The sequence below is a fragment of the Eretmochelys imbricata genome, chromosome 24 (assembly GCF_965152235.1).
Source record: "Eretmochelys imbricata isolate rEreImb1 chromosome 24, rEreImb1.hap1, whole genome shotgun sequence".
Taxonomy (NCBI): domain Eukaryota; kingdom Metazoa; phylum Chordata; order Testudines; family Cheloniidae; genus Eretmochelys; species Eretmochelys imbricata.
This window is the reverse complement of record NC_135595.1, coordinates 21,112,523-21,242,038: the sequence shown is the minus strand read 5'-3', so window position 1 is coordinate 21,242,038 and position 129,516 is coordinate 21,112,523. Positions and strand designations below refer to the sequence as shown.

Below are 129,516 nucleotides of genomic sequence, written 5' to 3'. Positions count from 1 at the left end.
AGTGCTGACCCCTCCCCCCCTTGAGCCCAAATGGGGCTATTTATGGCTCTCTCCTGCCCCCCAGCTCAGGGGCCACCACGGAGGGGCGGGGGGAGGGAGCACGGCCCCCACCCCCCACCAGAATTATCCATCCCCACCATCATTCCAGGCCTGATGAGGCCCCATCATTCCCAGCACCCTTGGCCCCCGTCTCATTGGCATCCCCCAGGTCCACCAGAAGGGGATGGGGCTAGGACCCTAGGCCCCACTTTTCCCAGTCAGCCAGCAGGGGGCAGCAACCCCCGAGCAACCCTCCCCCGGCATGGGCCACCACCCCCTTGGGAAGAGCCTTGGGGGAGGGGGCTCCAGCCAGGGTGAATTTCCCCCCCATCCCCAGTGGCTGGTCGGTCTAGTCCACAAGCCCCCCACATAGGGGAACCAGCTAGCTGTGGGAGGGGGTCATAGGTAAGACGAAGCCCTGAATATCAGGACATCTGGTCACCCCCCCTTCAGCTCCAGTGGGGGTCCCCCCCCATTATTCTGCCTGTTGCCTGCTGCCCCCCCTTCTACTTTACACTGAGGCTAAGTATTAAAGATTGTAACGTCTCCCCCACCTGGCTCCCGGTCTGTACAGCGGGTCCTCTGCTGCTCCGAGAGGCATTTCCTGCCCCCCTGGCCTGGCCCTGGGCCCCTTTGAACTCCCTGCCTGCAGGGCGGGGTGCTGGGGGGGTTGTGTAAACAGAGGATGCCTCTGCCCCCCCCCTTGGCCCAGCTCCTGCTGGGAAGCTGCTCCTGAGTGGGGCAAGTCCCTCGGGGATTTCTCAGGGAGGGCAAATGGGGTGGGGGATTTTAGGCTCTGGGCCTCATTGGCGCTGGGGGTTTGTTTGCAGTTGCAGAGATGGTGAAAAGCAAGGCCCTTAAAACCAGCGCCAGGGGAGCGGGAACAGCGCGAGGCGAGGCGGGCGCCAGGGGAGCGGGAACAGCGCGAGGCGAGGCGGGCGCCAGGGGAGCGGGAACAGGGAGAGGCGGGCGCCAGGGGAGCGGGAACAGGGAGAGGCAGGCGCCAGGGGAGCGGGAACGGCACGAGGCGAGGCAGGCGCCAGGGGAGCGGGAACAGGGAGAGGTGGGCGCCAGGGGAGCGGGAGCGGGGCAGGGCGGGCGCCAGGGGAGCGGGAACGGGGCGAGGCGAGGCGGGCGCCAGGGGAGCGGGAACAGCGCGAGGCGAGGCGGGCGCCAGGGGAGCGGGAACAGCGCGAGGCGAGGCGGGCGCCAGGGGAGCGGGAACAGGGAGAGGCGGGCGCCAGGGGAGCGGGAACAGGGAGAGGCGGGCGCCAGGGGAGCGGGAACGGCACGAGGCGGGGAGGGGGAACGGGGCGAGGCGGGCGCCAGGGGAGCGGGAACGGGAACCGGGCAAGGAGAGGCGAGGGGGGCGCCAGGGGAGCGGGAACCGGGCGAGGAGAGGCGAGGGGGGCGTCAGGGGAGCGGGAACGGGGCGAGGCGGGCGCCAGGGGAGCGGGAACGGGAACCGGGCGAGGAGAGGCGAGGGGGGCGCCAGGGGAGCGCCAGGGGAGCGGGAACGGGGCGAGGCGAGGGGGGCGCCAGGGGAGCGGGAACGAGGCGAGGGGGGCGCCAGGGGAGCGGGAACGAGGCGAGGCGAGGCGGGCGCCAGGGGAGCGGGAACGGGGCGAGGCGAGGGGGGCGCCAGGGGAGCGGGAACGGGGCGAGGCGGGGAGGGGGAGCGGGGCAGGGCGGGCGCCAGGGGAGCAGGAACGGGGCAAGGCGAGGCGGGCGCCAGGGGAGCGGGAACAGGGAGAGGTGGGCGCCAGGGGAGCGGGAACGGCACGAGGCGGGGAGGGGGAACGGGGCGAGGCGGGGCGCCAGGGGAGTGGGAACGGGAACCGGGCGAGGAGAGGCGAGGGGGGCGCCAGGGGAGCGGGAACGGGGCGAGGCGAGGGGGGCGCCAGGGGAGCGGGAACGGGGCGAGGCGAGGCGGGCACCAGGGGAGCGGGAACGGGGCGAGGCGGGCGCCAGGGGAGCGGGAACGGGGCGAGGGGGGCGCCAGGGGAGCGGGAACCGGGCAAGGAGAGGCGAGGGGGGCGCCAGGGGAGCGGGAACGGGGCGAGGCGGGCGCCAGGGGAGCGGGAACGGGAACTGGGCGAGGAGAGGCGAGGGGGGCGCCAGGGGAGCGGGAACGGGGCGAGGCGAGGGGGGCGCCAGGGGAGCGGGAACGGGGCGAGGCGAGGGGGGCGCCAGGGGAGCGGGAACGGCGCGAGGCGAGGCAGGCGCCGGGGAACAGGAACGGGAACAGGGCGAGACGGGCGTCAGGGGACCGGGAGTGGGAACAGGGAGAGGGGGGTGCCAGGGAAGTGAGAGCAGGAACGGGGCCAGGGGAGCGGGAACGGGGCGAGGGGGGTGCCACGGGAACGGGGTTAGGAGGGCGCCAGGGGAGCGGGAACGGGAACCGGGCGAGGAGAGGCGAGGGGGGCGCCAGGGGAGCGGGAACGGGGCGAGGCGAGGGGGGCGCCAGGGGAGCGGGAACGGGGCGAGGCGAGGCGGGCGCCAGGGGAGCGGGAACGGCACGAGGCGGGGAGGGGGAACGGGGCGAGGCGGGCGCCAGGGGAGCGGGAACGGGAACCGGGCGAGGAGAGGCGAGGGGGGCGCCAGGGGAGCGGGAACGGGAACCGGGCGAGGAGAGGCGAGGGGGGCGCCAGGGGAGCGGGAACAGGGCGAGGCGGGCACCAGGGGAGCGGGAACGGGAACCGGGCGAGGAGAGGCGAGGGGGGCGCCAGGGGAGCGGGAACGGGGCGAGGCGGGCGCCAGGGGAGTGGGAACGGGAACCGGGCGAGGAGAGGCGAGGGGGGCGCCAGGGGAACGGGAACCGGGCGAGGAGAGGCGAGGGGGGCGCCAGGGGAGCGGGAACGGGGCGAGGCGAGGGGGGCGCCAGGGGAGCGGGAACGGGGCGAGGCGAGGCGGGCGCCAGGGGAGCGGGAACGGGGCGAGGCAAGGCGGGCGCCAGGGGAGCGGGAACAGGGAGAGGTGGGCGCCAGGGGAGCGGGAACGGCACGAGGCGGGGAGGGGGAACGGGGCGAGGCGGGCGCCAGGGGAGCGGGAACGGGAACCGGGCGAGGAGAGGCGAGGGGGGCGCCAGGGGAGCGGGAACGGGGCGAGGAGAGGCGAGGGGGGCGCCAGGGGAGCAGGAACGGGGCGAGGCGGGCGCCAGGGGAGCGGGAACGGGAACCGGGCGAGGAGAGGCGAGGGGGGCGCCAGGGGAGCGGGAACGGGGCGAGGCGAGGGGGGCGCCAGGGGAGCGGGAACGGGGCGAGGCGGGCGCCAGGGGAGCGGGAACGGGAACTGGGCGAGGAGAGGCGAGGGGGGCGCCAGGGGAGCGGGAACCGGGCGAGGAGAGGCGAGGGGGGCGCCAGGGGAGCGGGAACGGGGCGAGGCGAGGGGGGCGCCAGGGGAGCGGGAACGGGGCGAGGCGAGGCGGGCGCCGGGGAACAGGAACGGGAACAGGGCGAGACGGGCGTCAGGGGACCGGGAGTGGGAACAGGGAGAGGGGGGTGCCAGGGAAGTGAGAGCAGGAACGGGGCCAGGGGAGCGGGAACGGGGCGAGGGGGGTGCCACGGGAACGGGGTTAGGAGGGCGCCAGGGGAGCAGGAGCGGGGCGAGGGGGGCGCAAGGAAAGGCCAATACACAGACAAGTAGGCACCTTGTGCTAACTTCTGCCCCGGTGCAGGGTGCACGTAGACTTTCTCCCATTGTTTTCACCAGCGCCAACCAGCATGAGCCTCTGAGTGGGGTGTCGATGTCTGTAGGCGGAGGGGACGTGGCCCCTTCTTGTAGCCCTGCTGGGCAGGTTTGCCGCCCCCCCACCCCACCCTGGTAATTGGGGCCCCTGAGGGCTGAGCGATGCCGATAGAGCCAGGACACAAGGCTGCAGGTTGGGCTGTGGCCAAAGCCAAGGAGACGCACGCTAATCTGGGCGAGGAGTGTGGAGTGGGCTGGAGGCTTTCCACCTCGCGGGTGGGCGCACTGGCTCCAATCTGGCTCCAGGACATCATGGAAGGAGGTTGGCTAAGAGGTGTCTCTGGGATTTTGTCCTGTACAAGTCCCTGTTTTCCTGGCAGAGGGGCTGGAAAAGGCATTTCCTCCCCCACCCCTGTCCTTGGGGAGCCCATGCTATGGAAAGCTCAGCAGCTACATGCAGGGCCCAGATCAGTTGACAGCCAGCCAGCGCCACCTGGGCTGGGCTTCCTCCCCACTCATATAGCCAGGGAGAGAACCCAGAAGTCCTGGCTCCCGACCCCCCTGCTCTAATCAACCAGACCCAGAGCCTGGATAGAACCCAGGAGTCCTGGCTCCCAACCCCCCCGCTCTAACCACTAGGCCCAGCTCCCCTTGGCATCTGTGTCTCTGAGCTGTGCGGCATCCCCTGGCCCTGTGTCCCATGCTGACCGTTCTGTGCCCAGCTCCCCCTCCCCACAGGCAGTTGTCCCCCTGCTGCGGCCAGCACAAAGCCGTCAGTGAGGCAGGGCGCACCGATGCCAGCTGCACACCCAGCTTCACCTGTCCTGGGGGGCCCAGGGAACCAGCGTGTGTCGGGGGGGGGGTTGCCAACTGCTGAGGGGGCAGCTGGGCCACTTTAGTTCGTGTCCCACACGCCTGGCCCCTCGCTCTATGCAAGGCGCTGGCCCTGACCCCAGCCCTGGGCTATGTAGCACCTGGCACCTCAAGGGCCCCGATTGCGGGCTGTGGATACAGAAGTTACTGATAATTGGCCTCCTGAGTGTGACACTGATACTGGTCCCCCCCACCCCCCGCAGCCCGACAGCCCAGGGGGCGAAGTGCATGGGGCAGGGAGCCAGGCATCCGGCTGGAGCTAGGCACCTGAGAGCCTGGGTTATTTCTGATGCAGCCCAGTTCGCCCCACTCAGCTGCTGCCCAGGCTGGGAGCCTGGGCCCCTCGGGGCACCAATTTCATGGGTTAGGTGGGGAGCCTGTGGACCTGAGGGGAGAATGCAGAGGAGGCTTCGTCCAGCCGCGTCCTCCCACGGCCGAGAAGGAAATTAAAGCGTTAGCTGCCGGTTAGCGCCGCATCGGCGCATCAGGCTCGGAGCGGTGGGCGGGCGCAGCTGGGCAGCAGCACTGGAAAAAGAGCATCAGGACTCCTGGGTTCTATTTTACCAGCCCATCTTCAAGAGGGGAGTGAGGGCTAGTGGGTTAGAGCAGGGGCCTGGGAGCCTGGACTCCTGGGTTTTAACACCCCCTCCTAGGAGGGGAGTGGGGTGAAGTAGTTTTGTGGGAGGGGCAGGTCCCCCTGTGCCCAGCTGGAGGGGCACATGGGGGTGGAAGGAGGGGGGACAGGCTGCTCGTTTCCTTGTGCTGACTCTGATTTTCCCTTTGACCCATGGATGGCTCCGGCTGCAGCTGCCGCAAATGGGCCTGGATAGTCACCTGTGCCAGCCAGTCTCCAGCAGGGGGAACGGGGGACAGGACAGCCCCTGTGCCTCAGAAGAGGGGACCCCAGAGCCCTGGGCAGGAGGCAGGAACAGCCTCCCAGGCACCCCCAAACCCACAGTGGGCGGGAATTTCCCATCAAAAATCTGTAACCTGCCTCCAGGTGGAGTTGGCAGCGACAAGTGCCGGGTCAGTAATTATGGCTCCTCTTACCCATACAGCACAGACCCGGCTCGAGCCCCCAGCCAGTAACCTGGGACACGTACGCACCCCTCTGGCGGCTCCGTGGCAGCATGACTCCTCACACGCAGAGCCAGCGCAGAACAAAGAGTGGGATCTCAGCGTTAGGGAAAACTCCCTACCCACCTTGAAAAGCAGGCACCACTACACGAACCCAGCCCCGCAGTGTGTTGGGCAGTGTGCCTCAGTTTCCCAGCTGGTGGTGGGCAAGTCCGATGAACGATTGCCCCTTTAACACATCACCCCCCCACACACACACACACACTCACCGTTGCGGTCCTTGGCTAGCAGAGAAACCCAGAGGTCGGGGGGGGTGCACAGGGGTGCACCTGTGACCCCAGAAAGCAGGGGGTATCAAGCAGTGTCTCTGGTTGCTGTGCACCTCCGCACCCATCTGTTTGCGGCTCCCTCAGCTGCTTTTCCCTGCCGCTGGGGGGTGCTCGTGGCCTCTGCAATGCCACAGTCTGAGGGTGTGCCGCTGAACCCAGGTCTGCAGGGATTGCAGCGCCCGCACCGGCCGGCAGGAACCTCACTGCCAGCCCAGCCTGGGCATCGGCCTTCCTGTCAGCGCTGGCCCCGCACCAGGGCTAAGCCCCGCCTGTCCGACCCCTAGACCGTGTCAGCCCCAGCGACTCACCTCTAGCAATCGCTGGGCAGAAACAACAGCTCTCCATGGCCTCTACCCAGCTCTGGCCTGGGGACACCAGCGAGGAGAAACTCAAACTGCATCTAGACTGCTCTGGGTAGTCCAGCATCCCCCCTTCCCCTGGTTAGCGAGTGAGGTTCAGTCCAGGGCAGTGGTCCCCAAATGTTTTACATCACACACCCCCCCACCTGTGAGGAAATCTGCCCATGCTCCCCCAGGAGTCAAGGCTGGGGGCTGAGGCCTCGGCTGGGGATGGGGCCTGAGAAGAGCTGGGTGGCTCTCCCTCCCTGCACCCCTGTGCGGGCTGGCCCGGGCCCTGCTGCGCCCCCTGAATGTTCCTCCACACCACCTAGGTGGGCGAGCCCCACAGTCTGGGGACCATTGATCTAGGGTGACACCCCCCTCCACCCCCCCGCAATCGGGCAAGCTAAGCACGGTTCTGCTGCCCTGTGCTGTACGATCAGGACAACACCACGCCGTGACCCTGCACTGCCTCCTAGCGCGACTTGTTCCCTCTGGTGATACTCACCCCTTCTTGTCAATCAGGAGAAAGATCTTGGCATCATCGTGGATAGTTCTCTGAAGACGTCCACGCAGTGTGCAGCGGCAGTCAAAAAAGCAAACGGGATGTTAGGAATCATTAAGAAAGGGGTAGAGAATAAGACGGAGAATATCTTATTGCCCTTATATAAATCCATGGTACGCCCACATCTTGAATACTGCCTACAGATGTGGTCCCCTCATCTCAAAAAAGATAGACTGGCATTAGAAAAGGTTCAGAAAAGGGCAACTAAAATGAGTAGGGGTTTGGAACAGGTCCCATATGAGGAGAGATTAGAGAGGCCAGGACTTTTCAGCTTGGAAAAGAGGAGACTAAGGGGGGATACGATAGAGGTCTATAAAATCATGAGTGGTGTGGAGAAAGGGAATAAGGAAAAGTTATGTACTTGTTCCCATAATATGAGAACTAGGGGCCACCAAATGAAACTAATGGGCAGCAGGTTTAAAACAAATAAAAGGAAGTTCTTCACTCAGCGCACAGTCAACCTGTGGAACTCCTTGCCTGAGGAGGTTGTGAAGGCTAGGACTATAACAGGGTTTAAAAGGGAACTGGATAAATTCATGGAGGTTAAGTCCATTAATGGCTATGAGCCAGGACGGGTAAGGAGTGGTGTCCCTAGCCTCTGTTTGTCAGAGGGTGGAGATGGATGGCAGGAGAGAGATCACTAGATCATTACCTGTTAGGTTCACTCCCTCTGGGGCACCTGGCATTGGCCATTGGCAGTAGACAGGATACTGGGCTGGATGGACCTTTGGTCTGACCCAGTGTGGTCATTCTTATGTTCTTAATTGTTGGGAATAGGCCACATCCACCTTGATTGAATTGGCACTGACCCCCCACTTGGTAAGGCAACTCCCATCTTTTATATTTATACCTTCCTACTGTATTTTCCACTTCATGCATCTGATGAAGTGGGTTTTAGCCCACGAAAGCTTATGCCCAAATCAACGTGTTAGTCTGTATCAGCAAAAACAACGAGGAATCCTTGTGGCACCTTAGAGACTAACACGGGTCCTCTCTGAAACCTAGCATGACTTGTAACCTGCGAGATCCTTTGGCCAACGCCTATGCTCACCAGGCAGAGCCAGCGTCAGCGCAAACACAGGTGGGTCCTGACCCTGCTCCCCCAGCAAAGGGAGAGCTCATCCAGATCCTGCTGACAAATCCATGGGACACCCAGCAATCCTCACCCCACACCCCCAGTTATGGCTCCCCGCCCCCACAGGACGCCCACCTAGTATTGCCCCCAATCCCAGCACAGGACACATGCCCCCCAGTAAAGTACACCCAGCCCCACCAGTTGGCATGGCCCCCTCACCAATGTATGGCACAGACACCCCAACGCTGCAGCCCCCTGGCCTAGAGCCAAAGCAACCCCTGGGAAGGGGGGGAGATGGGGGCGTGGGTGCAGGGCTGGCTAATGAGCCAGGCAGATTTAATGGGCTGCCAGGGAGCTGCCGTCAGCAACAAACAGAGCAAAGTCATTAACAGGCTCATAAACCCAGCCAGGCACCAGCCCCACAAACAGGAGCTGGGGCAGGGAGTGGGAGGGCTGCGGGTTGGGAGTGAGGGCCACTGGCAGAGCTGGAGGTGGGGAGCCCAGGGCTGGGCTAGGAGGGGAGCCCAGGCCATGTCTCTGTCACTCCCCATCACTTCCGCCCCCCCCCCCAGCAATGTCACCTCCCCCAGAATCAATGGGTTGGCCCAGTTGCTTCCTGCCAACCCCAGGGAAACAGACACCTGCTGCCCGGGGGACCACCCCCCCATTATAGCAATGGTGGGGGGGTCCTTGCTCTGGATGAACCATCTGGGCTCCCTGCATAAACCTCCCCCTTCCCCCTGAGGCTCCCTCACAGCCCCTAAGGGGGGCACAAGGGGGTGGGATTGCTCCCCCCATGGCTCCCAAAGTCCTACCCCCCAGTTCTGTTGGCTCTGCTCTCCCCAGCTGGGGGGGAAGGTGGGGTGGGGGAATGGAGAGCGGCTGCAGCTGTAAAGGCTGATGAAATCTGGGGCTCCCGGTGGAGGAGAGAAGGGGGGAGGGAGAGCGGAGTGGGGAGATGCTGCAGGGGAAAGAGAGGAATATACTGGGGAACAGCACGGGGGGCACAGCAGTGGCTGGGTTGTTCCTTTCAGGGCACGGCTTCCCCCCATCTGCTCTGAGGAGGATGGGGAGACCCAGTTGAGGCTGCCCTGGGGGAGCTGGGGACCGGGCTGACTGATAAATGGGGCTTGAGGGGTACCACCGGGGCTGCTGTGGGAAATGGGGGGAGGGGCAGAGCATGGACCAGTCCCCCCAAGCAAGTCAGAGGGGGGCTGAGCATCCTACAAAGACCCCCTCATGGGGGGAGGCAGGAAGAAAAGTGAGGGTCTTAGCCCCATAGCTCTGGCCCTAGGGTCCCATGCCACCACCACCCCGCACCTTGCCCTGCAGGGACCCATCCTCCAGCTCTTGGGTTCTCCCCACCTCTGCCTCCCCAAACCTCTCACCTACACCCCAGAATACTCCATCTGTGCCCCACAGGGACCCCCCCACCCTGTCCCCTCCCCCACCCCAGCCTGCAGCTCCACTGCTCATTGATTGAGCTGTTCCTGGAAGTGAGATGAGCTCACATCTGGGGGGGCGGGGGTGTGTGTGTGCAGGGAATGGATCCCTGCTGGAGGGGCAGGGCTGGGAGCTCAGGAGGGGCCAGCAGCGGCATGCTCCCCAGGGTGGGGGGAGGAGCATGGAGCTCCCCATGGGCCCAGCTGCACCCCCCTTCACCCCTCCTCAGCTGCTCAACGCCCCCCCTTGCACAGCGATACCCCTTCCCAGCTTCCCCTCCCTATCCCCAGCTGCTCTGCATAGTCCCTGCTCCCCCACAAGGAGGGGGTGTCACCTGTCTCCCCTCCCCCTGTTCTAGGGCCACCCCCAGATGTGGAGCCCCAAGGTTAGCCCCCTCTTGCAGGGGGACAGCAGGAGGAGGCCACGTGGGGAGCTGGGGGCAGAGGTTGGTGTGGGGGAGTCATGGGGAAGGAGGGGGAGGGTTGAAAGGGCAGCCCATGGAGAGCAGAGAGGGGTCGGGGTCAGAGTCCTAGAAATGCCATGATGGGGGGGGGGTATCAGCTGGAAGCCCCAAACTTGAGCCAGCCCCCTGGGGGGAGGAGGGGGGTCAGCAGGGGCTGTCTGTCTGTCCCTCATCCTGCAGCCTGCCTGCCATGGGGTGCTGGTGACACCTGGTGGCCGCAGCTGGCATCGCACCCCCGCAGACGTTTCACCCCCACACTCCTGGGGAGGGGTGTGCAGCAGACAGCGGGGGGGGGGGGGCAGACGGCAGACAGAGCCAGACCCAGAGGGGCAGACGCATGGGCCGACTGGTCCTTTCCCCTGTTTTATTGCTTCTCTTTGAGTTACAGGAGTCCAGACCCCTCAGTTAAACAACTCCCCAGCCCCGCCCCGCCCCACCCCCCAGTGCTGCTGGATCCCCCCAGCCTCTGGTCCCATAAGCGTCACGTCTTTCTGGCTGGTCTCTGGGTCATCGGCCGGGGGTCTCTGTGCGGTACTGACCGGGGGGCCTGGGACGCAGCCCTCCATAGGGGGCCATGGGTCAAGGCCCCAGGGTCAGTACAGGGTCAGCCCCCCCTCGCTGGCCGTGGGTCCTGGGGGTGTCTGCAAGGGAGTCTTGGGGCAGTGACCTAGAATAAGAGAGAGACACACATCAGGGACAGACAGAGGGACAGTGAGGGGGCTCGGTAGGGGAACCGGGGGGCTGGAGCAAGTGGGGGGGCTGCATGGCAGTAGGACAGACTCACCCTGGCTGTACTGTGGGGGGAGCTGAGCTGGAGCCACCCGGACGCCTGGGTTCTCTGGTCACCTGGGTCCGTGGGGTTGAAGGTAGAGCTGGGGTTGGAGGAAGGAGAAAGGAAGCCGTGAGCTAGTGGTCAAGGCCTGTCAGTCTGTCTGTCCCTTCGCCATCCGTCTGTCTGTCCCCCGCATCACTCACTGTGTCTCCGGCGCTGTCAACCCCCCCCCCACCTGCCCCCCGTCAGCTGGGCTCCTCAGGCCTCTGGGAGAGGGGAGGGGCAGGGGGCCGCCGAGGCCTGGGGGGCAGGGGCCGATGCCGGATCCAGTCACTGGGGTTCTGGCTGGGGTGGCCCAAGGGGGGCAGTGGGAGGTGCTGGAGAGAGAGAGAGGAGCACACGGTTACACTAGAGGGGATGCAACTTGCACACTCGCTCTCGCACACTCATACACATTCCCTTGCACACTTGCCCACTGTTGCTCTGGTTTGCCCATGCCCCTTGTGCGCTCACTCCGGTTGCCCCACAGACAGCGTCGCTCACCTGGGCCGTGGGGTCCGGGTCCCTGGGCTGAAGCAGGTCCAGCCGGGGGGGAACGGGGGGACCAGGCAGTTCAGGGTCCGGGCAGGGGGGGAACGCAGGATGCCCTGCCTGTGGGTGGGAGACAGAGGTGAGGGTCGCTCCAGCTCCTCCCCCACCCCCTATATCCCCCTTCTGTCTCCCTACCCCTGCCCCACCCCTCCTGTCTCCCTGCCCCCCATCCTCCCACCCCCCATCTCCTGCTGCCCACTGCCCTCCTCCGGCGTCCCCAGCCCCCCACCTTCCTCCTGTCTCTTCATCCCTCATCCCCTGCCCCTCACTGCCCCCTCACCCCCACAGACCCCCACCTTCCTCCTGTCTCTTCATCCCCCCATCCCCTGCCCCTCACTGCCCCCTCACCCCCACAGACCCCCACCTTCCTCCTGTCTCTTCATCCCCCATCCCCTGCCCCTCAGTGCTCCCCTCACCCCCGCAGCATCCCCAGCCCCCCACCTTCCTCCTGTCTCTTCATCCCCCCATCCCCTGCCCCTCACTGCCCCCTCACCCCCACAGACCCCCACCTTCCTCCTATCTCTTCATCCCCCATCCCTTGCCCCTCAGTGCTCCCCTCACCCCCCCAGCATCCCCAGCCCCCCACCTTCCTCCTGTCTCTTCATCCCCCCATCCCCTGCCCCTCACTGCCCCCTCACCCCCACAGACCCCCACCTTCCTCCTGTCTCTTCATCCCCCCATCCCCTGCCCCTCACTGCCCCCTCACCCCCACAGACCCCCACCTTCCTCCTGTCTCTTCATCCCCCATCCCCTGCCCCTCAGTGCTCCTCTCACTCCCCCAGCATCCCCAGCCCCCCACCTTCCTCCTGTCTCTTCATCCCCCCATCCCCTGCCCCCCCACCCCTCCAGACCCCCACCTTCCTCCTGTCTCATTCCCCCATACCCTGCCCCCACTACCCCCCCTCACCACCACCCCTTGCTCCCCCAGTCCCCCACCTTCCTCCTGTCTCTTCACCCCCCAGCCCCCCAACCTTCCTCCTGTTTCTTCATCCCGTCATCCCCTCCCCCCCTCGCCCCCCAGCCCCCACCTTCCTCAGGGCCGCCAGCTCCTGCAGCACCGACTCCACGTCCTCCAGGTCGTCCCCGTCCTCGTCCGGAGCCGCCCCCGCCCCGCGCCCGCCGACGGGGTCGATGCGAATCTTCTCGCGCCCCAGGATCTCCCGGCGGCAGAAGGGGCAGGTCGGGGCCTGGGTTTGCTGGGAGCAGACGGGGTCAGGGGCCATCAGTGGGGTCAAGGGTCAAAGAGTGGGGTCAGGGGCCAGAGGTCAGGCTGACCTTGCCAGTGCTCGTGCAATCACCACACTGCAGGGTCAGGGGTCACAACAAGGTCAGAGGCCAAGGGTCAGGCTCACCTGCCAGGGGTTCCGGCAGCCCCGCCCACCCGGGGTCAGGGGTCAGACTGACCTGCCAGGCATTCAGGCAGTCCCGCCCAGCCGGGGTCAGGGGTCAGGGGTCAGACTGACCTGCCAGGCGTTCCGGCAGCCCCCGCCCACCCGGGGTCAGGGGTCAGACTGACCTGCCAGGCATTCCGGCAGCCCCCGCCCACCCGGGGTCAGGGGTCAGGGGTCAGGCTGACCTGCCAGGCGTTCCAGCCGGGGTCAGGGGTCAGGCTGACCTGCCAGGCGTTCCAGCCGGGGTCAGGGGTCAGGGGTCAGACTGACCTGCCAGGCGTTCCAGCCGGGGTCAGGGGTCAGACTGACCTGCCAGGCGTTCCAGCCGGGGTCAGGGGTCAGACTGACCTGCCAGGCGTTCCAGCCGGGGTCAGGGGTCAGGGGTCAGACTGACCTGCCAGGCGTTCAGGCAGTCCCCGCACAACAGGTGCCCGCATGGCTGGATCCGAACGTCCTTGTCGTTCTCGGCGCAGATTTTACAGAGCTGGAAAGTGGATCCCATCTGGGAGTAGAGCTGGGCTTGGTCCTGGGGGAGACGGAGGGTGAGGCTGGGCCTGCCCGGGGGGCGGGGAGGGCGCCAGGACGGGGGCTCAGGGTGGGGGCAGGGCTGGCGTGGAGCAGCCCCGGTACCAACCGGTGAGACCTCGATCCGGTTCTGAGGCATCGGTTCTGTCAGCTCCGTCAGGTCCGGATTCATGTTCTTCCCGTCTGGATACAGGTAACTGGGGGGCGGAAACTGTCAGAACCAGCCTGGTCCGACCAGAACCCCCCACGGATCCACACCAGGACCCAGCGGGTCGGCATCAACGCTCCCCAAATTAGAGTCTCCAGGGCCGTGCGGGTTTCATTCTGGGTCGGTTCTGGCTCAGACCAGAACCAACCTTGCCCAGAGCCAACTCGAAACAACCTAACTCAGCCTGGCCAGAACTGACCCGCTGAATCCAGACCCATCCTGCCCGACGCAGAAACGACGACCCTGGCCCAAGTTCCAGATCACACCAGACTCCCGGCACGTAACAGGATTCTGCCCCCCAGGCCCCCGCCCCGATCTGCCCAGCAGGGCCCCAGCTGTGCCCCACTCCGTCACACCCTCAGCCGCCCCACTCCCTGCCAGGCCCCCCACTCACAAGCCCTCCTTGTGCCCCTCGATCAGCGCCAGGAAGAGGGGTCTGTCCTGGGGGATGGTCTGAAGGATGCTGCCGTCCCGGCTCACGTAGCCAATGGCCCACTGCCCCAGCCGCGTGCAGCTGAGCCGAAACACATAGCTGGGGGGAAAACGGGGTCAGTGGCAGGGGGTGACCCCAAAACCTGAGGGGAGCGCAAGGGGATAGAGGCTGCAGGGAGTGGGATGGGGGCTCAGCAGGAGGTGCTCCCCACTCCCCCCCACCCCCTGCCCATGGGTCCGTACCTGCCTGGCTTGTTAGAATAGGTTTGCAGCCGCGCCCTCACTTCGTCGTAGGTCAGGAAGGCCACGTAGCCCGGGTGCGTCACTGCCAGGTGCGTCCAGTTCTTCAGCAGCGTGGGCCAGGGCTGGAAGGGCACAAGGGTCGCGCTGGACACCAAGGTCTTGCAGCCCCCCCGAAGACCCGCATTGCCTTTCTGTGCCACCAGGGGCGACTCCCCCACCCCATCTGCCCTGCGTCTCTCCACCCACCGCCACCCCGCTGCAGCTCTGCAGCTGCTGAGCCGGAAACCCTCAGGCCTCCCGCCCGCCCCAGGCAGTGCTCCCCCCACACCGCCCACGGGTCAGCTCAGCTTGAGCGGGGATAGACGCACCACATCCTGCTGGGGATCAAGGCCAGGGCCTGGGCCCTGCTCGGAGGGGCGGGGGGTAAGAGACTAGAGCGAAGCCGGCTGGAGGGGCATTGTGGGGGATTGGCCACAGCAGCTGCCCACCCCCGCAATCTGGATGGGCCCATGGGGCGGATCGGGGGGATGGAGGACGGTCTGGGGAAGGGAAGGATGAAGGGAGGGGAGGATGGAGGGAGCAGGTGCGCAGCAGAGGGCTGCCCCTCCTAGCCCTCATCTCCACAGCTTGGCCCCCCATGTCCAGCCCTGCCTCCCCCCAACCGTACCTGGAAGAGGCGGGTGAAGATGTCGAACTCGAAGATGGACACGTGGTCACTGCAGGTCAGGTCCATGGTGGCTCTCAGGGCTGCGGCCATGGGGCCGGGCACCACGGGGTGAACCCGCTGCAGTCCCGCCTGGAACTCGCTCCAAGGCACCAGGCTCCTGTGGGGGCAGGGGGCAGTGAGGAGGGATGGGCCTGTGGGGCTGATGTAGGGTTGGAAGTAGCAGGTTGGGAGGCCCTGGGGAAGAAGGGGGGTATCAGGGTGGGAGAGGGAAAGGGGATATCTGGGGGGCAAGTCGGGGGGAGGAGGGTAGTGTGGGCAGGGATACCAGAGAGTCCATGTATCAGCAGGGGGCTGGGAGGGGAATAGTGGGGGATAGCTGGGGGATGGAGGTATCAGGGATCTCACTGTGCCCCCATGTCCCTCCCTGGAAGGCCTCGGTGGGGGGGCTGGGAGGGGTGGCAGGGGGGAGGTATCGGCGGTCTCACTGTGCCCCCCATGTCTCTCCCTGGAAGGCCTCAGCGGGGGACTGGGAGGGGTGGCAGGGGGTAGGCAAGGCAGAGGTATCAGGGATCTCACTGTGCCCCCCATGTCCCTCCCTGGAAGGCCTCGGTGGGGGGCTGGGAGGGGTGGCGGGGGGAGGTATCGGGGTCTCACCGTGCCCCCCATGTCCCTCTCCAGAAAGCCTCGGCGGGCAGCTGGCTGGGCCGGTACTGGTGCCCCTGGTCCTGCCCGCTGGGGATCAGGGCCCGGAGCTCCCCCAGCATGTGGCTGAAGATCAGCGACAGCTTGGTCAGCTTCCTCCTGCAGGAGAGATGAGAGCAGGGGTGAGAATGGGGTCCACTCTCCCCTCCCCCACCACAGTCAACAGCACACACTTGGTGGGGGGGCGGCCGGGAAGGGGAGAGGGGCAATTTCTCTGCAGCATCGAAGAGGCCCAGAGACGCTGCTGGAGCCAGACAACCCCAGACTGGGGGGAAAGACAGACAGACACCTGCCCCACCCCACAATCGCCGCTTCAGGCTCCCAGAAACAGACACTGGGAAGGAAAGAAGACGGTGTGTATGTGGGAAAGGGGTCGGGAGTGTGGGGCACCAGCAGAGCTGGGGTGGGGGGGAACCCAGGCTGGGGTGGGGGGGCTGCGGATCAGGAGTGAGGGGCACGAGCAGAGCTGGGGTTGGGGGGGACCCAGGCTGGGGTGGGGGGGGCTGCGGATCAGGAGTGAGGGGCACGAGCAGAGCTGGGTTTGGGGGGGAACCCAGGTTGGGGGGGGCTGCAGATCAGGAGTGAGGGGCACGAGCAGAGCTGGGGTAGGGGGGAACCCAGGTTGGGGTGGGGGGGGCTGCGGATCAGGAGTGAGGGGCACGAGCAGAGCTGGGGTTGGGGGGGAACCCAGGCTGAGGTGGGGGGGCTGCGGGTCGGGAGTGAGGGGCACGAGCAGAGCTGGGATAGGGGGGAACCCAGGTGGGGGGGGCTGCGGGTCGGGAGTGAGGGGCACGAGCACAGCTGGGGTGGGGGGGAACCCAGGTTGGGGGGGGCTGCGGGTCGGGAGTGAGGGGCACGAGCAGAGCTGGGGTGGGGGGGAACCCAGGCTGGGGTGGGGGGGGCTGCGGGTCGGGAGTGAGGGGCACGAGCAGAGCTGGGGTAGGGGGGAACCCAGGTGGGGGGGGGTTGCGGGTCGGGAGTGAGGGGCACGAGCAGAGCTGGGGTGGGGGGGAACCCAGGCTGGGGTGGGGGGGCTGCGGGTCGGGAGTGAGGGGCACCAACAGAGCTGGGATGTGGGGGAACCCAGGTGGGGGGGGGCTGCGGGTCGGGAGTGAGGGGCACGAGCAGAGCTGGGGTGGGGGGGAACCCAGGTTGGGGGGGGCTGCGGGTCGGGAGTGAGGGGCACGAGCAGAGCTGGGGTGGGGGGGAACCCAGGTTGGGGGGGGCTGCGGGTCGGGAGTGAGGGGCACGAGCAGAGCTGGGGTGGGGGGGAACCCAGGCTGGGGTGGGGGGGCTGCGGGTCGGGCGTGCGGGGAGCCAGGGTTCCTGGATCTGGGCGTTTTCTGTTGTTGGCTCTGTTTCTGCCTCCCCTGCGATAGGAACGGGTTACTCAGTAACTCGGGGCCGCGCCCTTTCACCAGAGTCCAATAGGTGCGGCCAGCCCTCCCTGTGGACAGGTACCCCTCAATTCTGACCTGGAACCCCCCGGCTATCCCAGCCCTGGGGTCCCTCCCTCAGCTCTGCCGGTGCCCCTCACTCCCGACCTGCAGACCCCTGCTAGCCCAGCCCTGGGCTTCTCCCTGCCTCCTTGCCCCACGGTGCCCCCTTGGGGCCAGTACCTGGAGGCCGACCCCTCCTGGAAAATTCCCTCCGGCTCTCCCTTGAAGAGCTTGGTGGCCTGCTTGACCTTGCGTTGCAGGTTGTTGATGTAGACGGGGAAGTAGCCGGCCTCCCAGAGGCAGCTCAGGCTGGCCCCCGGCTGGCCCCGGATCAGCAGCAGGTGCTGGCGTGTCTGGGGCAGGAGCTGGGGCAGGCAGGGGGGGCTGTTCCTCAGCCCCAGCCCCGGCTGCTCCACCAGCCGCTGGAGCTTCTCCAGCCCCTGCAGGGTCTTGTCCAGCGAGCGCCGAGCGGCTGTGCCCAGGGCGAAGGGGCTCCGACGGGCACCTGGTCCCCCTGCAGCAGCCATGACGGCTGGCGAAGGCCGGAGGGGAGAGTTTGTGCTTCCTGCACCCAGGGTTGGGCAGGGCGGGTCCGACCGTGGGGGAGGGAAGGAGGGAACGAAAAAACGAACAAGACAGAGCGAGAGAGAGAGAAAAACGTAGAGGAAGCGACACAAACAAGCAGCTTCACAAGAGGGCCACAGGCAAAGCCTTGAGCCCCCCCCTGCCCCCACATCCGGATAGGTCACTCCCCTCCCCCCCCGCTGAGGAGAGGGGAGGGAGTGTGGGGGCGTTTTTACACACTGCCCACCTGTCAGAGCAAGTGTGAACCTGAAGCTCTGGGGCCTTCGGATCCAGGAGTGAGGGGCACCGGCAGAGCTGGGGTGGGGAGGGGAGGGAACCCAGGGCTGGGCTAGCGGGGGCTGCAGGTTGGAAGCCGGGGCGGGGGAGGAGAACTGGGCGGCCAGGGGGCTGTGGGTCAGGAGTGAGGGTCACTGGCAGAGCTGAGGGGGGGAGCCCAGGACTCGGCGGCCAGGGGGCTGCAGGTCGGGAGCGAGGGGCACTGGGCGGCCAGGGGGCTGCAGGTCAGGAGCGAGGGGCACCAGCAGAGCTGAGGGGGGGAGCCCAGAGCTGGGCTAACAGGGGGCTGTGGGTCAGGAGTGAGGGGCACCAGCAGAGCTGAGGGGGGGAGCCCAGAGCTGGGCTAACAGGGGGCTGTGGGTCAGGAGTGAGGGGCACCAGCAGAGCTGAGGGGGGGAGCCCAGAGCTGGGCTAACAGGGGGCTGTGGGTCAGGAGTGAGCGGCACCGGCAGAGCTGAGGGGGGGAGCCCAGGGCTGGGCTAACAGGGGGCTGTGGGCAGGAGTGAGGGGCACCGGCAGAGCTAAGGGCGGGAGCCCAGGACTCGGCGGCCAGGGGGCTGCAGGTCGGGAGCGAGGGGCACTGGGCGGCCAGGGGGCTGTGGGTCAGGAGTGAGGGGCACCGGCAGAGCTGAGGGGGGGAGCCCAGGGCTGGGCTAACAGGGGGCTGTGGGTCAGGAGTGAGGGGCACCGGCAGAGCTAAGGGCGGGAGCCCAGGACTCGGCGGCCAGGGGGCTGCAGGTCGGGAGTGAGGGGCACTGGGCGGCCAGGGGGCTGTGGGCAGGAGTGAGGGGCACCGGCAGATCTGAGGGGGGGAGCCCAGGGCTGGGATAACAGGGGGCTATGGGTCAGGAGTGAGGGGCACCAGCAGAGCTGGGGGGGGGGAGGAGCACCGGGCGGCCAGGGGGCTGTGGGTCACGAGTGAGGGGCACCGGCAGAGCTGAGGGGGGGAGCCCAGGGCTGGGCGGCCAAGGGGCTGCAGGTCGGGAGCGAGGGGCACTGGGTGGCCAGGGGGCTGCAGGTCGGGAGCGAGGGGCACCAGCAGAGCTGGGGGGGGGGGAGGAGCACCGGGCGGCCAGGGGGCTGTGGGTCAGGAGTGAGGGGCACCAGCAGAGCTGGGGGGGGGAGGAGCACCGGGCGGCCAGGGGGCTGTGGGTCAGGAGTGAGGGGCACCGGCAGAGCTGAGGGGGGGAGCCCAGGGCTGGGCTAACAGGGGGCTGTGGGTCAGGAGTGAGGGGCACCAGCAGAGCTGAGGGGGGGAGCCCAGAGCTGGGCTAACAGGGGGCTGTGGGTCAGGAGTGAGGGGCACCGGCAGAGCTGAGGGGGGGAGCCCAGGGCTGGGCTAACAGGGGGCTGCAGGTCGGGAGCGAGGGGCACTGGGCGGCCAGGGGGCTGTGGGTCAGGAGTGAGGGGCACCGGCAGAGCTGGGGGGGGGGAGGAGCACCGGGCGGCCAGGGGGCTGTGGGTCAGGAGTGAGGGGCACCAGCAGAGCTGGGGGGGGGAGGAGCACCGGGCGGCCAGGGGGCTGTGGGTCAGGAGTGAGGGGCACCAGCAGAGCTGGGGGGGGGGGGAGGAGCACCGGGCGGCCAGGGGGCTGTGGGTCAGGAGTGAGGGGCACCAGCAGAGCTGGGGGGGGGGGAGGAGCACCGGGCGGCCAGGGGGCTGTGGGTCAGGAGTGAGGGGCACCAGCAGAGCTGAGGGGGGGAGCCCAGGGCTGGGCTAACAGGGGGCTGTGGGTCAGGAGTGAGGGGCACCAGCAGAGCTGAGGGGGGGAGCCCAGGGCTGGGCTAACAGGGGGCTGTGGGTCAGGAGTGAGGGGCACCAGCAGAGCTGAGGGGGGGGGAGGAGCACCGGGCGGCCAGGGGGCTGCAGGTCGGGAGTGAGGGGCACCGGGCGGCCAGGGGGCTGTGGGTCAGGAGTGAGGGGCACCAGCAGAGCTGGAGGGGGTGGGGGGAGCACCGGGCGGCCAGGGGGCTGTGGGTCAGGAGTGAGGGGCACCAGTAGAGCTGAGGGGGGGAGCCCAGGGCTGGGCTAACAGGGGGCTGTGGGTCAGGAGTGAGGGGCACCGGCAGAGCTGGGGGGGGGGGAGGAGCACCGGGCGGCCAGGGGGCTGTGGGTCAGGAGTGAGGGGCACCGGGCGGCCAGGGGGCTGCGGGTCAGGAGTGAGGGGCACCGGGCAGCCAGGGGGCTGCAGGTCGGGAGTGAGGGGCACCGGGCGGCCAGGGGGCTGTGGGTCAGGAGTGAGGGGCACCGGCTGTCAGTTCTGTCGCACCCTCTGCAGCTCTCTGGGTGATTTCCTGGCCGGGGAGGGGGGATCAGGAGCAGCCGGGAACCCGCCCCGGGCCTGAACCTACCTGTGAATCCAGGTGCCGCTGACTCACCTGTGGCCTCACCTGCCCCTGCCCAGGGGCGCGGCTGGAACCCGCCTGCAATTCTACCTTCGGCCACCAGGTGGCGCCGCTGCCTGGATGATCCTCCAGGGAACAATTGTAACACCCCCAGAGGCGCATCCAGCCCCATAGCGCCCCCCATCAGCCCCACAGGCCCATCCAGCCCCTTAGCGCCCCCCGTCAGCCCCACAGGCCCATCCAGCCCCTTAGCGCCCCCCATCAGCCCCACAGGCCCATCCAGCCCCTTAGCGCCCCCCATCAGCCTCACAGGCCCATAGTACCCCCCATCAGCTCCACAGGCCCATCCAGCCCCATAGCATCCCATCTTCAGCCCCACAGGCCCATAGCACCCCCCATTACCCCACAGGCCCATCCAGCCCCATAGCGTCCCCCATCAGCCCCACAGGCCCATCCAGCCCCTTAGCGCCCCCCATCAGCCTCACAGGCCCATAGTACCCCCCATCAGCTCCACAGGCCCATCCAGCCCCATAGCATCCCATCTTCAGCCCCACAGGCCCATAGCGCCCCCCATTACCCCACAGGCCCATCCAGCCCCATAGCGCCCCCCATCAGCCCCACAGGCCCATCCAGCCCCTTAGCACCCCCCATCAGCCTCACAGGCCCATAGTACCCCCCATCAGCTCCACAGGCCCAGCCAGCCCCATAGCATCCCATCATCAGCTCCACAGGCCCATCCAGCCCCATAGCGTCCCACCGTCAGCCCCACAGGCCCATCCAGCCCCATAGCACCCCCCCCATCAGTCCCACAGGCCCATAGCATCCCCCCATCAGCCCGACAGGCCCATCCAGCCCCATAGCACCCTCCCATGAACCCCACAGGCCCATAGCACCCCCTCATCAGCCCGACAGGCCCATCCAACCCTATAGCGCCCCCCCATCCCTCCCACTTGTGTCTCTCTCTCACCCCCCATCCCGTTGTCTCCCCCAGCCAGGTCAGCATGCCCCCCCAGCCCTACCCTTTGTGCCTCTCTCTCACCCCCCTCCCCCGTCCTGTTCTCTCCCCTTAGGTCTCACTCCTCTGCATGTGTCTGTGGCTATCTCCAGTCTCATACCCCCATGGGCCCCTCCAGCCCCACAGGCCCCCCCCCCCCATCAGCCTTACAGCCCACACACCCCCATCAGCCCCACGGGCCCATCGAGCCGCATAGTGCCCCCAAGTCTCTTTCAGTCTCAGCATAAAAAGTACAAAAAATATTTTATTAGCGGCTTAGAAAAGACCCCCCATAAGTTACCCCCATAACCCCCCCCAAAAGGAGATTCAAGTATCAGTGACTGGCAGCAACTCTGAGGTGGGGTGAGCAGGTTCCCACTGCCCACCTGCTTCTGCATCCAGGAGAGCACCGAGGGGGCAGCCTGGGAGCAGAAGGGTTAATGCTAGTGAATGGGGGGGGGGTGAGGGCTTGGCCTGGCTCCCAGCAGCCTTTGGGGGGGTGGGGCACAGAGGGCCCCTGCAAGTCCAGTCTCAGTGCAGCCAATTCCCGCCCCCAGTGTCCCCCCTCCCAGGCTTGTTCCGCCAACTCCACCCTGGGCTTTCGCAGCGACCTCCCCAGGGGCTGCCTGAGTTGTGGGGCAGAGGTCCTGGCAGGGCTCCCAGGGGAGGGGAAGGCAGAGAGAGGACACACTGCCCCCCCCAGCACCCCAGGCATGGGAAGGCGAATGCAAGGGGGACTGTCAGACAGCCCTCTCTTCAGGGCTTCACCCAGGCTGGGACGTGGGCCCCATAGGAGCATATGGGTTCCCCTCCATGGAGTCTCCCGGACTCCTGGGTCCTGTAGGGGAGTAGGCAGCTGTCACTGGCAGCGAGGGTCCCACTAGGAGGCCCGGATGCCTGGGTCCCTCAGGAACAGACGGGGTCTGTGCATGGAGACGCAGGGTTCTCTCGGAGATGGTGACCCCAGCGCTACATCCCCAGGGCTAGAGGCCCCTGGGGTCCCTGGGTTGGGAGGGGCAGCAGCCCCCAGGACTCCACTGTCAGCTGCCCCCGCTGTCCCTGCTGCGGGGCCACTGCCCCTCGGCCGCACCGGCGGGGGGGCTCCCTGCCCCACGCGGAGTCCGTGATTGGTCCAGCCCGGCACCTCTCGGGTGAATCCGATTGGCTGGCAGCCCCTGGGCTAGCGGGACAATGGGCGGGTGAAAGGCGCCCGGCAGCAGCGAGAGGTGATTGGTTGAGGTGTCCTGGCCGGGAGACGCAATTGGGTAGATGGCACCATGGAGGGCAGGCTCCAGCAGGCTTTCGGCCAATCGCAGAAAGGGCTGGGGGGCAGTGGCAGAGCGGGTGGGCGGGGTCATATTTCCCTCCAGCTTCACCCCATGGAGAGGGCCAGTGGTTGATGCCCCATTGGCTGGCTCAGCAGTTTCTGGTCTCTGATTGGTTGGGGCAGTTCTGCAGGCTCCTGGGGTGTGGGGAGGGCTCAGGGCAGAAGGCGGGGAGCCAGGGGAGGCGCTGGGCAGACCTGGGGGGAGAGAAAGGGGATATCAGGGATCAGCCCCAGAACCCCCCCCCAAAGGGGAACCTGGGATCTACCCCCCACCCCAGGATCCCAACCCCTCCCCCCCCCCGAACCTCTGGACCCTCCCACTGCCCCCTGGGAAACTCTCTGCCCTCCCCAAGGAGCCTGCAGTTGCAAGGGGGTTGGTGCAATTCCCCATGGGGCTGGTTCCAGGGGTCATGGGCACGTGGACCAGAGCATGAACTTCAGACAGGGCACTCCCCAGGGGGCTCCGGGAGCTCTGGGGGGTGGGCACATGGGCTAGGGGGTCCAGTGGGGTGTTACTGCTGGGAGTCAGGCGGGCGCCAGGGGCACTGGGGGGCAGCACTCACCGTTGGGGGTCAGGCGGGCGCCCGGGGAGCTGGCTGAACTGGGTGTCGGGGAGGCCCCATCCCGGGTGCCATCGGGGGCTGGGGGAGGCCGGGAGGCCTTTCCCCTCAGGATGTCAATCACCTGGGAATGAGGGATGGAGGGTGTTACACTGTCCTGCTGGGAGCCCCCCCAGACCCACCCCAGATCCCCTAACCCCCCCATCCCTACATGCCAGCAGTGGCCCCTCCCCCATCCCTGCTTCCTCATTCCCATGGTCCCCACTCTCCCTCCAAGCCTCTATACCCCCCGCCTCTCCTTCCCCATAACCCCCCAGGGGCGTTTGTGCAGCCTCCCCCACGTGTCCTCCTGCCAACCTTCCCCAGCCCCCCCCACTCACCCGCCGGTTCTTGGCCACCATGAGCGCCGTGTCGTTGTGATAGTTCTTGATCCCGCAGTCGGCCCCGTTCCGCACCAGCAGCCGCAGGGCATCCAGCAGCCCCCGCCCACTGGCCACGTGCAGCGCCGTGCACCCCGCGTACGACTGTGCGTTCACACTTGCCCCATTCTGCCAGGGCAGGGAAGAGAAGAGACGGGGGGTGAGATGGGACAGACAGCGGCCCCCTGCCCAGAGCGTCCTGTCCAGGGGAGGGCAGGGCACCAGGGGAGGAGGCTGGGAGGGAGCAGGGTTTGGGGGGGCAGTGACAGGAACCTGGCAGGGGCAAGGGGACATTTGGGGGAGCTGAAGGGAGGGAGAGGGAGCAGGTGGGGTGGGAGGGGGCCGGGCCCTCACTTGTATCAACAGCTCCACCATGTCCAGGCTGTTGTTCTCCACCGCATGGAGCAAGGGGGAGCGGCCGCTCTTGATGTCCTGTGTGGGGTGCACAGCAGGGTCAGACCCCTCAGGTACAGACAGGCCCCCCCCCGGTCACACATACACACAACCCCCTGCATCTGGAAATTCCCCCTCAGTTTGCACAGTTCTCTCCCAGCTCTGCATCCCCTTCCCCCCGCTGTACCCAGCCCCGCTTGTGTGTGTGTGGGGGGCAGTTGGAGGGGATGGGCTGCCCCATACCCAGCCCCCCATGTGTGTGGGGGGGGAGGGTTAGAGGGGATGGGCTCCCCCGTACCCAGCCCCCCATGCGCCATGTCTGTGTGGGGGTAGGCACCCCCCATACTCACCACAGCGTCGATGTCCGCCCCATGCTCCAGAAGCAGCAGAACGGTGTCCCGGTTCGAGGTGGCCACAGACACATGCAGGGGGGTGAGACCTGGGGGGAGAGAACGGGACGGGGGGGTGAGAGAGAGGCACAAGGGGGAGGGACGGGGGGCTGGCCTGGCTGGGGGAGAGAACGGGACGGGGGGGTGAGAGAGAGGCACAAGGGGGAGGTACGGGGGGCTGGCCTGGCTGGGGGAGAGAACGGGATGGGGGGGGTGAGAAAGGCACAAGGGGGAGGGACGGGGGGCTGGCCTGGTTGGGGGAGAGAACGGGACAGGGGGGGTGAGAGAGCACAAGGGGGAGGGACAGGCGGGTGCTGACCTGGCTGGGGGGGAATCTTTGGGCTTTTCCAGAGATCCTGGTTCCAGTTCTCAGCTGTTTGGAAAAATTCTCAAAGCTCCCTCGCGCACCCCCTCCCGACCCCAGTCTGTCCCCCCACCCCTCCTGCCCTGCTCACCCTCGTAGTTTCGGGCCTCCAGCTCCGGCCGGTCGTTGCCCCACTCCAGCAGCTCACGCAGGCACCGGGGGCTGCCGTGCTCGCAGGCCAGGTGCACCGACGTCTGGCCGTGCCGGTCCAGTGCCATCGGGGAAGCCCCGTGCGAGAGCAGCAGCTTCACTAGGGACGGCTGGGTGGTGATCACTGCCAGGTGCAAGGGGGTCTGAGGGGGGAGAGGCACAAGGCACTGCTGCAGGGAAGCTCGCAATGCCTGGCAGGGGGTCCCAGCTGGGGGCACACACAAGGAAGCTCGCAGCACCAGGGGTTCCCAGCTGGGGGCACAGGCAGGGCATTGCCACAGCAAAGCTCGCAGCACCGAGACACGCCAGTTGTGAGCGGCTGGTGCACACCCTGTAACCAGAGGAAGCTGCCCGGTCTCGACGGTGCTAACCGCAGCCCCCAGCACCAGCCGCGTTGACGCAGACGCTTCTGAGAAGGGGCTGGAGCTGGTTCAGGTGCTGGTTTACGGGAAATGGGGCGCACAACACGGGACTGGGGGAGGCTGCCCCCAGCTTAGAGACCCCCCCCCAGGACCCAAGCAGAGCTGGGAGGAGCCCAGGGCTGGGGGAGCTGGGGGCAGTGGGTTGGGAGTGAGGGGCACCTGTCCATAGGGTGGGGCTGGTGGCTCCTTCTGGGGAACCGGGGAAGGTGGGGGGGCTGAGTGTGTAAGAGTGTGCACAGGTGCCATGGTGCGTGAGTGAGCGAGCACGTCCCAGCAAGTCATGGCTCTCTGAGAGCAGGCATGTGCACCGCAGCGAGTGTGTGTGTGAGTGTGAGTGTGACCGGCGCATGGGGCCATCGCAGTGGGAGTGTGCAATGCCCGTGGAAGTCTGAACACGCTTGTTGTGGGGAGCGAGGGTGTCTGAGCATGGGTCACAGTATGTGTGTCCCACCAGTGCACGGTGAGTGTGGCATGCAGCGTGCCCTGGTGCATGAGTGTGCAGGGCTCTGGGAATACGGGTGCTGCAGGGAGTGAGTGTCCAAGTGTGTGTCTCAGCAGTGCACAGTGAGTGTGCAATGCAGCGTGCCCCAGGGCTCTGGGGATGCGGGTGCTGCAGGGAGCCAGAGGGAGAGGGGCGAGCCCTGCCGGGTTTGCCCGCGTCCCGCTTGGCGTCCCATCAGCGCTCCAGGTTCCAGGGGTGCATGTTTGTCCGTCCGTCTGTCTGCGTCCCCTCCCCCGTGACTCAGGCTCTGACCCTGGGGCGTCGCCCAGGCAACCGGGGAGGAAGTTGTCGGGGAAAGTCCCGTCTGGGCGGGGCTGGGCACGTGGGTTCTGGGAACGTCGTGCCCGGGTTCCCCCCCCCCGCCGCCCCCGTCAGCCTGGCGCCACCTGATAGGGGCAGGTTGGCATCGCACCCCTCCCCCGATAGCCAGCTGCCAGGGACCAGTCTGGCATCACAGCCCAGCCCCCCCATCCTGCCCTGGGACCCCCAGGCCCCCCGGACTGACCTGCCGCAGGTGGTTGTAGATGTCCAGGTCCCGCTGACCCTGTAGGAAGAGGCTGACCAGCCGCTGGGCCACGGGCAGGTTCCCCTGGGCCACAGCGATGTGCAGAGCCCTGTGGGCAGGGGGAGGAGAGACCATCACTGGGGTGGAGGTAGAACCTCTGCAGGGTCCCCCTGCTCCACAAAGTTCCTCTCCCCTCCCCCAGCCACAGAAATTCCCCAAGTAGGTTCTGGCTAGAACAGCAGTTGCAACAGTGTCACTGGAATCCCCAGCCTCATCCCAGCTCGGTGCTCACTACTGTGGGCAGGGCCCCCTTTAAACCCCAAGAGAGCTCCTCTTCACTAACAGCTCCCTAGCAACCCCTGGGCAGATGCCAGCTATAACAGTGGTGCAACAATGTCATTGGAGTCCCCAGCCCCACCCCGTGGCGCCACAACTCCCCTGCAGACAGGCTGGCCCCTTCAAATCTATTAGTGACCCTGGTGCTGCTTAGAACAAGCGTTGCAATGTTAGCGAGGTCCCCCTCCTTCCCCGCATTGTCCCCACTGGGTCTGAGGCCCCCCCATCTTCCACCCCACCCTCCCCACTGCCCCTTGGCTCCCTCAGCCCATCTCCTTGGGTACACCCCACAATGCCCAGAATTTGGCCACACCGCTCTCCCCCTTCCTCCCATGTCCTGCCCCCGAGAGCCCTGTCACCCCAGCTCACCCCTCCCTCTGCTCCCTGCTCTGGGGTCCCCACTCCCCTGCCCCCCCCCCCCCCCAAGGACACAGGTGATTTCAGAGAATCGCTCCAGCATTGAATTACGATAAAAGGAAACCTCTTATCAGCGGGACCCGAGGGGGGGGGGGGTGTCCTCGACTCCGGGCTTCCAGTAAGAGCTCCCAGCCGTCCGCTGACCTCCACTTCCTGTCTCAAACAGGCCGCTTTCGATATCCACTGGCAGCTCAGGCTTGGGAGGCTGCAGCGCTGCGAGCTTCCCCCCATGACAGTGCCCTGTCACTGCCCAACAGGGAACCCAGTGCTGCGAGCTTCCCTCCATGACAGTGCCCTGTCACAGCCCAACAGGGAACCCAGCGCTGCAAGCTTCCCCCCATGACAGTGCCCTGTCACTGCCCAGTCAGAAACCCAGTGCTGCGAGCTTCCCCCCATGACAGTGCCCTGTCACTGCCCAGCTGGGAACCCAGAGCTGCGAGCTTCCCCCCATGACAGTGCCCTGTCACTGCCCAACCGGGAACCCAGAGCTGCGAGCTTCCCTCCATGACAGTGCCCTGTCACTGCCCAACTGGGAACCCAGAGCTGCGAGCTTCCCCCCATGACAGTGCCCTGTCACTGCCCTACAGGGAACCCAGAGCTGCGAGCTTCCCCCCATGACAGTGCCCTGTCACTGACCAACAGGGAACCCAGTGCTGCGAGCTTCCCCTGCAAGAGTGCCCTGTCACTGACCAACAGGGAACCCAGTGCTGCGAGCTTCCCTCCATGACAGTGCCCTGTCACAGCCCAACAGGGAACCCAGCGCTGCGAGCTTCCCCCCATGACAGTGCCCTGTCACTGCCCAGCTGGGAACCCAGTGCTGCGAGCTTCCCCCCATGACAGTGCCCTGTCACTGCCCAGCTGGGAACCCAGAGCTGCGAGCTTCCCCCCATGACAGTGCCCTGTCACTGCCCAGTCAGAAACCCAGTGCTGCGAGCTCCCCCCCATGACAGTGCCCTGTCACTGACCAACCGGGAACCCAGAGCTGCGAGCTTCCCCCCATGACAGTGCCCTGTCACTGCCCAGTCAGAAACCCAGTGCTGCGAGCTTCCCCCCATGACAGTGCCCTGTCACTGCCCAGCTGGGAACCCAGTGCTGCGAGCTTCCCTCCATGACAGTGCCCTGTCACTGCCCAACAGGGAACCCAGTGCTGCGAGCTTCCCCTGCAAGAGTGCCCTGTCACTGCCCAACCGGGAACCCAGAGCTGCGAGCTTCCCCCCATGACAGTGCCCTGTCACTGCCCAGCCAGGCACCCAGCGCTGCAAGCTTCCCCCCATGACAGTGCCCTGTCACTGCCCAACAGGGAACCCAGCGCTGCAAGCTTCCCCCCATGACAGTGCCCTGTCACTGCCCAACAGGGAACCCAGCGCTGCAAGCTTCCCCCCATGACAGTGCCCTGTCACTGCCCAACAGGGAACCCAGCGCTGCGAGCTTCCCCCCATGACAGTGCCCTGTCACTGCCCAGCCGGGAACCCAGCACTGTGAGCTTCCCCCCATGACAGTGCCCTGTCACTGCCCAGCTGGGAACCCAGTGCTGCGAGCTTCCCCACAGCAGTGCCAGCCAGGCGCAGGGAGGGGCCGTGTAGGGTGGAGGAAGAGGAAGCCGGGGAGGAAATCTATCCCCCTCCCCTTCCAGTAAGAAGTTTGAGCCACGGGACCATTACGCAGGAAGAAAACGTAGGCAGGGGGTGGGACGGGGGGGGGGGCGCTACACAGATGGGCTGGGGATTCCCCTTCCCAGCCGGGCTGTCTTGCTCTGTCTGGGCTCGCAGATGGGCCACTTGCCGCCATGTCCGTGCTTGGGGCCCAGGGCTATTAAACGCCCCCCCCCATTTCACCCCGCCCCCCCCACTCACTTACGTGTCTCCATCCTCGTCCTGCTTGATCGCCGTGGCAATGTCAGCAGCCAGCTGGGTCTGCAGGGGGCAGAGAAGGGGGTAGGGAGTGGCGGGGCGCCCCAGCAGGGGGGCCGGCAGCAGGGGGTGGGGGGCCACGGGGTGGAAGAAGGGGGCCCGCTCCGGGACCAGGAAGGGTCCGGTCAGACCTGGTGGGGGGAGAAGAATGGGGATGCGTGAGCGAAATAAGGGATCCCCCTTATACATCGCAAGGGACGCAGAAGTCCAGGGCCAGCACTTCCTGGGGTCCCCCAATAACTCGTCCCTAGGGACCCAGGAATCCGGGCCCAGCACTTCTTGGGGTCTCCCACATAACCACTCCCGCAAGGGACCCAGGAGTCTGGGGCCAGTGCAACGTGCGAGCAACTCTTAAGCAATCGCTTTACTGAAATCCTCACCCGGCCCCTGAGGCTAAGGGCACAGACTCTCCTTCGCCGTCCCCACTCCCATTTCCCGGGACCCCGGCCGTCCGGGCGGGGGAGGATCTCCAGCCCGTGGCACCTCTCCTGGCCACCCACCAGCATCTGGGGAGGCCCTGGGTGTCTGCGGGAAAAGGAAGGAACCGGGGGTCCCCCGCGGGGGCGATGGGGAGCAGGGGGTCACCCACCTATGAGATAGGGAGCTGGCAGGCGGGTGTAGTCCACAGCCACGTAGGGGGGGCAGTAGCCGTTGCAGAAGGGGGAGCGCTGCGCCCCGGAGACGCCCTCCTGCCCCCCATCGCTCTCCGTCTTGGGCACCTTCCCGGCTGGGGGCCCCGGCCGCTCCCAGCCCGGCTCCTGCACTGCGTAGCGGCGTTTGCGTAGGGGCAGCGAGGTCTCCGCTTTCCTGCCCCCCTCGTCGGGGGGGCCCCGGGATCGGCGCCCCGGGGTGCGGGGGAGGAGTCCTTGGGCCCCCCGCCGCGCCGTGCCAGGGTGAAGGGAATGCCCCGCTGCCCTGAGGAGCCCGCTGCCCCCCGGGGTCTTTGGGACGGGGAACCCCTCTCCCTTGGCACCCGGGGGTGTCCCCCTTCCGCCACGTCCTCAGGTCCACGGGCATCTCCTCCGCCATTCCTCAGGCTCCGGGGTCCTTTGCCCCCCGAGTGGGGGAGGGGCGCTAACCAAACCCGACTCGGTCTCCTGGATTCTTTGCCCCCCCCAGGGGGAAGGGGTCACCAAACAAACCCCTCTCGGTCTCCTGGGTCCTTTGCCCCCGGGGTGGGGGTGCAGGGGGTTACCAGGCAAACCCCGCTCGGTCTCCTAGGTCCTTTGCCCCCAGGGTGGGGGAGGGGTCACCAGCCAAACCCGGCTCGGTCTCCGGGGTCCTTTGCCCCCCGAGTGGGGGAGGGGTCACCAGCCAAACCCAGCTCTGCCCTTTTGCAATCTCATTTCCTCCGCAGGTGCCCCCTGCAGCCCGGGGCACCTCCAGGGAGCGGGCGCGCAGGGAGGGGGCGGCCTGGCTGCCCCGTGGGTGCCCACAGCCCCCGACTGAAGCCAGGGCGGCTGCAGCAGGCAGCCGGGTAGAGGAAGGGCCACCGGGACTTCCCCGGCCGCTCAGCTGAACGCTAGGGACTTTCAGAGCCGCCTCTTACCCCAGGCTTGGGGTGGAGAATTATGGCCCCCGCCCCGCGCCCGCCCCCAGGAGCGGCAGCAGGGGAGCCCCGGTGCGCCCTGGGCGCACACTTGGCGCAGCGCCCTGGGCGCACCGCCCGCTTTCCCGGACTCTCCCCTCCCCACCGGAAACGCCCAGGAAAGCGGGGGGGAGCGGCAGGGAACGCCCCAGGCTCGGGGGAGGAGGGAGGGGCGGGGAGTGGGGCGGTCCCAGGGCGGGGCGACCGGTTAACCCCTTCCACCCCCACCCCTGGTACGGAGAGATGTGGGCTGTCAGTGAAGGGGCCTGCGGGGCGCACCAGGCCGCCCCATGCCCCTCCGGAGCTCTCAGTGCAGGGCTCCCTGGCACCCCTGCAGAGCGCGCCCCTCCGGCCCCGGCCCCGGCCCTGGCCCCTCCAACCCCTAGGCGCATGGGAGGGCAGGGCTCAGCGTGGTCGGGGCCGGGGGTCCGGCTTAGGGCAGCAGGGAGCGGGAGCCGGAGCCAGAGCCCGCGCCAGGCGTAAGCAGACGAAACAATGGATAAGGGCCCAGCTGCTCAAAGGGGCCCCACTGATTAGTTTGTGGGGCCCCCAATGGACCAGCCCCAGCAATGCCGGGAGCCAGGGGGTCTCACGGCTCCCTGGGAAGCTGTGGGGAGGAGTCTCCCCCTGGGGCCATGGCAAGGGGGCAGGGAGGCGGCAGGGCCGGGAACACGCGCTCCCAGGGTAGATGCCGGGGCAGGGGCAGGTCTGAGTCAGCCCCGGGTGAATCCAGAGTCACTGTGTGGACCCCCAGGGAGCTGTGGGTGGATGCGTCTCAGTCTGCTCTCCCCCCACCTTCTCCCAACACACTTCTCCTTCCATCCCTCCCTCTGTCTGTCTGTCCATCCCTCCCCCATCTCCGCTCAACCCCCTCCACCTCCCCACACACCCCTCCGTCCCTCCCTCTGTCTGTCCATCCCTCCCCCATCTCTGCTCAACCCCCTCCACCTCCCCACACACCCCTCCGTCCCTCCCTCCTTCCATCCCTCTGTCTGTCCATCCCTCCCCCATCTCCACTCAACCCCCTCCACCTCCCCACACTCTTCCAGCCCCCTCTATGTATCCATCCCTCTCTGCCCCCCCTCACCCCTCTCTCCCCCACAGCGCCTGAGAAATGTGAGGGACCGTGTCCTTGGTCCAGCCAGGCTCCCAGCACCACCCACTGTGACCCCAAATACAGCTGGGGAACCCGAGGGAGTGACTCCACTACGGGTCACAGCAAGTCACCAGCGCAGTTGAGAATGGAACCCAGGAGTCCTGGCTCCCCACCCCTCCCCCCAGGTGCTCAGTCACATCCGTGTTGCTCCTGCCCCGGTGACAGGGATGGGTCCCGAGCCCACTGCAAATGACTGAGTCGCTGAGGCCAGGGGGGAGAACAGAGACATGGGGACCCCATTGCTGGGGGGTTTGAGGGAGCAGGGGGCTCTAGGAGCAGTGGTTGGGAATGGGGTGGAGAGAGGGGAGATGGCCCGTGGGAGACTTTGCCCTGTTGATCTAGTAGGGAGTTTCCTGGGGTGGGGAGGTAGATAATTAACCTGCCCCCCAGCTCCACCGCTCCCCCCTGCAGTGACCCTTCCCTGCATCTCCACTGCTCTCCCGCAGTGCTCCCTGCCCCAGCCCCACTGCTCCCTCTGCAGTGACCCCTCCCTGCGTCCCCACTGTTCCCCCTGCAGTGACCCTTCTCTGCATCTCCACTGCTCCCTCTGCAGTGACCCCTCCCTGCGTCCCCACTGCTCCCCCTGCAGGGCTCCCTGCCCCCCAGCTCCACTGCTCCCCCTGCTGTGACCCCTCCCTGCGTCCCCACTGCTCCCCCTGCAGTGATCCCTCCCTGCATCCCCACTGCTCCCCCTGCAGTGACCCTTGTCTGCATCTCCACTGCTCCCTCTGCAGTGACCCCTCCCTGCATCCCCACTGCTCCCCCTGCAGTGACCCCTCCCTGCGTCCCCACTGCTCCCCCTGCAGTGACCCTTCCCTGCGTCCCCACTGCTCCCCCTGCAGTGACCCTTCCCTGCATCCCCACTGCTCCCCCTGCAGTGACCCTTCTCTGCATCTCCACTGCTCCCTCTGCAGTGACCCCTCCCTGCGTCCCCACTGCTCCCCCTGCAGGGCTCCCTGCCCCCCAGCTCCACTGCTCCCCCTGCTGTGACCCCTCCCTGCGTCCCCACTGCTCCCCCTGCAGTGACCCCTCCCTGCGTCCCCACTGCTCCCCCTGCAGTGACCCTTCCCTGCGTCCCCACTGCTCCCCCTGCAGTGACCCTTCCCTGCGTCCCCACTGCTCCCCCTGCAGTGACCCTTGTCTGCATCTCCACTGCTCCCTCTGCAGTGACCCCTCCCTGCATCCCCACTGCTCCCCCTGCAGTGACCCCTCCCTGCGTCCCCACTGCTCCCCCTGCAGTGACCCTTCCCTGCGTCCCCACTGCTCCCCCTGCAGTGACCCTTCCCTGCATCCCCACTGCTCCCCCTGCAGTGACCCTTCTCTGCATCTCCACTGCTCCCTCTGCAGTGACCCCTCCCTGCGTCCCCACTGCTCCCCCTGCAGGGCTCCCTGCCCCCCAGCTCCACTGCTCCCCCTGCAGTGACCCTTCCCTGCATCCCCACTGTTCCCCCTGCAGCGACCCCTCCCTGCATCCCCACTGCTCCCTCTGCAGTGTCCCTTCCCTGCGTCCCCTCTGTTCCCCCTGCAGTGACCCCTCCCTGCGTCCCCACTGCTCCCCCTGCAGTGACCCCTCCCTGCATCCCCGCTGCTCCCCCTGCAGTGACGCTGTTGTCCCCCCCACGGGTGCCTGTGAGCGAGAAGTGCCCGGCATGGGGGTGCCCGCGCTGGCTGCAGGATGGTGTCTGGAGCTGCACTGGGGTCGCAGAACACACAAAGGCCTGCGAACAGAGAGCTCAGCCAGCTGCCCTGGGCCCAGCCCAGAGGGACAGGGCCCAACCGCCAAGCTTTCAGCGCTCTGTGCACCTCTGCCCCGCTTCCCTCTGTCCATGCACCCCCCACCCTCCCCCCGCCCCCCGTAACTCCTTCCAACAGCCCCCCCTTCTCCCTGGCTCCGCCCCTGGAAGCAGGATCCGATTTACCAGAAGCGTTGGGTTTGGAAAGTCCCTGCTCCGTATCCTGCATCCCCCACTGGGCAGGGGACAGGTGGGGGGGGTGGAGGGAAGGAGCCGGGGGGGGTTCAGGTTGGGCCAGCAGCGACCCCCCCTTTCCCCTGAGAGGCTCTGTTCTGCAGGGGAGCACAAGAGTGAGCATGCACCAGTGTGAAAGGGGGGTGACAGCACACACGGCTGGGCAGGGAGTGCACCGCTGTGGGTGGGTGTGCAAGGACTGGGTGGTGGACGTGTCAGGGTATGTGAGAGTGCAAGAAGGGTCAGAGAGTGCATCCTTGCATGAGTGTAGAAAGATCAGTGCTGAGGGCAAAAGGGGGGGTGTGTGCAAGGACAGACAGCTGACAGAAATTGGTGGTGAGTGCTGGAGGGTGAGTGTGATCACAGGAGAATGGTGGTGTGTGTGCAAAAAAGCTGTGGTGTGAGAATGCAAAAGGGCAGCTGGGAGTGTCCTGATTCCCAGTCCTCCCGGAAAAATCCCTAGACCCCGACTCCCCTCCTAGAGCCAGGGAGAGAACCCAGGAGTCCTGGTTCCCAGCCCCCTGTACCGCCCACTCGCTGCCTAGAGCTGGGATAGAGCCCAGGAGTCCTGACTGCTGGGTCCTTCAGGGCCCCCTCTACTCCGGCCGGCCCCGTCCCAAGGGACCTGAAGAGCTTTTATGGGGGGGGGTCCTCCGTGGAGCGGTGAGGACCCCTGGCGGCGAAATGCGGAAATGCGCATTGGTCCGGGTCGGTCGAGGGCCCGTGTGGGAGCGGGCGGGGTGGGTGGTTGGATGGAGGCGGGACAAGGCGCAGCCTGAATCCCCCCCCCCCCGACACTGCCGGGGGGGGGCTGCCAGAGGAGGGCTCCTGCCTGCCTCTCCCACGGAGCCAGGCTGCAGTGTCCGGGGCGCTGTGCAGCTGGGAGCGGGTCCAGGGCTCGGGGGGCGCTGTGGGGAGGGGGGGGCTCGGCGGGGGGCGCTGTGCTGCGTGGAGGCGGCGCTGTGGGGAGGGGGCTGGTGGCTCGGGAGGGGGCGTTGTGGGGAGAGGGGTGGGGGCTCAGAAGGGGGTGCTGTGCTGCGTGGAGGCGGCGCTGTGGGGAGGGGGCTGGTGGCTCGGGAGGGGGCGTTGTGGGGAGAGGGGTGGGGGCTCAGAAGGGGGGCGCTGGGCTGCGTGGAGGCGGCGCTGTGGGGAGGGGGCTGGGGGCTCGGCAGGGGCGCTGCCTGTGGGGAGGGGGGTTCAGCGCTGTGGAGTGGGGAGCTCGGCAGGGGGCGCTGTCCGGAAGAGGGTTGGGGGCTCAGCGGGGGGCGCTGTGGGGACAGGGGCGCGGCAGGGGGCGCTGTGCTGCAGGGATTGGGGCTCCGCAGGGGGTGCTGTGCTGCGGAGAAGGGGGCTCGGCGGGGGGGCTGTGGGGAGGGGGCTCGGCAGGGGACGCTGTGGGCAGGGGGCTCGGCAGGGGACGCTGTGGGCAGGGGGAAGGGGGCTCAGCGAGGGGCGCTGTGGGGAGGGCTTTGGGGCTCCGCAGGGGGTGCTGTGGGGAGGGGGGGGTTAGGGCTCAGCGGGGGACGCTGTGGGCAGGGGGAAGGGGGCTCAGCGAGGGGCGCTGTGGGGAGGGCTTTGGGGCTCAGCGGGAGGTGCTGTGCTGCGGAGAAGGGGGCTCGGCGGGGGGACTCGGCAGGGGGCGCTGTGGGGAGGGGGAAGGGGGCTCAGCAGGGGGCGCTGTGCTGTGGGGAGGGACTTGACCCAGGAGGATGGAGGGGGGGAGGGCCCCCCAGTTTCTCAGGGCGGTGCCCGGAGGGGCCGGGTTGCCCCAGCTGCGGCAGCGGGGTCGGGGCCCCGGGGTGTGACTGGAGCCCGCCGCCGCCGAGATCTCCGCTCCCCGCTCCCCAGTGAGCCGCCAGAAACGGGAGCCGGGGGGGTTGGCCCGGAGTCTGGGGGCGGGGCGGGGTCCGTGTTATTCGGGGAGGGGTCTGACAGCACCGACACCCCCCCCCCCCGGAGCAGCGCAGAGGCACCGCGAACAGGCAGAGGGGGCAGGTCCCGCCCCAGCCCCGGGCCCTGCGGGGGAGGGAGTCAGAGACGGGAGGAGGCTGCCGTGAAGGAGGCAGACGGGAGACGGACCGACCGACGGACCGACCGCACCACCGGCCCCCCGAGGGGGCGGGATCAGCACTTGGTAAGACACAGACACCTACATGTGGGGACCAGGACTCCTGGGTTCTATCCCCGGCTCTGGGAAAGGGATGGGGTCCGGTGGGGGGGGGGGCCAGGACTCCTGGGTTCTATCCCCGGCTCTGGGAAAGGAGTGGGGTCTGGTGGTGGGGGCTGGGGGCCAGGACTCCTGGGTTCTATCCCCGGCTCTGGGAAAGGAATGGGGTCTGCTGGTGGGGCTGGGGGCCAGGACTCCTGGGTTCTATCCCCGGCTCTGGGAAAGGAGTGGGGTCTGCTGGTGGGGCTGGGGGCCAGGACTCCTGGGTTCTATCCCCGGCTCTGGGAAAGGAGTGGGGTCTGGTGGTGGGGGCTGGGGGCCAGGACTCCTGGGTTCTATCCCCGGCTCTGGGAAAGGGATGGGGTCTGGTGGGGGGGGCTGGGGGCCAGGACTCCTGGGTTCTATCCCCGGCTCTGGGAAAGGGATGGGGTCTGGTGGGGGGGGGGCTAGGGGCCAGGACTCCTGGGTTCTATCCCCGGCTCTGGGATGGGAGTAGAGTGGTTAGAGCCGGGGCCGAGCACTCCTGGGTTCTCTCACAGTTGTGGGCTGGGAGCCAGGACTCCTGGGTTCTCTTCCCTTATTTTTGATGCACGGGGCTCTCTCCCCACTACAGTCTGTTTCCCAGGCCGCCTCCTGGGCTCGGCACCAGGGCACCTGCCTCTCCAGCCCGTGTTCCAGCCGCTGGGTGACTCAGGGCCAGACAGGTTCAGCAGCTCTTGCGTGGTGCACCGCCCCCACAGCCCTGCAGCCCGGTGGGAGGCTGGCGGAGATCCCGCGTCCAAAGCCCATCAGAGGAGCTGAGCCTGGGACCCTTGGCAAAGGCACTCCAGCAAAGGGACCCAGGCATCCGACTGGGCTCCTCTCTCAGGTTCCTTCTCCTCTCTCCACAGACTGGGACCCTCCCCTCTGCTCCTGCCTCCAGGGAGGATGGGAGGGCCTTGTTTCTGGGACACCCCATATAAGGGGGTTCTGTTTGCAGGTGAGACAGCAGTAGGGGGAGCCCTGGGCTGAACTAGCAGGGGTCCGTGGGTCAGGAAGGAGGGGCACCAGCAGAGCTGTGGGGGGAAGCCCAGGGCTGGGTTAGCAGGGGGCTGCGCAGAGCTGGAGGTGGGGAGCCCAGGGCTGGGTTAGCAGGGGGCTGCGTGTCGGGAGTGAGGGGCACCGGCAGAGCTGTGGGGGGAAGCCCAGGGCTGGGTTAGCAGGGGTCTGTGGGTCAGGAAGGAGGGGCACCAGCAGAGCTGTGGGGGGAAGCCCAGGGCTGGGTAAGCGGGGGACTACGGGCAGGAATTGGGGGGCACCGGCAGAGCTGGAGGTGGGGAGCCCAGGGCTGGGTTAGCAGGGGGCTGCGTGTCGGGCCTGAGGGGCACTTTCACCATCTCTCTCCCTCTCCCCTGACCCGTCAGGCTGTCTCCTGTTGTGCTGGGGTCCCCACACTGTGGTTTGTACTTTTGTGGTGCACGTGATCCCGGAGGCGCCGTCCGTGGGGCAGAACGTCACTCTGTCCGTGGAAGGTGGCTTGGAGCCCCTGCGTCACTTCGACTGGTACCGGGGGCGGCTGGCTGATGGCAGCACCCGCATCTTCAGCTACTTCCCTGGGCAGGGCCGCCCCCAGCGCAATGGGGTGCAGTTCACGGGCCGCGAGGTTGGCTTTCCCAACGGGTCTCTGCTCCTCCGGGGCGCCCAGGCCAACGACAGCGGCACCTACCGGGTCGCTCTCCAGCTGGTGCCGCAGGGCAGTGAGAAGGGCACTGTGGAGCTGCGGGTGAGCGGTGAGTGGCCCCCCAAGGGCCTGCCCTTTCCCCCAGACACCCCCAATCTCCCATAGGCCCCCCCAACATGTCCATCCCTCTGGGGAGTGAGAGGAACAGTGTGGGGCTGCAGGTGAGTGGTAAATCACATCCCAGAGACACCCCACCCTCTGGGACCCTCTGCAGGGATCCACACATCCCCGAGGGACCCCAGAACCACAGCCCTCCACGAACCTGTGGGCAGGCTAGGTTATAAAACTCACATGGGCTAAATAACAGAATGAGCCGGTGACTTCAACTAGTTTTCCTGCTGTTCTTTGGCTCCGTGTCCTTTGGCCAGAAAATTACTAGAAACGGACGAGTTTAGTGGCAAAATAACATTGAAAGCAAATGAGACATGGCAGCGAGCGAAGCCTTGCTGGGTGGGCAGCCCTTGGGGCCGGCCTGAATTGGGCCCCAGCAGAGCTGCGACAGTTGTCGAGGGACAATCAATCCCTTCCCTTCATTCAAAGGCAGCTGTTCTTCTCCTACTCCACGGGTCTGGGCTGGTGACTTGGTACCGACCTAGCCCCTGAGCCAAAGCAGCTTGTCTGCCAGGGGGCTCACGGGGCTGCCTATGGGAAGTCAGCCAGCCAGTGTTCCAGGGAGATGTGGAAATGGAGCCAAGTCACTGGTGCCAGCTGTGCGTGAACAGGGCTATTGCGCATCAAACCCCATGAAACAGGCAGTGAGGGAGGCCGCAGGCCCCCAGGGCTGGGGCTCTTGTGCGCTTGGTGGTGCAATCTGCAGCTCACAAGCCGATTCGGAGCCTCTTCCCCTTTTGGTCTGGGAGCCGCAGAATCTGTGTCCGTCTGCCAGGCTCGGTTCTGTTCGATGCTGGGGTTCTTGCAGCGGCTTTGCCTGTCGGACTCGGCCTGGGCCGTGTGATGAGCTTGTCCAGCCTCAGCACTCTCGGGTACTGACTGACGCAGAGTCGCATCGACACCATGACGACTAAACTCGCCGGCGCGATGCCAGCAGGACGCGCGGAGCTCAGTCCTTCACAGGGTTTCGCTCAGGCGCACCCGGCTGGAGACGTGTAACCCAGGCAGCCCTCGCGGGAGACGGGACCAGAGTAAACCTCGTGTGATCACTGGGAGCGAGGAGCTTACACACGTTCCAGAGCTAAGCACGTGCCGTTGTGGCATGGGTGGGCTCTGCCCTCACTCCTGCAGTGACCAGAGAGAGCCGGGGCGATAGACGGGCGTTCACCGGGTGACTCGCTCAGGGCGCTGTCTGTGGAACAGCTGGATCCTTTCTAGTCTCTCTGGAGTTCGCAGCTGTCTCTAGCCAGGGCCCGGCCCGGCAGAGCTAACTGGTGCTGTCAGTGAGGAGGAGCTAGCTGTGACCCAGTGCGGGGGTGTTCTCATGGGCCAGCCTCTCCGCGAGGCGCTTTGCCGTGGGGCAGTGAGGCACAGGGTGTTTTATAAAGGCGCTGCTCCTGCTCGGCAGTCTGGCCTGCTCCCTGCCCAGCACAGTGGCTGTGGCCAGCTGGAAAGCCGGGTTTGAAGCGTCTAGCCAGGATGTGAGCTGTGCCCTCTCCTCAGCCAGACAGGAAACAAGTTGTCTCCTCTGCGGCATCTTGCGATAGTGGGAAACTCCAGAGTTTCGGTGCAAAACCTCCTGGCTGGGATGACCACGATGAGCCACCGCGTTTTGTGTGGGGCACGAGGGACCAGGCGCTGGCCGCCTGCTGGCTCCGTTCCAGGCCGCAACCAGCTTGGGCAGTGACTTCCCACGGCCCGTGCTGTGCCCGGCCCGTGCTTGCCCCGCCAGCAGGCCATGCTCTCTGCAGAGTCTCTCTGGCCCGTCCCTTCCCCGCGCGCAGGGCTCCGGCCTTGGTCCGTGGCTCGTCGCACTGCAGTGATATAAACCCGTTCGACTCGCTCGCTTGGTCTGTCGCCAGCCCGAGACGGCAATCCAGGAACTCGCGCCCGACAGCGGCCCGGGGCTCCGTTCCCAGGCTGGGTTATCCCCGCCCAGCTGCGAGGCGTCCAGGATGAACGTCGTACGTGCGGGTCTCCACGGGCAGCCGCCACTCCTGCCGCAGGGCTGGGTCACCTGCCCGGCCCCGGGCACGGCCCTGCTGCCGCACGGCCAGTGCGATGTGGCACCGTTGTGCGGACGCGTCCTGCAGCGCCAGAAGGGGCTGGTCCGTCCATGTTCACAGCCCCCCTCTCGCTGCGCCTGTACCAGGGCTGGGGTGTGGCTTCGTGGGGCTCCGGACCAGCCCGCTGGCTCGCGCTGGGTGTGACGAGCAGAGCGGAGCTACGCGCCTTGGGCACCGGCTCCTCGGCATGTCTGCGCTCCAGCTCGCAGCCAGGCCCTGCAGTGCGCAGCAGAGACGCTCCTGTCCGCCTGCTCAGTCCAGTCCCCGGAGCAGCGGCCGAGAGGTCAGGGGACAAATTCTTCCGTGGCCTTAGCTGCGTTCACACCGGGGTCCCTTGTCCTGACTCCAGGGCTCAGGGTGTGAAATTCACGGAGCTGGGGCGGGTTGGTTTGTAGGGTGTAGACCAGGTGTCGGGCTTCTCCGAGATCCTCACAGGAGCGAGCTCCTCTCTAGAGAACCCCCGGCCAGCCAAGAGCCCCATGGGCCCTGCGCCGCTCATGGCTGCAGGGAGGCGGCGCGCTCGGAGCTGTCCGCGGGCCCTTGCGGGCAGGTTCCCTGGGCGGCGACAGAGCCTCAAGCTGAGGGGGCTGTTGGCAAATGCTGGGAACAGCTCCTGGTTCCGGATCCTCAGCCCTAGCTGCACCGGCTCGAACGCCTTTACCCGGTGGCAGGGCCGGAGCACGGGGGCAGCGTCAGCCACTGGGTCTGCTCCGCGTCCAGGTCCAAAGCACAGACACTGAAGAGGAAGGTACTTGGCTGTTGGGCCGGCACGGGCGGTGGGGCCTGGCCCGGGCGCTGGTCATTCCCCAGCGTCCTGCTCCGGAGAGCGGCCGAGAGGCCTGGTCCATGGGAGGGTGTTGACTGCAGGCTGGTTAAAGACACCCCCAGGGACTGCCTCAGAGCCCCCCCCCATTGCCCCATCCCCCTCTCCATCGCCCCCCATGGCCCCATCCCTCCAGGGACTCCCCCATAGACTCCTCCCCCTCCCCAGGACAGTCTTGGAGACCCCCATCCCCCACATGGACTGCCCCGTGGACCCCCAACCCTTTAGCCCCAGGGGGAGCCAGAGGGTGATCCCTCCCAAAACCCCACTAGCTCCCCTCATTCCCCCAGCCCAGGACTCTGCTCTGTCCACAGGGACTCCCTGGGGTCCCTCCCAAGCTCCAGCCCCCCCACCCAACACTAACCTCTCCCCAACTCTCTTCCTTGCAGCCCCAGTGACCACCCTGGGCCCAAGGACGCTGCCCCCCCCGGGCTCAGACACAGAGCCACCCCCGGCCACAGCGGCCCCCAGCACCCCGCAGGTCCTGGGCTGGGTGGTGGCAGGGGTCATGGTTGGGATTTTGCTGACCGGAGCTCTGGGGGCCGTGGTCATCTACCACCTCGTCCTGCGCAGGTCGGACCTGGCCGGAGGGTAAGTGGGGTGGCAGGGGAGGATGCCTGGGTTCTCTCTTTGGCTCTGGGAGGGGAGCAGGGTCTAGTGGTTAGAGTTGGGGGGGGGGCTGAGGTGGGGCTGGGAGCCAGGATGCCTGGGTTCTCTCCCTGGCCCTGGAAGGGGAGTGGGGTGTAGTGGGTTAGAGCGGAAAGGAGATGGGGGGGCTGGGAGCCAGGACACCTGGGTTCTTTTCTCCTGGTGAGGTGGGGTGGGGATTCCTTTAAGATTATCATGTCAGCTCCCGGCTCTGTTTAGCTCCACAGGAAAACTGGATCCCAAAGGGAAAAAACCACCAAGATCTCCCAGGGGTGAGTCACAGCCCTGATGCTGGGTTTGGGGTGGGGCCAAGAGCCCGGACGCCTGGGTTCTATCTCCCGTTCTCTCTCCAGATGACACAGAGCCGATTTATGAGGTGATGGAGTCTCCATTGGAGTTGCCCCAGCCAGAGGGGAGAAACCCCGAAACTGACCCCCGAGCTCCCCCGGTGAGTGAGGTGGGGCCAGGCACTGCCCCTCTGGGGACCCCATGGGCACTGCCCCACATGAACCCTGGCATGCTGCCCCCATCACTGCCAGGTACTGCCCTCCCCATCGCCCCGCAGAGCCTGCCCCCCTTCCCCACAAGCTCCTGGGTCAGAGCCTCTCCCTGGGGTCTGTTCCCTGCCAGTGGGTTGGGGGGCAGGGGGAATCCTGGAGGGGGCTGCGGGGGGTGTCAAAGGCAGGTTATAACTAATCTCTCTCCCCTCCCCCATGTCCATCTGTCTTGCAGGCCATGCCCTTGCCTCCCCAGCCAGACCCCAACTACATGGTGAGTCCCCCCAGTTCAGCTCCCTGGCATTGGGTATGAGGTGCTGGGAGGGTCCGTGTGTCCGGGATCCTCCCCCACGTCTGTCTGTCCCTAATGGCCCCTCTCCCCTGGCAGGAGCTGCTGCAGCGAGCGGAGTCCGTGTATGCCCAGATCCAGAGGTGACGCCAGCCGCAGAGTCCACAGGGGGGAACCCCCCTAACAGGGAACCGCCCAGGGATACCCCCTGCCGTGGGGAATGCCCCAACGAGGAGCCACCCAGGGACACCCCCCTACCATGGGGAACCCCCCGAGGGTCCCCACAATAGGGAGCCCCTGCCACGGGGAACCCCCTGGAGAGCCCCCTCCACCACGGGGAACCCCCCTGCAGGGAGCCCATAATTGGGATCCCCGACCCCAAGGACCCCACCAATGGGGAACCCCCTACCATCAGAAACACCTACAGAAAAACTGGGGTACTCTCCCAGGGACCCCAATGGGCAGCTCCACCCACACAGAGCCTGAGCACCCCCCAGTGGGGTGCCCCTCAGCAAACCTGGTAACCCCCCACAGCACCCTTGACCCTCCCAAAGGGACCCCCTCCCAGCATCCATGGAAACCCCTAGAGACACCCCCACATTCTCCCTGGGGAACCCCCCCAGCAGCAATAATCCCCCGGGAGAACTCAGCCTCCACGCCAGACCTTGCACTTGGGGATCCCGCCCATCATCATCTCCAAGGAACCCCCCCACCCCCAAACCCAGCCTCCCAGGGCTTGCTCTGGGGTCCCTCCGAGGCTGGAGCCTGGATCAAACTGCAGAGGGAGAGCTGGAGGCTGGTGTTCGGAGCAGATGCGGGGGGCCACACACCCCCCACTATCCCCACTATTAAACCTTGTTCCTCTGCAAGAGTCTCCCTTCTTCTCTGCTCTGGCTTGCAGGGTGGGGCAGGGGGAGATGCGGGGGTGGGATGGAGATTTAGGGGACTGCCATTACACAGAGACACCCCCCCTCCCCCCGTGCCAGGCCGAGCTCAGCTGCTAAAGACTTTTATTGAGGTTCGGTGGGGGTGGGGGAGGGGTTGGAGTTGCTGGTGGCTGGGATGTGGGGGGGAGACTGGTCACTCCCACCCCAATTCTTGCTGGCCCAGTTGGGGGCGAATCCCCGGCCCCATCCGTTCAACCTGGAAAAGACGAGACTTCATCACGGGAAGGGTCCACAGACCCCCGCTCCCCTACTGAGCCCCCTGCCCCATGGCACCCCCTGCTCAGCCCCCTACTGAGCCCCCCTGCAGCCTGGTGCCCCCAACTGAGCCCCCCCACCCCATGGTGCCCCCCTTACTGAGCATCTTCCCCCGCTCCCTGCAGCCCAGCGCCCCCAGTTGCTCTTAACAGAGACCTGCAGATATGGATGTGACGAAGTGGGACTGTTCTTAATGTTTCCTCTGAATAGTGTGGGGGTGCCTCAGTTTCCCCTAGGCAGTTCTTAAGTATCTAGGTGGTGGGATAAGGGGGTATGGGTCGTTGCAGAGCCCTAGAGGGCAGGGGTCTGGACACAGAGAATGGCCAACATCCTGTTTCCTGGCCACCGATGGCCTGGGCCCTTCCCCCCTGCCAGGTGAGAGCTAAAGGGCTGGAGAACAAAGGAATCAGGTGACCTCCTGGCCTGGGAAAGGGACAAAGCCCAGAGGCGGAGGGGCTGGAGGGAGTTTCAGTTTGGGGCTGGCTGGGGACGTGGAGTGAAGGGCAGATGTGGTTGTCTGGCTCACTGCCCCCAAAATGGACCCAGCTGAGGGGTCCTGTTCTCTGCATCTACAAGCTCTGTGTTAGACCATGTTCCTGTCGTCTAATAAACCTCTGTTTTACTGGCTGGCTGAGAGTCCCGTCTGACTGCAAAAAGAAAAGGAGTACTTTGTGGCACCTTAGAGACTAACCCATTTATTTGAGCATGAGCTTTCGTGAGCTACAGCTCACTTCATCAGATGCATACCGTGGAAACTGCAGCAGACTTTATATATACACAGAGACCATGAAACAATACCTCCTCCCACCCCACTGTCCTGCTGGTAATAGCTTATCTAAAGTGATCATCAAGTTGGGCCATTTCCAGCACAAATCCAGGTTTTCTCACCCTCCACCCCCCTACACACAAACTCACTCTCCTGCTGGTGATAGCCCATCCAAAGTGACAACTTTCTTCACAATGTGCATGATAATGAAGTTAGGCCATTTCCTGCACAAATCCAGGTTCTCTCACCCCCTCACCCCCCTCCAAAAACCACACACACAAACTCACTGGAAATGGCCCACCTTGATTATCATGTTTCAGAGTAACAGCCGTGTTAGTCTGTATTCGCAAAAAGAAAAGGAGTACTTGTGGCACCTTAGAGACTAACCAATTTATTTGAGCATGAGCTTTCGTGAGCTACAGCTCACTTCATCAGATGCATACCGTGGAAACTGCCTTCCACGGTATGCATCTGATGAAGTGAGCTGTAGCTCACGAAAGCTCATGCTCAAATAAATTGGTTAGTCTCTAAGGTGCCACAAGTACTCCTTTTCTTCTTGATTATCATGCACATTGTAAGGAGAGTGGTCACTTTGAATAAGCTATTACCAGCAGGAGAGTGAGTTTGTGTGTGTGGTTTTTGGAGGTGGGGGGTGAGAAAACCTGGATTTGTGCAGGAAATGGCCCACCTTGTTTATCATACACATTGTGTAGAGAGTTGTCACTTTGGATGGGCTATTACCAGCAGGAGAGTGAGTTTGTGTGTGTGTGGGGGGGGGGGGGGCGGAGGGTGAGAAAACCTGGATTTGTGCTGGAAATGGCCCAACTTGATGATCACTTTAGATAAGCTATTACCAGCAGGACAGTGGGGTGGGAGGAGGTATTGTTTCATGGTCTCTGTGTGTATATAAAGTCTGCTGCAGTTTCCACGGTATGCATCTGATGAAGTGAGCTGTAGCTCACGAAAGCTCATGCTCAAATAAATTGGTTAGTCTCTAAGGTGCCACAAGTACTCCTTTTCTTTTTGCGAATACAGACTAACACGGCTGTTACTCTGAAACCCGTCTGACGGCGGAGTTGGGGGGCAGGACCCTCTGGCTTCCCCAGGACCCCGCCTGGGTGGACTCGCTGTGGGAAGCGCCTGGAGGGGCAGAGGAGGCTGGAGGCTCCAGGGTCAGACCCAGGAAGGGGGAAGCCGTGTGAGCTGTGAGTCCTGCAGACAGGCTGCTCCCTGAGAGTAGACTCCCCCAGAGTCCTGCCTGGCTTCGTGGGGAGCAGGTCCAGAGCATCGCCCGGTGAGCCTGTGACGCTAGCCCAGCCTTGCCCCCCCAGCTCTGCCGGTGTCCCTCAATCCTGACCCGCAGCCCCCTGCCAGCTCAGCTCTGCCCCTCTGCAAGTTCTGCTCGTGCCCCTCGCTCCCAACCTGCAGCCCCGTGCCGGCCAAATCCTGGGCTCCCTGCTACCCTTACTGCCAGGGTTCGGCCCATCCAGGCGGTGCCCCTGCCCTTCTGCCTCCCATCCCATAACTGCCCCTGTGCCGCCCAAACCTCCTGGCTTCTCCCCTCAGCACTGGGGGGGCAGTATTAGGTATATGAATGCACCCATCAGGGCCACACGGGGCAAGGAGCCAGGGCGGGGATACCGGCTCCCCGCTCCCCCCCAAAAAAGTAAGAATTTTCTGTACTAGTTTTATGGAGCCTGCCTGTGCCTCAGTTTTCCTCTACAGTGGCAAAGGGGCTCAGCTCCCTGCTGGAGCCGTGCAGGAGGTGGGATGTCTGTGGGGCACCAGCAGCATGGGACATGTGCTGACCCAAGGCGCCAGAGTGTCCAGGCAGAGAAAGCGCCCCCCTGAGGACTGGCCAAGCCTCCCCCTGGCCCCGGCAGCAGGACACCCCCGAAAGAAGGGCTGGTGAGTGAGCCAGCCATGGACTCAGTCACGGCCGGGCTGGGTCATCACCGCGTCGGCCAGGCTGGGCCATGGCTAACTGCCACCTCTCTGGGCTGCCCCCAGGCCCCGGGCCTGCAGCCGAGGGCTGAGTGGGGCCCCTGGCTCTGCACAGGGGCTGAGGTTGCTGTCACCACCCCGGGGGCCTCGCGCCCGCAGGGCCCAGCCCTCCCCCGCAGCAGGGTCTGGCTGGGCCGAACTCCGGCAGGGACCCTCAGGGGAAAAGGGGGGCTGTTGCCAGCAGCCCCGTCCTGGAGCCCATGGGCCTCTGCCCAACCCTGGGGCCCAGCCCGGTAAGGGGTCGCACCCAGGAGGCTGGTTGCAGGCTGGGGCATAGGCCAGACCCTATGACTTCCCCCCCCCCGCCCTTCCCCCTCTGCCCTGGGAACCCTGCCCCCCTGCCTCCCTTTTTCCCCTCCACCCCCTGCTCCCTCTTCTCTCCTCCACCCCAGAGATCCTGTCCCCTTCCCTCCTGCTGCCCCTCCCCCTGTCCCACTCTGGGCACCCTGCCCCCCACCCCTGCAGCCTAGCCTGCCCCTCCCCCCCATCCCCCCCACTCCCTCTGGGAATCCCTTGATCTGTGGGTTCCTTACTTAAACCCCTCCCCCATATGCTCCCCCAGGAAATGGGGCACAGCGGCCAGCTCGTAGAAGGGACAGGGACTGGCAGGTGAGCTGGGGGGAGGGGCAGTGGGGAGCAGAGGTGTGTGGGGCTGGGCAGAAAGCTCCCCCGCCCCCCGAATTGATTGGGGCTGGTGCCATTCCAAAGCCGGGATGCAGAATGAGCCCCCCTCCCGGGGCGGGGTCTGTGTGTAGCCAGGTGAGGGGGGCCAGACTGGTGCCTGCCGGGGGGTGGCACTTGTTCTAGGAGTTAATGCTGCTCCCCCCCCCCCCCAGAGGCTGGAGTTTGTGCAGAAGTGCGAGGCTGGGACCTGGGGCCCCCTTCTAGCCGCCCCCTTCCAACCCTGTCTGCGGGTGGGAGGTGGTGATGAGGGAGGTTCCCCTTTTGGGGGGGCTCCAGCCCCCCCCCAGCTCCATTGCTCTGGTCCCCGCGGCGCCCCTGGAGTGGGGGGGGGGTCACCTGCTCCCCGCTGGGGGCCAAGCGTGACCTGGTGACGGCAGGGGAGGGAGACCCGAGATCCCCAATCACACCAAGCCACACCCCCCCTGCCTCCCACATGCACTCGGCCCCTCTACAGGTGGGGACTGCCCCTGACCCCCCCCCCCCGTTTACCTGCCCCCCCAGGACCCAAACTCCAGGCTGTGGCTCAGTTCTCAGGCTTTTACTGAGGTTTACTGGGGGAAAGGGAGATTTGGGAGGGGTCTGGGGAAGGGGCACTGGGGGGGGGAGGGCGATTAGGGGGATGTGGGGGAGCAGTCTGGGGAAGGTGCGAGGGGCGAAAGGGGTTGGGGGGTGGGGGAAGGGTGGGGAGGGGGATTTGGGGGGAGGGAGCTGGGGGGTGGCATCGCTCGGTGGCTGGGCCAGGGATCGGGGCAGAGGCGGGCTGGGATCCGGTAACACCCCCCAGGACCCCCCGGGGGGGCAGTGAATCCGGACACCGCCCAGTCACCCTGCGAACAAAGAGAGCATAAGTGGGAGACAGCCCCCAGCCACCCCATGGAGCAACCTGCTGCCCCACCCCCTTCCCCATGGCACCCCCCTACTGAGCGCCCCCAACCACGCTCCCTGCTCCACGGCACCCCAGGCTAAGCCCCCCACGGTGGCCCCTGCTGAGCCCCCCACCCTACCCCACAGTGCCCCCTGCTGAGCCCCACCACAGTGGCCCCGTGCTGAGCCCCCACCTCGTGCCATGGCACCCCCTGCTGAGCCCCCCTGCCCTGCCCCACGGCGCCCCCTGCTGAGCCCCCCACAGTGGCCCCTGCTGAGCCCCCCACCTCATGCCATGGCACCCCCTGCTGAGCCCCCTGCCCTGCCCCACGGCTCCCCCCTGCTGAGCCGCCCACCTCGTGCCATGGCACCCCCTGCTGAGCCCCCTGCCCTGCCCCACGGCTCCCCCTGCTGAGCCCCCACCTCGTGCCATGGCACCCCCTGCTGAGCCCCCTGCCCTGCCCCACGGCGGCCTTCTTGCTCTTACGGAAGAGCCGCAGGTGCACGAAGAGGGCGTGGGACCGGCCCCTGGCGCGGACGATGAGGGTGAAGCTCCGGTGTCCCGGGGCGTTAACCCCGTGATGCGCAGGGAGCAGTCACCCCCCCAGGGTCCTCGCGGCCCGTGGACGCCGGTCCCTGGTTCCGTGTGTCCGGGGAGGTGAAGGTCAGGATCCGATCGGCTCGGCTGTGGCGGTTCTGCGGAACCAGCTGCAGCTCTGGCGACTCCCCCCCTCCCCCAGCAGGGTCACCATCTGCCCCACGTGGGGGGGGCACCACTGCCACCCCCAAAATCAATGGCGGGAGGCAGGAGGACAGGACACAGAAAGCGGGGGGAAGCAGGGGGAGGGAGGACGTCAGAAATGGGAACCACCGCCAGCTCTGCTGGTGCCCCCCACTCCCGACCTGCAGCCCCTTCCTATTCCCGTGCTGCCCACGGCCCCAAGACCTGCCAGGATTGGGCCTGTCCAGGAACTGGCCCAGGTGTGGGCGTGGGAGGTGCCTGGGAGATGCCCCATGTCCAGTCTGTGCCAGGGGTGAACAGGGCTGGGTTGGAGCGAGGGGTGCCTGGCTGGTGAATCCCAGGGCGGGGGAAGCACAGGGGTGGGTGGGGGAGGGGGATGTTGGGTAAGAAAGAAACCCACAGAGCAAGGGAGTCCTGCCCCCTCCAGTACTCTCTGTACCCCACCGCCCCCTTCCCCACAGCCCCCATGGCAATACGCCCAGACTCCTTGCTACCCCTGCCCGCAGGCCCCTGCCCCCCAGCGGGGAGGGGGGGTCAGGAATGTGATGGCAAAGGGGACAGGTTGGGGGAGGGATAGCTCAGTGGTTTGAGCATTGGCCTGTTAAACCCAGGGTGTGAGTTCAATCCTTGAGTCACCTACTACAGGGACAGGCCTAACGAAGAAAACAACAGAACGCCACTAGCCGTCACCTTCAGCCCCAACTAAAACCCCTCCAATGCATTATTAAGGATCTACAACCTATCCTGAAGGATGACCCAACACTCTCACAAATCTTGGGAGACAGGCCAGTCCTTGCCTACAGACAGCCCCGCAACCTGAAGCAAATACTCACCAACAACCACATACCACACAACAGAACCACTAAACCCAGGAACCTATCCTTGCAACAAAGCCCATTGCCAACTGTGCCCACATATCTATTCAGAGGACACCATCACTGGGCCTAATAACATCAGCCACACTATCAGAGCTCGTTCACCTGCACATCCAGCAATGTGATCTATGCCATCATGTACATGTACATGATTGCCATGTACATTGGTCAAAACTGGACAGTCGCTACGTAAAAGAATAAATGGACACAAATCAGACGTCAAGAATTATAACAATCATAAACCAGTCGGAGAACACTTCAATCTCTCTGGTCACGCGATTACAGACATGAAAGTTGCGATATTACCACAGAAAAACTTCAAAACCAGAACTCCAGTGAGAGACTGCTGAATTGGATTCATTTTGCAAATTGGATACAATTAATTTAGGCTTGATAGAGGACTGGGAGTGCCTAAGTCATTATGCAAGGTAACCTATTTCCCTTGTTTTTCCTACCCGCCCCCCCCCGCCCCAGACATTCTTGTTAAACCCTGGATTTGTGCTGGAAATGGCCCACCTTGATTATCATACACATTGTGAGGAGAGTGATCACTTTAGATAAGCTATTACCAGCAGGAGAGTGGGTGGGGGGAGAGAAAACCTTTTGTAGTGGTGAAACACCCATTTTTTCATGGTTTATGTGTATAAAAAGATCTACACTTTCCACAGTATGCATCCGATGAAGTGAGCTGTAGCTCACGAAAGCTTATGCTCAAATAAATTGGTTAGTCCTCTAAGGTGCCACAAGTCCTCCTTTTCTTTTTGCAATCCTTGAGGGGCCATTTAGGGATCTGGGTCAAAAATTGGGGATTGGTCCTGCTTTGAGCAGGGGGGTTGGACTAGATGATCTCTCTAAGGTCCCTTCCAAACCTGATATTCTATTCTATTCCCCCCAGCCGCCCCTGGATTCAGGGCTCCGCCCCCCCTCCCCTCTCCCTCCCCCAAATCTGGGGCTGTTGCTCAGTGGGTTTCTTACCCAACTTGCTGCCCCTCCCCCACTGGCTCTTGTGGAAACTTCCCCCAGTGGCCAGTGGACCCTGCCCTGGGAGCTGTGGGGTGGGGAAGGAGCTGGGGCCTTGTGACACCTCCAGGAGCCAGGGTCCCACAGACACAGTGCTGTGGGGACCCAGCCCCAAATACTGCCCCCACACCCGGGGGCCTGGGTTCCATCCCCGGCTCAGGGAGCGGGGTCATAGAATCATAGAACTGGAAGGGACCTCAGGAGGTCTCTAGTCCAGTCCCATGCACTTGTGGCAGGACTAAGTATTATCTAGACCATTCCTGACAGGTGTTTGTCTAACCTGCTCTTAAAATCCCCAACGATGGAGATCCCACAACCGCCCTGGCAATTTATTCCAGTGCTTAACCACCCTGACAGGTAGGAAGTTTTTCCTCATATCCAACCTAAATCGCCCTGGCTGCAATTTAAGCCATTGCTTCTTGTCCTGTCCTCTGAGGTTAAAAAAGAACAATTCCTCTCCCTCCTCCTTGTAACAACCTTTTATGTACTTGAAAACTGTTACGATGTCCCCTCTCGGTCTTCTCTTCTCCAGGACTAAACAAACTCAGTGTTTTCAATCTTCCCTCATAGGTCACGTTTTCTAGACCTCTAATAATTCGTGTTGCTCTTCTCTGGAATTTCTCCAATTTGTCCACATCCTTCCTGAAATGTGGTGCCCAGACCTGGGACACAATACTCCAGTTGAGGCCTAATCAGCCGTGGAGTAGAGCGGAAGAATTACTGCTCGTGTCTTGCTTACAACACTCCCTGCTAACACATCCCAGAATGATGTCCTGCTTTTTTTGCAACAGTGTTACACTGTTGACTTCATATTTAGCTTGTGATCCACTATGACCCCCAGCTCCCTTTCCGCAGTACTCCTTCCTAGGCCGTCATTTCCCATTTAGTGTGTGTGCAACTGGTTGTTCCTTCCTAAGTGGAGTACTTTGCATTTGTTCTTATTGAATTTCATCCTATTTACTTCAGACCATTTCTCTGGTTTGTCCAGATCATTTTGAATTTTAATCCTATCCTCCAAAGCACTTGCAACCCCTCCCAGCTTGGTATCGTCCGCAAACTTTATAAATGTACTCGCTATGCAATTATCTAAATAATGTATGATGACAGTGAACAGAACCAGACCCAGAACTGATCCCTGCAGGACCCCACTTGATATGCCCTTCCAGCATGACTGTGAACCACTGATAACTACTCCCTGGGAACAGTTTTCCAACCAGTTTTGCACCCACCTTATAGTAGCTCCATCTAGGTTGTATTTTCCTAGTTTCTTTATGAGAAGGTCATGCGAGACAGTATCAAAAGCCGTACTAAAGTCAAGATAGACCACGTCTCCTGCTTCCCTCCTATCCACAAGGCTTGTTACCCTGTCAAAGAAAGCTCTCGGGTTGGTTTGAAACGATTTGTTCTTGACATCTCCATGCTGACTGTTACTTATCAACTTATTATCTTCTAGATGTTTGCAAACTGATTGCTTAATTATTTGCTCCATTATCTTTTCCGGGTACAGAAGTTAAGCTGACTGGTCTGTAATTCCCCAGGTTGTCCTTATTTCCTTTTTTTAGATGGGCACTAGATTTGCCCTTTTCCAGTCGTCTGGAATGTCTCCCGTCTTCCATGACTTCTCAAAGGTAATCGCTGATGGCTCAGGTATCTCCTCAGTCAGCTCCTTGAGTATTCTAGGATGCATTTCATCAGGCCCTGGTGACTTGAAGACAACTAGTCCAGTGGGTTAGAGCTGGGGAGGGTTGGGAGCCAGGACTCCTGGGGTCTCGCTCTGCGCCCCCGTTCCTTGCAGCCCAGCGCCCCCTAGTGTCACACTGAGGCATTGGAGTCAGCACTGACCGATGTTTTTGTGGGAAGGGACCTGGCGTCCTGGATTCCCAGCCCCGTTCCCCAACACCCCTAGCTCCTCGGTGCGGGCTTGTCTCTGTCCTGTGTGAAGCACCTGGCATGGAGTATTAACCTGGGAATGTTGCATGGAAGTTTTCCTAGTTTACTGTCTGCATTGATACTAGATGGGGTGGGAAATCAGGGGGTGACTTCACTGAGGAACGATACCTGATGGCCAGCACATAACCTGAGCTAGGAGGGGGCTGGGGCCAGGTGGCACCTTCTGCCGGGGAAACTGGACAAAGGCTGGAGGAGGAGCTGGGGGCAGGCGGGGTGAGACAGCTGGAGGGAGTTTCAGTTTGGAACTGGCTGGGGAGACAGGGGGAGGCCCAGGACCTGAGTCTGGGCTCCCTGCCCCCCAAGACGGACCCGGCTGAGGGGTCCTGTTCTCTGAACCTACAAGCTCTGTTTTTGGCCGTGTTGCTGTCGTCTAATAAACCTTCTGTTTCCCCGGCTGGCTGAGAGTCCTGGTGAATCGCAGGCCGTGGGGGGTGCAGGGCCCTGACTCCCCCCCACCCTGTGACACCTGGCAGAATGGGGCCCTGGGTGAGCATGAGAACAATGAGGACAGCGGGCCCGGGGGAGGCACCCACCCTAGACGGGCCGATCTGTCCGGGGCTGGGGTCCTGGTTGGGGCGCATTAACCCTGTGATGCGCAGGGGCCGTGGGTCTGAGCCGGGTGGTGTGTGGGGGGCGTAACTGAGGCTCCTGTTTTCAGCAGCGGTCAATTCCCCCTCCAGTGTGACCCCCACACACACCTATCAGGACCAGCCCCATCTCTGGGGACATGAGCAGTTGTCCTGGAGAGCTCATATTGGGTTCGCCTCCCACTGTGGGGACTAGATTTACCACCCCCCCCATGTGAGGTGGGGGCAGGTGAGTCACATCCCCTGTCCCCCCCGGCAGTGGAGGCAGGCAGGGCTGTCAGGAAAGGTGGAACACGGTGCGAAAGGGGCTGTACCCCCTGCCCCATACCTGGGCTGGGAGGGGCAAGGGAGGTGCTTCGTGCCGGCTCCGCTCCCTCCCCCCACTTCCCCCATCTCTGCCCTTTGCCCCCAGCTGGGAACCAGGTGTCTCTGCCGTCCCGGCAGGTCCCGGCGGGTCCCGCAGCAGCGAAGGGCAATGGGGCGAATCCCCCACAGACCGGGCGGCCCTTGGACAGGGATTTTCCTGGCAGGTCAGAGGGATGGGGCGAGGCAGGAAGAGGGGAGAATGTGGGACCCAGGTGTCCGGGACACAAAGGCCTCCTATAGGCACCATTGCAAATGAAAGAAGAGGGGCTGCGGGTCAGGAGTGAGGGGCACCAGCAGAACTGGGGGGAGCTGGGCTAGCAGGGGTCTGTGGGTCAGGATTGAGGGGCACGGGCAGAGCTTGGGTGGGGGGTCCCCAGGGCTGGGCTGGTAGGAGCAGATTCCGATGCTTCCTTCCCCAGGCTGGTTCCTTCCCTGGACTCCCCCAAGGCAGTGCCCCACAGCCCTGGGGTGGGACCTGTCAGATGCCACATTGTTCCCCACAGATCCTGCTTTGCATGGTGGGATTAGCAGGGATCAGCTGTTTGTGTCTCTCTGTCCCAGAGCATTTGCGGGGGACACATCCAGCCCCCCCTCCACAAACTCCCTTCCCCCAGATCCAGCCCCATGCAGAGACTCAGGTAGGTCCCATTGCAGCAAATGGTGATGGGGCAAATCCATGACAGACCAGGCAGCTCTGGGAGGCGCGCGGGACGGGGGCGGAGACCGTGGGACCCAGGTGTTTGGGACACACATGGCGGTAACAGGGGACAGTGCAAATCAAAGCAAAGGGGCTGCAGGTCGGGAGTGAGGGGCACCAGTTGGTACCTGTCTCTCTGGTCTCCCACCCACAGCCTCCATCCTGGGCTCCTGCCTCCAGCCGGCGCCGACCCAGACCCCGACCCCAGTGACCATCGTCCTCACCCCGCCGAGCCCCGCGGTGGGAGGGGGCGTCAGCCTGGCCCCCCCGAATCCTCCACAGGACTTCACGTCCTGCAGCTGGTACCGATCACCGACCGCTGATGGAAACAGCCAGATCCTCACCTACAACCCAGGACCACCCCCCATCCAGACCAACGGCTCGGCCCACACGGGGCGGGAGACAGCGGAGCCGGGCTGCTCCCTGCACATCGCGGGGTTAACGCTCAACGACACCGGGAGCTACACGGTGCAGATTCAGAGCCAGACTAGCCCTGTCCTCACCACGGTGCATCTGCCCGTCTCTGGTAAGTGTCACCCCCGAGAGCTGCTCCTTCCCCATCCCCACCCCAGCGATGGGGCTCTGGGTGTCTCCCTTGGGAAGAACCCAGCTAGGTCACAGGGGGAACCTGCCCCCAAACTCAGACACCGTGGGGCAACCTAGGTACCCCAACACCTGAGAGATGGTGACCCCCCAAACTGTGGGGCTCTGGACCCCCAGGCCCCACCTTGCCCCTCCCTGAACTGGAAGCCAAAACCTGCCCCAACCTACATGGACCTGAACATGGACGGGGAGTGACCCTGGCCCCCCAGGCACTGTTGGGATTGATTACCTGCATAGCATGGGCCCCCAGGACCCCCCTGTGCCAGGTTCACAGACCTTCCCACGCAGAGCTCACATGCCCCACCCCCGAGAGCCTGGATCGAACTCAGGAGTCCTGGCTCAGAGCCCACACTCCTCTAACCCACCAGACCCCCCTCCCAGAGCTGAGATAGAACCCAGGAGTCCCGGCTCCCAGAATTCCACTCTTTCTCAAGTAGCCCTACGCTAAAGATGATGGCTGGATAACAGCTCACTACTGCTACCAGGCAGCTGGGTCGGAATCCCCACGGGGCTGTGGGTCAGGACTCCCACGGTGCTGTTCACCCCAGTGACGCTCTCTCTGTTCCCAGAAATGCTGCCCAGGCCCACGGTGACGCCAAACCAAGCCCAGGTGCTGGAGAGCGGGACCTTCACCCTCACGTGTAACAGCTCCCCCCACGCCGACACCCTGCTCTGGCTCCGGGACGGGGCGTCCCTTGCGCCCAGTGACCGGCTGGGGCTGTCCCCTGACAACCGGACCCTCACGGTGTCGGGTGTCACCCGGGGCGATGCCGGCGCCTACCAGTGCGAGGTCAGGAACCCCGTCAGCACCGAACGCAGCGAGCCCAGCACCGTGACGGTGGCCTGTGAGTAACTGCAGCCCCGTCCCCCGGCCACGCTGCCCCCGGCCCTGCCGGCATCACCCAGCCACGGAGATGCAGCTCCCCCAGCATGGAGCACAGGGGAAGTTTATGGAGGGCCCCTTCCGGGCCACTGAGATGCAGCTGCCTCTGGGGTGGATCACGCGGGCTGTTTCTACAGGCTTCTCTGGCCTGGTGCTGAGATGCGGCCATTTCTGGGTTGAGGCACAGCGGCTGTTTATACTGGGACCTCCGTCCATCCCCTGATCTCCTCTCTCTCTGCAGATGGGCCAGACTCCACCAGGATAGACCCGCCTGGACCCATCAACGTGACCTTCGGGTCCCCTCTGACCCTGACGTGTGTCACCGACTCCGTCCCAGCCCCGAGCTATCGCTGGGTTCTCAACGGCACAGACATGAAGGAGACCGGGACCAACTTGAGCTTTAGCCCCACGACCTGGGCTCAGCACGGCACGTACGAGTGCCGGGTCCACAACCCTGTCACCAGCCGCACTGCCTGGGCGTCTGTCGCCGTGCGGGTCATGGGTGAGTCCCCGGGATGGAACAACAAGCTGCAGACACAGGGATCCCACTGCTGGCACCAACGCCCCAGTGCGGCCCTAGGGGCCCGGGCTGCAGGGGGCGGGGTGAGGGGACTGTGGCTGAACGTCTGGTCCAACACTGCCCCCCTCACACACGTTTTTCCTCCTGATGCCCCTCCCACAGGTGCCCATTCAGGTCTCTCTGCTGGGGCCATTGCCGGGATCGTCATCGGGTCACTGATGGGGATGGTGCTGGTCGGAGTCGGGGTCTATTTCCTCTGTGAGTAACAGCCCCCACCCCTCGGGAGAGCCAGGACCCCTGGGTTCTCTCCCTGGCACCGGGAGGGGAGTGGGTGTAGTGGGTTAGAGTGGGAGTGAGGAGAGGGGCTGGGAGCCAGGACTCCTGGGTTCTCTCCCTGGCTCTGGGAGGGGAGTGGGGTCTCATGGTTAGAGCAGGGGGGCTGGGAGCCAAGGCCCCAATTCCAGCGTCTCTGATGATTCCTCCCAGACTCTCGCTGCCGGAACGAGACCCCCAGAGAGAACGAGGCACCTGTCCCAGTGTACGAGAACCCGCCCCCTACAGCCGGGGCACGGCCAGTGGTGAGTGACAAGGGCCACCCCCACCCCCCTCTATTCCAGGCCCAGCCCCTCCTCTGCGGATGCCCCTCAGTCCAGACCCACAGCCCCCAGCCAGTTTACCCTGTCCCCTTTGGGCAGGGGTGGGGGAGGGTTACACAAACCCTGGGTCCCACTGACTCTCCCGGTTTCCCCCCCTCGAGCTCAGCTGGGGGGTCTCTGGGGTCTGGTGCTAATGTCCCTCTTGCCTCTGTCTCCTCCAGGCCCAGCCCGGGAAGCCCCCTGACCCCAGCCCCATATACGAGGTGAGCGCCGGCCCCTGAGGGGGTTCGGACCCAGTGAGGGGAGGGGAGAGCTGCCCCCCAGAAGCCCTATTGCTGAGAACAGGGCTGGTTATTACATTCCCCCAGGGGGGCACAGAGTGAACCAGAGGGGGATGAGCCGGGAGCCCCAGAGCTGAGGGGAGGAGTTCTGGGGGGCCCAGCACTGCGGGGGGGAGGGATGGGCGCCCTGTAGTGGGAGGGGCTGCTGGTCTCGGTGAGGGATGGGCCCCTGGTGTGGGAGGGGCTGCTGGGGCCCCACGGGGGGGAGGGGACTGGGCGCTCCCCTGGGGCGTCTCTGGCTGAATCGTCCCCGTTTCCCCCAGACCCTGGAGCCCGGACAGCAGGACGTGTACGAGGAGCTGAAGAAGTGATGCCCCCTCCTGCCCCCTCCGGCCCCCCGGTGCATGCTGGGAGGGGCCCGGTGCATGCTGGGAAAGGCGCGTCCCTGAGCCTGGGTCCCGCCGCCCGGGGACGTCCCGCTAATGAAGCGTTAAAGGGCAGGAAAAGCCACCGCCCGGCCCGGGGGGTCCATCCATCCAGGCTGCTTCCCTGGCGCCCATCACCGCAGAGTCTGGGCCCCTCCGAGGCCTCATCCCCCCACCCCTGTGGGGGGCTGGGCCATTCTCCCCACTGCACAGAGGGGCCCGGGCAGCTCACTGACCAGCCTGGGTCCCACAGGGAGTCTGTGGGGCTGCAGGGACTCAGACCCGGGTCTCCCCAGTGCCCGACTGGTGCCGAAACCAGGGCCTGGGGTCCCCGCCCAGGGCTTCCCCCCACACCCCACACACACTTCCTGGTGTTTGTTCTAAGTCTGCCGCCCATTCCTGTCATTTCCCGACCCCTAGTTCTTGTGTTTCGAGGAGTAAATAACAGGAGCCTCCAGCGGCTCCTTCTCCAGCTCTGGGCTCCGGTCAATAAACTCAGCCTGGTCGTCTCTGTAAGGCCTGGCCGTGCTGGGGCCGAGTGGGGCGCTGGCTGCGAGGGGGTCACTGCTCAGCTGGGGGGTCCGAGTCCGTGGGGGCAGCGGAGCTGGGAACTTGGCCAGTGGGCAGCGCCAGGGGCTGGGCACCCCAGGGGGATCCTGGGCAATTGGGGGGCGCCGATCGCTGACCTGTCGAGGGCTGAGCGGGGAGGGGGGTTGTGCTGTCCATGGAGGGGGGGTCGGGGGTCTGACTCCCAGCAAGGCCAGACAAGGCTCCTCACAGCGGGGCAGGGGGTCACGGGGGGCCTCCCAGCCCGGCACCCCAGGAAGCGTCACACGGCGCAGCCCAGGGGTGCAGGGGGAGCAGAGAGAGAGCAAAGGCCCCACACGCGGTCTCCGTGGACCCTGTGATTATGGCCCCGCAGCTGGGCTGTGCCCCCTGCACCCCATTGTGTTATAACCTGGTCCCGGGCAGGGCACCCCCAGGTAGGGTTCCCAAGTGTCCGGCTTTCGACCGGACAGTAAAAGCCCGGTCAGCGGTGCTGCGGGGCTAAGGCAGGTTCCCTGCCTGCCCTGGCTCCGTGTGGCTCCTAGGTGCAGGGGCGGCCATGGGAGCTCCGCGAACTGCCCCCTCTCCGAGCGCTGGCTCCACATTCCCAGGTGGCGGGGCCTGCGGGTGGGGGCAGAGCTCGGAGCCGCCCCTGGAATTGTGCCGCCCCAAACACGTGCTTGTTTGCTGGTGCCGAGAGCCGATCCTGCCCCGGCTGTGCTGAGGCCTAGGGGGCTGCAGGAACACACTGGGCTCTTCCCAGGCGCCGGCTGAGGTCAGGGCGGCCCGAAGCCCACACCCCGAACCCCCTCCCACACCCCAAGCCCTGCCCAGCCCGGTGAGAGAGGGGCAGAGCGAACGACGGAGGGAGGGGGGATGGAGTGAGTGGGGTGGGGGCCTTGAGGAAGGAGTGGGGCCGGGGCAAGGGTGTGGTTTTGTGCAAATAAAAAGTTGGCAACCCACACCCGTCCCTGCAGGCTGGGGGCTCCGGGCAGGGCCCCCCATGACCCGGGCGCGGGCCGTCCCTGCAGGCTGGGGGCTCCGGGCAGGACTCCCCCAGGCCCCGGGCGCGGGCCGTCCCTGCAGGCTGGGGGCTCCGGGCAGGACCCCCCATGACCTGGGTGCGGGCTGTCCCTGCAGGCTGGGGGCTCCGGGCAGGACCCCCCATGACCCGGGTGCGGGCCGTCCCTGCAGGCTGGGGGCTCCGGGCAGGGCCGCCCCAGGCCCCGGGCGTGGGCTGTCCCTGCAGGCTGGGGGCTCCGGGCAGGACTCCCCCAGGCCCCGGGCGCGGGCCGTCCCTGCAGGCTGGGGGCTCCGGGCAGGACCCCCCATGACCTGGGTGCGGGCTGTCCCTGCAGGCTGGGGGCTCCGGGCAGGACTCCCCCGGGCGCGGGCTGTCCCTGCAGGCTGGGAGCTCCGGGCAGGACCCCCCATGACCCGGGTGCGGGCCGTCCCTGCAGGCTGGGGGCTCCGGGCAGGGCCGCCCCAGGCCCCGGGCGTGGGCCGTCCCTGCAGGCTGGGGGCTCCGGGCAGGACACCCCATGACCCGGGCGCGGGCCGTCCCTGCAGGCTTGGGGCTCCGGGCAGGACCCCCCATGACCCAGGCATGGGCCATCCCTGCAGGCTGGGAGCTCCGGGCAGGACACCCCATGACCCGGGCGCGGGCTGTCCCTGCAGGCTGGGGGCTCCGGGCAGGACCCCCCATGACCTGGGTGCGGGCCATCCCTCCAGGCTGGGGGCTCCGGGCAGGACCCCCCCAGGCCCCGGGCGCGGGCTGTCCCTGCAGGCTGGGGGCTCCGGGCAGGGCCCCCCATGTCCCGGGCGTGGGCTGTCCCTGCAGGCTGGGGGCTCCGGGCAGGACCCCCCATGACCCGGGTGCGGGCCGTCCCTGCAGGCTGGGGGCTCCGGGCAGGGCCGCCCCAGGCCCCGGGCGTGGGCCGTCCCTGCAGGCTGAGGGCTCCGGGCAGGACACCCCATGACCCGGGCGCGGGCCGTCCCTGCAGGCTTGGGGCTCCGGGCAGGACCCCCCATGACCCGGGCATGGGCCGTCCCTGCAGGCTGGGAGCTCCGGGCAGGACACCCCATGACCCGGGCGCGGGCCATCCCTCCAGGCTGGGGGCTCCGGGCAGGACCCCCCCAGGCCCCGGGCGCGGGCTGTCCCTGCAGGCTGGGGGCTCCGGGCAGGGCCCCCCATGTCCCGGGCGTGGGCTGTCCCTGCAGGCTGGGGGCTCCGGGCGGGGTCCAGGGGTCCCTGGCGCGATGCCGGCGCCAGCAGGGCCAAGGGGACCCGGGTGCGTCTGGCCCGTTGATGCCCCCTGCTGGCGAAGCGCAGCCCAGCCCCCTGCAGGGATCAGCTGGACAGGGGCTGCCCCAGCAGGGAGCTCTCTGCCCCGTCCTGGGGAGCCGGGGGACGGCCCCACTGGGCCAGGCCTGATTTGCGTCCCTGGGCTGGGACCCTCTGGGCTTTGCCCCTTCGTTGCAGGCGGGGCCGGGCTGGGTGGTGGGGCCCAGGGAGCTGTCAGCTTACGGTGCCCCAGGAGACGGGTTTAGTGGGTGTTTGGATCCCACGGGGAGCGCTGGTTTGGACTTTGTGACCCCAGCTTGTCCGTCAGCCTGGGGGTGTCTGTGTCCAGCTGGGGGTGTCTGTGTCACGTTGGGGGTGTCTGTGTCCGGCTGGGGGTGTCTGGGTCAGCCTGGGGGTGTCTGTGTCACTTTGGGGGTGTCTGTGTCCAGCTGGGGGTGTCTGTGTCAGCCTGGGGGGGTCTGGGTCCGGCTGGGGAGGTCTGTGTCACGTTGGGGGTGTCTGTGTCTGGCTGGGGGTGTGTCCGGCTGGGAGTGTCTGTGTCCGGCTGGGGGTGTCTGTGTCAGCCTGGGGGGGTCTGTGTCCGGCTGGGGGGGTCTGTGTCACGTTGGGGGGGTCTGTGTCTGGCTGGGGGTGTGTCCGGCTGGGGGTGTCTGGGTCCGGCTGGGGGTGTCTGTGTCAGCCTGGGGGGGTCTGGGTCCGGCTGGGGGGGTCTATGTCTGGCTGTTGCCTGTTTCTGCTGCTTCCTGCTCCCCACGGGCCCTGTCTCTCCCCTGGGCTCCTTCTCTCCTCAGTGAGTCAGACTTTCCTCCTGGCCCTGCCCTGTCTGACCGCACGGTGGGGGGAGCGGGGGGGGTGTCGTGTGACCCTTTCTGGCACAGGGAGGGTTGGGGCCCGTGTCCAGCCAACCCCTGTCCCGGACTCCCCCCCTCGACCCCCACAAGGGCGGGGGGGGTCAGCCTGGCCCTCCAGCCGCCTGGGCAGAACGTGGAACCCGACGGCGCCACCCCCCAGCCCCGCTCGGCCCAAGAGCCCCGGCCTGGGGGCAGCGACAATGGGCCGGCGGCTCCCCGACACCCCGGGGTAACGCTCCGCAACGCTGGGAACCGCAGGACGCAGCGAGTCGGACGGGCTGACACTGATGTGACCCCCCCGCCCCGTGTGTGTGTGTGTGTGTGTCCCTGCGCCCCCTGCTGGACGGGACGGGCCCTGCTGTGGGGGTGGGGTGGGGGTGTCTGTATGACTCTGTGTGGGTGTATGAGTGTGGCGGTGTGTATGGGTGGGGGGTTCGGGAGTGTTTGTGTGTGGGAGGATGGGTGGGTGGGTGTGTGGATGTGTCTATGGGTGTGTGGGGGGGTGTGTGGGCGTGTATGGTGTGTATCGTGGGGGTGTCTATGGGTTGTGTATAGTGTGTGGGGTGTATGGCTGTGTGGGTGGGTGGCGTGTGTGTGTATGGGGTGTCTGTGCGGGTGTGTATGGTGTGGGGGTTCGGGAGTGTTTGTGTGTGGGAGGATGGGTGGGTGGGTGAGTGGATGTGTCTATGGGTGTGGGGGGGTGTGTGTGTGGGTGTGTATGGTGTGTATCGTGGGGGTGTCTATGGGTGTGTGTATAGTGTGTGGGGTGTATGGGTGTGTGGGTGGGTGGCGAGTGTGTGTATGGGGTGTCTGTGCGGGTGTGTATGGGTGGGGGGTTCGGGAGTGTTTGTGTGTGGGAGGATGGGTGGGTGGGTGAGTGGATGTGTCTATGGGTGTGGGGGGAGTGTGTGTGGGTGTGTATGGTGTGTATCGTGGGGGTGTCTATGGGTGTGTGTATAGTGGGGGGGTGTATGGGTGTGTGGGTGGGTGTGTCTATCGGTGTGTGCATGGTGTGTGTGCGGGTGTGTGTGGGTGTGTAGGGTGTGTGTGGGGGTGGGTGTGTCTGTGGGGGGTGGGTGGACACACGTGGGCCCACAGGCGGGGCGGGATCAGGCTGCTCAGCCCAGCTCTGTGTCTGTCTGTGCCCAGGGGCCTCACACTCTGTCCTGTTCCCCCCCAGCCCAGGCCCATCCTGCCGGGGGGGGGGGCTTTGGCTCCCAGAAATGTCCCAGATTCCCGTCAGTCTGGGCTCTGGCCCCCCCCCAGCCCCCGCAGGGGTCTCCCTGTGGCCCCCACTCCCTAACGGGGGGTTTGTCTCCCACTTCCCACGGGTGACTTCCAGGGATGAGCCCCCCCCTCCACACAGCCTCCACTGGGGGGCAATATGTGGGCGGAACAGCGGGAGTAGGATTCCTTTCATGCACCAGCCCCCCAGGGGCCGATTTCTGCGCTTTGTGACCCCCCACACACACATCTGCCAGGGCCAGACCCCCCGCTCAAGGGAGCAGTGGGGGCCCGGATGGCTGCACCTCCCACCCCTGTGTCTGGGTGGGGTCAGGGGGAGGGGCGGGTGAGTCCCTCCCCCTGGCAGGGGAGGCAGGCAGAGCTGTCAGGAAAGGGGGGGCACGGTGCCAAAGGGGCCGCACCCCCTGCCCCATACCTGGGCTGGGAGGGGCAAGGGAGGTGCTTCGTGCCGGCTCCGCTCCCTCCCGCTTCCCCCGTCTCTGCCCTTTGCCCCCAGCTGGGAACCAGGCGTCTCTGCCGTCCCGGCGGGTCCCGGCGGGTCCCGCAGCAGCGAAGGGCGATGGGGCGAATCCCCCACAGACCGGGCGGCCCTTGGACAGGGATTTTCCTGGCAGGTCAGAGGGGGAGAATGTGGGACCCAGGTGTCCGGGGCAAAAAGGGCTGCAATAAGAGTCAGTGTGAATGAAAGCGGAGCTGTGGGTTGGGACTCAGGGGCCCCGGCAGAGCTGGGCGAGGGGCACCCCAGGGCTGGAGTAGTCAGAGGGGGCCTCTGACGCTTCCTTTCCCAGGCTGGCTCCAACCCCACCCGCCCCCGGGGCTGAGCCCCCAAGCCGCGGGGACACGCACAGAAGCCCCGTTGTGTCCCGCAGCAGGGATCAGTGTTTGCTTGTGTCTCTCTGGGCTAGAGAACTGGGGGGGACACACCCAGCCCCCCCCACTGAACTCCCTCCCCCCAGATCTAGCAGGCGGAACCAGAGCCAGGCAGAGACCCAGGGACCCGGCACCCCGTGGGGGGCGGGGGGAGAAGGGAGAAGACCCTTTCCCTTCCCTCCCCCACCCCCCGCCGCACCGGTTCCTTCCTCCAAAGCGAGGGGGAAGTGAGCGGAGGAGGCTGGGAGGGGAAGCCTGAGGCCGGAGGGGCCCCGTGGGGCTGCCCTGCCTGTGGGTCCGAACTCCAGGGTCCCGGCCCAGAAACGCCTCCCCTGGGTCGAGGCAGGTCCGGCTGCAGCAAAAGGCGGCGGGGCGGCACCTGGCGAGGGGTCCCTTGCAGCTGAGAGGGTGGAGCGGGGGCGGGGGGGGGACCCAGGTGTCCCGGACACCAAGGACTGTACCAGGGGACAGTGCAAATGCAAACGGAGGGGCTGCAGGTCGGGAGTGAGGGGCACCACTTGGTATCTGTCTCTCTGGTCTCCCCCCGCAGCCTCCGTCCTGGGCTCCTGCCTCCAGCCGGCGCCGGCCCAGACCCCGGTGACCATCGTCCTCACCCCGCCGAGCCCCGCGGTGGGAGGGGGCGTCAGCCTGGCCCCCCAGAATCCGCCACAGGACTTGCTGTCGTGCAGCTGGTACCGATCAGCGACCACGGATCCAAGCAGCCGGATCCTCACCTACTACCCAGGACCACCCCCCGTCCAGACCAACGACTCGGCCCACACGGGGCGGGAGACAGCGGGGCCGGGCTGCGCCCTGCACATCGCGGGGTTAAGGCTCAATGACACCGGGAGCTACACGGTGGATATTCAGAGCCCGACTAGCCCTGGCCTCAGCACGGTGCATCTGCCCGTCTCTGGTAAGAGCCACCCCCGGGCCCTGCCCCTTCCCCGTCCCCGCCCCAGCGATGGGCTCTGGGCCTCTCCCCTGGGGATGAGCCTGGCTGGGTCATGGGGGGGACCTGCCCCCAAACACAGACCCTGCCCTGTATGTGGCATCCCACCCCCCTGACCCCAAGAGATGATGACCCCCCAATACACAGAGATGTGGGGCTCTGGGCCCCCAGACGCCCCCTCCCTGACCTGGGAGCCAGGACTGAACATGGATGGGGAGTGACCGCCCCCAACAGCTGCTGCTGTCGCAGTTGGTATAATCTGCATTAACCCCATTCTGCCGGCTCCACAGACCTCCCCACGCAGACCCCACTCCCCTGCCCTGCCCGGATTGAACCCAGGAGTCCTGGCTCCCAGCCCCCGCTGCTCTAACCCACCAGCCCCCACTCCCCCGCCCCGCCCCATCTAACCCACCAGCCCCACTCCCCTCCCAGAGCCAGGAAGAGAACCCAGGAGTCCTGGCTCCCAGCCCCCCTGCTGTAACCCACCAGCCCTCACTCCCCTCCCAGAGCTGGGGAGAGAACCCAGGAGTCCTGGCTCCCAGAACACCACTCTTTCCCATGTAGCCGTGTAGCCCTACAATAAAGTCTGTGGCTGGATAACAGCTCACTACTGCTGCCAGGGAGCTGGGTCTGAATCCTCTACAGGGCTGTGGGGCAGGAACCCCCTAGAGCAAGGGCTCCCCTGGGGTCGGGGTGGATCCAACTGCTCCCCCAGGGACGCTCTCTCTGTTCCCAGGTGGAACAACGCGCTGCAGACACAGGGATCCCACTGCTGGCACCAACGCCCCAGTGCGGCGCTAGGGGCCCAGGCTGCAGGGAGCGGCGTGGGGGGATTGTTACTGAACATCTGATCCAACCCTCCCCACATCTCTCCTCCAGACCCAGTTGCCCCTCGTCCAGGTCTCTCTGCCGGGGCCGTCGCTGGGATCGTCATTGGGTCGCTGGCGGGGGCGGCGCTGGTCGGAGTCGGGGCCTATTTCCTCTGTGAGTAACACCCGCCCCCCCCCCCCGGGAGAGCCAGGACTCCTGGGTTCTCTCCCAGCTCTGGGAGGGGAGTGGGGTCTAGTGGTTAGAGCAGGGGGGGCTGGGAGACAGGACCCAATTCCAGCATCTCTGATGATTCCTCCCAGACTCTCGCAGCCGGAACGAGACCCCCAAGGAGACCGGGGCACCCGTCTTGGTGTATGAGAACCTGCCCCCGACAGCCGGGGCGGGGCCACTGGTGAGTGACAAGGGTCCAGTCCCGCCCCTTATTCCAGTCCCGCCCCCTCCTGAGTCCCGACCGCAGCCCCCAGCCAGTTTACCCCGTCCCCTTTGGGCGGGGGTGGGGGAGGGTTACACAAACCCTGGGTCCCACTGACTCTCCCAGGGTCCCTCCCCCCACCCCGAGCTCGGCTGGAGGGGCGGGGGGGGTCTCTGTGGTCCGGTGCTAAAGCCCCTCTTGCCTCTGTCTCCCCCAGGCCCAGCCTGGGACCCCCCCTGATCCCAGCCCCACGTACCAGGTGAGCACCGGCCCCTTGCGCTGTATCCTCCCCCTGAGGGGGGTTCGGACCCAGTGGGGGGAGGGGGAGCTGCCCCCCAGAAGCCCTATGGCTGAGAACGGGGCTGGTTAACACATCCCAGAGGGGTGGAGCAGAGTGAGCCAGAAGGGGACCAGCCGGGAGCCTCAGGGCTGAGGGGAGGCGCTATGGGGGGCCCAGCACTGGGAGGGGAAGGATGGGCCCCTGGTGTGGGAGGGGCTGTTGGGGTCCCACGGGGGGGAGGGGACTGGGCCCTCCCCTGGGGCGTCTCTGGCTGAATCGTCTCCGTTTCCCCCAGACGCTGCAGCCCCGACAGGAAGACGTGTACGAGGAGCTGAAGAAGTGACGCCCACTCCGGCTCCCCCGGTGCATGCTGGGAGGGGCCCGGTGCATGCTGGGAAAGACGCGTCCCCGAGCCTGGGTCCCGCCGCCGGGGGACGTCCCGCCGATGAAGCGTTAAAGGGCAGGAACAGCCACCGCCCGGCCCGGGGGGTCCGTCCATCCAGGCTGCTTCCCTGGTGCCCATCACCGCAGCGTCTGGGCCCCTCCAAAGAAATCAGGGGCTGTGTGTCTGGCCTGGGTCTCAGGGGCTGGTTCCAGCCGGGCAGCGGAAGGCGCCAGGCCCGTCCCTGGCAGACAGGAGGCACCGGGCCGTTCTCTCTGTGCCCGGCTCCGGGGCAGCTGGGTGGTGCCGAGCTCGCCAGGCGGCTGGTTCAGCCCCAGAGAAGCAGCTGGCAGGGCAAACGGCCCAGTGCGGGGGGCAGGCGTTTCTGAGGACAGACGCTGGCTTGGTGGGAGCTATCGCAGGGTGGGGGTGCACCCAGGGTCCTGCCCCGAGGGGAGCAGCTGCCATTGGGTTTGTCTCGTGCAAGGAGCGTCGGAGCCCGGGCGGCTGGGAGCCGGATGCTGGCGGGAGCTGAACCCCGCAGGAGCTTCCAGGGGCGGGTTTGGGATTTCGGGACGCTGGGAAACGCGTCCCCAGTTTGTTCTCCATGTTACCCATTGTCCCGTTAACTCCATGAGAATGTCAGAGTGGCCAGAGTTGGTCAGACCCAAGGTCCATCCGGCCCAGTGTCCTGTCTGCCAACAGTGGCCAGTGCCAGGTGACCCAGAGGGAATGAACAGACCTGGGAATCGCCCAGTGATCATCCCCTGTCGCCCATTCCCAGCTCCTGGCAAACAGAGGCTAGGGACACCATCCCTGCCCATCTTAGCGAATAGCTATTGATGGACCGATCCTCCAGGAACTTATTGAGTTCTTTTTTGAACGCTGTTATAGTCCTGGCCTTCTCAACATCCTCTGGCAGGGAGTTCCACAGGTTGACGGTGCGTTGCGGGAAGAAAGACTTCCTTGTGTTTGTTCTAAACCTGCTGCCCGTTCCTGTCATTTCCCGATCCCTAGTTACAAGGAGTAAATAACAGGAGCCTCCAGCAGCTCCTTCTCCAGCTCTGGGCTCCGGTCAATAAACTCAGCCTGGTTGTCTCTGTAAGGCCTGGCCATGCTGGGGCCGAGGGGGACGCTGGCTGGGGGGGTCACTGCTCAGCTGGGGGGTCTGAGTCCGTGGGGGCAGCGGAGCTGGGAATTTGGCCAGTGGGCAGCGCCAGGAGCTGGGCACCCCAGGGGGATCCTGGGCGACTGGGGGCGCCGATCGCTGACCTGTCGAGAGCTGAGCAGGGGGCTTTGGGGCTCTGACCCCCAGTAAGGCCAGACAAGGCTCGTCACAGCGGGACAAGGGGTCGCGGGGGGCCTCCCTGCCCGGCACCCCGGGAAGCGTCACACGGCACAGCCCAGGGGTGCAGGAGGAGCAGCGTGGGAACAAAGGCCCCGCACGCGAAGCTGCCAGGCCACGGGAGCCCCCGGCGTGATGCCGGCCCCAGCAGGGCCAAGGGGATCCGGGTGCGTCTGGCCTGGACCCTGGCCGTGCCGGGCACTCGCTGCTGCCCCCTGCTGGAGAAGCGAGTCCCAGCCCCCCGCAGGCTCAGCCGGACAGGGGCTGCCCCGGCAGGGAGCTCTCGGCCCCGCTCCTGGGGAGCCGCGGGACAGCCCCGCTGGGCCAGGCCTGATTTGTTTCCCTGGGCTTGGACCCTCTGGGCTTTGCCCCTTCGCGGCAGCAGGACCCAGGGGCGCTGGAGCCCTATGCCCAGTGGGGGGCTGAGAGCCACTGAACCCTGCAAACCCTGCGTGTGATGGAAACCACGTCCAGCCAAGGGGTGCGGCAGCCCCCCGAGTTCCAGCACCCACAGCAGGACCCATCTCGATCCAGTGCGGGGGGGCAGTCTGTGCTGTGAGCCTGGACCCACAGGCAGGGCAGCCCCACAGGGTCCCTCCTGGGTGAGACTGTCGCCTCCGAGCTGCACCCACCCACTTCCCCTTTGGCTGCAGGGAACGGTGCGTGTGTGCGGTCGGGGGGGGTGACTCTGCCGCTTCCTGGGGGTGTCTGTCCCCTGGGTCTCACGCTGCTTCACAGCCCCCCCACCCGCTCCCGTTCCTGCTGGTTACCCTCGGCCCCTCCCACCGGGTATTGCTCCACCAGCCGATTGCCCCATTTCCTGTGGGCTCTCCCAGAGCGATCGGCTCCGGCTCTCGGCAGACTCAGGCAGCGTCGGTCAGGCCTGGGTCACATGTTCAGGGTTTTTTGGGTGGCCTCCCAGCATGCACCAGGCTCTCCTTGGCATGACTCTGGCTCTCGATTCGTGCTCCCACAACTCCTGTCCCAGCCGGGTGGATACGCCCCAGGCTGGCGTTGGGCCCCGGGTACTGGCCGAGTGGGAGCTCCCAGGACACACGCTCCCGGCGCAGAACGGGGAAAACGGGCTCTGGCCGGTACTGAGCGGCCAGGCTGCCCCCAGCAGCGCACGGCAGAGGAATCACGGTCCTGGCGGTAACTGGGCACGGGGCCGTAACACACGTGGGCGCCCAGACTCAGCCGGGGTCCGGCTTGGGGCCAATCACCGTCTGGTCGGCAAAGAGACGCGCTGCAGGGCTCACACACCCTGGGTCCAGGAAAGCCTCTGCCATGGAGCCCGGTGGGGAATTCCCCGCTGGGTCAGGGCGCTGGGGCCCTCTCACCTGTAAAGGGTTAAGAAGCTAAAGGTAACCTCGCTGGCACCTGACCAAAATGACCAATGAGGAGACAAGATACTTTCAAAAGCTGGGAGGAGGGAGAGAAACAAAGGGTCTGGGTCAGTCTGTATGCTGCTTTTGGTGGGGACAGAACAGGAATGGAGTCTTAGAACTTTAGTAAGTAATCTAGCTAGGTATGTGTTAGATTATGATTTCTTGAAATGGCTGAGAAAAGAACTGTGCTGAATAGAATGACTACTCCTGTGTGTCTTTTTTGTAACTTAAGGTTTTGCCTAGAGGGATTCTCTATGTTTTGAATCTAATTACCCTGTAAGGTATCTACCATCCTGATTTTACAAAGGTGATTCCTTTACTTCTATTAAAAGTCTTCTTGTAAGAAAATGGAATGCTTTTTCATTGTTCTCAGATCCAAGGGTTTGGGTCTGTGGTCACCTATGCAAATTGGTGAGGATTTTTACCAAACCTTTCCCAGGAAGTGGGGTGCAAAGGTTGGGAGGATTTTGGGGGGAAAGATGTGTCCAAACTGTTTCCCAGTAAACCCAGTTAGAGTTTGGTGGTGGCAGTGGAGATCCAGGGACAAAGGATAAAATTAATTTGTACCTTGGGGAAGTTTTAACCTAAGCTGGTGAAAGTAAGCTTAGGAGGTTTTCATGCAGTGCCCACATCTGTACCCTAGAGTTCAGAGTGGGGGAGGAACCTTGACAGGCCGGATTAGTCCCACTGGCCGCGCCCTGGTGAGCCCTCGGCTGGGAGCGGGCGGCCGCTCTGTCCCCCAGGTGGAGAAAGGGGAAGGCAGCCGGGAGCCAGTGCAGAGGCGCTGCCAGGCTGGGCGGGGGCTGGAGGGTCTGTCCTAGGAGCGGGGCCTGGCAGCATGGCTGGTTAGGCGGCGGGGGCACTGGGGGGCCTCATCTCTGCAGCTGATCGTACATGTCCCGCTGTCCAGGCTGCAGCATCTGGGGAAATGGGGAGGGGTCAGAGAACTTACCTAGTTCTTTTTGAACCCGGTTATAATTTTGGCCGTCACAACATCCATGGCAAAGAGTTCCGCAGGTTGGCTGTGCGTTGTGTGAAGAAATACTTCCTTTGTTTGTTTTAAACCTGCTGCTTCTTAATTTAATTGGGTGAGCGCTGGTTCTTGGGTTAAGTGAAGGGGGGGGGGTAAAATAACATTACCTTATTCACTTTCTCCACACCGGTCAAGATTTCATAGGCCTCTATCATATCTCCCCTTAGTCGTCTCTTTTCCAAGCTGAAAAGTCCCAGTCTTGTTAATCTGTCTTCATCTGGAAGCTGTTCCATACCCCTCATCATTTTGTTGCCCTTCGCTGTACCTTTACTCATTCTAATTTATCTTTTTTGAGACGGGGCGACCAGAACTGCAGGCAGTATTCAAGATGTGGGGGTATCATGGACCTGTGCTGGGAGGGGCAAGGGAGGTGCTTCGTGCCAGCTCCCCTCCCTCCCCCCACTTCCCCCGTCTCTGCCCTTTGCCCCCAGCTGGGAACCAGGCGTCTCTGCCGTCCCGGCGGGTCCCGCAGCAGTGAAGGGCGATGGGGCGAATCCCCCACAGACCGGGCGGCCCTTGGCAGGGATTCTCCTGGCAGGTCAGAGGGGGAGAACGTGGGACCCAGGTGTCCGGGGCAGAAAGGGCTGCAATAAGAGCCAGCGTCAATGAAAGTGGAGGGGCTGTGGGTCGGGACTCAGGGGCCCCGGCAGAGCTGGAGTAGCCGGAGGGGGGCTCTGACGCTTCCTTTCCCAGGCTGGCTCCAACCCCACCCTCCCCCGAGGCTGTGCCCCCAAGCCACGGGGACACGCACAGAAGCCCCGTTGTGTCCCGCAGCAGGGATCAGTGTTTGCTTGTGTCTCTCTGGGCTAGAGAACTGGGGGGGACACACCAATCCCCCCCCACTGAACTCCCTCCCCCCAGATCTAGCAGGTGGAACCAGAGCCAGGCAGAGACCCAGGGACCCGGCACCCCGTGGGGGGCGGGGGGAGAAGGGAGAAGACCCTTTCCCTACCCACCCCGCCCCCCGCCGCACCGGTTCCTTCCTCCAAAGCGAAGAGGAAGTGAGCGGAGGAGGCTGGGAGGGGAAGCCTGAGGCCGGAGGTGCCCCGTGGGGCTGCCCTGCCTGTGGGTCCGGACTCCAGGGTCCCAGCCCAGAGACGCCTCCCCTGGGTCGAGGCAGGTCCGGCTGCAGCAAAAGGCGGCGGGGCGGCACCTGGCGAGGGGTCCCTTGCAGCTGAGAGGGTGGAGCCGGGTGGGGGACGGGACCCAGGTGTCCCGGACACCAAGGACTGTACCAGGGGACAGTGCAAATGCAAACGGAGGGGCTGCAGGTCGGGAGTGAGGGGCACCACTTGGTATCTGTCTCTCTGGTCTCCCCCCGCAGCCTCCGTCCTGGGCTCCTGCCTCCAGCCGGCGCCGGCCCAGACCCCGGTGACCATCGTCCTCACCCCGCCGAGCCCCGCGGTGGGAGGGGGCGTCAGCCTGGCCCCCCAGAATCCACCACAGGACTTGGTGGTCTGCAGCTGGTACCGATCAGCGACCACTGATGCAAGCAGCCGGATCCTCACCTACTACCCAGGACCAGCCCCCGTCCAGAACAACGACTTGGCCCACACGGGGCGGGAGACAGCGGGGCCGGACTGCGCCCTGCACATCGCGGGGTTAAGGCTCAGCGACACCGGGAAATACACGGTGGATATTCAGAGCCGGACTAGCCCTGGCCTCGGCACGGTGCATCTGCCCATCTCTGGTAAGTGCCACCCCCGGGCCCTGCCCCTTCCCCATTCCCACCCCAGCGATGGGCTCTGGGCCTCTCCCCCGGGATGAGCCTGGCTGGGTCATGGGGGGGACCCCCCCCCCCCAAACACAGACCCTGCCCTGTATGTGGCATCCCACCCCCTGCCCCCAAGAGATGATGACCCCCCAATACAAAGAGATGTGGGGCTCTGGGCCCCCAGACGACCCCTCCCTGAGCTGGGAGCCAGGACTGAACATGGATGGGGAGTAACCCCCCTCCCAACAGCTGCTGCTGTCGCAGTTGGTATAATCTGCATTAACCCCATTCTGCCGGCTCCACAGACCTCCCCATGCAGGCCCCACTCCGCTGCCCTGCCCGGATCGAACCCTGGAGTCCTGGCTCCCAGCCCCCGCTGCTCTAACCCACCAGCCCCTACTCCCCTCCCAGAGCTGGAGAGAGAACCCAGGAGTCCTGGCTCCCAGCCCCCCCTGCTCTGACCCACCAGCCCCACTCCCCTCCCAGAGCCGGAGAGAGAACCCAGGAGTCCTGGCTCCCAGCCCCCCCTGCTCTGACCCACCAGCCCCACTCCCCTCCCAGAGCTGGGGAGAGAACCCAGGAGTCCTGGCTCCCAGAACGCCACTCTTTCCCATGTAGCCGTGTAGCCCTACAATAAAGTCTGTGGCTGGATAACAGCTCACTACTGCTGCCAGGGAGCTGGGTCTGAATCCTCCACAGGGCTGCGGGGCAGGAGCCCCGTAGAGCGAGGGCTCCCCTGGGGTAGGGGTGGATCCAACTGCTCCCCCAGGGACGCTCTCTCTGTTCCCAGAAATGCTGCCCAAGCCCACAGTGACGCCAAACCAAGCCCAGGTGCTGGAGAGCGGGACCTTCACCCTCACGTGTAACAGCTCCCCCCGTGCCGACACCCTGCTCTGGCTCCGGGACGGGGCGTCCCTCACGCCCAGTGACCGGCTGGGGCTGTCCCCTGACAACCGGACCCTCACGGTGTCGGGTGTCACCCGGGGCGATGCCGGCGCCTACCAGTGCGAGGTCAGGAACCCCGTCAGCACCGAACGCAGCGAGCCCAGCACCGTGACAGTGGCCTGTGAGTAACTGCAGCCCCGTCCCCTGGCCGCGCTGCCCCCGGCCCTGCTGGCATCACCCAGCCACGGAGATGCAGCCATCTCTGGGGTGGGGCACCGGGGCCGTTAATACGGGGATCTCTCACTGGCGCTGTCCTTTCCCTTGATCCTCTCCCTCTCTGTGTAGACGGGCCAGACTCTGCCAGGATAGACCCGCCAGGACCCATCGACCTGACCCTCGGGTCCCCTCTCACCCTGTCGTGCGTCGCCGACTCCGTCCCAGCCCCGAGCTATCGCTGGGTTCTCAATGGCACCGACACTAACAAGACCGGGACCAGCTTGACCTTTAACCCCACGACCTTAGATCACCAGGGCATGTACGAGTGCCAGGCTGACAACCCAATTACCAACCGCACTGCCCGGGCGTCTGTCGCCGTGCGGGTGACAGGGACGGGTGAGTCCCCGGGATGGAGCAAGGCGCTGCAGACATAGGGATCCCACTGCTGGCACCAACGCCCCAGTGCGGCGCTAGGGGCCCAGGCTGCAGGGAGCGGCGTGGGGGGATTGTTACTGACCGTCTGATCCAACCCTCCCCACATCTCTCCTCCAGCCCCAGTCGCCCCTCGTCCAGGTCTCTCTGCCGGGGCCGTCGCTGGGATCGTCATCGGGTCGCTGGCGGGGGTAGCGCTGGTCGGAGTCGGGGCCTATTTCCTCTGTGAGTAACACCCGGCCCCCCTGGGAGAGCCAGGACTCCTGGGTTCTCTCCCAGCTCTGGGAGGGGACTTGGGTCTAGTGGTTAGAGCAGGGGGGCTGGGAGCCAGGACCCCAATTCCAGTGTCTCTGATGATTCCTCCCAGACTCTCGCCGCCAGACCGAGACCCCCAAGGAGACCGGGGCACCCGTCTTGGTGTACGAAAACCTGCCCCCGAAAGCTGGGGCGGGGCCAGTGATGAGTGACAAGGCTCCAGTCCCGCCCCTTATTCCAGTCCTGCCCCCTCCTGAGTCCCCACCCGCTGCCCCCAGCCAGTTTACCCCGTCCCCTTTGGGCGGGGGTGGGGGAGGGTTACACAAGCCCTGGGTCCCACTCACTCTCCCAGGGTCCCTCCTCCCACCACGAGCTCGGCTGGAGGGCGGGAGGGGTCTCTGTGGTCCGGTGCTAAAGCCCCTCTTGCCTCTGTCTCCCCCAGGCCCAGCCCGGGAGCCCCCCTGACCCCAGCCCCACGTACCAGGTGAGCACCGGCCCCTTGCGCTGTATCCTCCCCCTGAGGGGGGTTCGGACCCAGTGGGGGGAGGGGGAGCTGCCCCCCAGAAGCCCTGTGGCTGAGAACGGGGCTGGTTAACACATCCCAGAGCGGGGGGAGCAGAGTGAGCCAGAAGGGGACCAGCCGGGAGCCTCAGGGCTGAGGGGAGGCGCTATGGGGGGCCCAGCACTGGGAGGGGAAGGATGGGCCCCTGGTGTGGGAGGGGCTGTTGGGGTCCCACGGAGGGGAGGGGACTGGGCCCTCCCCTGGGGTGTCTCTGGCTGAATCGTCCCCGTTTCCCCCAGACGCTGCAGCCCCGACAGCAGGACGTGTACGAGGAGCTGAAGAAGTGACGCCCCCTCCGGCCCCCCCGGTGCATGCGGGGAGGGGCCCGGTGCATGCTGGGAAAGGCGCGTCCCCGAGTCTGGGTCCCGCCGCCTGGGGACGTCCCGCCGATGAAGCGTTAAAGGGCAGGAACAGCCACCGCCCGGCCCGGGGGGTCCGTCCGTCCAGGCTGCTTCCCTGGCGCCCATCACCGCGGTGTCTGGGCCCCTCCAAAGAAATCAGAAACTCGGCGCCTGTGAGTGGCTCTGGCTCCATTCTGCCCAGCACAGTATTTGGGAGCCCGCCTCTGCCACCGGCTTGGGGATGTCTCAGGACCAAACACCCCCCAGCCTGGGGCACGTGCCCTGTTTTCTGCCCGCCTGACCTCAGCCTGGCGCGCTGAGCTGTGTCCCACCCCAGGCCGCGGGAGCTCCCCACTGCACAGAGGGGCCCGGGCGGCTCAGTGACCAGCCTGGGTCCCATGGGGAGTCTGTGGGGCTGCAGGGACACAGACCTGGGTCTCCCCAGTGCCCCACTGGTGCCCAAACCACGGCCAGGGGTCCACGGCCAGGGGTCCCCGCCCAGGGCTTCCCCCCCACCCTGACTCCAGTGCCTGGTCCTGCGTCTTCCCCTCCCCAGGGCAGTTTTCCCGTGCAGAGCTGTGAACAGCGATGCCCACCCGCCCGGCTGGGACCCGGGACCCCTGGCGAAGGGCACAGGGCGCCGAGGGGCTCATGGGGCCCCCGGCTCTGATGTCTACAAACCAGCCCCCAAAGGGGCTCATGGGGTCCCTGCTCAGAGCTGGAATCGCTGGGCGCGGTGACCGTGGCGAGCCGTGTGCCCGGGGTCACGTCCGGGGCTGTGTGTCTGGCCTGGGTCTCAGGGGCTGGTTCCAGCCGGGCAGCGGGAGGCGCCAGGCCCGTCCCTGGCAGACAGGAGGCACCGGGCCGTTCTCTCTGTGCCCGGCTCAGGGCAGCTGGGTGGTGCCGAGCTCGCCAGGCAGCTGGTTCCACCCGGAGCCAGGCCCCAGCAGCGTCTGCCCCAGCCCCAGGGAAGCAGCCGGCAGGGAACAGGGCCCAGTGCAGGGGGCAGGCGTTTCTTAGGACAGACACTGGCTTGGTGGGAGCTATCGCGGGGTGCGGGGTGCACCCAGGGTCCTGCCCCGACAGGAGCAGCTGCCAGCGGGTTTGTCTCCTGCAGGGAGAGTCGGAGCCCGGGCGGCTGGGAGCCGGATACTGGCGGGAGCTGAACCCCGCAGGAGCTTCCAGGGGCAGGTTCAGGACGTCGGGATGCTGGGAAACGCGTCCCCAGTTTGTTCTCCATGTTACCCATTGTCCCGTTAACTCCATGAGAATGTCAGAGTGGCCAGAGTGGGTCAGACCCAAGGTCCATCCGGCCCAGTGTCCTGTCTGCCAACAGTGGCCAGTGCCGGGTGCCCCAGAGGGAATGAACAGACCCGGGAATCTCCCAGTGATCATCCCCTGGCGCCCATTCCCAGTTCCTGGCAAACAGAGGCTAGGGACACCATCCCTGCCCATCTTAGCGAATAGCTATTGATGGACCGATCCTCCAGGAACTTATTGAGTTCTTTTTTGAACGCTGTTATAGTCCTGGCCTTCTCAACATCCTCTGGCAGGGAGTTCCAGAGGTTGACGGTGCGTTGCGGGAAGAAAGACTTCCTTGTGTTTGTTCTAAACCTGCTGCCCGTTCCTGTCATTTCCCGATTCCTAGTTACGAGGAGTAAATAACAGGAGCCTCCAGCGGCTCCTTCTCCAGCTGTGGGCTCCTGTCAATAAACTCAGCCTGGTTTCCCTGTAAGGCCTGGCCGTGCTGGGGCCGAGGGGGACGCTGGCTGGGGGGGGGGGGGGGGGGGGTCACTGCTCAGCTGGGGGGTCCGAGTCCGTGGGGGCAGCGGAGCTGGGAACTTGGCCAGTGGGCAGCGCCAGGGGCTGGGCACCCCAGGGGGATCCTGGGCGACTGGGGGCACCGATCGCTGACCTGTCGAGGGCTAAGCGGGGGACTTCGGCGCTCTGACCCCCAGTAAGGCCAGACAAGGCTCGTCACAGCGGGACAAGGGGTCGCGGGGGGCCTCCCAGCCCGACACCCCGGGAAGCGTCACACGGCACAGCCCAGAGGTGCAGGGCGAGCAGCGTGGGAACAAAGGCCCCGCACGCGAAGCTGCCAGGCCACGGGAGCCCCCGGCGCGATGCCGGCCCCAGCAGGGCCAAGGGGACCCGGGTGCGTTTGGCCTGGACCCTGGACCGTGCCGGGCACTCGCTGCTGCCTCCTGCTGGAGAAGGGAGGCCCAGCCCCCCGCAGGCTCAGCCGGACAGGGGCTGCCCCGGCAGGGAGCTCTCGGCCCCGCTCCTGCGGAGCCGGGGGTCGGCCCCGCTGGGCCAGGCCTGATTTGTGTCCCTGGGCTTGGACCCTCTGGGCTTTGCCCCTTTGCGGCAGCAGGACCCAGGGGCGCTGGAGCCATATGCCCAGTGGGGGGCTGAGAGCCATTGAACCCTGCAAACCCTGCGTGTGATGGAAACCACGTCCAGCCGAGGGGTGCGGCAGCCCCCTGAGTTCCAGCACCCACAGCAGGACCCGTCTCGATCCAGTGCGGGGGGGTGGTCTGTGCTGTGAGCCTGGACCCACAGGCAGGGCAGCCCCACAGGGCCCCTCCTGGGTGAGACTGTCGCCTCCGAGCTGCACCCACCCACTTCCCCTTTGGCTGCTAGGGAACGGTGCGTGTGTGCGGTCGGGGGGGGGGGTGACTCTGCCGCTTCCTGGGGGTGTCTGTCCCCTGGGTCTCACGCTCCTTCACATCCTCCCCACCCGCTCCCATTCCTGCTGGTTACCCTCGGCGCCTCCCACCGGGTATTGCTCCACCAGCCGATTGCCCCATTTCCTGTGGGCTCTCCCAGAGCGATTGGCTCCGGCTCTCGGCAGACTCAGGCAGCGTCGGTCAGGCCTGGGTCACATGTTCAGGGTTTTTTGGGAGGCCTCCCAGCATGCACCAGGCCCTCCTTGGCATGACTCTGGCTCTCGATTCGCGCTCCCACAACTCCTGTCCCAGCCGGGTGGACACGCCCCAGGCTGGCGTTGGGCCCCGGGCACTGGCCGAGTGGGAGCTCCCAGGACACACGCTCCCGGCGCAGAACGGGGAAAACGGGCTCTGGCCGGTACCGAGCGGCCGGGCTGCCCCCAGCAGCGCACGGCAGAGGAATCACGGTCCTGGCGGGAACTGGGCACGGGGCCGTAACACACGCGGGCGCCCAGCCTCCCCCGGGTTCCGGCTTGGGGCCAATCACCGGCTGGTCGGCGAAGGGACGTGCCGCAGAGCTCACACGCCCGGCATCCAGGAAAGCCTCTGCCATGGAGCCCCGTGGGGACTTCCCCGCTGCGTCGGGGCGCTGGGGCCCACCCACGCTGCGTGCGGTGGGTCGGGAGCCGGCCACGGGGCGAGGGCCGCGGGTGGTGCTGAGCGGGGACTCACTGGCCTGGAGGGAGGTTGCTACAGGCGGGCGGGTGGCTCGGTCTGGGAACCAGGCTTAGCAATAGTTTATTAAGGACCGTGGCACCCGACGTGGGCGGGGGCACCCGACATTTGCTGGTGGTAGAAAGTCGGGGGCTGGGGCACTGCGGGGAGGCCGGGACCCTGACCCAGGAGGAGCTGGAGGACCCGGCAGACCGGAGCGACAGCCTCGGCCTGGACGCCGACCACGCAGGGCTCACCGGCACACGCTTCGGGGGTAAGAACAAGATTTCCTCTGCAGCTGGGGGCTCAGCGGGGCCGCGACAGAGCAGGAGAGAGCCCTGGGCGTGGGGGCAGTCGCAGGATAACGGAGAGTCCCCTGGGGATGAGGCTGTGAGTACGGCAGGCCTGGGATGGCTCAGGTCTGTCCTGCAGCGAGGCCGGATTAGTCCCACGGGCCGCGCCCTGGTGAGCCCTCGGCTGGGAGCGGGCGGCCGCTCTGTCCCCCGGGTGGAGAAAGGGGAAGGCAGCCGGGAGCCGGTGCAGAGGCGCTGTCAGGCTGGGCAGGGGCTGGAGGGTCTGTCCTAGGAGCGGGGCCTGGCAGCTGGGCTGGTTGGGTGGCGGGGGGGGGGGGGCTGAGCGCTCGCAGTAACTGCAGTGGGGGTGTAACTCCCCGGGGCGTGGCGTGGGGGGAGAGAGTTCAGCCCAAGGACCCCGGTGCCACAGACCAGGCCGGACACTGCAGCGTTTCTAGTGTTACCAGAGAGCTGGACAAACTGACGGGTGGGGCTTGTGATGGGGCTGGGCAAGGCCAAGAGCAGGGGCTGGGCTCAGCAGCTCCAGGGTCACGCCTGGTTCACGTCTCAGGTTGCTAATGCTCATGCTTCAGGGTCTCAGCCAGCTGCCGGCAGGGGTCAGGCAGGAATCTCTCCCTCTCACCCCCGTGTATTCTGGGAGGTTTTTATCTCCTTCCTGCAAAGCATGGGGGGCGGCCTGGCCTGGGGCTGGGCTCTGCGGGGCTCCGAGCGTCTCTCTCTCTCTCTGGCAGGTGCTGGGCTGGCTGGTTCTTGCTCACACACCCACTGTCCAGCTGGTCGCCACGTCTGGGCTCAGGGAGGTTTTTCCCCCCGCTCAGACTGGCAGGGCCCCTGGGGGACTCCCCTCCCTCTGCAGCGTGGGGCGGGTCACTGGCCGGGGTTCTCTGAGTCTCTCTATCTCCCGCCCTGCTGCACCTGGACCCCCGGTCCCGTGGCACAGAATGGGCTGGGCCCCCGGGGGCAGTGACACTTTGCTCTGACTTCGGGCACTGGATGCAGCAGGCGGGTGCTGGGGGGGGCTGGGGGCTGGTGGCTGGTGGGACGCAGGAGCTCAGATTGACTGACTGGTCCCATCCGGCCTGACTCACTGACAGCCGAGCCCCTGGCTCACCCCCCTGCCCTGTGGCCCCAGGCCCCATGGCTGTGATGGGCCCCTGTCACGGAGTCCCTGGGCGATGCTCGGGATCTGCTCCCCACGAAGGCCAGGCAGGACTCTGGGGGAGTCTCCTCTCTGGGAGCAGCCTGTCTTCAGGACACACAGCTCACCCGGCTCCACCTTCCTGGGTCTGACCTCGGAGCCTTCTAGCATCCTCTGCCCCTCCCTGCGCTTCCCACAGCGAGTCCGCCAGGCGGGGTTATGGGGAAGCCAGAGGGTCCTGCCCCGCAACTCCACAGTCAGACGTGACTCTCAGCCAGCCAGTAAAACAGAAGGTTTATTAGACGACAGGAACATGGTCTAACACAGAGCTTGTAGGTGCAGAGAACGGGACCCCTCAGCTGGGTCCATTTTGGGGGGCAGTGAGCCAGACAACTCCGTCTGCCCTTCACTCCATGTCCCCAGCCAGCCCCAAACTGAAACTCCCTCCAGCCCCTCCTCCTCTGGGCTTTGTCCCTTTCCCGGGCCAGGAGGGCACCGGATTCCTTTGTTCTCCAACCCTTTAGCTCTCACCTTGCAGGGGGGAAGGCCCAGGCCATCAGTGGCCAGGAAACAGGGTGTCGGCCATTCTCTGTGTCCAGACCCCTGCACACACCTGCCCTCTAGGGCTCTGCAGTGATCATACACCCTTATCCCGCCCCCTAGAGACTTAAGAACTGCCTAGGGGAAACTGAGGCACCCCCACAATATTCGGAGGAAACATTAAGAACAGTCCCATTTCGTCCCGCAGCCTGCCCCACGCCTGGCTGCCTGGGGTCTGAGCCCATGGGGAGCCCCAGAAGACAATGGCCCCTCCCATTGCCTGGGCGTTTGGCACCTAGCAACAAATGCCCAGGGATTTCCCGGCCCCTGTTAGGAGGCCGGGGGGGCAGGAGGGGCTGGGGGGATGTTCAGTGGGGGCTGCAGGAGGCGGCTGGCCTGGGACGGTGGAGGGCTCCGGGGGGCTCCAGGCTCCGGCCTGACCCAGGTGTCCTACCCCAGGGGCGGGATGTCGGGATGCCGGGGGTGCTGTAGCTCCTCCAGGTTTTGCACCCGGCGTCCCAGCCACCGGCTCCGCGCCCTGTCGCCCGGGGTCCCTGCTGCCCTGGGTCCCGGCCCCCTGCCGGCCCCTAGCTCTGGCCTGAGCCTCTGCTGCTTTACACCCGTCTGCGCCCCCCTCCCCGAGCCACGGCCCTGAGCGCCTGGCACTCACCCCTGGGCCCGCCCGGGCTGCAGGGCAGGTTCTCGTACTCCGGGGGGGTCGCTCGCTCCGCCTGCAGACAGTCAAGGTGGGGGCTGGACCTGGGGAGCCCTGGTGCAACGGGCCCCACAGTGACATCGTGAGCCCCCCCTGCCCCGTAGGCTCCAAAACGCCAGGCCGATGGGTTGGGGGGAGGGGCGGTTCGTGAATTTTGCAAAGCGGCTGTAAAAGAGCAGGTGGGTCTGACCCCCCCACAGCAAAGACACCGCCCCCCCCCCCGTGGTACAGGGGTCTTCCCAGCATGCACCGGGACACCTGGGGGGCCACATCTCTGCATCTGGTCGTACACAGCCCGCTGGGCAGCCTGCGGCGTCTGGGGAAGCAGGGAGGGGTCAGATATGCCCCAGGGATCTGGGGACACTCCCACCCTTGAGGCTCCAGACCCCCCCCTCACAGGGCCCCGACACCCCCTCATCCGCTGGGCTCATGCCCGGGGGAGACGCCCAGAGCCCATGGCTGGGGTGGGGATGGGGTAGGGGCAGGGCCTGGGGGTGGCACTTTCCAGAGAGGGGCAGATGCGCCGTGATGAGGGGGACAGGGCTAGTCAGGCTCTCTATCTTCACCGCGCTGAGCGTTAACCCCGCGACATGCAGGGCGCAGCCCGGCCCCGCTGTCTCCCGCCCCGTGTGGGCCGAGCTGTGGGTCTGAATGGGGGCTGGAGGGTCCCGCAGCAGCGAAGGGCGATGGGGTGAATCCCGCACAGACCCGGCGGCCCTTGGACAGGGATTCTCCTGGCAGGTGGGGGGGGAAGAGGGAGGAACGTGGGACCCAGGTGTCCGGGACACAAAGGCCTCCAATGGGCACCATTACAAGTGAAAGTAGAGGGGCTGTGAGTGGGGTGGGGGGATCCCAGGGCTGGGGTCGCAGACGCGAGGCTCTGACGCTTCCCTCCCCAGGCTGGGGCCCAGCCCAGGCTCCCACGGAGCCCCACAGAAGCTCCATTGTTCCCCTCAGATCCTGCTTTGCATGGGGGATTAGCAGGGATCAGCTGTTTGTTTGTGTCTCTGTCCCAGAGCATGGGGGGGGACACACCCAGCCCCCCGTCACTGAATTTCCTCTCCCGCAGATCCAGCCCCACACAGAGACTCAGGAACCAGGCACCCCAGAGGGGGAGGGGCAAACGAACCCCCCCAGCAAACTGGTTCAGTGGGGGGAAGGGTTCTGCTGTCCATGGTCAGACCCCCAGCAAGGCCAGACAAGGCTCGTCACAGCGGGGCAGGGGATCACGGGGGCCTCCCAGCCCGGCACCCCGGGAAGCGTCACACGGTGCAGCCCAGGGGTGCAGGGGGAGCAGAGCGAGAGCAAAGGCCCCGCACGCGGCCTCCGTGGACCCTGTGATTATGGCCCCGCAGCTGGGCCGTGCCCCCTGCACCCCGTGGTCTGGGTGTGGATGGGGGTGTGGGTGTATGGTGTGGGGGGGTGTGGGGGTGTATACTGGGGTGGGAGTGGGTGTATGGATGTGTGTGTGGTGTGTATCATGGGTGTGTGTGCGGGTGTGTGGGTGGGGGATGTGGTTGTGTATGGTGTGGATCGTGGGGGTGTCTATGGGTGTATGTGCGGGTGTGTATGGGTGTGGGGTTGTGGGGGTGTATCGTGGGGGTGTCGGTGTTTGTATGGTGTGTGCACGGATGTGTATGGGTGTGAGGGGCTGTGTGGGGGTGGGGGTGTGAATCGTAGGGGTGTGTATGGGTGTGTATGGGTGTGTCGGTGGGTGTGTCTATGGGCGGGGGTGTGGGGGGTGCATGGTGTGTATCGTGGGGGTGTGTGTCGTGGAGGTGTCTATTGGTGTGTGCAAGTGTGTTTGGGTGTGTGGGTGGGTGTGTATGGTGTGGGTGTGGGTGGGTGTGTCTGTGGGGGGGGGGGGTGGACACACTTGGGCCCACAGGGGGGGCGGGATCAGGCTGCTCAGCCCAGCTCTGTGTCTGTCTGTACCCAGGGGCCTCACACTCTGTCCTGTTCCCCCCCAGCCCCGGCCCATCCTGCCGGGGGGGGGCATTGGCTCCCAGAAATGTCCCAGATTCCTGTCAGTCTGGGCTCTGCCCCACCCCCCGCAGGGGTCTCCCTGTGCCCCCCACTCCCTAACGGGGGGTTTGTCTCCCACTTCCCACAGGTGACTTCCAGGGATGAGCCCCCCCTCCACACAGCCTCCACTGGGGGGCAATATCTGGGGGGAACAGGGGGGTTGGATTCCTGAAGTCTGGGGGGCCCTGCCCCCTTTCATGCACCAGCCCCCCAGGGGCCGATGTCTGCGCTGTGTGACCCCCCCCCACACACACACACATCTGCCAGGGCCAGACCCCCCCCTCAAGGGAGCAGCGGGGGCCCAGATTGCTGCACTCCCCCGCCCCCGTGTCTGGGTGGGGGCAGGGAGAGGTCCGGGACATGCTGGCTTTGGGGGTGATCCAACCATCTGCCAGCCCTTGGGCCTCGCCGGTGGTGCTGGTCCCCAAAAGGACGGGTCGGTCCGGTTCTGTGTGGACTATCGGAAGCTCAATGCCATCACTGTATCTGATGCCTACCCCATGCCCAGGCCGGACGAGCTCCTAGACAAGCTGGGAGGAGCTCGGTACCTTACCACCATGGACCTTACAAAGGGCTACTGGCAAGTGCCGCTGGATGCAGATGCCCGGCTGAAATCGGCCTTTATCACCCCTCTGGGGCTCTGTGAGTTCCTGACCCTGCCTTTCGGCCTCAAGGGAGCACCGGCCACCTTCCAGCGCCTGGTGGACCAGCTCCTGAGGGGGATGGAGAGTTTTGCCGTGGCGTATATTGATGACATCTGTGTCTTTAGCCAGACTTGGGAGGACCACGTGTCCCAGGTTAGACAAGTGCCGGACCGACTCCAGGGGGCTGGGCTGACTGTAAAAGCGAAGAAGTGCAAGGTGGGGATGGCGGAAGTATCTTACCTGGGCCATCGGGTGGGGAGCGGCCGCCTAAAGCCGGAACCAGCCAAGGTGGAGGTGATCAGAGACTGGCCCGCTCCCCACCCCAAAAAGCAGGTCCAAGCCTTTATTGGGATGGCAGGATACTACCGAAGATTTGTGCCCCACTTTAGCGCCATAGCCACCCCCATCACTGAGCTATGCAAGAAGGGGAAGCCAGACAAGAAAGTGCCAGGAGGCTTTCCGGGCGCTGAAGGAGGCTCTGGGCAGTGGCCCAGTTCTGGCAAACCCAGACTTTGACAAGCCCTTTGTGGTGTTCACCGACGCCTCCGACACGGGACTGGGGGTGGTGTTAATGCAGGAGGATGGAAAGGGGGAGAGACACCCCATCGTGTACCTGAGCAAGAAGTTGCTACCCCGGGAGCAACACTACGCGGCCATCGAGAAGGAGTGCCTGGCCATGGTGTGGGCCCTCAAGAAACTAGAGCCCTATCTCTTCGGGCGACACTTCACAGTCTACACCGACCCCTCTCCCCTGACCTGGCTGCACCAGATGAAAGGAGCCAACGCCAAACTCCTGAGGTGGAGCCTGCTCCTGCAGGATTACGACATGGACGTGGTCCACGTGAAGGGAAGGGCCAACCTGATAGCGGATGCGCTGTCCTGGAGAGGGGGCCCCGAACTTCCCCAGGTCACTGGTCACAGTGACCCCGCTCAGTTCGGTCTCGAAGGGGGGAGAGATGTGAGGATGTGACTCAGCAGGGAGGGGGGAGTGTTGACCTGGGAATGTGCCCTGGGGATGGGAGACCTGAGAGCCTGTCACCTGAGCCAGGAGGGGGCGGGGGGGGGTAACACCTCTGCCCAGGAATGTGAAGACAGGCAGGAAGGAGCCTGCTGGGGGGGTTTAGTTTCAGTTTGGGGCTGGGTGGAGGAACACAGGGAACCCCAGGGCTGGGGTCTAAGCTCCCTGCTCCCGCAGAAGGACGTGACTGAGGGGTCCTGGGTGTACCCACAAGCTCTGTTTTGGACTGTGTTCCTGTTGTCCAATAAACCTTCTGTTTTACTGGCTGGCTGAGAGTCTCAGTGAATCCCAGGAAGAGGGGTGCAGGGCCTGGACTCCCCCACACTCCGTGACATCCCATCAGGTGTGAAAGTAAGAAACTTGCCTGAGCCCGTCTCTCGTTACAAATGAAGCCCTGGTCACCCTCACCTGAGCGGCCCTCGCTAAGCAGGGGGCTGGATGGCAGAGCCCAGTGGGAGAGGGAGAGGTGGGGACAGGGGTTTTGTTCGGTGCTGTGGACTGCCCCCTCCCGGTTAGAGACAGAGCGGATTAGGCTCCAGAGTCTTCTGGTTTGTGAGGTGACCGCGAGAGCTGAAATCACTGACAACCAGGTGTCAGTGCCCAGACCTGCTGCGGGACGGCGTTTCTGGGGAGGAGACGGCCCAGCCTGCACTGGCTGTGAGGTCCCCCACTGAGAGCTGAAGTCACCGAGAGCCGGTGGAACCTCCAGAGACCGACTCGCCGGGGTCCCGGGGCAGGGGGGCAGGAGGTGACGGCGCAGGGCCATGGGCGGGGCGTGGTGCAGTGAACGGTGGCACGACAAACAGCGGCCGGAGCGAGTGGCCGGAGCGAGTGGCGAGCAGCTGGAGGAACCAGCAAGGTGCCTTCGACCTCCCCCTCTCCCCCAGGGTGGGAGGTGAACTCATGCCCAAGCCCCTCTCAGCGCTGGGTCCGCACCGAGCCAGGACAAGATCTCTGAGTGGGGTGCAGGGGAGGGCGAAGCGGGGAGCCCGTGCAAGGGGCTACGTTTTAGTGACTTTGCTCCAGAATGCTCCAGATTTGTGCCTGAGAAACGTAAATAAAGACACATTTCCTAGTAGGCCAGGATATTTCAAACGCATTATGTGCCAAGGTCATTATCTTACATCATCGCTATCGCGAGAGGTCGTTATATTGGGGAGTTTCTGGACTAAACATTTTTATTATTATAATTAATTTTTATGTAAAAATGGACAGACCGGGTCAGACCGATGGTCCACATACCCGGTATCCTGTCTTCCGACAGTGGACAGTGCCAGGTGCCCCAGAGAGTCATCGAGTGATCGATCCCCTGTCGTCCACTCCCAGCTTCTGGTGAACAGGGCTGGGGACGCCCAGAGCATGGGGTTGCATCCCTGCCCATCCTGGCTAATAGCCATTGATGGACCTGCCCTCCAAGAACTTACCTAGTTCTTTTTGGAACCCGGTTATAATTTTGGCCGTCACAACATCCCTGGCAAAGAGTTCCGCAGGTTGGCTGTGCGTTGTGTGAAGAAATACTTCCTTTGTTTGTTTTAAACCTGCTGCTTCTTAATTTAATTGGGTGAGCGCTGGTACTTGGGTTAAGTGAAGTGGGGGGGGGGGATAACATTTCCTTATTCACTTTCTCCACACCGGTCAAGATTTTATAGGCCTCTATCATATCCCCCCTTAGTCGTCTCTTTTCCAAGCTGAAAAGTCCCAGTCTTGTTAATCTGTCTTCATCTGGAAGCTGTTCCATACCCCTCATCATTTTGTTGCCCTTCGCTGTACCTTTTCTCATTCTAATTTATCTTTTTTGAGACGGGGCGACCAGAACTGCAGGCAGTATTCAAGATGTGGGGGTATCATGGATTTCTACAGTAAACGTGGAGGAGCTTGGTTTGCCAGACTCATCAGCCAAGCCAACACTGACAACCTATAGGAAAAGGCTGCAAAACACCATGCCCCTGGACAGCATCGACATGCGGAAAGCCTGATAAGTCAGTCACTGTCAAAGCCAATTTTAGAGGAACTTAATGAGGCTGTTAAGAATGCTGGAGACTCAACTCAGTTTATGCGAACAAACCTGGCTGTCGCATCGTACTTTCTATTTAAGCAAGAGATGCCACACACTGCAAACTGGAGGCCACTGTTAAGTGCATTGTCACTTGTTAATCCGGAAGCTGGACACTGGCTCCGAACACGACCAGCAAATGCTCACTATCTTTCTGCAAGAAACCCAGCGGACTGGCTAGAAGCATGTGGTGCAACAGGGAAAGACTCAGCCGTTGAAAAAGTGAAGAACTCTCTGACCGCATTCGGACAATGCACGTACATGGCTGATGAATGCACTGATGCAAACGGGCGTCGAGGATTACGACATTGTCTACGATATCGTGATGTCCGTGGTAGGTCAGTAGATGTATGTCTAGATATTCAGGTTATAGAAGACACATTGGCTGCATCTCTGACAACCCTCGTATCACAGAGATTGGGGGAGTCAGGGCCCTGCACCCCCACTTCGTGCCATTCACCATGACTCTCAGCCACCCAGTAGAACAGAAGGTTTATTAGAGACGACAGGAACACAGTCCGGACCAGAGCTTGCAGGCATAAACCGGACCCTTAGTCAGGCCCTTCTGGGGGGCAGGGAGATCAGTCCCCAGCTCTGGGGGCTCTCTCCTCTTCCCCAGCCCGCTCCAAAAACTGAAACTCCCTCCAGCCAACTCCCCCAGCGTCCCCCCGGCTCCTCCTCCAGCCTTTGTCCAGTTTCCCGGTGTCAGGTGGGCTCAGGTTACAGGCTCAGATGACAGGCTCAGGTATCCTCCCAGCCAGTGACGCCCCCCCTGCTATCTCATCACCGATCAGACAGTCCCATAAAACTCCCCTGCCACATTCCCAGGTGTGAGGAAGTGGCACTGTTCTTAATGTTTCCTCTGAATAGTGTGGGGGTCCCTCAGTTTCCCCTAGGCAGTTCTTAAGTATCTAGGGGGTGGGGTAAGGGTGTGTGATCATTGCAGAGCCCTAGAGGGCAGGTGTGTGCAGGAGTCTGGACACAGAGAATGGCCGACACCCTGTTTCCTGGCAACTGATGGCCTGGGCCATTCCCCCACTGCAAGGTGAGAGCTGAAGGGTTGGAGAACAAAGGAATCAGGTGACCACCTGGCCCGGGAAAGGGACAAAGCCCAGAGGAGGAGGGGCTGGGGGGAGTTTCAGTTTGGGGCTGGCTGGGACATGGAGTGAAGTGCAGACGTGGTTGTCTGGCTCACTGCCCCCCAAAATGGACCCAGCTGAGGGGTCCCGTTCTCTGCACCTGCAAGCTCTGTGTCAGACCATGTTCCTGTCATCTAATAAACCTTCTGTTTTACTGGCTGGCTGAGAGTCACGTCTGACTGCGGAGTTGGGGGGCAGGACCCTCTGACTTCCCCAGGAGCCCCGCCTGAGCGGACTCGCTGGGGGAAGCGCACGGAGGGGCAGAGGATGCTGAATGCTCCGAGGTCAGACCCAGGAAGGTGGAAGCCGGGTGAGCTGTGTGTCCTGAAGACAGGCTGCTCACAGAAAGGCGACTGCCCCAGAGTCCTGACTGGCTTCATGGGGAGCAGTTCCAGAGCATCGCCCAGGGACTCCGTGACACCAGGTCAATCCGCCCCACTCAGTCCCTGCTGCGTCACACCCCGTCTTAAAGGAGTTCAATGCTTGTCAGTTGAACCCCAAAGAGATGGCTGCTTGTGCGTTTGATGGAGCTGCAAACTTCTCTGGAAGACATAGTGGACAGGGCCGGCTCTAGGTCTTGTGCCGCCCCAAGCATGTGCTTGGTTTGCTGGTGCCTAGAGCCAGCCCTGGAAGTGGATACAAGCTTTGCTCAGAGAAAAGTGTAACTCTCGTCTCTCCAATACACACGGCACAGGCCGTCTGCTCCAGCTACCGCTAGTACGAGCTGCAGAATCTTCCAAAGACATTAAAAAGCCATGACTTTAATGTCTTCCTTCTCCTCTTTTTTTCAGCAAGAGTCCAAAATAGCTGAACACCTTTGAAAAAACAGAAGATACACTGGGACTGAAGGTCTAACTCGTCCAACCTGGGGAAACCCGCTGGCTTTCTCATGAGCGATCCTTGGCTGTTGTCTTTAAATGACTGCACCCGTTATGACGGGCTTTGGACAGTATCCACCGAGATCGGACAGATCTAAGTAGCGAGGCTGGTGAGCTACTGTTGCTACTAAGTTTAGAGAAGCCTATCGCCATTTTTCTCTCTTGTAAGTCTACATGGAAACCACTTGGGTCTTAAACAATGTCATCCAGGCACCTGCTACAACCGTCGTAGATCTCTTTCCAGCAATGGAAGCTTCCCTTGGATCACCCAGAGAGCTGTCCATTGAAAACGTACTGCAAGAAGCAAAGACTTCCGTGCAGACGTTGACTAATGAAGGCATTTATATTGACTCCTTACGTGAAGAGGACAAAAAATGCTTGTTAAGCCCGCTGAAAAAGTCCACAGACTTGATTCTTATAAATCTACAACAGCGACTTCTGGATGCTACTCAACCTCCACGTAGCTTTTACCGATCCCTGTCCAAGAAAACACCGGCAGCTGAGCGGAGTGAGGCTCGACCAGCCATGGGGCTGCCGTGTGCTCAGGACAGAACAGAGAATTTGAACGCCGAGTGGAACATCACACGACGAACGAATGAAGATTTGACTTCAACTTCTTCTTTATTCTCACCGGTGACTCGACCCGATCTTCGTGCTGTTTCCTGGGATGAGGAAGCAGGAATTCATCTCTTGCTCCTCCACTCACAACAGCTGCACTTGAGCGCTCTTTTTTCTCATTGACCAGGGTTTTGTGTTCGGAGAGGAGTTGGCTTCTGGGTGCTCGTGAGCGTTTCATGAATGACTGTAAATACCGGACACACCAGAAGCCACCAGAGGGGAACACACTGCATTTGAGAAGTTCATTGACAGAGCTGTGCAAAATTACAAGAAGAAACCAGAGACGGAGATGTCGTGCTTCCTACTAGGCTACAGTACCCAACTGTAATTTGTGTGATGATTTTAAACCATGAGTTAAACCTGATAAAATGGTCTTGAAACATTTCTCAGTTTTTACTATGGTACCATAGAGCCCCCCTTTGCCCTCATGCTCTCACCCCTCATTGGCCCTCACCCCCCTCAAAATTCAACCCCCCCCCCATTTCAATTTCTGGGGAAAAGCTGGTGCCCACACCAGGGCCAGGGGTCCCTGCCCGGGGCTGCGGATTCCCCTAACTTCAATTCCTGGGGAAACTCTGGCTGCAGCCGCTCGCCAGACACGCACCCGCAAGGTCAGCCGCCCAATCGAGCCGCCCTCAGTTTGCGGAGAGGCCGCCGGGGCGAGGTCCCCCCTTTGCGGCCGCTGTCCCGAGCGCAGGACGAGGGGCACCTCCACCCTTGGCCAGGGACCAGGCGGGGTTTCCCCTCCTTGGAGATGGCGCCTGCTCCTCGCTCTGGGGGTCGATGTCCCAGGGCCCCAGCAGCCCAGGTATTGTGTTGTGTAACGTTGTTGTGTTGTGTAACGTTGTTGTGTTGTGTAATGTTCTTGGTCACATTCAGTCACATCCTGTAGACCCGTTTTCCCTTCTCTTTCGGTTACACGTGACTCACCACGGGGTGTTTAATCGGCCACCTCGAGACTTCGGGTGTTTTCTTCCTTTGCGCTTCTTGGAATGGTTTCTAGATTCATTAATTGCCTCCCGCAATGTATGGATTGAATTTAAACAGATCATTCAAACGAACAAATCCCACCGCTGAGCCCCAGGCTCACGATTTGTTTCCTCCTGGTGCTGCAAGGAGACCAAGCCAGGCCACACCTTCCGCACAGCAGGTACGAACCTGTCGTAACCCTCGGCCGCCCCTTTCGGGGGGGCCTGGGGGGGCATTGACTGCTGTGCCCTGGGGCCTGGAATTGCTGTCCCTGGGCCTGTCCCAACCCCACTGGGGAGACTATCGGGGGGGGCAGGATCCCTGGAGGCTAGGGGGGTCCTCCCCTCTGTCAAGGACTTACCCCCTCAGGGACAATTCCCTTGCTCATGCGATACCCCCCCCCCCACATGTCTGCTGGGGCCAGACCCCCCAGGGAGGGGGCAGTGGGGGCCCTGTTGTGTCCATATCAGATTCCCCTGATGCTGCAGCGACTGGATTGCGACACCCCCGCCCCCCGTGTCAGGGTAGGGGCAGGGGGAGGGGCGGGTGAGTCCCCCCAGGGGCAGGCAGGGCTGTCAGGAAAGGGGGGGCACGGTGCCAAAGGGGCCGCACCCCCTGCCCTGTACCTGTGCTGGGAGGGGCAAGGGAGGTGCTTCGTGCCAGCTCCCCTCCCTCCCCCCACTTCCCCCGTCTCTGCCCTTTGCCCCCAGCTGGGAACCAGGCATCTCTGCCGTCCTGGCGGGTCCCGGCGGGTACCGCAGCAGCGAAGGGCGATGGGGCGAATCCCCCACAGACCAGGCGGCCTTTGGACAGGGATTCTCCTGGCAGGTCAGAGGGGGAGAACGTGGGACCCAGGTGTCCGGGGCAGAAAGGGCTGCAATAAGAGCCAGTGTCAATGAAAGCGGAGGGGCTGTGGGTCGGGACTCAGGGGCCCGGGCAGAGCTGGGCGAGGGGCACCCCAGGGCTGGAGTAGCCGGAGGGGGGCTCTGACGCTTCCTTTCCCAGGCTGGCTCCAACCCCACCCTCCCCCGAGGCTGAGCCCCCAAGCCGCGGGGACACGCACAGAAGCCCTGTTGTGTCCCGCAGCAGGGATCAGTGTTTGCTTGTGTCTCTCTGGGCTAGAGAACTGGGGGGGACACACCCAGCCCCCCCCACTGAACTCCCTCCCCCCAGATCTAGCAGGCGGAACCAGAGCCAGACAGAGACCCAGGGACCCGGCACCCCGTGGGGGGGGCGGGGGGAGAAGGGAGAAGACCCTTTCCCTACCCCCTCCACCCCCCGCCGCTGCACGGGTTCCTTCCTCCTAAGCGAAGGGGAAGTGAGCGGAGGAGGCTGGGAGGGGAAGCCCGAGGCCGGAGGGGCCCCGTGGGGCTGCCCTGCCTGTGGGTCCGGACTCCAGGGTCCCGGCCCAGAGACGCCTCCCCTGGGTCGAGGCAGGTCCGGCTGCAGCAAAAGGCGGCAGGGCGGCACCTGGCGAGGGGTCCCTTGCAGCTGAGAGGGTGGAACCAGGGTGGGGACCGGCCCTAGGTGTCCCAGACACCAAGGACTGTACCAGGGGACAGTGCAAATGCAAACGGTGGGGCTGCAGGTCGGGAGTGAGGGGCACCACTTGGTATCTGTCTCTCTGGTCTCCCCCCGCAGCCTCCGTCCTGGGCTCCTGCCTCCAGCCGGCGCCGGCCCAGACCCCGGTGACCATCGTCCTCACCCCGCCGAGCCCCGCGGTGGGAGGGGGCGTCAGCCTGGCCCCCCAGAATCCGCCACAGGACTTCACGTCCTGCATCTGGTACCGATCAGCGACCACGGATCCAAGCAGCCGGATCCTCACCTACATCCCAGGAAAATCCCCCTCTCAGACCAACGGCCCGGCCCACACGGGGCGGGAGACAGCGGGGCCGGACTGCGCCCTGCACATCGCGGGGTTAACGCTCAGCGACACCGGGAGCTACACGGTGCAGATTCAGAGCCTGACTAGCCCTGGCCTCGGCACGGTGCATCTGCCCGTCTCTTGTAAGTGCCACCCCCGGGCTCTGCCCCTTCCCCATCCCCGCCCCAGCGATGGGCTCTGGGCCTCTCCCCCGGGGATGAGCCTGGCTGGGTCATGGGGGGGACCTGCCCCCAAACACAGACCCTGCTCTGTATGTGGCATCCCACCCCCCCCGCCCCCAAGAGATGATGACCCCCCAATTGTCACGGAGTGTGGGGGAGTCCAGGCCCTGCACCCCTCTTCCTGGGATCCACTGAGACTCTCAGCCAGCCAGCCAAACAGAAGGTTTATTGGACAACAGGAACACAGTCCAAAACAGAGCTTGTGGGGTACAACCAGGACCCCTCAATCACGTCCTTCTGGGGGAGCAGGGAGCTTAGACCCCAGCCCTGGGGTTCCCTGTTTTCCTCCACCCAGCCCCAAACTGAAACTAAACCCCCCAGCAGGTTCCCTACTGCAGCCTCCGTCCACATTCCTGGGCAGAGGTGTTACCTCCCCGTCCCCCTCCTGGCTCAGGTGACAGGCTCTCAGGTCTCCCATCCCCAGGGCACATTCCCAGGTCAACACTCCCCCCTCCCTGCTGAGTCACATCATCATTGTGCTGGAAATGGCCTAACCTGAAGATTACTTTAGATAAGCTATTACCAGCAGGACAGTGGGGTGGGAGGAGGTATTGTTTCATATTCTCTGTGTATATATAAAGTCTGCTGCAGTTTCCACAGTATGCATCCGATGAAGTGAGCTGTGGCTCACGAAAGATCATGCTCAAATAAATTGGTTAGTCTCTAAGGTGCCACAAGTACTCCTTTTCTTTTTATCGTCACACCAATACACAGAGATGTGGGGCTCTGGGTCCCCAGACGCCCCCTCCCTGAGCTGGGAGCCAGGACTGAACATGGATCGGGAGTGACCCCCCCCAACAGATGCTGCTGTCGCAGTTGGTATAATATGCATTAACCCCATTGTGCTGGCTCCACAGACCTCCCCACGCAGACCCCACTCCCCTGCCCTGCCCGGATCGAACCCAGAAGTCCTGGATCCCAGCCCCCACTGCTCTAACCCACTGTGACGAAGTGGGACTGTTCTTAATGTTTCCTCTGAATAGTGTGGGGGTGCCTCAGTTTCCCCTAGGCAGTTCTTAAGTATCTAGGGGGTGGGATTAGGGTGTATGATCATTGCAGAGCCCTGGAGGGCAGGTGTGTGCAGGGGTCTGGACACAGAGAATGGCCGACACCCTGTTTCCTGGCAACTGATGGCCTGGGCCCTTCCCCCCTGCAAGGTGAGAGCTGAAGGGTTGGAGAACAAAGGAATCAGGTGACCTCCTGGCCCGGGAAAGGGACAAAGCCCGGAGGAGGGGGGGCTGGAGGGGGTTTTCAGTTTGGGGCTGGCTGGGGACATGGAGTGAAGGGCAGACAGGTTGTCTGGCTCACTGCCCCCCAAAATGGACCCAGCTGAGGGGTCCCGTTCTCTGCACCTGCAAGCTCTGTGTTAGACCATGTTCCTGTCGTCTAATAAACCTTCTGTTTTACTGGCTGGCTGAGAGTCACGTCTGACTGCGGAGTTGGGGGGCAGGACCCTCTGGCTTCCCCAGGAGCCCTGCCTGAGCGGACTCGCTGGGGGGAAGCGCACGGAGGGGCAGAGGATGCTGGATGCTCCGAGGTCAGACCCAGGAAGGTGGAAGCTGGGTGAGCTTTGTGTCCTGCAGACAGGCTGCTCACAGAAAGGTGACTGCCCCAGAGTACTGACTGGCTTCATGGGGAGCAGTTCCAGAGCATCGCCCGGGGACTCCGTGACACCCACCAGCCCCACTCCCCTCCCAGAGTTGGGGAGAGAACCCAGGAGTCCTGGCTCCCAGAACCCCACTCTTTCCCATGTATCCCTACAATAAAGTCTGTGGCTGGATAACAGCTCACTACTGCCACCAGGGAGCTGGGTCTGAATCCTCCACAGGGCTGTGGGGCAGGAGCCCCCTAGAGCAAGGGCTCCCCTGGGGTCGGGGTGGATCCAACTGCTCCCCCAGGGACGCTCTCTCTTGTTCCCAGATGGAACTACGCGCTGCAGACACAGGGATCCCACTTCTGGCACCAACGCCCCAGTGCGGCGCTAGGGGCCCAGGCTGCAGGGAGCGGCGTGGGGGGATTGTTACTGACCGTCTGATCCAACCCTCCCCACATCTCTCCTCCAGACCCAGTCGCCCCTCGTCCAGGTCTCTCTGCCGGGGCCGTCGCTGGGATCGTCATCGGGTCGCTGGCGGGGGCGGCGCTGGTCGGAGTCGGGGCCTATTTCCTCTGTGAGTAACACCCGGCCCCCCCCCGGGAGAGCCAGGACTCCTGGGTTCTCTCCCAGCTCTGGGAGAGGACTTGGGTCTAGTGGTTAGAGCAGAGGGGCTGGGAGCCGGGACCCCAATTCCAGCATCTCTGATGATTCCTCCCAGACTGTCGCTGCCGGAACGAGACCCCCAAGGAGACCGGGGCACCCGTCTTGGTGTACGAGAACCTGCCCCCGACAGCCAGTGCGGGGCCAGTGGTGAGTGACAAGGCTCCAGTCCCGCCCCTTATTCCAGTCCCGCCCCCTCCTGAGTCCCGACCCACAGCCCCCAGCCAGTTTACCCCGTCCCCTTTGGGCGGGGGTGGGGGAGGGTTACACAAACCCTGGGTCCCACTGACTCTCCCAGGGTCCCTCCCCCCAGCCCGAGCTCGGCTGGAGGGGCGGGGGGGGTCTCTGTGGTCCGGTGCTAAAGCCCCTCTTGCCTCTGTCTCCCTCAGGCCCAGCCCAGGACCCCCCCTGATCCCAGCCCCACGTACCAGGTGAGCACCGGCCCCTTGCGCTGTATCCTCCCCCTGAGAGGGGTTTGGACCCAGTGGGGGGAGGGGGAGCTGCCCCCCAGAAGCCCTATGGCTGAGAACGGGGCTGGTTAACACATCCCAGAGCGGGGGGAGCAGAGTGAGCCAGAAGGGGACCAGCCGGGAGCCTCAGGGCTGAGGGGAGGCACTATGGGGGGCCCAGCACTGGGAGGGGGAGGATGGGCCCCTGGTGTGGGAGGGGCTGTTGGGGTCCTACGGGGGGGGAGGGGACTGGGCCCTCCCCTGGGGCCTCTGTGGCTGAATCGTCCCCCTTTCCCCCAGACGCTGCAGCCCCGACAGCGGGACGTGTACGAGGAACTGAAGAAGTGACGCCCCCTCCGGCCCCCCCGGTGCATGCTGGGAGGGGCCCGGTGCATGCTGGGAAAGGCGCGTCCCCGAGCCTGGGTCCCGCCGCCCGGGGACGTCCCGCCGATGAAGCGTTAAAGGGCAGGAACAGCCACCGCCCGGCCCGGGGGGTCCGTCCGTCCAGGCTGCTTCCCTGGCGCCCATCACCGCGGCGTCTGGGCCCCTCCAAAGAAATCAGAAACTCGGCGCCTGTGAGTGGCTCTGGCTCCATTCTGCCCAGCACAGTATTTGGGAGCCCGCCTCTGCCACCGGCTTGGGGACGTCTCAGGACCAAACACCCCCCAGCCTGGGGCACGTGCCCTGTTTTCTGCCCGCCTGAGCTGAGCCTGGCGCGCTGAGCTGTGTCCCACCCCAGGCCGCGGGAGCTCCCCACTGCACAGAGGGTCCCGGGCGGCTCAGTGACCAGCCTGGGTCCCACGGGGAGTCTGTGGGGCTGCAGGGACTCGGACCCGGGTCTCCCCAGTGCCCGACTGGTGCCCAAACCACGGCCAGGGGTCCCCGCCCAGGGCTTCCCCTCACCCTGCCTCCAGTGCCCGGCCCTGCGTCTTCCCCTCCCCGCGGCAGTTCTCCCATGCAGAGCTGTGAACAGCGATGCCCACCCACCCGGCTGGGACCCGGGACCCCTGGCGGAGAGCACAGGGCGCCGAGGGGCTCTTGGGGCCCCCGGCTCTGACGTCTACAAACCAGCCCCCAAAGGGGCTCGTGGGGTCCCTGCCCAGAGCTGGCATCGCTGGGCGCGGTGACCGTGGCGAGCCGTGTGCCCGGGGTCACGTCTGGGGCTGTGTGTCTGGCCTGGGTCTCAGGGGCTGGTTCCAGCCGGGCAGCGGGAGGCGCCAGGCACGTCCCTGGCAGACAGGAGGCACCGGGCCGTTCTCTCTGTGCCCGGCTCCGGGGCAGCTGGGTGATGCCGAGCTCGCCAGGCAGCTGGGTCCACCCGGAGCCAGGCACCAGGAGCGTCTGCCCGAGCCCCAGGGAAGCAGCCGGCAGGGAACAGGGCCCAGTGTGGGGGGCAGGCGTTTCTGAGGACAGACGCTGGCTTGGTGGGAGCTATCGCGGGCTGCGAGGGGAGCAGCTGCCAGCGGGTTTTTCTCCTGCAGGGAGCGTCGGAGCCCGGGCGGCCGGGAGCCGGATGCTGGCGGGAGCTGAACCCCGCAGGAGCTGCCAGAGGCGGCTTCGGGACGTCGGGACGCTGGGAAACGCGTCCCCAGTTTGTTCTCCATGTTACCCATTGTCCCGTTAACTCCATGAGAACATAAGAGCGGCCAGAGTGGGTCAGACCCAAGGTCCATCCGGCCCAGTGTCCAGTCTGCCAACAGTGGCCAGTGCCGGGTGCCCCAGAGGGAATGAACAGAACCGGGAATCGCCCAGTGATTATCCCCTGTCACCCATTCCCAGCTCCTGGCAAACAGAGACTAGGGACACCATCCCTGCCCATCTTAGCAAATAGCTATTGATGGACCGATCCTCCAGGAACTTATCGAGTTCTTTTTTGAACCCTGATATAGTCCTGCCCTTCACAACATCCTCTGGCAGGGAGTTCCAGAGGTTCACGGTGCATTGCGGGAAGAAAGACTTCCTTGTGTTTGTTCTAAACCTGCTGCCTGTTCCTGTCATTTCCCGATCCCTAGTTACGAGGAGTAAATAACAGGAGCCTCCAGCAGCTCCTTCTCCAGCTCTGGGCTCCGGCCAATAAACTCAGCCCGGTTGTCTCTGTAAGGCCTGGCCATGCTGGGGCCGAGTGGGGCGCTGGCTCGGGGAGGGGGTGTCAGTGTTCAGCTGTGGGGTCCGAGTTCGTGGGGGCAGTGGAGCTGGGAACTTGGCCAGTGGGCAGCGCCAGGGGCTGGGCACCCCAGGGGGATCCTGGGCGATGGGGGGTGCCCATCGCTGACCTCTCAAGGGCTGAGCGGGGGGCTTCAGGGCTCTGACCCCCAGCAAGGCCAGACAAGGCTCTTCACAGCGGGGAAAGGGGTCGGGGGGTCCTCCCAGCCCGGTGTCACGGAGTCCCTGGGCGATGCACTGGAACTGCTCCCCATGAAGCCAGTCAGGACTCTGGGGCAGTCGCCTTTCTGTGAGCAGCCTGTCTGCAGGACACACAGCTCACCCAGCTTCCACCTCCCTGGATCTGACCTCGGAGCATTCAGCCTCCTCTGCCCCTCTGTGCGCTTCCCCCCAGCGAGTCCGCTCAGGGGGGCTCCTGGGGAAGCCAGAGGGTCCTGCACCCCAACTCCGCAGTCAGACGGGACTCTCAGCCAGCCAGTAAAACAGAGGTTTATTAGACGACAGGAACATGGTCTAACACAGAGCTTGCAGGTGCAGAGAACGGGACCCCTCAGCTGGGTCCATTTTGGGGTGCAGTGAGCCAGACAACCCCGTCTGCCCTTCACTCCATGTCCCAGCCAGCCCCAAACTGAAAACCCCCTCCAGCCCCTCCTCCTCTGGGCTTTGTTCCTTTCCTGGGCCAGGTGGTCACCTGATTCCTTTGTTCTCCAACCCTTTAGCTCTCACCTCGCAGGGGGGAAGGGCCCAGGCCATCAGTGGCCAGGAAACAGGGTGTCGGCCATTCTCTGTGTCCAGACCCCTGCACACATATGCCCTCTAGGGCTCTGCAATGATCATACCCCCTTACTCCACCCCCTAGATACTTAAGAACTGCCTAGGGGAAACTGAGGCACCCCCACACTATTCAGAGGAAACATTAAGAACAGTCCCACTTCGTCACATCTCTCCCCCTTCGAGACCGAACTGAGCGGGGTCACTTTAGCCGGTGACCTGGGGAAGTTCGAAGCCACCAACGTTCCCATGGATGCCCCAGCATCTCTCCCATTCCTTGGTAGGAGTTACACCAGGCCCTTCCAGTTTCACGCCCTCCCTTAGGTCAGGGGTGGTCGATAGCACTCGCAGGCCGCATGTGGGAAGGTTTATGCAGCCCATGCCCTTTGGCCACCCCAAGAATGTCTCCCCATTGACCATCACCTTCTGCTCCCACTGGAGGTCCGAGGGGCCTGGCCCCAGGAAAGTCCACACAGACATATAGGTTGGGGTCAGGAGTGGGAGCCTGTCCACATCCCCACCCATCTGGCTGACGGAGTCTACGGCCTTGGGACCCAGCAAGGGAGCTAGACACCGGGGCTTTTCCGCAGGGTACCCCTGGTTCAAATCGCCAGCCTGCTCAAAGGCAGTGAGGTGGCATCCACATCCCCCCCTCCTTAACCAGGGGCAGCAATTTAGTCTCGAGGCTCCCTGCGGAACTGGCCCCCTGGGGTCTATCCCCACTCACCCCGGGGTGGTCCCCTAGGCCTCTCCGCTCCCCCACCGCCAGTTAATGCTGCTGCTGCTTCTGCGGCTCTTTCTCGGGCTCTCGCTGTCTCTCACAGTCCTCTTGCTCTCTCGGACTCAGCTCCAATCCCGTCCGTCTCCGATCCCCCGATGGGGAACCCGATCGTGAAGACCCTCATCTGGTCGGGGACAGGAGTCTTGGGGATGCCTGGCTCCCGCTCCAGCTGCTCCCAGATCCTGCTATAGCCCCAGTTGGGGTCAGGAATCTGTTCCTTAGAGCGGTCATCCTCCTCCAGCTGCACGATTAACTCTGCTTTGGTGAACTTTCCAACGCTCAACCCTCTCTTTCTGCACAGGGTTACAATGTCCTTCTTAAGGAGACGGTGACAGGCCATCACTCCGCTCCTCCCAAGTTGTTGTGGACTCACAGGCCCGTGTGTTCTCAGCTCCCCACGGTTTCCAGGGAGAACCCCTAGTGTGCCAACCCTTCTCGAGGTCACCCCCTCTTTGTCAGGGTCGAGCTGCAGACTCCTCCGCCCCTTGGACTTCTCCGCCCCTTGGACTGCTCGCTGCAATCCCCAGGGGAACCCTGTTACTGCACAGTCCTTCTCGCTGGTCACACACTCCCAGGGGTTAACCGCCCCCCAAAACGGCTCCTCTCTGAGCCTTCAGCAGGCCTGGTCCTCGGCAATCCCCCTTCGTGTTACTGCTCCCCAGTCACTTACTGCAGGAAGCACCATCCACGGGGTGCAGTACATCCCACCATTGCCACCAGTTGTCACGGAGTCCCTGGGCGATGCTCTGGAACTGCTCCCCATGAAGCCAGTCAGAACTCTGGGGCAGTCGCCTTTCTGTGAGCAGCCTGTCTTCAGGACACACAGCTCACACAGCTTCCACCTTCCTGGGTCTGGCCTCGGAGCATTCAGCATCCTCTGCCCCTCCGTGCGCTTTCCCCCCAGCGAGTCCGCTCAGGTGGGGCTCCTGGGGAAGCCAGAGGGTCCTGCACCCCAACTTCGCAGTCAGACGTGACTCTCAGCCAGCCAGTAAAACAGAAGGTTTATTAGACGACAGGAACATGGTCTAACACAGAGCTTGCAGGTGCAGAGAACGGGACCCCTCAGCTGGGTCCATTTTGGGGGGCAGTGAGCCAGACAACCCTGTCTGCACTTCACTCCATGTCCCAGCCAGCCCCAAACTGAAACTCCCTCCAGCCCCTCCTCCTCTGGGCTTTGTTCCTTTCCCGGGCCAGGTGGTCACCTGATTCCTTTGTTCTCCAACCCTTTAGCTCTCACCTTGCAGGGGAGAAGGGCCCAGGCCATCAGTTGCCAGGAAACAGGGTGTCAGCCATTCTCTGTGTCCAGACCCCTGCACACACCTGCCCTCTAGGGCTCTGCAATGATCATACCCCCTTACTCCACCCCCTAGATACTTAAGAACTGCCTAGGGGAAACTGAGGCACCCCCACACTATTCAGAGGAAACATTAAGAACAGTCCCACTTCGTCACACTTTTGACATGGTCTCCCACAGTATTCTTGTCAGCAAGTTAAAGAAGTATGGGCTGGATGAATGCACTATAAGGTGGGTAGAAAGTTGGCTAGATTGTCGGGCTCAACGGGTAGTGATCAATGGCTCCATGTCTAGTTGGCAGCTGGTGTCAAGTGGAGCGCCCCAAGGGTTGGTCCTGGGGCCGGTTTTGTTCAATATCTTCAAAAATGATCTGGAGGATGGTGTGGATTGCACCCTCAGCAAATTTGCGGACGATACTAAACTGGGAGGAGTGGTAGATACGCTGGAGGGCAGGGATAGGATAGAGAGGGACCTAGACAAATTGGAGGATTGGGCCAAAAGAAATCTGATGAGGTTCAATAAGGATAAGTGCAGGGTCCTGCACTTAGGACGGAAGAACCCAATGCACAGCTACAGACTAGGGACCGAATGGCTAGGCAGCAGTTCTGCGGAAAAGGACCTAGGGGTGACAGTGGACGAGAAGCTGGATATGAGTCAGCAGTGTGCCCTTGTTGCCAAGAAGGCCAATGGCATTTTGGGATGTATAAATAGGGGCATAGTGAGCAGATCGAGGGACGTGATCGTCCCCCTCTATTCGACATTGGTGAGGCCTCATCTGGAGTACTGTGTCCAGTTTTGGGCCCCACACTACAAGAAGGATGTGGATAAATTGGAGAGAGTCCAGCGTAGGTCAACAAAAATGATTAGGGGTCTGGAACACATGACTTATGAGGAGAGGCTGAGGGAACTGGGATTGTTTAGTCTGCAGAAGAGAAGAATGAGGGGGGATTTAATAGCTGCTTTCAACTACCTGAGAGGTGGTTCCAGAGAGGATGGTTCTAGACTGTTCTCAGTGGTAGCAGATGACAGAACAAGGAGTAATGGTCTCAAGTTGCAGTGGGGGAGGTTTAGGTTGGATATTAGGAAAAACTATTTCACTAGGAGGGTGGTGAAACACTGGAATGTGTTACCTAGGGAGATGGTAGAATCTCCTTCCTTAGAAGTTTTTAAGGTCAGGCTTGACAAAGCCCTGGCTGGGATGATTTAATTGGGTATGGGTCCTGCTTTTGAGCAGGGGGTTGGACTAGATGACCTCCTGCGGTCCCTTCCAACCCTGATATTCGATGATTCTATGAGGGGACCAACGTGACCTGAGCTGCTATCACTGTGGCCAGAGAGGCCACGTACGGACCCAGTGCCCCGGGCTCAGGGACAGACTGAGCAGACCCAACCTACCCAGGGTTAACTGGGTAGGGACCCAGCTGGACGAGGGGCAGACGACCCAGGAAAGGGGGCTACCAGTTTACCACCTGCGCAGGAGGAAAGAGTACCCCAGGCCAGCTCCGCCAGAGGGCTGGAGGCTCTGGACTCAGGGTGCTCGGTTTACAGGGTGGGCGCGGGGCTGTCCCTCCGGAGAGAGTGCCTTGTTCCCCTGGAGGTGGATGGGAGGAAGGTCAATGGATACTGGGATACGGGCGCGGAGGTGACGCTGGCCCGGCCCGAGGTGGTGGCCCCAGATCGGGTGGTACCCAACACCTACCTGACCCTGACGGGGGTGGGCGGGACCCCATTTAAGGTGCCCGTGGCAAGGGTACACCTGAAATGGGGGGCCAAGGAGGGCTTAAGGATGTGGGGGTACCTAGAGGACTGGTACCTAGAGGACTGGCCAAGCAAGCCCCAGACCGCCTTGGTTGGACTAGCCAGAGCCGGCAAGGGTCACTGCACCCTGACCTCGGGGAGGGTACCGCACCGGAGGCGCAGGACTCTTCCCTGGTGGGGAGGGAGGGCCGAGGGGCACGGCTCAGAGAGGCGGAGGCCTCAGACCTGGCCACTGAGGGGGAACCGGGCCCCATCCCTTCCCCAGCCGCTGAGTTCCAGGCCGAGTTGAGGAAAGATCCCTCCTTGCGGAAGCTCAGGGACCTGGCCGACCTCAGTGTGGTACGGACCATGAGGAGAGGCTGCCAGGAGAGGTTCCTGTGGGAGAAGGGGTTCCTGTACCGAGAATGGGCTCCCACAAGGGAAGTAGAGTCCTGTGGGACCAGGAGGCAGCTGGTGGTCCCCCAGAAGTATCGCCGCAAGCTCCTGTACCTGGCCCATGACATCCCCCTCGCAGGGCACCAGGGAATCCGGCGCACCCGGCAGAGGTTGCTACAGAAGTTTTACTGGCCCGGGGTCTTTACCACGGTCCGGCAGTATTGCCGATCCTGTGACCCCTGTCAGAGGGTGGGGAAGGCCCGGGACAAGGGGAAAGCGGCTTTGAGACCTTTGCCCATCACAGAGGAGCCTTTCCAGAAGGTGGCCATGGACATCGTGGGGCCTCTCAGCAGGACGACCCGGTCGGGGAAGAAATACATTCTGGTGGTGGTAGATTTTGCCACCCGCTACCCCGAGGCAGTGCCCTTAGCTTCCATTGAAGCAGACACCGTGGCCGATGCGCTCCTGACCATTTTCAGCCAGGTGGGGTTCCCCAAGGAAGTCTTGACAGACCAAGGCTCCAACTTCATGTCGGCCCTGCTCCGGTGCTTGTGGGAGAAATGTGGGTCCGGCACGACTGAGCCTCAGCTTATCACCCCCAGTCCAATGGGCTGGTGGAGAGGTTTAATGGGACGCTAAAGATGATGCTGAAAACCTTTATGAACCAGCACCCGCAGGATTGGGACAAGTACTTACCTCACCTGCTGTTCGCGTACAGGGAGGTGCCCCAGGAGTCGACCGGATTTTCGCCTTTCGAACTGTTATATGGAAGGAGGGTGAGGGGCCCCCTGGACCTGATGAGAGACGAGTGGGAAGGGAAGGCCACTCCCGATGGAGAGTCAGTGGTGGAGTATGTCCTGATCTTCTGAGAGAGACTGGCTGAACTCATGGGCCTGGCCAGGGAGAATCTGGCCAGAGCCCAGAAGAAGCAGAAGGTCTGGTATGACCGCACGGCGCGGGCCCGGGCCTACGCCACCGGGGATCCGGTGATGGTTCTCATCCCCGTGAGAAAGAACAAACTACAGGCCGCCTGGGAGGGCCCTTTCAAGGTCGTCAAGCAGCTCAATGAGGTAAACTATGTGGTGGAGCTGTTGAACCGGACGCACCACCGCCGGGTGTACCATGTGAATATGATGAAGCCATATTATGCCAGGGGGAATGTGGTGTTGGCCGTGTGTGGACAGTGGGAAGAGCAGGGAGATGACCCTTTAGTGGATCTATTCCCTGGGACCAAAGCTGGTTCCCCCCTGGAAACAATTCCCCTCTCGGATCAACTAACCCCTGCCCAGCAAGCTGAGGTGAGGGGGGTGCTGCATCCGTACCGACAGCTGTTTTCCAACCAGCCTGGACGCACTAATCTGACTGTCCACCGGGTGCAGACAGGGTCGTACCCGCCGATAAGATGCTCCCCCTTCCGAGTCACAGGGAAGACTGCTCAGGACCTGGAAAGAGAGGTCCGGGACATGCTGGCTTTGGGGGTGATCCAGCCATCTGCCAGCCCTTGGGCCTCGCCGGTGGTGCTGGTCCCCAAGAAGGATGGGTTGGTCCAGTTCCATGTGGACTATCGGAAGCTCAATGCCATCATTGAATTGGATGCCTACCCCATGCCCAGGCCTGACGAGCTCCTAGACAAGCTGGGAGGAGCTCGGTACCTTACCACCATGGACCTTACAAAGGGCTACTGGCAAGTGCCGCTGGATGCAGATGCCCGGCTGAAATCGGCCTTTATCACCCCTCTGGGGCTCTATGTGTTCCTGACCCTGCCTGTCGGCCTCAAGGGAGCGCCGGCCACCTTCCAGCGCCTGGTGGACCAGCTCCTGAGGGGGATGGAGAGTTTTGCCGTGGTGTATATTGATGACATCTGTGTCTTTAGCCAGACCTGGGAGGACCATGTGTCCCAGGTTAGACAAGTGCTGGACCGACTCCAGGGGGCTAGGCTGACTGTAAAAGCGGAGAAGTGCAAGGTGGGGATGGCTGAAGTATCTTACCTGGGCCATCGGGTGGGGAGCGGCCGCCTAAAGCCGGAACCAGCCAAGGTGGAGGTGATCAGAGACTGGCCCGCTCCTGTCAAGGTTCCTCCCCCACTCTGAACTCTAGGGTACAGATGTGGGGACCTGCATGAAAAACCTCCTAAGCTTATCTTTACCAGCTTAGGTCAAAACTTCCCCAAGGTACAAAATATTCCACCCGTTGTCCTTGGACTGGCCGCTACCACCACCAAACTAATACTGGTTACTGGGGAAGAGCTGTTTGGACGCGTCCTTCCCCCCAAAATACTTCCCAAAACCTTGCACCCCACTTCCTGGACAAGGTTTGGTTAAAAGCCTCACCAATTTCCCTAGGTGACTACAGACCCAGACCCTTGGATCTTAAGAACAATGAACAATCCTCCCAACACTTGCACCCCCCCTTTCCTGGGAAATGTTGGATAAAAAGCCTCACCAATTTGCACAGGTGACCACAGACCCAAACCCTTGGATCTGAGAACTATGAAAAAGCATTCAGTTTCTTACAAGAAGACTTTTAATAAAAATAGAAGTAAATAGAAATGAAGAAATCCCCCCTGTAAAATCAGGATGGTAGATATCTTACAGGGTAATTAGATTCAAAAACATAGAGAACCCCTCTAGGCAAAACCTTAAGTTACAAAAAAGATACACAGACAGAAATAGTTATTCTATTCAGCACAATTCTTTTCTCAGCCATTTAAAGAAATCATAATCTAACACATACCTAGCTAGATTACTTACTAAAAGTTCTAAGACTCCATTCCTGGTCTATCCCCTGCAGAAACCAGCATACAGACCGACTGAAGACCCTTTGTTTCTCTCCCTCCTCCCAGCTTTTGAAAGTATCTTGTCTCCTCATTGGTCATTTTGGTCAGGTGCCAGCGAGGTTACCTTTAGCTTCTTAACCCTTTACAGGTGAGAGGAGCTTTCCCCTGGCCAGGAGGGATTTCAAAGGGGTTTACCCTTCCCTTTATATTTATGACAGCTCCCCACACCAAAAAGCAGGTCCAAGCCTTTATTGGGATGGCAGGATACTACCGAAGATTTGTGCCCCACTTTAGCGCCAAAGCCACCCCCATCACTGAGCTATGCAAGAAGGGGAAGCCAGACAAGGTGGTCTGGACCGAGCAGGGCCAGGAGGCTTTCCGAGCGCTGAAGGAGGCTCTGGTCAGTGGCCCAGTCCTGGCAAACCCAGACTTTGACAAGCCCTTTGTGGTGTTCACCGACGCCTCCGACACGGGACTGGGGCCGGTGTTAATGCAGGAGGATGGAAAGGGGGAGAGACACCCCATCGTGTACCTGAGCAAGAAGCTGCTACCCCGGGAGCAACACTACGCGGCCATCGAGAAGGAGTGCCTGGCCATGGTGAGGGCCCTCAAGAAACTAGAGCCCTATCTCTTCGGGCGACACTTCACCGTCTACACCGACCACTCTCCCCTGACCTGGCTGCACCAGATGAAAGGAGCCAACGCCAAGCTCCTGAGATGAAGCCTGCTCCTGCAGGATTACGACATGGACGTGGTCCACGTGAAGGGAAGGGCCAACCTGATAGCAGACGCGCTGTCCCGGAGAGGGGGCCCCGAACTTCCCCAGGTCACTGGTCTCAGTGACCCCGCTCAGTTCAGTCTGGAAGGGGGGAGAGATGTGACGATGTGACGCAGCAGGGAGGGGGGAGTGTTGACCTGGGAATGTGCCCTGGGGATGGGAGACCTGAGAGCCTGTCACCTGAGCCAGGAGGGGGCGGGGGAGGTGACACCTCTGCCCGGGAATGTGGACGGAGACTGCAGCAGGGAACCTGCTGGGGGGTTTAGTTTCAGTTTGGGGCTGGAGAGAGGAAAACAGGGAACCCCAGGGCTGGGGTCTAAGCTCCCTGCTCCCGCAGAAGGACGTGACTGAGGGGTCCTGGGTGTACCCACAAGCTCTGTTTTGGACTGTGTTCCTGTTGTCCAATAAACCTTCTGTTTGACTGGCTGGCTGAGAGTCTCAGTGAATCCCAGGAAGAGGGGTGCAGGGCCTGGACTCCCCCACACTCCCATCAGGTGTGAAAGTAAGAAACTTGCCTGAGCCCGTCTCTCGTTACAAATGAAGCCCTGGTCACCCTCACCTGAGCGGCCCTCGCTAAGCAGGGGGCTGGATGGCAGAGCCCAGTGGGAGAGGGAGAGGTGGGGACAGGGGTTTTGTTCGGTGCTGTGGACTGCCCCCTCCCGGTTAGAGACAGAGCGGATTAGGCTCCAGAGTCTTCTGGTTTGTGAGGTGACCGCGAGAGCTGAAATCACTGACAACCAGGTGTCAGTGCCCAGACCTGCTGCGGGACGGCGTTTCTGGGGAGGAGACGGCCCAGCCTGCACTGGCTGTGAGGTCCCCCACTGAGAGCTGAAGTCACCGAGAGCCGGTGGAAGCTCCAGAGACCGACTCGCCGGGGTCCCGGGGGCAGGGGGGCAGGAGGTGACGGTGCAGGGCCATGGGCGGGGCGTGGTGCAGTGAACGGTGGCACGACAAACAGCGGCCGGAGCGAGTGGCCGGAGCGAGTGGCGAGCAGCTGGAGGAACCAGCAAGGTGCCTTCGACCTCCCCCTCTCCCCCAGGGTGGGAGGTGAACTCATGCCCAAGCCCCTCTCAGCGCTGGGTCCGCACCGAGCCAGGACAAGATCTCTGAGTGGGGTGCAGGGGAGGGCGAAGCGGGGAGCCCGTGCAAGGGGCTACGTTTTAGTGACTTTGCTCCAGAATGCTCCAGATTTGTGCCTGAGAAACGTAAATAAAGACACATTTCCTAGTAGGCCAGGATATTTCAAACGCATTATGTGCCAAGGTCATTATCTTACATCATCGCTATCGCGAGAGGTCGTTATATTGGGGAGTTTCTGGACTAAACATTTTTATTATTATAATTAATTTTTATGTAAAAATGGACAGACCGGGTCAGACCGATGGTCCACATACCCGGTATCCTGTCTTCCGACAGTGGCCAGTGCCAGGTGCCCCAGAGAGTCATCGACTGATTGATCCCCTGTCGTCCACTCCCAGCTTCTGGTGAACAGGGCTGGGGACGCCCAGAGCATGGGGTTGCATCCCTGCCCATCCTGGCTAATAGCCATTGATGGACCTGCCCTCCAAGAACTTACCAAGCTCTTTTTGGAACCCGGTTATAATTTTGGCCGTCACAACATCCTCTGGCAGGGAGTTCCACAGGTTGGCTGTGCGTTGTGTGAAGAAATACTTCCTTTGTTTGTTTTAAACCTGCTGCTTCTTAATTTAATTGGGTGAGCGCTGGTTCTTGGGTTAAGTGAAGGGGGTGGGGGGTAAATAACATTTCCTTATTCACTTTCTCCACACCGGTCAAGATTTTATAGGCCTCTATCATATCCCCCCTTAGTCGTCTCTTTTCCAAGCTGAAAAGTCCCAGTCTTGTTAATCTGTCTTCATCTGGAAGCTGTTCCATACCCCTCATCATTTTGTTGCCCTTCGCTGTACCTTTACTCATTCTAATTTATCTTTTTTGAGACGGGGCGACCAGAACTGCAGGCAGTATTCAAGATGTGGGGGTAGCATGGATTTATACAGTAAACGTGGAGGAGCTTGGTTTGCCAGACTCATCAGCCAAGCCAACACTGACAACCTATAGGAAAAGGCTGCAAAACACCATGCCCCTGGACAGCATGGACATGCGGAAAGCCTGATAAGTCAGTCACTGTCAAAGCCAATTTTAGAGAAACTTAATGAGGCTGTTAAGATTGCTGGAGACTCAACTCAGTTTATGCGAACAAACCTGCCTGTCGCGTCGAACTTTCTATTTAAGCAAGAGATGCCACACTCTGCAAACTGGAGGCCACTGTTAAGTGCATTGTCACTTGTTAATCCAGAAGCTGGACACTGGTTCTGAACACGACCAGCAAATGCTCACTATCTTTCTGCAAGAAACTCAGCGGACTGGCTAGAAGCATGTGGTGCAACAGGGAAAGACTCAGCCGTTGAAAAAGTGAAGAACTCTCTGACCGCATTCGGACAATGCACGTACATGGCTGATGAATGCACTCATGCAAACGGGCGTCGAGGATTACGACATTGTCTACGTTATCGTGATGTCCGTGGTAGGCCAGTAGATGCATGTCTAGATATTCAGGTTATAGAAGACACATTGGCTGCATCTCTGACAACCCTCATGTCACAGAGATTGGGGGAGTCAGGGCCCTGCACCCCCACTTCCTGCCATTCACCATGACTCTCAGCCACCCAGTAGAACAAAAGGTTTATTAGAGACGACAGGAACACAGTCCGGACCAGAGCTTGCAGGCATAAACCGGACCCCTTAGTCAGGCCCTTCTGGGGGCAGGGAGATTAGTCCCCAGCTGTGGGGGCTCCCTCCTCTTCCCCAGCCCGCTCCAAAATCTGAAACTCCCTCCAGCCGACTCCCCCAGCCTCCCCCCGGCTCCTCCTCCAGCCTTTGTCCAGTTTCCCAGTGTCAGGTGGGCTCAGGTTACAGGCTCAGATGACAGGCTCAGGTATCCTCCCAGCCAGTGACGCCCCCCACCCCGCTATCTCATCACCGATCAGACAGTCCCATAAAACTCCCCTGCCACATTCCCAGGTCAATCCGCCCCACTCAGTCCCTGCTGCGTCACACCCCGTCTTAAAGGAGTTCAATGCTTGTCAATTGAACCCCAAAGAGATGGCTGCTTGTGCGTTTGATGGAGCTGCAAACTTCTCTGGAAGACATAGTGGACAGGGCCGGCTCTAGGTCTTGTGCCGCCCCAAGCACGTGCTTGGTTTGCTGGTGCCTAGAGCCAGCCCTGGAAGTGGATACAAGCTTTGCTCAGAGAAAAGTGTAACTCTTGTCTCTCCAATAGACACGGCAGAGGCCATCTACTCCAGCTACCGCTAGTACGAGCTGCAGAGTCTTCCAAAGACATTAAAAAGCCATGACTTTAATGTCTTCCTTCTCCTCTTTTTTTAAGCAAGAGTCCAAAATGGCTGAACACCTTTGGAAAAACAGAAGATACACTGGGACTGAAGGTCAAATTCGTCCAACCTGGGGAAACCCGCTGGCTTTCTCATGAGCGATCCTTGGCTGTTGTCTTTAAATGACTGCACCCGTTATTACGGGCTTTGGACAGTATCCACCGAGATCGGACAGATCTAAGTAGCGAGGCTGGTGAGCTACCGTTGCTACTAAGTTTAGAGAAGCTTATCGCCATTTTTCTCTCTTGTAAGTCTACATGGAAACCACTTGGGTCATTAAACAATGTCATCCAGGCGCCTGCTACAACCGTCGTAGATCTCTTTCCAGCAATGGAAGCTTCCCTTGGATCACCCAGAGAGCTGTCCATTGGAAACGTACTGCAAGAAGCAAAGACTTCCGTGCAGACGTTGACTAATGAAGGCATTTATATTGACTCCTTACGTGAAGAGGACAAAAAATGCTTGTTAAGCCCGCTGAAAAAGTCCACAGACTTGATTCTTATAAATCTACAACAGCGACTTCTGGATGCTACTCAACCTCCACGTAGCTTTTACCGATCCCTGTCCAAGAAAACACCGGCAGCTGAGCGGAGTGAGGCTCGACCAGCCATGGGGCTGCCGTGTGCTCAGGACAGAACAGAGAATTTGAACGCCGAGTGGAACATCACACGACGAACGAATGAAGATTTGACTTCAACTTCTTCTTTATTCTCACCGGTGACTCGACCCGATCTTCGTGCTGTTTCCTGGGATGAGGAAGCAGGAATTCATCTCTTGCTCCTCCAGTCACAACAGCTGCACTTGAGCGCTCTTTTTTCTCATTGACCAGGGTTTTGTGTTCGGAGAGGAGTTGGCTTCTGGGTGCTCGTGAGCGTTTCATGAATGACTGTAAATACCGGACACACCAGAAGCCACCAGAGGTGAACGCACTGCATTTGAGAAGTTCATTGACAGAGCTGTGCAAAATTACAAGAAGAAACCAGAGACGGAGATGTCGTGCTTCCTACGAGGCTCCAGTACCCAACTGTAATTTGTGTAATGATTTTAAACCATGAGTTAAATCTGATAAAATGGTCTTGAAACATTTCTCAGTTTTTACTATGGTACCATAGAGCCCCCCTTTGCCCTCATGCTCTCACCCCTCATCGGCCCTCACCCCCCTAAAAATTCAACACCCCCCCCCATTTCAATTTCTGGGGAAAAGCTGGTGCCCACACCAGGGCCAGGGGTCCCTGCCCGGGGCTGTGGATTCCCCTAACTTCAATTCCTGGGGAAACTCTGGCTGCAGCCGCTCGCCAGACACGCACCCGCAAGGTCAGCCGCCCAATCGAGCCGCCCTCAGTTTGCGGAGAGGCCGCCGGGGCGAGGTCCCCCCTTTGCGGCCGCTGTCCCGAGCGCAGGACGAGGGGCACCTCCACCCTTGGCCAGGGACCAGGCGGGGTTTCCCCTCCTTGGAGATGGCGCCTGCTCCTCGCTCTGGGGGTCGATGTCCCAGGGCCCCAGCAGCCCAGGTATTGTGTTGTGTTCTGTAACGTTGTGTTGTGTAACGTTGTTGTGTTGTGTAACGTTCTTGGTCACATTCAGTCACATCCTGTAGACCCGTTTTCCCTTCTCTTTCGGTTACACGTGACTCACCACGGGGTGTTTAATCGGCCACCTCGAGACTCCGGGTGTTTTCTTCCTTTGCGCTTCTTGGAATGGTTTCTAGATTCATTAATTGCCTCCCGCAATGTATGGATTGAATTTAAACAGATCATTCAAACGAAGAAATCCCACCGCTGACCCCCAGGCTCACGATTTGTTTCCTCCTGGTGCTGCAAGGAGACCAAGCCAGGCCACACCTTCCGCACAGCAGGTACGAACCTGTCGTAACCCTCGGCCGCCCCTTTCGGGGGGGCCTGGGGGGGCATTGACTGCTGTGCCCTGGGGCCCGGAATTGCTGTCCCTGGGCCTGTCCCACCCCCCACTGGGGAGCCTATCGGGGGGGGCAGGATCCCTGGAGGCTAGGGGGGTCCTCCCCTCTGTCAAGCACTTACCCCCCCAGGGACAATTCCCTTGCTCATGCGATACCCCCCCCCATGTCTGCTGGGGCCAGACCCCCCAGGGAGGGGGCAGTGGGGGCCTTGTCGTGTCCGTATCAGATTCCCCTGATGCTGCAGTGACTGGATTGCGACACCCCCGCCCCCCACATCAGGGTGGGGGCAGGGGGAGGGGCGGGTGAGTCCCCCTCCCCCCAGGGGCAGGCAGGGTTGTCGGGAAATGTGGGGCATGGTGCCAAAGGGGCCACACCCCCTGCCCCGTACCTGTGCTGGGAGGGGCAAGGGAGGTGCTTCGTGCCAGCTCCCCTCCCTGCCCCCAATTTCCCCATCTCTGCCCTTTGCCCCCAGCTGGGAACCAGGTGTCTCTGCTGTCCCAGCGGGTCCCACAGCAGCGAAGGGCGATGGGGCGAATCCCCCACAGACCCGGCGGCCCTTGGACAGGGATTCTCCTGGCAGGTGGGGGGGGGAAGAGGGAGGAACGTGGGACCCAGGTGTCCGGGACACAAAGGCCTCCAATGGGCACCATTACAAATGAAAGTAGAGGGGCTGTGAGTGGGGAGTGAGGGGCAGCGGCAGAGCTGCGGTGGGGGGATCCCAGGGCTGGGGTCGCAGACACGAGGCTCTGACGCTTCCTTCCCCAGGCTGGGGCCCAGCCCAGGCTCCCAGGGGGCCCCACAGAAGCTCCATTGTTCCCCCCAGATCCTGCTTTGCATGGTGGATTAGCAGGGATCAGCTGTTTGTTTGTGTCTCTGTCCCAGAGCATGGGGGGGGACACACCCAGCCCCCCCTCACTGAACTTCCTCTCCCGCAGATCCAGCCCCACACAGAGACTCAGGAACCAGGCACCCCAGAGGGGGAGGGGCAAACGAACCCCCCCAGCAAACTGGTTCAGTGGGGGGGAGGGTTCTGCTGTCCATGGAGTGGGGTTCAGACAAGGCTCGTCACAGCGGGGCAGGGGCTCGCGGGGGCCTCCCAGCCCGGCACCCCGGGAAGCGTCACACGGTGCAGCCCAGGGGTGCAGGGGGAGCAGAGCGAGAGCAAAGGCCCCACACGCGGCCTCCGTGGACCCTGTGATTATGGCCCCGCAGCTGGGCCATGCCTCCTGCACCCCATGGTCTGGGTGTGGATGGGGGTGTGGGTGTGTGGGGGTGTGTGGGGGGGTGTGTGTGGGTATATACTGGGGGTGGGGTGGATGGGGTGTGTGTGTGGGTGGGTGTTTGGGAGTGTTTATGGGTGTAGGGGGGTTGGGTGAGTGGATGTGTCTATGGGTCTGTGTGTGGGGGTGGGGTTGTGGGGGTGTATGGTGTGTGTGTGGGGTGTGTGTGGGTGTATACTGGGGGTGGGGGTGGGGGTGGGTGTATGGGTGTGTGGGTGTGGATCGTGGGGGTGTCTATGGGTGTATGTGCGGGTCTGTATGGGTGTGGGGTTGTGGGGGTGGGTGTGTATCGTAGGGGTGTGTGTGCGGGTGTGTGGGTGGGTGTGTCTATGGGTGGGGATGGGTGGGGGGTGTGGGTGTGTAGGGTGTGTATTGTGGTGGTGTCTATGGGTGTGTGTGGGGGTTGGTGTGTCTATGGGTGGGGGTGGGTGGACACACGTGGGCCCACAGGCGGGGCGGGATCAGGCTGCTCAGCCCAGCTCTGTGTCTGTCTGTGCCCAGGGGCCTCACACTCTGTCCTGTTCCCCCCCAGCCTCGGCCCATCCTGCCGGGGGGGGCTTTGGCTCCCAGAAATGTCCCAGATTCCCGTCAGTCTGGGCTCTGCCCTCCCCACAGGGGTCTCCCTGTGGCCCCCACTCCCTAACGGGGGGCTTGTCTCCCACTTCCCACGGGTGACTTCCAGGGGTGAGCCCCCCCTCCACACAGCCTCCACTGGGGGGCAATATCTGGGGGGAACAGGGGGAGTAGGAGTCCTGGAGGCTGGGGGGCCCTGCCCCCTTTCATGCACCAGCCCCCCAGGGGCCGATTTCTGCACTGTGTGACCCCGCACACACACATCTGCCAGGGCCAGACCCCCCACCCAAGAGGGCAGGGGGGCCCGGATTGCTGCACCTCCAGCCCCCGTGTCTGGGTGGGGTCAGGGGGAGGGGCGGGTGAGTCCCTCCCCCGGCAGGGGAGGCAGGCAGGGCTGTCAGGAAAGGGGGGGCACGGTGCCAAAGGGGCCGCACCCCCTGCCCCATACCTGGGCTGGGAGGGGCAAGGGAGGTGCTTCGTGCCGGCTCCGCTCCCTCCCGCTTCCCCCGTCTCTGCCCTTTGCCCCCAGCTGGGAACCAGGCGTCTCTGCCGTCCCGGCGGGTCCCGGTGGGTCCCGCAGCAGCGAAGGGCGATGGGGCGAATCCCCCACAGACCGGGCGGCCCTTGGACAGGGATTCTCCTGGCAGGTCAGAGGGGGAGAACGTGGGACCCAGGTGTCCGGGGCAAAAAGGGCTGCAGTAAGAGCCAGTGGCAATGAAAGCGGAGGGGCTGAGGGTCGGGACTCACGGGCCCCGGCAGAGCTGGGCGAGGGGCACCCCAGGGCTGGAGTAGCCGGAGGGGGGCTCTGACGCTTCCTTTCCCAGGGTGGCTCCAAACCCACCCTCCACCGAGACTGAGCCCCCAAGCTGCGGGGACACGCACAGAAGCCCCGTTGTGTCCCGCAGCAGGGATCAGTGTTTGCTTGTGTCTCTCTGGGCTAGAGAACTGGGGGGGGGACACCCAGCCCCCCCCCACTGAACTCCCTCCCCCCAGGTCTAGCAGGTGGAACCAGAGCCAGGCAGAGACCCAGGGACCCGGCACCCCGTGGGGGGCGGGGGGAGAAGGGAGAAGACCCTTTCCCTACCCCCCGCCGCCTCCCGGGTTCCTTCCTCCAAAGCGAAGGGGAAGTGAGCGGAAGAGGCTGGGAGGGGAAGCCTGAGGCCGGAGGGGCCCCGTGGGGCTGCCCTGCCTGTGGGTCCGGACTCCAGGGTCCCGGCCCAGAGACGCCTCCCCTGGGTCGAGGCAGGTCCGGCTGCAGCAAAAGGCGGCGGGGCGGCACCTGGCGAGGGGTCCCTTGCAGCTGAGAGGGTGGAGCCGGGGGGGGGGACAGGCCCCAGGTGTCCCGGACACCAAGGACTGTACCAGGGGACAGTGCAAATGCAAACGGAGGGGCTGCAGGTCGGGAGTGAGGGGCACCACTTGGTATCTGTCTCTCTGTTCTCCCCCCGCAGCCTCCGTCCTGGGCTCCTGCCTCCAGCCGGCGCCGGCCCAGACCCCGCTGACCATCGTCCTCACCCCGCCGAGCCCCGCGGTGGGAGGGGGCGTCAGCCTGGCCCCGCAGCCAGCGCCACAGGACTTGCGGACCTGCAGCTGGTACCGATCAGCGACCACGGATCCAAGCAGCCGGATCCTCACCTACTTCCCAGGACCACCCCCCGTCCAGAACAACGACTCGGCCCACACGGGGCGGGAGACAGCGGGGCCGGACTGCGCCCTGCACATCGCGGGGTTAAGGCTCAATGACACCGGGAGCTACACGGTGGATATTCAGAGCCCGACTAGCCCTGGCCTCGGCACGGTGCATCTGCCAGTCTCTGGTAAGTGCCACCCCCGGGCCCTGCCCCTTCCCCGTCCCCACCCCAGCGATGGGCTCTGGGCCTCTCCCCCGGGGATGAGCCTGGCTGGGTCATGGGGGGGACCTGCCCCCAAACACAGACCCCGCCCTGTATGTGGCAACCCACCTGTCACGGAGTGTGGGGGAGTCCAGGCCCTGCACCCCTCTTCCTGGGATCCACGGAGACTCTCAGCCAGCCAGTAAAACAGAAGGTTTATTGGACAACAGGAACACAGTCCACAACAGAGCTTGTGGGTACAACCAGGACCCCTCAGTCACGTCCTTCTGGGGGAGCAGGGAGCTTAGACCCCAGCCCTGGGGTTCCCTGTGTTCCTCTCCCCAGCCCCAAACTGAAAACTAAACCCCCCCAGCAGGCTCCCTCCTGCAGCCTCCATCCACATTCCTGGGCAGAGGTGTCACCTCCCCCTCCCCCTCCTGGCTCAGGTGACAGGCTTTCAGGTCTCCCATCCCCAGGGCACATTCCCAGGTCAACACTCCCCCCTCCCTGCTGAGTCACATCGTCACACCACCCCCTGCCCCCAAGAGATGATGACCCCCCAATACACAGAGATGTGGGGCTCTGGGCCCCCAGACGCCCCCTCCCTGACCTGGGAGCCAGGACTGAACATGGATGGGGAGTGACCCCCCCCAACAGCTGCTGCTGTCGCAGTTGGTATAATCTGCATTAACCCCATTCTGCCGGCTCCACAGACCTCCCCACGCAGACCCCACTCCCCTGCCCTGCCCGGATTGAACCCAGGAGTCCTGGCTCCCAGCCCCCGCTGCTCTAACCCACCAGCCCCCACTCCCCTCCCAGAGCTGGGGAGAGAACCCAGGAGTCCTGGCTCCCAGAGCCCCACTCTTTCCCATGTAGCTGTGTAGCCCTACAATAAAGTCTGTGGCTGGATAACAGCTCACTACTGCTGCCAGGGAGCTGGGTCTGAATCCTCCACAGGGCTGCGGGGCAGGAGCCCCCTAGAGCGAGGGCTCCCCTGGGGTCGGGGTGGATCCAATTGCTCCCCCAGGGACGCTCTCTCTGTTCCCAGAAATGCTGCCCAGGCCCACGGTGACGCCAAACCAAGCCCAGGTGCTGGAGAACGGGACCTTCACCCTCACGTGTAACAGCTCCCCCCGTGCCGACACCCTGCTCTGGCTCCGGGATGGGGCGTCCCTCGCGCCCAGTGACCGGCTGGGGCTGTCCCCTGACAACCGGACCCTCACGGTGTCGGGTGTCACACGGGGCGATGCCGGCGCCTACCAGTGCGAGGTCAGGAACCCCGTCAGCACCGACCGCAGCGAGCCCAGCACCGTGACGGTGGCCTGTGAGTAACTGCAGCCCCGTCCCCCGGCCACGCTGCCCCCAGCCCTGCCGGCATCGCCCAGCCACGGAGATGCAGCCATCTCTGGGGTGGGGCACCAGGGCTGTTCATACGGGGATCTCTCACTGGCGCTGTCCTTTCCCTTGATCCTCTCCCTCTCTGTGTAGACGGGCCAGACTCTGCCAGGATAGACCCGCCAGGACCCATCGACCTGACCCTCGGGTCCCCTCTCACCCTGTCGTGCGTCGCCGACTCCGTCCCAGCCCCGAGCTATCGCTGGGTTCTCAATGGCACCGACACTAACGAGACCGGGACCAGCTTGACCTTTAACCCCACGACCTTAGATCACCAGGGCACGTACGAGTGCCAGGCTGACAACCCAATTACCAACCGCACTGCCCGGGCGTCTGTCGCCGTGCGGGTGACAGGGACGGGTGAGTCCCCGGGATGGAACAATGCGCTGCAGACATAGGGATCCCACTGCTGGCACCAACGCCCCAGTGCGGCGCTAGGGGCCCAGGCTGCAGGGAGCGGCGTGGGGGGATTGTTACTGACCGTCTGATCCAACCCTCCCCACATCTCTCCTCCAGACCCAGTCGCCCCTCGTCCAGGTCTCTCTGCCGGGGCCGTCGCTGGGATCGTCATCGGGTCGCTGGCGGGGGTAGCGCTGGTCGGAGTCGGGGCCTATTTCCTCTGTGAGTGACACCCGGCCCCCCCGGGAGAGCGAGGACTCCTGGGTTCTCTCCCAGCTCTGGGAGGGGACTTGGGTCTAGTGGTTAGAGCAGGGGGGCTGGGAGCCAGGATCCCAATTCCAGTGTCTCTGATGATTCCTCCCAGACTGTCGCTGCTGGAACGAGACCCCCAAGGAGACCGGGGCACCCGTCTTGGTGTACGAGAACCTGCCCCCGAAAGCCGGGGCAGGGCCAGTGGTGAGTGACAAGGCTCCAGTCCCGCCCCTTATTCCAGTCCCGCCCCCTCCTGAGTCCCGACCCGCAGCCCCCAGCCAGTTTACCCCGTCCCCTTTGGGCAGGGGTGGGGGAGGGTTACACAAACCCTGGGTCCCACTGACTCTCCCAGGGTCCCTCCCCCCACCCCGAGCTCGGCTGGAGGGGGGGAGGGGTCTCTGTGGTCCGGTGCTCAAGCCCCTCTTGCCTCTGTCTCCCTCAGGCCCAGCCCAGGACCCCCCCTGATCCCAGCCCCACGTACCAGGTGAGCACCGGCCCCTTGCGCTGTATCCTCCCCCTGAGGGGGGTTCGGACCCAGTGGGGGGAGGGGGAGCTGCCCCCCAGAAGCCCTATGGCTGAGAACGGGGCTGGTTAACACATCCCAGAGGGGGGGAGCAGAGTGAGCCAGAAGGGGACCAGCCGGGAGCCTCAGGGCTGAGGGGAGGCGCTATGGGGGGCCGAGCACTGGGAGGGGGAGGATGGGCCCCTGGTGTGGGAGGGGCTGTTGGGGTCCCACGGGGGGGAGGGGACTGGGCCCTCCCCTGGGGCGTCTGTGGCTGAATCGTCCCCGTTTCCCCCAGACGCTGCAGCCCCGACAGCAGGACGTGTACGAGGAGCTGAAGAAGTGACGCCCCCTCCGGCTCCCCCGGTGCATGCGGGGAGGGGCCCGGTGCATGCTGGGAAAGGCGCGTCCCCGAGCCTGGGTCCCGCCGCCCAGGGACGTCCCGCCGATGAAGCGTTAAAGGGCAGGAACAGCCACCGCCCGGCCCGGGGGGTCCGTCCGTCCAGGCCGCTTCCCTGGCGCCCATCACCGCGGCGTCTGGGCCCCTCCAAAGAAATCAGAAACTCGGCGCCTGTGAGTGGCTCTGGCTCCATTCTGCCCAGCACAGTATTTGGGAGCCCGCCTCTGCCACCGGCTTGGGGACGTCTCAGGACCAAACACCCCCCAGCCTGGGGCACGTGCCCTGTTTTCTGCCCGCCTGACCTGAGCCTGGCGCGCTGAGCTGTGTCCCACCCCAGGCCGCGGGAGCTCCCCACTGCACAGAGGGGCCCGGGCAGCTCAGTGACCAGCCTGGGTCCCACGGGGAGTCTGTGGGGCTGCAGGGACTCAGACCCGGGTCTCCCCAGTTCCCCACTGGTGCCCAAACCAGGGCCAGGGGTCCCCGCCCAGGGCTTCCCCTCACCCTGCCTCCAGTGCCCGGCCCTGCGTCTTCCCCTCCCCGGGGCAGTTCTCCCGTGCAGAGCTGTGAACAGCGATGCCCACCCACCCGGCTGGGACCCGGGACCCCTGGCGGAGAGCACAGGGCACCGTGGGGCTCATGGGGCCCCCGGCTCTGATGTCTACAGACCAGCCCCAAAAGGGGCTCGTGGGGTCCCTGCCCAGAGCTGGCATCGCTGGGCGCGGTGACCGTGGCGAGCCGTGTGCCCGGGGTCACGTCCGGGGCTGTGTGTCTGGCCTGGGTCTCGGGCTGGTTCCAGCCGGGCAGCGGGAGGCGCCAGGCCCATCCCTGGCAGACAGGAGGCACCGGGCCGTTCTCTCTGTGCCCGGCTCCGGGCAGCTGGGTGGTGCCGCGCTCGCCAGGCAGCTGGTTCCACCCGGAGCCAGGCCCCAGCAGCGTCTGCCCCAGCCCCAGGGAAGCAGCCGGCAGGGAACAGGGCCCAGTGCAGGGGGCAGGCGTTTCTGAGGACAGACACTGGCTTGGTGGGAGCTATCGCGGGGTGCGGGGTGCACCCAGGGTCCTGCCCCGAGGGGAGCAGCTGCCAGCGGGTTTGTCTCCTGCAGGGAGCGTCGGAGCCCGGGCAGCTGGGAGCCGGATGCTGGCGGGAGCTGAACCCCGCAGGAGCTGCCAGAGGCGGGTTCGGGACGTCAGGACGCTGGGAAACGCGTCCCCAGTTTGTTCTCCATGTTACCCATTGTCCCGTTAACTCCATGAGAACATAAGAGCTGCCAGAGTGGGTCAGACCCAAGGTCCATCCGGCCCAGTGTCCTGTCTTCCAACAGTAGCCAGTGCCGGGTGCCCCAGAGGGAATGAACAGACCCGGGAATCGCCCAGTGATCATCCCCTGTCGCCCATTCCCAGCTCCTGGCAAACAGAGGCTAGGGACACCATCCCTGCCCATCCTGGCTAATAGCTATTGATGGACCGATCCTCCAGGAACTTATCGAGTTCTTTTTTGAACCCTGTTATAGTCCTGGCCTTCACAACATCCTCTGGCAGGGAGTTCCACAGGTTGACGGTGCGTTTCGGGAAGAAAGACTTCCTTGTGTTTGTTCTAAACCTGCTGCCCTTTCCTGTCATTTCCCGATTCCTAGTTACGAGGAGTAAATAACAGGAGCCTCCAGCGGCTCCTTGTCCAGCTCTGGGCTCCGGTCAATAAACTCAGCCTGGTTGTCTCTGTAAGGCCTGGCCGTGCTGGGGCCGAGGGGGACGCTGGCTGGGGAGGGGGGGGTCACTGCTCAGCTGGGGGGTCCGAGTCCGTGGGGGCAGTGGAGCTGGGAACTTGGCCAGTGGGCAGCGCCAGGGGCTGGGCACCCCAGGGGGATCCTGGGCGACTGGGGGTGCCGATCGCTGACTTGTGGAGGGCTGAGTGGGGGGCTTCGGGGCTCTGACCCCCAGTAAGGCCAGACAAGGCTCCTCACCATGGGGCAAGGGGTTGCGGGGGGCCTCCCAGCCCGGCATGCCGGGAAGCGTCACACGGCACAGCCCAGGGGTGCAGGGGAACAGCGTAGGAGCAAAGGCCCCGCACGCGAAGCCACCAGGCCACGGGAGCCCCCGGTGCGATGCCGGCCCCAGCAGGGCCAAGGGGACCCGGGTGCATCTGGCCTGGACCCTGGACCGTGCCGGGCACTCGCTGCTGCCCCCTGCTGGAGAAGGGAGTCCCAGCCCCCCGCAGGCTCAGCTGGACAGGGGCTGCCCCGGCAGGGAGCTCTCGGCCCCGCTCCTGGGGAGATGGGGGACGGACCCGCTGGGCCAGGCCTGATTTGTGTCCCTGGGCTTGGACCCTCTGGGCTTTGCCCCTTTGCGGCAGCAGGACCCAGGGGCGCTGGAGCCATATGCCCAGTGGGGGGCTGAGAGCCATTGAACCCTGCAAACCACGTCCAGCCAAGGGGTGCGGCAGCCCCCCGAGTTCCAGCACCCACAGCAGGACCCGTCTTGATCCAGTGCCGGGGGGCAGTCTGTGCTGTGAGCCTGGGCCCACAGGCAGGGCAGCCCCACAGGGCCCTTCCTGGGTGAGACTGTCCCCTCCGAGCTGCACCCACCCATTTCCCCTTCAGCTGCTAGGGAACGGTGCATGTGTGCGGTCGGGCGGGGTGACTCTGCCGCTTCCTGGGGTTGTCTGTCCCCTGGGTCTCACGCTCCTTCACAGCCCCCCCACCCGCTCCCGTTCCTGCTGGTTACCCTCGGCCCCTCCCACCGGGTATTGCTCCACCGGCCGATTGCCCCATTTCCTGTGGGCTCTCCCACAGCGATCGGCTCCGGCTCTCGGCAGACTCAGGCAGCGTCGGTCAGGCCTGGGTCACATGTTCAGGGCTTTTTGGGAGGCCTCCCAGCATGCACCAGGCTCTCCTTGGCATGACTCTGGCTCTCGATTCGCGCTCCCACAACTCCTGTCCCAGCCGGGTGGACACGGCCCAGGCTGGCGCTGGGCCCCGGGCACTGGCCGAGTGGGAGCTCCCAGGACACACGCTCACGGCACAGAACGGGGAAAACGGGCTCTGGCCGGTACCGAGCGGCTGGGCTGCCCCCAGCCGCGCACGGCAGAGGAATCACGGTCCTGGCGGGAACTGGGCACGGGGTCGTAACACACATGGGCGCCCAGACTCCCCCGGGGTCTGGCTTGGGGCCAATCACCGGCTGGTCGGCAAAGGACGTGCCGCAGAGCTCACACACCCGGCGTCCAGGAAAGCCTCTGCCATGGAGCCCCGTGGGGAATTCCCCGCTGCGTCGGGGCGCTGGGGCCCACCCACGCTGCGTGCGGTGAGTCGGGAGCCGGCCACGGGGCGAGGGCCGCGGGTGGTGCTGAGCGGGGACTCACTGGCCTGGAGGGAGGTTGCTACAGGCGGGCGGGTGGCTCGGTCTGGGAACCAGGCTTAGTCAATAGTTTACTATGGCCTGGAGGTGCCGGGGCTCTGAACTGCCAGGCCCAGACGTGCCGGGGCTCAGCCCTGGCACAAATGAAGCTCTGAGCTCTGGCCCCTGGTGCTGTACCCCCACAGGGGGATTGAATCCCGGGGGAGGGGGGGGAGCTGCCCCACATACGGGCCCGGGGCTGAGTGTGGGCCTGGCAATCACACCCCAGAGACGGGGTGGAGTGAGTGAAGTTGGGGGTGGCCCCCCAGGAGCAGGGCCCAGAGCCCCAGGTCAGGAGGTGTTGGCTGGGGGAGGGGGTGGGCAGATGTCCCGTCCTCCACCCCCAGTTTCACACAGTTCCAACACCCCCCAGGTCTCTCGGGGGGTAAGAACCCCCAGGCCGGGGAAGGGTGCCGGAGCTGACGGTGCCTGGGCAGCCACCAGGGTGCGCCAGAAACCAAGATGGGATGATTCTGCCCAGGACTGAGCCTCATGGGAGAGTCCTGCCACTTCCGCCCCCGCACGGCTCTGCCGGTGCCCCTCACTCCTGATCTGCAGCCCCCTGTTATCCTAGCTCTGCCCCGCCCCCCAGCTCTGCCGGTGCCCCTCACTCCTGATCTGCAGCCCCCTGTTATCCTAGCTCTGCCCCGCCCCCCAGCTCTGCCGGTGCCCCTCACTCCTGATCTGCAGCCCCCTGTTATCCTAGCTCTGCCCCGCCCCCCAGCTCTGCCGGTGCCCCTCACTCCTGATCCGCAGCCCCCTATTATCCTAGTCCTGGGCTTCCCTCCCCACCCCCGCCCCAACTCTGCTCATGCCCCTCACTCCCGACCCGCAGCCCCCTGCCAGCCCCGCCCTGCCGGTGCCCCTCACTCCCGACCCACAGCCCCCTGCCAGCCTAGCCCTGCCCCCCCCCAGCTCTGCCGGTGCCCCTCACTTCTGGGGCTCCCCACACATAAACCCTCCCCAGGCTGGTATTTAAGCCCCTGGCGTTGGGTTCAACTCTTTGTTCTCAGCAAATGCCAAAGTGCCTCCCGAGAGCCTCCCAGACACTCAAACAGGGATGGGGCTGGTGGGGGAAGTGAGGGAATAGGACATGGGGCCTTTCCCCTCTGGGGGCCCCTGGCCCTGATCTGCCCCCAGCATAGGGACTGGCTGGCTCAGGGGGGCAGGGAATCGGTACGGGGCCTTTCCCATCTAGGGGACTCTGGCCCCGATCTGCCCTCAGGGCAGGGACTGGCTGGCGGCGGGGGTGGGGGCGATCCCCAGTTTTTAAGGCCGGGGAGGGGAATTCACTCATCTCATCTGACCCCCTTGTACCTCGCAGGCCAGCGAGTTTCACCCAGTGACCCTGTGCTGAGCCCAATCACCCGCATTTGGCGAAAGCCCCTTCCAGAAAGGGCCCCGCTAGGCCCAGGGCCCCGCTAGGGGGGCCCAGGCTAGGGCCCGCGGGCTGTACACGGACCCCCAGAGCAGTTCATGAGGCCCGTGGCTGCTGCAGCAGAATGGACTAAGGGCCAGTTCGTTCGCGTGTTGTCATCAAGCGCTGGCCTTAGGGGTGGGCGCCGCGGTCGGGGGGAGCCGTCCAAGTGCAGCAAGCTGCCGGACTGGGGGGCGAATGTGGGTGAGCCCACGGCTCCTGGCCAGCTGGGGGGACGTGGGGCCTGGGGTCGGGGGGGAGCCTGGCCCACACAAGGCCGTGGTTAGGTGTAATCAGGGTGAGCACCTGCCCTAGTGACCCCCTGTGATGAAGCGGGACTGTTCTTAATGTTTCCTCTGAATAGTGTGGGGGTGCCTCAGTTTCCCCTATGCAGTTCTTAAGTATCTAAGGGGTGGGATAAGGGTGTATGATCATTGCAGAGCCCTAGAGGGCAGGTGTGTGCAGGGGTCTGGACACAGAGAATGGCCGACACCCTGTTTCCTGGCAACTGATGGCCTGGGCCCTTCCCCCCTGCAAGGTGAGAGCTAAAGGGTTGGAGAACAAAGGAATCCGGTGACCTCCTGGCCCGGGAAAGGGACAAAGCCCAGGGGAGGAGGGGCTGGAGGGAGTTTCAGTTTGGGGCTGGCCAGGGACGAGGAGTGAAGTGCAGACGTGGTTGTCTGGCTCACTGCCCCCCAAAATGGACCCAGCTGAGGGGTCCTGTTCTCTGCACCTACAAGCTCTATCTTAGACCATGTTCCTGTCGTCTAATAAACCTTCTGTTTTACTGGCTGGCTGAGAGTCACATCTGACTGCGAAGTTGGGGTGCAGGACCCTCTGGCTTCCCCAGGAGCCCCACCTGAGCGGACTCGCTGTGGGAAGCGCACGGAGGGGCAGAGGAGGCTGAATGCTCCGAGGTCAGACCCAGGAAGGTGGAAGCTGGGTGAGCTGTGTGTCCTGCAGACAGGCTGCTCACAGAAAGGCGACTGCCCCAGAGTCCTACCTGGCTTCATGGGGAGCAGTTCCAGAGCATTGCCCAGGGACTCCGTGACAACTGGTGGCAGTAGTGGGATGTACTGCACCCCATGGATGGTGCTTCCTGCAGTAAGTGACTGGGGAGCAGTAAAACGAAGGGGGATTGACGGGGACCAGGCGTGCTGAAGATTCAGAGAGAGATGGTTTCAGGGGGCGGTTAACCCCTGGGAGTGTGTGACCAGAGAGAAGGACTTTTGCAGTAACAGGGTCCCCCGGGGGATTGCAGCAAGCGTTCCCAGGGGCGGAGGAGTCTGCCGCTCGACCCTGGCAAAGAGGTGGTGACCTCGAGAAGGGCTGGCACACTAGGGGTTCTCCCTGGAAATCATGGGGAGCTGAGAGCACACAGGTCTGTGAGTCCACAACAACTTGGGAAGAGCGGAGTGATGGCCTGTCACCGTCTCCTTAAGAAGGACATTGTAACCCTGTGCAGAAAGAGAGGGTTGTGCATTGGAAAGTTCACCAAGGCACAGTTCATCGTGCAGCTGGAGGAGGATGACCGCTCTAAGGAACAGATTCCTGACCCCAAATGGGGCTATAGCAGGATCTGGGAGCAGCCGGAGTGGGAGCCAGGCATCCCCAAGACTCCTGTCCCCGACCAGACGGGGGTCTTCACGATCGGGTTCCCCATCCGGGGATCGGAGACGGACGGGATTGGAGCAGAGTCCGAGAGAGCAAGAGGACTGTGGGAGACAGCAAGAGCCCGAGAAAGAGCTGCAGAAGCAGCAGCAGCATGAACTGGCGGTGGTGGGGCGGAGAGGCCTAGGGGACCCCCCAGGGGTGAGTGGGGATAGACCCCGGGGGCCAGCTCCGCAGGGAACCTCGAGACTAAATTGCTGCCCCTGGTTAAGGGTGGGGGCTGTGGATGCCACCTCACTGCCTTTGAGCAGGCTGGGGATTTGAACCAGGGGGACCCTGCGGAAAAGCCCCGGTGTCTAGCTCCCTTGCTGGGTCCCAAGGCCACAGACTCCATCAGCCCGATGGGTGGGGAGGTGGACAGGCTCCCACTCCTGACCCCAACCTATATGTCTGTGTGGAGTTTCCTGGGGCCAGGCCCCTCGGACCCCCAGTGGGAGAAGAAGGTGATGGTCAATGGGGAGACATTCCTGGGGTGGTGAGATCCTGGGACAGAGAGAACTGGTGTCAGGCCCCGGGTGGTGCAGCCTCAGAGGCTGAGGGGCTGGGTGAGCTGGGTGAGGGTCCCAGGGACGAAGCCCCTCGCCCTGCCTGTGGCCCAGATCCCTGTGCAGACCCAGGAGGGGTCGGGCTGGCTGGTCCTTGGGGTTCTCCGGGACACCAGCTGCGAGACCCTGTTGTGGGGTGACTGTGTCTCCTTGGGACAGGATCCAGGCCCTGCTCCTGTAACGGCCAAGGGTTTGAATTTGAATCCAGGGAACCAATCGGCGGAGAGGGAAATGGTCAGTGAAAATGCAGATGACCTGGCTGGCAGGGGGAGGAGCTGCTAGGCTCAGGCTACCTGCCTGCCTGTGACCAGACCCCTGGGGCTGGGTGGGACAGAGGGATGCTCCCCGCCCCCCTGCACACCGGAGAGGGGGCTCCCGCTGGCTCTGATGCCGTGAGGAAAGCAGGGAGCTCGCTGCCTGCCCCCACTGGGACAGCAAGGGCAGCGCTGAGCAAGGGGGGAGCTGAGACCCCAGCGGAGACCCAAGGGGCCTGGCTGGCTTGGGACAGGGGGGCAGGCAATGGGACGTGGGGCCTTTCCCCTCCTGGGGGCGCTGGCCCTGCTCCGGCCCCAGGGCGGGGGACTGGCTGGTTCGGGGAGGCCCCTTTCCTGCTGACTCTGACCAACGGGCCCATCCAGCACGGCCTCCCGTCTCTGACAGCTCCAGGGTACGCGGCAGGAAATGCTGCAACTGGCTGGTTTGGCAATAGCCGGGCTGAGGGTTGTTTCTACCCTGTCAGCTGCGGTGTGTGTATGTGCATACTCAAAGCCCGGGGCTGTGAGCTCCCCCGCAGCAGTGCCCCCAGCCAGGGATCCCAGGGCTGTGAGCTCCCCCCCAGCAGTGCCCCCAGCCAGGGATCCCAGGGCTGTGAGCTCCCCCCCAGCAGTGCCCCCAGCCAGGGATCCCAGGGCTGTGAGCTCCCCCCAGCAGTGCCCCCAGCCAGGGATCCCAGGGCTGTGAGCTCCCCCGCAGCAGTGCCCCCAGCCAGGGATCCCAGGGCTGTGAGCTCCCCCCCAGCAGTGCCCCCAGCCAGGGATCCCAGGGCTGTGAGCTCCCCCCCAGCAGTGCCCCCAGCCAGGGATCCCAGGGCTGTGAGCTCCCCCCCAGCAGTGCCCCCAGCCAGGGATCCCAGGGCTGTGAGCTTCCCCCCAGCAGTGCCCCCAGCCAGGGATCCCAGGGCTGTGAGCTCCCCCCAGCAGTGCCCCCAGCCAGGGATCCCAGGGCTGTGAGCTCCCCCCCAGCAGTGCCCCCAGCCAGGGATCCCAGGGCTGTGAGCTTCCCCCCAGCAGTGCCCTCTCAGCACCCCCTGCATGCCCAAAGGGCCGCTGATGTCGTTCATGGCGCAGGCCAGCACCGGGCGGATGCGGTTCAGGGAGGCATCATTCCAGCCGGGACGGGCCCATTGGTGGGGGGGATGTGCCATAAATCGGGGCAATTTATAGGGTGAGTCCATGGGAAACTGCCTCCCCCCGTGACCTCTCCTTTATGTCCCTCCCCAGGGTGCGACCTGCCCTGTAAACAGCCCCGTAGAACAGCTCCAGGGACAGTGAAGGGTTGGGGGGGGGCAGGGGAATCTCTGCCCTAGAGATGGGGGAGGGGGCAGGACTGGGGGGCACCAGAGGGACTGGGAAGTGAGGGCAGGCCAGATTCTCCCACCACTAACGATACCCCTCTGCCCGGCCCCCCTTTGCCATACCCTGCAGGCCCCACAGCACGTCCCAGGCTTTCCCAACCCACCCCCCAGGTTCCCACCAGCCCCCTCCCCTCCTCCATCCAGCCCCCCACTTCCCCTTCCCCTCTATTATCACACGGGCCAGCCACTCCCCTCCCCCATCCACCCCCCATCCACTCCCCTCCTCCATCCAGCCCCCCACTTCCCCTTCCCTACTGTTATCACATGGGGCCAGCCACTCCCCTCCCCGCATCGTCCTCCCGTCCACCCCACTTCCCTCCTCCATCCAGCCCCCCACTTCCCCTTCCCCTCTGTTATCACACGGGCCAGCCACTCCCCTCCCCCATCCACCCCCAGCCACTCCCCTCCCCTCCTTGGGCTGGGGGGGGGCAGGGGATCCCTTGGCCCCCTGTGCTGGGTGTCCCCCCTGCGGGGGCACAGAATAGCCAAACCTGCCCCCCCATCCATCTGTGCCAGCCCCAGGCAGGGCGGGGGCGCAGGGGGGTAATTACCCCGCAATAAGGAAACAGCCCAAGGCCATTAACCGGTCAAAGTCCCATGGGTTGGGGGGTGGTGCGCGGTGACGTCTGTTCCAGGGTGGCACTGCCAGGGGACCCAGGCGTCCGGGGCGTGGATGGGCAGGCACCCCTCCCCCAGTCACATTCCCTCTGGCCTATTCCCAGGATTGGGGGAGGGGTCACGAGGTGGCTCTTCATCTTGGGGACCCAGGTGTCCAGGCCCTGCCCCCCCACCTGTCACATTCCCCGGTAGCCTGTCCCCCCAGGCGGGGGGTTGTGTGTGTGGACAGGAGTCACGGGGGGGGGGGGCAGACTCGTGTGGGAACCGAGTCGCACCCAGTCTCGGAAGAGCCGGCAGGGGGTGGGGGAGGGAAGTTGGGGTTTGGCTCCTCGCTGCAAGTTTCACAGATGGAAACCTCCCCTCCCCCAATGGCCAGGTCTGCACGTCCGTCCATCTGTCTGGGGGGCAGAGATGTGTCCATCCACCCGACCGTCTTGGGGGGGCAGGGACGTGTCTGTCCATCCGACCATCTTGGGGGGGCAGGGACGTGTCCATCTGTCCGTCTGGTGGGGGTGGGGCCGTGTCCATCCGTCCGACCATCTGGGGGGCAGGGGCATGTCTGTCTGTCCGTCTGTCTGGGGGGGGGGGCGGGGGTGTGTCTGTCCGTCCATCTGTCTGGGGGGGCAGGGAGGTGTTCTTCCAACTGGGGGGCAGGGGCGTGTCCATCCGTCCGACCGTCTGGGGGGCAGGGGCATGTCCATCTGTCTGTCTGTCTGGAGGGCAGGGGTGTGTCTGTCCGACCCGTCTGGTGGGGGCGGGGGCGTGTCCGCCCGTCCGTCCGTCTGGGGGGAGGGGTGTGTCTGTCCAACCGTCTTGGGGGGGCAGGGGTGTGTCTGTCCGTCCATCTGTCTGTGAGGACAGGGAGGTGTCCTTCCGTCCGTGGGGCAGGGACGTGTCCATCCGTCCGACCGTCTGGGGGGAGGGGTGTGTCTGTCCGACCGTCTGGTGGGGGCGGGGGCGTGTCCGTCTGTCTGTCGGGGGGGCGGGGGCGTGTCTGTCTGTCTGGGGGGGGCGGAGGCGTGTCCGTCTGTCTGTCTGGCTCTGGGCCGGCTGCAGTTCACACCCCTGCGAAGCGAGTGAACCGTGACCCGCCCAGCGCCCCCCGTCCTGCGCTCCCTCTGCCTGGGGGTGTTAGTCGCTGGGGGGTGTCGGGGGGGTTCATGCCCAGCCCAAGGCAGCTTCCCCAGGGCCCGGCTCCCTGGTGCCCCCCGCGCCCCCCTATCAGGGGTTGGTCTCCCCAGGCTCCCAGCCAGGCCGGTGTCTCCGCCCTGGGGGAGGGGGGCAAAGGGGGCAGGGGGGGCAGACGGCAGCAAACGCTGCAGCCCGGACTTGCCTGGCTGGAATGGGGCCTGGCAGGGGAATCAGAGCTCACGGGCGGGGTGGGGGTGTGAACGAACAGGGGGAGGAGTGAGGGGTCCGGGTGGGACGTGGGGGGAGGTGCGGGGGGGAAGGGGTCCGGGTGGGATGCGGGGGCATGAGGGGGAGGGGTCCGGGTGGGACGTGGGGGGAGGTGCGAGGGGGAAGGGGTCCGGGTGGGACGTGGGGGGAGGTGCAAGCGGGAAGGGGTCTGGGTGGGATGTGGGGGGGGGGCTTGCACACTTGTGGGGCGGGGGGGCTGCCTTGGGCGCAGCCGCCCGGTTTCATTGGGGTTTTTTTTCTCCCCATTTCCTGCTATTGAAGCTAAACAAACACGCGGCACAAGAGTTTTTCTTCCTGTCTGAAGCCGCTGAGGGTGCCCCGGGGTGGGCGGGGCCAGGACTCCTGGGTTCTGGCCCAGCTCTGGGAGGGGGAGATGGGCGGGGTGGGGGTGATGTGCAGGGTCTGGCGGTGGCCGGATTTCCAGGTATCTGGTCTTCTCACAATTTCTACTTCTGCTCGTGTCCCCCCCGTGTCTTCCCCCCCATGTCCGGCTTGTTCAGCCGGGATCCTTCCAGTCAATCTCTGTAAAGGGGAACCAGAGACACCAGCCATCCGCGTGTGGCCACCTGGCCAGCAAAACATCCACCAGCCAGTGCCCACTGCCAGCCGAGGGACCCAGGAGTCCGGGCTCCCAGCCCTGGCTCTAACCCACTGGACCCCACTCCCCTCCCAGAGCCAGGATAGAACCCAGGAGTCCCGGCTCCCCACCCCCCCGGCCTTCTGCTCTCCCTTAGCCCCCCACCCCCAGCCCAGGGCCGAGGCTCTGTGCAGCTGCACCCCGGCGGGACGCCCCCTCTTCGCATTTGCAACGCAAATGTGGCTGCAGGGCAGGGAAGTGCCTCCCCCCAGCCCTGTCCCGGGGCCGGCCCTGAGTGTGTCTGTCTCGGCTCCCCAGGGTGCTCTGTGCCCTGGCCGTCACCCTGCACCTCAGGCAGGGCCCCTGCACTGTGCCAGGCCCCCACTGCTCTGAGCTAGGCCCTGCAGCCCCCCCCCCCCCCCCCCGCGCTCCCCAGGGTGCCCCAGCCGGCCCAGCTGAGCCCAGGCCCCGGCAGAGACGCCCCCTCCAGGGAGCGGCTCCAGGAAGCCTGTGACGACCAGCCGGCGCGTCCAAGTCCCCGGGGTGTCCTGGCCCAGCTGCTGCTGGTGACAGATGCTCCCCAGGACCCTTCCTCAGCAGGTCACGGCCCTGCAGCAGCCAAAGGGGCGTCCACGGAGACCCCCCCAGCCGGCCTGCACCGAGCTCAGCCGTGGGCAACGCTGGGGGGGGGCTTGGGGTCACGCCTGGAACCGTCCCCCGGTTCTGTCCCCTTCGGCGCTTGCTGGGGCGTGAGCGCACTGAGCTCATCCCTGCGGCCAGGGAACGGCGCCCCGTTACCCCCAGCCCCGGCTCCCACCGGCCGAGCCCCTGAGTCCAACCGGACACGAGCCCCGTGCCTGGGGCGGGGACCCGGCGACCAGCCCGTCCTGTGCCCGGGGTCCTGCCCGTCCCGTGTCGCTGTCCGTGTGTCTGTCTGTCGCCCCAGTGTCCTCCCATCCCTGTGTCCGTCTGTGTGTCCCCACACCCAGGACCTGCGTGTCCCCGTGTCCGTGTCTGCTTGTGCCATGTCCCCGTGCCCCACCCCCAGCGTCAGCCCGTCTCTGCCCTCCCCCCTCACACCGGGCTGTCGTGGGGGCAGTTTTGACATTTTGTTTTATTACAAACAGCGTCAATCATGGTACAACCCCCCAGTCAGCCAGTCCCCCCCGCTGCGAGTGACACCCCCCACCCCGCACAATCATCACACCCCCCCCCCCCCCCGAGCAACACAACCGCCCTGCACCTTGGAGGCTGTCTGACAGCAGCAGGCTTGGGGAGGGGCATGCGGAGAGCTGGGGGTGGAGCTGGGGGGCACAGAGCTGTGGGCTGAGATGCTATGGGGTGACTCACTGCCTCACCCCTGCCCCGGGGCTGCCCAGATCCACACCCCGCGCCAGCCAGCACCGACAGCGCGGCCTGGGGTGGGGGTGTCACCTGTTATCCTTCAGCCCCACACACCGACCATCCCCCTCTGCATAGCACACCCCCTCCAGCCCCGACCCCTGTGCAAAGCAGAGGTGAACCCAGGAGTCCTGGCTCCCAGCCCCCTGCTCTAACCACTCGACCCCCCTCCCCTACCAGAGCCCCTCAGGAGTCCTGACGGCTCTCACCCGGGGAGGGGACCACACTCATTGTGCCCAGTGGGCAGTGACCC

General features: G+C 64.1%; 7 protein-coding genes across 7 annotated transcripts in view; 4 read left to right on the top strand and 3 right to left on the bottom strand.

Moving 5' to 3' along the window:
• Positions 1–10,335: 10,335 nt before the first annotated feature.
• Positions 10,336–17,386, bottom strand: CBLC (Cbl proto-oncogene C). The gene is made up of 12 exons (XM_077840930.1): positions 17,040–17,386; positions 15,373–15,519; positions 14,719–14,875; positions 14,052–14,173; positions 13,771–13,908; positions 13,278–13,365; positions 13,038–13,169; positions 12,281–12,448; positions 11,205–11,312; positions 10,865–11,038; positions 10,674–10,761; positions 10,336–10,556 (listed from the first exon to the last, which is right to left on the bottom strand). The coding sequence occupies exons 1-10, from the start codon at positions 17,384–17,386 to the stop codon at positions 10,907–10,909; spliced, it is 1,539 nt and encodes a 512-aa protein (XP_077697056.1). The 3' UTR covers positions 10,336–10,556; positions 10,674–10,761; positions 10,865–10,906.
• A 3,920-nt stretch (positions 17,387–21,306) lies between these two features.
• BCL3 (BCL3 transcription coactivator) lies at positions 21,307–30,978 on the bottom strand. The gene is made up of 10 exons (XM_077840929.1): positions 30,935–30,978; positions 29,343–29,740; positions 28,701–28,884; positions 26,091–26,199; positions 24,603–24,804; positions 24,109–24,197; positions 23,720–23,797; positions 23,327–23,494; positions 22,950–23,070; positions 21,307–22,581 (listed from the first exon to the last, which is right to left on the bottom strand). Exons 1-10 carry the CDS (start codon positions 30,976–30,978, stop codon positions 22,100–22,102), a joined length of 1,875 nt encoding a protein of 624 aa, XP_077697055.1. The 3' UTR covers positions 21,307–22,099.
• Positions 30,979–35,487: 4,509 nt separating this feature from the next.
• CEACAM19 (CEA cell adhesion molecule 19) lies at positions 35,488–42,550 on the top strand. The gene is made up of 8 exons (XM_077841276.1): positions 35,488–35,598; positions 36,245–36,610; positions 37,035–37,400; positions 40,741–40,942; positions 41,219–41,271; positions 41,353–41,447; positions 41,732–41,770; positions 41,885–42,550. Exons 2-8 carry the CDS (start codon positions 36,559–36,561, stop codon positions 41,930–41,932), a joined length of 855 nt encoding a protein of 284 aa, XP_077697402.1. The 5' UTR covers positions 35,488–35,598; positions 36,245–36,558; the 3' UTR covers positions 41,933–42,550.
• A 5,186-nt stretch (positions 42,551–47,736) lies between these two features.
• LOC144279430 (cell adhesion molecule CEACAM6-like) lies at positions 47,737–56,796 on the top strand. Its single transcript, XM_077840928.1, has 8 exons — positions 47,737–47,851; positions 53,697–54,068; positions 54,715–54,990; positions 55,270–55,543; positions 55,709–55,806; positions 56,035–56,126; positions 56,366–56,407; positions 56,749–56,796. The coding sequence occupies exons 1-8, from the start codon at positions 47,737–47,739 to the stop codon at positions 56,794–56,796; spliced, it is 1,317 nt and encodes a 438-aa protein (XP_077697054.1).
• Positions 56,797–60,752: 3,956 nt separating this feature from the next.
• LOC144279429 (cell adhesion molecule CEACAM6-like) lies at positions 60,753–75,405 on the top strand. Its single transcript, XM_077840927.1, has 10 exons — positions 60,753–60,781; positions 62,976–63,583; positions 70,615–70,980; positions 71,795–72,070; positions 72,235–72,501; positions 72,658–72,762; positions 72,905–72,993; positions 73,235–73,276; positions 73,594–73,868; positions 74,813–75,405. Exons 1-9 carry the CDS (start codon positions 60,753–60,755, stop codon positions 73,639–73,641), a joined length of 1,830 nt encoding a protein of 609 aa, XP_077697053.1. The 3' UTR covers positions 73,642–73,868; positions 74,813–75,405.
• Positions 75,406–89,851: 14,446 nt separating this feature from the next.
• On the top strand, positions 89,852–117,425 carry LOC144279428 (pregnancy-specific beta-1-glycoprotein 7-like). Its single transcript, XM_077840926.1, has 13 exons — positions 89,852–89,957; positions 90,771–91,224; positions 92,305–92,309; positions 93,305–93,403; positions 93,548–93,639; positions 93,879–93,942; positions 113,264–113,629; positions 114,693–114,968; positions 115,133–115,399; positions 115,556–115,660; positions 115,803–115,894; positions 116,133–116,174; positions 116,491–117,425. The coding sequence occupies exons 1-13, from the start codon at positions 89,903–89,905 to the stop codon at positions 116,536–116,538; spliced, it is 1,965 nt and encodes a 654-aa protein (XP_077697052.1). The 5' UTR covers positions 89,852–89,902; the 3' UTR covers positions 116,539–117,425.
• Positions 117,426–129,025: 11,600 nt separating this feature from the next.
• The window catches only part of LOC144279394 (cell adhesion molecule CEACAM6-like), a 25,819-nt gene continuing 25,328 nt past the window's right edge, over positions 129,026–129,516 (bottom strand). Inside the window, exon 8 of the mRNA XM_077840881.1 lies at positions 129,026–129,516. This exon is cut by the window's right edge and continues 264 nt beyond it. The gene's annotated coding sequence lies outside the window, so the exon portion shown is untranslated.

Excerpts from the sequence above, each read along its gene's own strand:
- CEACAM19 (XM_077841276.1), top strand. The coding sequence starts at position 36,559 with ATGGGAGGGCCTTGTTTCTGGGACACCCCATATAAGGGGGTTCTGTTT. Across the intron at positions 40,943-41,218 it reads AGGTCGGACCTGGCCGGAGG|CTCCACAGGAAAACTGGATC; the intron begins GTAAGTGGGGTG and ends GGCTCTGTTTAG. Across the intron at positions 41,771-41,884 it reads AGCCAGACCCCAACTACATG|GAGCTGCTGCAGCGAGCGGA; the intron begins GTGAGTCCCCCC and ends CTCCCCTGGCAG.
- LOC144279429 (XM_077840927.1), top strand. The coding sequence starts at position 60,753 with ATGGGCCGGCGGCTCCCCGACACCCCGGG. Across the intron at positions 60,782-62,975 it reads CGGCTCCCCGACACCCCGGG|GGTCCCGGCCCAGAAACGCC; the intron begins GTAACGCTCCGC and ends TCCGAACTCCAG. Across the intron at positions 72,994-73,234 it reads CGAAAGCTGGGGCGGGGCCA|GCCCAGCCCGGGAGCCCCCC; the intron begins GTGATGAGTGAC and ends TGTCTCCCCCAG.
- LOC144279430 (XM_077840928.1), top strand. The coding sequence starts at position 47,737 with ATGGCACCCCCTGCTGAGCCCCCTGCCCTGCCCCACGGCGGCCTTCTT. Across the intron at positions 54,069-54,714 it reads GGTGCATCTGCCCGTCTCTG|AAATGCTGCCCAGGCCCACG; the intron begins GTAAGTGTCACC and ends CTCTGTTCCCAG. Across the intron at positions 54,991-55,269 it reads CAGCACCGTGACGGTGGCCT|ATGGGCCAGACTCCACCAGG; the intron begins GTGAGTAACTGC and ends CTCTCTCTGCAG.
- BCL3 (XM_077840929.1), bottom strand. The coding sequence starts at position 30,978 with ATGGCCCCAGGGGGAGACTCCTCCCCACAGCTTCCCAGGGAGCC. Across the intron at positions 29,741-30,934 it reads CCACAGCTTCCCAGGGAGCC|GGGGACACCCCCGGGTGCCA; the intron begins GTGAGACCCCCT and ends ACGTGGCGGAAG. Across the intron at positions 26,200-28,700 it reads CAGGACGAGGATGGAGACAC|GGCTCTGCACATCGCTGTGG; the intron begins GTAAGTGAGTGG and ends CCCTGCCCACAG.
- CBLC (XM_077840930.1), bottom strand. The coding sequence starts at position 17,386 with ATGGCTGCTGCAGGGGGACCAGGTGCCCGTCGGAGCCCCTTCGCCCTG. Across the intron at positions 15,520-17,039 it reads CAGGAGGGGTCGGCCTCCAG|GAGGAAGCTGACCAAGCTGT; the intron begins GTACTGGCCCCA and ends TCTCTCCTGCAG. Across the intron at positions 11,039-11,204 it reads ACCCGGACCCCACGGCCCAG|CACCTCCCACTGCCCCCCTT; the intron begins GTGAGCGACGCT and ends CTCTCTCTCCAG.
- LOC144279428 (XM_077840926.1), top strand. The coding sequence starts at position 89,903 with ATGGGGCGAATCCCCCACAGACCAGGCGGCCTTTGGACAGGGATTCTC. Across the intron at positions 115,400-115,555 it reads CGTGCGGGTGACAGGGACGG|ACCCAGTCGCCCCTCGTCCA; the intron begins GTGAGTCCCCGG and ends TCTCTCCTCCAG. Across the intron at positions 115,895-116,132 it reads AAGCCGGGGCAGGGCCAGTG|GCCCAGCCCAGGACCCCCCC; the intron begins GTGAGTGACAAG and ends TGTCTCCCTCAG.